The sequence below is a fragment of the Bos indicus x Bos taurus genome, chromosome 12, assembly GCF_003369695.1.
Source record: "Bos indicus x Bos taurus breed Angus x Brahman F1 hybrid chromosome 12, Bos_hybrid_MaternalHap_v2.0, whole genome shotgun sequence".
NCBI lineage: Eukaryota > Metazoa > Chordata > Mammalia > Artiodactyla > Bovidae > Bos > Bos indicus x Bos taurus.
Genome location: NC_040087.1, coordinates 37,761,769 through 37,905,947, shown reverse-complemented (window position 1 = coordinate 37,905,947; position 144,179 = coordinate 37,761,769). Strand labels below are relative to the sequence as shown.

At 36.9% G+C, this 144,179-nt stretch overlaps 1 pseudogene; it reads left to right on the top strand.

Annotated features, from left to right (window-relative positions):
* The first annotated feature begins 65,688 nt into the window (after window positions 1-65,688).
* LOC113902105 lies at window positions 65,689-130,264 on the top strand (annotated as a pseudogene).
* The last annotated feature ends 13,915 nt before the right edge of the window (window positions 130,265-144,179 follow it).

Below are 144,179 nucleotides of genomic sequence, written 5' to 3'. Positions count from 1 at the left end.
TTAATACTCTTTAATTTCTACAGTTTACCTTATATGACAAATTTATAATTAAATCATTTTGTTTATAATCACTATGGATGCCCTTGTGAGTAAATAAAAAACATAATTTATAGTGCTAATTCCTAAAAAAAATTCTAATTATTAAAAAAATGGATTTCTGAATGTTTGATTTGCATCTATAGAGCTAATTGCATACATTTTTTTCTTTATTAAGTTAATATAGTGAATTATGGTGATTGATAAAGGCTTCCCTGCTGGCTCAGATAGTGAAGAATCTACTTGCAATGTGGGAGACCTGGGTTCAATCCCTGGGTCAGGAAAATCCCCTGGAGATGGAAATAGCAAACCATTCCAGTACTCTTACCTGGAGAATTCCATGGAGAGAGGAGCCTGATGGGCTATAGTCCATGGGATCACAGGAGGCAGAAGAACCAGAAATAAAATTGCCAACATCTGTTGTATTATAGAAAAAGCAAGAGAATTCCAGAGGAAAAAAAAAATGTCTATTTCTGTTTCATTGACTATGTTAACCCTTTGACTGTGTGGATCACAACTAAATGTGGAAAATTCTTAAAAAGATGGGAATAACAGACACTTGACCTGCATCCTGCAAAGCATGCAGATCCAGATGTAACAAAGTCAGACATAGAACAATAAAATGTTTCAAAATTGGTAAAGGAGTACATCAAAGCTGTATATCGTCACCCTACTTATTTAAATTCTGTGCAGAGTACATCATGTGAAAGGCTAAGCTGGATGAAGCAGAATCTGGAGTCAAGATTGCCAGGAGAAATATCAATAAATCCAGATATGCAGATGACACCACCCTTATGGCAGAAAGCAAAGAAGACCTAAAGAGCATCTTGATGAAGGTGAAAGAGGAGAGTGAAAAAGCTGGCTTAAAATTCAACATTCAAAAAACTAAGATCATGGTATCCAGTCCCATCACTTTACCTCAAATAGATGGGGAAACAATGAAAATAGTGACAGAATTTATTTTCTTGACTCCAAAGTCACTGTAGATGGTGAGTGTAACTATGAAATTTAAAGATATTTGATCATTGAAAGCAACACCATGATAAACCTAGGCAGTGTTTTAAAAAGCAGAAAGATCACTGATAGCGTACTGTGAATGCGAAACAGTGCTGCCAGATTTGTGGTCTCCGAAGGAGAATATTTAACTTCAGGACCAAAGAGAGTCTCAGTCACTCAGAGCTTTGTGTAGATTTCATTTAAAGTGAAAATTACAGAAAAAGCTTCCGATATAGACATAGAAGGGACAGGAGAGTACATACCCGTCTTTACTAAACAGTGCGTTAACTACTGAGAATAGATAAAACATTCTTCAGTTAAGTTCAGTTCAGTCACTCAATCGTGTCTGACTCTTTGGAACCCCATGAATCGCAGCACGCCAGGATTCCCTGTCCATCACCAACTCCTGGAGTTCACCAAGACTCATGTCCATCGAGTCAGTGATGCCATCCAGCCATCTCATCCTCTGTCGCCCCTTTCTCCTCCTGACCCAATCCCTCTCAGAATCAGAGTCTCTTCCAATGAGTCAACTCTTTGCATGAGGTGCCCAAAGTACTGGACTTTCAGCTTTAGCATAATACCTTCCAAAGAAATCCCAGGGCTGATCTCGTTCAGAATGGACTGGTTGGATCTCCTTGCAGTCCAAGGGACTCTCAAGAGTCTTTTCCAACACCACTGTTCAAAAGCATCAATTCTTCAGTGCTCAGCCTTCTTCACAGTCCAACTCTCACATCCACACATGATCACAGGAAAAAAACATAGCCTTGACTAGACAGACCTTTATTGGCAAAGTAATGTCTCTGTTTTTCAATAAGCTATCTAGATTGGTCATAACTTTCTTTTCAAGGAGTAAGCATCTTTTAATTTCATGGCTACAGTCACAATCTGCAGTGATTTTGGAGCCCCCAAAAATAAAGTCTGACACTGTTTCCACTGTTTCCCCATCTATTTCCCATGAAGTGATGGGACCTGATGCCATGATCTTTGTTTTCTGAATGTTGAGCTTTAAGCCAACTTTTTCACTCTCCACTTTCACTTTCATCAAGAGGCTTTTTAGTTCCTCTTCACTTTCTGCCATAAGGGTGGTGTCATCTGCATATCTGAGGTTATTTATATTTCTCCCAGAAATCTTGATTCCAGCTTGTGCTTCTTCCAGCCCAGTGTTTCTCATAATGTACTCTGCATAGAAGTTAAATAAGCAGGGTGACAATATACAGCCTTGACGTACTCTTTTTCCTATTTGGAACCAGTCTGTTGTTCCATGCCCAGTTCTAACTGTTGTTTCCTGACCTGCATACAAATTTCTCAAGAGGCAGATCAAGTGGTCTGGTATTCCCATCTCTTTCAGAATTTTCCACAGTTTATTGTGATCCACACAGTCAAAGGCTTTGGCATAGTCAATAAAGCAGAAATAGATGTTTTTCTGGAACTCTCTTGCTTTTTCCATGATCCAGAGGTTGTTGGCAATTTGATCTCTGGTTCCTCTGCCTTTTCTAAAACCAGCTTGAACATCAGGAAGTTCACAGTTCACATATTGCTGAAGCCTGGCTTGGAGAATTTTGAGCATTACTGTACTAGCATGTGAGATGAGTGCAATTGTGCGGTAGTTTGAGCATTCTTTGGCATTGCCTTTCTTTGGGATTGGAATGAAAACTGACCTTTTCCAGTCCTGCGGCCACTGCTGAGTTTTCCAAATTTGCTGGCATATTGAGTGCAACACTTTCACAGCATCATCTTTCAGGATTTGAAATAGCTCAACTGGAATTTCATCACCTCCACTAGCTCTGTTGGTAGTGATGCTTTCTAAGGCCCACTTGACTTTACATTTCAGGATCTGTCTCTAGATGAGTGATCACACCATCGTGATTATGTGGGTCATGAAGATCTTTTTTGTACAGTTATGTGTATTCTTGCCACCTCTTCTTGATATCCTGTACTTCTGTTAGGTTCATACCATTCTGTCTTTTATCAAGCTCATCTTTGCATGCAATGTTCCCTTGATATCTGTAATTTTCTTGAAGAGATTTCCAGTCTTTACTATTATGTTGTTTTCCTCTATTTCTTTGCACTGATCACTGAGGATGGCTTTCATATCTCTCCTTGCTATTCTTTGGAACTCTGCATTCAGATTCTTATATCTTTCTTTTTCTCCTTTGCTTTTTGCTTCTGTTCTTTTCACACATATTTGTAAGGCCTCCCCAGACAGCCATTTTGTTTCTTTGCATTTCTTTTCCATGGAATGGTCTTGATCCCTGTCTCCTGTACAATGTCACAAACCTCTGTTGACAGTTCATCAGGCACTCTATCAGATCTAATTCCTTAAGTCTATTTCTCACTTCCACTGTATAATCATAAAGGATTTGATTTAGGTCATACCTGAATGGTCTAGTGCTTCTCCCCACTTTCTTCAATTTCACTCTGAATTTGGCAATAAGGAGTTCATGATCTGAGCCACAGTCAGCTCCTGGTCTTGTTTTTGCTGACTGTATAGAGCTTCTCCATCTTTGGCTGCAAAGAATATAATCAATCTGATTTTGGTGTTGACCATCTGGTGATGTCCATGTGTAGAGTCTTCTCTTGCGTTGTTGGAAGACGGTGTTTGCTATGACCAGTGCTTTCTCTTGGCAAAACTCTATTAGCCTTTCCCCTGCTTAATTCTGTACTCCAATACCAAATTTGCTGTTACTCCAGGTGTTTCTTGACTTTCTACTTTTGCATTCCAGTCCCCTATAATGAAAAGGACACCTTTTTTTGGGTGTTAGTTCTAAAAGGTCTTGTAGGTCTTCATAGCATCGTTCAACTTCAGCTTCTTCAGCATTACTGGTTGGCGTATAGGCTTGGATTACCTTGATATTGAATGGTTTGCCTTGGAAATGAACAGAGATCATTCTGTCGTTTTTGAGATTGCATCCAAGTACTGTATTTCAGACTCTTTTGTTGACCATGGCGGCTACTCCATTTCTTCTAAGGGATTCCTGCCAACAGTGGTAGATATAATGGTCATCTGAGTTAAATTCACCCATTCCAGTCCATTTTAGTTCGCTGATTCCTAGAATGTCGACGTTCACTCTTGCCATCTCCTGTTTGACCACTTTCAATTTGCCTCAATTCAGGGACCTAACATTCCTGGTTCCTATGCAATATTGCTGTTTACAGCATCAGACCTTGCTTTTATCACCAGTCACATCCACAACTGGGTATTGTTTTGCTTTGGCTCCAACCCCCCTTAATTCTTTCTGGAGTTATTTCTCCACTGATCTCCAGTAGCATATTGGGCACTTACTCACCTGGGGAATTCCTCTTTCAGTATCCTATCATTTTGCCTTTTCATACTGTTCATGGGGTTCTCAGGGCAAGAATACTGAAGTGGTTTGCCATTTCCTTCTCCAGTGGACCACATTCTGTCAGACCTATCCACCATGACCCATCTGTCTTGAGTGGCCCCACATGACATTGCTTGGTTTCATCGAGTTAGACAAGGCTGTAGTCTCTGTGATCAGATTGGCTAGTTTTCTGTGATTATGGTTTCAGTGTGTCTGCCTTCTGATGCCCTCTTGCCACACCTACCGTCTTACTTGGGTTTCTCTTGCCTTGGATGTGGGGTATCTCTTCAGGGCTGCTCCAGCAAAGCCAAGTCACTGCTCCTTAACTTGGATGAGGCTGCCCCTCCTGACCTTGAATGTGGACTATCTCCTCTTGTCTCTCCTGTGCCCATGCAGCCACTGCTCCTTGGATTTGGGGTTGCTCCTCTCGGCCACTGCCCTTGACCTCGGACGTTGGGTAGTGTAATATTACTCATCCATCAAAAAGAATGAAATAATGTCATTTGCAGGAACATGGATGGACCCCCTAGAGATTGTCATAATGAGTGAAATAAGACAGAAAAATTCATATTGAGTGGCATCCCTCATGTCAAATCTAAAAAGAAATAATACAAATGAACTCCCTTACAAAATAGAAAAAGACACAGATTTAGAGAATGAACTTCTGGTTGCTTGGGGGAAGGATGGGAGCAAGGGATAGTTAGAGAGTTTGGGATAGACTTATACACACTTTTATATTTAAAATGGATAACCAACAATACTGTATAGTAAGTGGAACTCTGCTCAGTGTTATGTAGCAGCCTTAATGAGAAGGGAATTTGAGGCACAATGGAGATATACATATATATATATATATATATATATATATATATATATATATATATGGCTGAATCCCTTCACTGTTCACCTCAAACTATCACAACACTGTTTGTTAATAAGCTATAGCCCAATACAAAATGAACTGTTTAAAAAAGAATTACATGAAACAATGCCTGTAGAACTTAAGACATTTTCTAGTATATGGTAATTCAGTTTTATTAGTTAAATAAATAGAGGTGAGTTTTTTTCTTATGTTCCAGATTTTCTATATATCACGTGGACTCAGAGAGATAAAGAACTTCCTATACTCTCAAATGTTTTCTGTTCAGGTTTTTTTGTGCTTCTTGTACTTGTGGGTTTGTAGTTTGCAACTGTGACATGACACCAATTGTCTTGCTGTTTACACTGTCTGCACTGTTTGCTGAACCCAGAGTAGACAAGGTGTAAGCTAAGAGGCTGAAAGGAGACCCAAGGAGCCATAGGAATTGCAGACATGTTTATTATCTGTTGGCTGGCACAGCAAACATTAAGCACCATTAAGCAGCCTCTCTCCTGGCTGACACAGCAATTGTAGCAGCCACTATAACATAACCATAATGTAGCCATAACATAATGTCATATAACATAATCATGATGTCTCTCCAATGTAGCCCCAGTACAGTAGCAGCCAGGGCTTTCATGGTGAAGCTTATATAAGAATACCTCACAAAGAAGCCTGTGACCAAGAGAGTACACTGTAATGTGCATGTGCAGTGCTATAAGTGATCTTAGCTGTTACACAACCATGAAAAATCATTGTTTATAGAACATGGGTCAAGAGGGCATAAGATTGTGGGGTGACAGAGCCTGACTTGCACCATCTTGTTAATTTCTCCACATTTTACCCCTGCAGGGTCTCTCACCTCACAACGAATGCATAGTCCATCTTCCTCAATATTCCCTTGGCAAGTAACACTGACCCTTGAACTTATATCTTGCAACAGCAGTAGCTACAACAACAAACAGTTACATCTCCAATACATAGCAAAACCCAATGCCAGGTATTACCTGGAACTCATGCTGTAGTCCTTGCCCTCATGGGGCTAGCAGAGCCACCCACCTCATATGGAGTGCCTTTATCTTCCATGAACAAGTTCAATTCACCATCTGTCCTTATGAAATTACAGGAGAGCCTCCACAGGAACAACTCCACCCCTACAGGGCTTTTATTATTATTGACCTGAAAAAATCCCAACTGGTGTCAGGCCCACACCTTCAAAGAGGGGATTTTTGAAGCACTCACAGCCCACCCACAGGATTCCAAATGCTTTCACACTGTTCTAAATCTTCAAGAGAATCAAAGGTTAGTAGCACATCACAGGACACAGCCTTTACATTATACTGTTCTACTGAATCTACATCACAGACATAATATTTACTGTACACTGTTCTAAATCCACATCATAGAACACAGCTTTTATAGTACAATCTACATCATAGGACAACACCTTAAATCTTTACAGTCTAAATCTACATCACTTGGCCACTATAGCCATCAATGTATGTACTAGAACCAGGAAACTACTAAGGCTTGCAATAAACAAGACTGCATTTGACACCAGTGTCAACCAGGGGCATTACTCTCTGTACATTAGCTAGTGATCAGTGAATTTCAAGTTCTACCTGAGGCCTCCAGTCCATGCTTGGACTCTTCAGGAGAGTACAAAGTGGAAAAAAGCATCATAGAAAGGAACATCCTTATGCTCCCTGTAATCTTTTAACTGAACCACCCATATCCCTTGCTGTGCATTCTTCCCGAACTTGGTAAACTACTGCCCCAGTCTCAGTTGCCTCCATAGCTCTAGGAACAGAGCATTGGGCTGTCTATCAATTTTACTTCTGTCAAGTCCCACTGCTAGCAAATCAGCCCACATTTGCATTCTCATCACCCAGATGGGGCTTTTACCAGTTTGGGCCCCTTTCGGGGTCTTCACACTTCTTGCCTGCTGTCATTCATTTATTTTTCCCAAGCTAACCACCATCGAGGTCACCTCATGGATGGGACGTCCCACATAGGGTGCAAGAATAGCAGAGATCCAAAAGTGGTGGACGGGGCATTGTTCAAAATGGCATCTTGAATGCTACCAGTAAAACACTCATCATCTGAGCCTCTACTATTTGAGTGAAATATCAACTGCTTCATGCCCAGCTCTCTCACCACTTGCATCAACTGGACATAGGTATGTCATTTACTCATAGTATCCAGGAGCTCTCCCGCGTTCAACCACATGATGCAGATGGCAGCATTAATCCATTTCATGAGGGTATGTTTGATTAGGCAGCCCTTGAATGCCCTTGCATGAGCAATGCTAAGCCCTTGCATAAAGCCTAACATTATGCAACCTTTCTTTCATTGAGGGGTAGATGGTTATAGATGCCAGCCACTCTATCTCATCCTCATAACACAGATACTGTTCACCCTGTGTCCCAAAGTCCCAAGAGCCATGCTGCCAAGGGTTCCTCTTGCTTTTGCTGAAATTGTTTACCCAAGTCAATCAACTCTGCCTGAGTATGTGGTTGATATGTCATGATCTCAGTCACAACGCGGGCCCCTTGATGAAAGTTGCCCTCTCCAGGGCCATAGGCTGCTTCACTTTCTGCTATACAACAGGCATCACTGCCAAGCATAGACCCGCAGTCTCATAATGTTTATCATCATCACCCTTAGTCTCATAATGTTCATCATCACCATCACTTACCACCTCACTGTCAGAGATGCTGGGTTCCTTAGGGCCATGGGGTTCTTGCCAAAATACATTGTTCTAATTCTTGCAAGTGTCTCTGCACATTGCACACTGGCATAGCATCATTCAGGGCATGACCCATATTCGCCTTCAAAGCAGTCAGGAAAATCCACCCCTCTGTTCAAGCGTGAATCCATGCCACCTTGTTTGGCAAATGGGAAGTCATTGCATGTAATGCCTTTTCAGCTGTATCTGGTGAAACATTCATTGCCTCCCAATCTTCCACTGGAGACCACACTGAGAGGATTGCAGCCACATTGTACTATTTGCTATATGGTGGCCACTGGCTTCCTTTATCCAGTGTAGCCTCAGGTTCCGCTATCTGCTGGGTATCCTGATGCCTATGCAAATTGTATAGTTGATCCTGTTCCTGAGGCCAGTGGTCTTGCTGTTCACATTTTCTGCACTGTTTGCTGAATCCAGAGTAGGCAAGGCACAAGCTAAGACACTAGAAGGAGATGGCAGGAACTGCAGACAAATTTATTATCTTCTGGAAGGCATGGCTGCCATTACATAGCCTCTTTCCTGGCTGATGCATCAGCCATAGTAGCAGCCACAACATAACCATAATATAGCCATAATGTAGCCATAACATAACCTCATCTAAGATGATATTATGCTGCTCCAATGTAGCCCCATTGCAGCAGCAGCTAAGGTTTTCATGATGAAGCTCATACAGGTGAACCACATAAAGTTCATACAGGTGAACCTTAACCAAGCGGGTATCTCATGATGTGAACATGCAGTGCTATAAGTGATCTCAACCGTTAAACAACAGTGCAAAATCATTGTTTACAGAACACGGGGGAAAGGGCATGAGAGTGTGGGGCAACAGAGCCTGACTGGGACCATCTTGTTAATTTTCCCATGACATCTCATTTAGAAAAATTTGACTGCTATTTCCTCAAATTTTTTCTGTTCCTCTTCCCCTTTGGGGATTCCAGTTACATGAATACTAAGGTCCTTATAGATGTTGCAAAACTTTTTTTCATTACTTTGTACTCTTCATCTTTTTCTCTGTCTCATTGTAGGTATATTTATTGCTGTGACTTCAAGCTCACTAATCATTTTTTATGCCATATCTAATTTGTAGTTAATCCCATTTGATATGTTTTACATGTCAAATATAGTACCTTCATCCCTAGAATTTTACTGGGTATTTTTATAGTTTTCATGTTTCTATTTAAACATTTGAAATACAGATAATAATAAGTGTCTTAATATGCTTGTCTGCTAATTCCAATATCTGTGTCACTTCTGGGTAGGTTTTGATTAATTAATTATTCTCTTCATTATGGTTTCTTGGATCATATTTGTATGCTTAATAATATTTGAATAGATGTCAGACTCTGGGAATTTTAACTTACTGGATACTAAATATGTTTGTATTCACAAAGCTATTCAATGCTTTTTATTCTGGGATGCAATTGAATTACTTGGAAAGAGTATGATTCATTCAGGACTTGCTGTTTCAAGTTATTAGGAAGATCTAGTCCAAGACTAAATCTAAGGCCATGTTGTGTTCATTAACTATTAAAAATACCTTGACTCTTCTACCAAAGTTCCCATAAATTATGGATTTTTCCAGTATGGCTGTTGGGAACAGACATTTCCCTGATGCTATGTGAGAACTAGCCATATTTCTCTAATCCTTTTAGATGACACACCTCTCTCCCAGCTTGAGCATGCTCTAACCAGTGCTTTGCTGAATACTTGAGGAAAATCTTTTGCAAATATGAAGTTCTCTTTTTATGCAGCTTATACTTTGTAATATAGCCACCTTGGTCTTCTTGGAGAGCATCTCCTGAGCTTCATTTCCTCAGTACAGGTATTTCAACACATGATCTCACTGAATGCCACTTCCTGTACCATGGAGAATCTTAGAGGGTAATAAAGTGAAGCTATTACAAGGCTTAACTTATTTGTTTCCTGTCTTTCAGAGATCACTGTACTTTTTTTGCCTGATGTCCACTATGTAAACTTTTTTTTCATTTTTAAAAAGTATTTTGTCTTTTTTTTTATTAGTTTATTTATTTCAGATGAAAGTATAAATTTGGTATTAAATTGTCAAGTAAGAAACTAAAAAAGAGACTGGGATTTATCTTTCTTGCAAAGTAATGTTAACCTATCACAGTTTCACAGATACTTAACAGAGAGAGACATGAGATGTCTGGGTCAGTGACAAGAGATCATTTATCACTCAAAGTAAAAAGTAGCAGTCAGAATAACTGGTAGTGGTAGTGATAGTGGTAGTGATTCCTGGACTGTGATTACCAAGAGTAAGATAGTAAGAGCCAGATGGTACCTGTATGCTCACTGAAAGTATGCTGTAGGAAAGAAACTCAAAGGTTAAGAGATATATTAGGACTGCCTGAAAGAATGCTCATCCTCCCTGCTAGTGAGACATTATCTTCATTATCTTGAGATGTAAGCAAATATCTCTTAAAGGAGGAGAGAAATGTCTTATTTTTATTATCTTGGAATGTCTTCAGGGAGAAAAATGTCACCATCTTAACTGTCTGAAAGCATAAACAAATTTCCTTTGGAGGAAGTCCTTGTCTCTGTCTTTTCAGAGTCATGTGTTCATATTAGCACTCTTAAAGATAGTCCTGCAGCACATGCCTTTTTATTGCCTAGTTGTGCAGAAATATGTGAATGATTTATGAAGACTTGCATCTCAAAATCTGATCCCTGTCAGCTCATTTTTGTTGGAAATGATAATTATTTGTAGCTCCTTAGAAGTGACTTAGCAGCTTAGCAGCAGCAATAAGGCATAAAGATAAACTTTAAGAAAGCTTAGAATTGAGTTATAGCTATACTCGGATGCCAGCTCTAAATGTAGTCCACATCAGTGGGCATCAACATGGCCTCTAAGATTTTATATATATATATATATAATCTTATGTTTATTATATGTATAATATATAATGATTAATATGTAATATATATGTGATTAATTTTATTATTATACAATTTACATATATATTTATAAATATATAAAATGTTTTTATAAACTATATTATATATTATGTAATTTATTTTATATAATTATTAAATATATAAAATATTTTTATAAAATATATTTTAAATAATTTAAATATATATTTATATTTATTTTATGTATTTATTATATATTATTTATTTATTTAATTTTCATCACTCCATGAGGCTTGTAGGGTTTTAGATCCCCAACCAAGGTTTGGACCTGGCTGCTGCAGTGAAAGCAGCAAGTCTTAACCACTGACCACCAGGGAACTGTTTGTTTATATTCTTTGCATCCAAAGATGGAAAAGCTCTATACAGTCAGCAAAAACAAGACTGGGAGCTGACTGTGGCTCAGATCACGAACTCATTATTGCCAAATTCAGATTTAAATTGAAGAAAGTAGGGAAAATCACTGAACCATTCAGGTATGACCTAAAATCCCTTACTATTATACAGTGGAAGTTACAAGTAGATTTAAGGGATTAGATCTGATACAGAGTGCTGAAGAACTGTGTAAAGAGGTTCGTGACATCATACAAGAGGTAGTGATCAGGACTATCCACAAGGAAACAAAATGCAAAAAGGCAAAATGGTTGTCTGAGGAGGCCTTACAAATAGCTGAAAAAAGAAGATAAGCTTAAGGAAAAGGAGAAAATGAAAGATATACCCATTTGAATGCAGAGTTCTAAAGAATAGCAAGGAGAGATAAGAAAGCCTTCCTCAGTGATCAATGCAAAGAAATGGAGGAAAACAATAGAATGGGAAAGACTAGAGATCACTTAAAGAAAAGTAGAGATACCAAGGGAAGATTTCATGCAAAGATGGGCTCAATAAAGTACAGAAATGGGATGCACCTAACAGAAGTAGAAGATATCAAGAAGAGGTGGCAAGAATAGACAGAAGAACTATAGAAAAAAGATCTTCATGACCCAGATAATCACAATGGTGTGATCACTCACCTAGAGCCAGACATCCTGGAATGCAAAGTCAAGTGGTTCTTAGAAAGCATCACTATGAACAAAGCTAGTGGAGGTGATGGAATTCCAGTTGAGTTATTTCAAATCCTAAAAGATGATGCTGTGAAAGTGCTGTACTCAATATGCTAGCAAATTTGGAAACTCAGCAGTGGCCATAGGAATGGAAAAGATCAGTTTCCATTTCAAACCCAAACAATACCAAAGGATGCTCAAACTACCACACAATTGCACACATCTCACACACTAGCAAATTAATGCTCAAGATTCTCCAAGCCAGGCTTCAACAGTATGTTAAATGAGAACTTCCAGATGTTCAAGCTGGATTTAGAAAAGCCAGAAGACCCAGAGATTAAATTGCCAACATCCGTTGGATCATTGAAAAGGCAAGAGAGTTACAGAAAATACTTACTTTTGCTTTACTGAATATGCCAAAACCTTTGACTGTGTAGATCACAACAAACTGTGGGAAATTCTTAAAGAGGTGGGAATAGCAGACCACCTGGCCTGCCTCCTGAGAAATCTGTATGCACGTCAAGAAGCAAGAGTTAGAACTGGACGTGGAACAACAGACTGGTTCCAAATTGGCAAAGGAGTACGTCAAGACTGTATATTGTCACCCTGCTTATTTAACATGTATGCAGAGTGCATCACGTGAAACGCTAGCTTGCATGAGGCACAAGCTGGAATCAAGATTGCTAGGAAAAATATCCATAACCTCAGGTATGCAGATGACACCACACTTATGGCAGAAAGTGAAGAGGAACTAAAGAGACTCTTGATGTAAGTGAAAGAGAAGAGTGGGAAAAGTTGGCTTAAAGCTCAACATTCATAAAGCTAAGATCATGGGATCCATTCCGATCACTTCATGGCAAATAGATGGAGAATCAACGGAAACAGTGGCAGACTTTATTTTATTGGCTCCAAAATCATGCAGACGGTGACTGCAGCCATGAAATTAAAAGATGCTTAGTCCTTGGAATAAAGCTATGGCCAACCTAGACAGCATATTAAAAAGCAGAGACATTATTTTGGCAACAAAGGTCTGTGTAGTCAAAGCTATGGTTTTTCCAAAAGTCATGTATGGATATGAGAGTTGAACGATAAAGAAAGCTGAGTGTTGAAGAATTGATGCTTTTGAACTGTGGTGTTGGAGAAGACTCTTAATATCATATGTGAAATGAATCGCCAGTCCAGGTTCGATGCGTGATACAGGATGCTCGGGGCTGGTGCACTGGGATGACCCAGAAGAATGGTATGGGGAGGAAGGTGGGTGGGGGCTTCAGGATGGGGAACACATCTACACCAGTGGCGGATTCATGTTGATGTATGGCAAAACTAGTACAATATTGTAAAGTAATTAGCCTCCAATTAAACTAAATTAATTTAAAAAAAAAGAATCCCTTGGACTGTAAGGAGTTCTAATCAATCAATCCTGAAGGAAATCAGTCCTGAATATTCATTGGAAGGACAGATACTGAAGTTGAAACTCTAATACTTTGGCCACCTGATGTGAAGAACTGACTCATTTGAAAAAACCCTGATGCTGAGAAAGACTGAAGGCAGGAGGAGAAGGGGATGATAGAGGATGAGATGGTTTGATGTCATCACTGACTTGATAGACATGAGTTTGAGGAAGCTCCGGGAGTTAGTGATGGATAGGGAAGCCTGGCGTACAGTCCATGGGGTTGCAGAGTCATACACGACTGAGAGACTAACTGAATTGAACTGAACCAGGGGATTCCCATACATAGTTTAAAAATAACCTTTATGAGCAAGTTCTTTGTAACTATTGAATACTCTGAGAAAGGAGCTTCAGATTTAATAGCAAAGAACTGAAACTACTCAGGAATATCTGCAGACTAGACTATGAGTACAATGTCTGAAGACTGGCAGAGAACCACAGAAGAGTCAGGAATGTCTTCAAAGTATATGAGAGTGAGCAATTAAGGAAAATAGACAGAAGCAATGAAAGAGATTAAGTTTGACAACAGTAGCAGAAATGCACCTTTAAAAAGAGACTAGGAACCCAGGCAGAACAACCTTTAGGGTAAAGATGGTATTTTAAACCTGGGATTAATTAACTGAAACACAGATAGAAGGAATAGATAAAGTTGAAAACCAAGACAATAAGACTTTGTCTCAAATTTTGGGATCAATTTTGGGAAAGGTTTTTTAGATAATGTTCCTAAAATAATGCTCAATAAAAAAAAAAAAAAAAAAAACCACACACACAATAAATTTTTCTCTAAAACATTTAATTGTACACAGTGATACTAAATAAGATCAAATGAGTTTAATAGTTTTAAAAATTTTATATCCATTTACAATTTACATAGTATTTTCATGTATTATCTTAAAATAACACTGTTTAGTTGCTAAGTCATGTTCACGTCTTTTGTGACCCCATGGACTGCAGCGCACCAGGCTCCTCTGTCCATGCAATTTCCCAGACAAGATCACTGGAGTGGGTTACCATGTCCTTCTCCAGGGGATCTTCCCAACGCAGGGATCAAACCCACATCTCTGGCATTGGCAGGAGGATTCTTTACCATTGATCCACCAGAGAAGTCCAAAGTAACAACAGTCACCACTAAGAAACTATAGCAGACTTTCTTGAAATTTTCCTCAAGAACACAGAGGTTCTATATGGCAGAACTCACAAAATTCTATCTTAACATACCCTGATATTTGATATTTTCCAGAATACTACACAGATTTTAAGTAAAATGTCATTTAAAACTTTTCACATCTCTCATATTATATACATGAGCTTGATATCCTAAACTTAACTGACTAGAATTGTATTATTCCATACAATAGGAAATAAATAATTAATGGATCTTACAATTATTCTTTTATAGTGTTGTTACACTTTAAAATTGTCATGTTTTGACTTAATAACTAGTAAGTAACTATCATTTTATTTCTAAATAAGATTGCAAGATGAACCAAAGCAAAACTTAATTACTGCAATTCAATTTCATCCTACAATTTCAGGTGAAGCTAAGATATCAGCCATCATCAGTGTAAACATCTTACCTGTAGTATACTTAAGATTTTCCAGGATATCTGCCTTCTGATAAATTGCACAGATCTTATTTAGAATGACTGTCAGGACACTGTTTCAATGCAATGAATCTTAATGACTCCACCATTGATTAATTGCTTGCCTAATTGTGAAAACTGAATTAAATAAATTAGGAGCAAGAAAAATCAATTTGTCAGCCTCACAGCCCAATTAAGTTATAAAGTTGACAAATACAGATTCCATGTTTAAGAAAAAAAAGATCAAATATCTCTTTGTAAACTCTTTTACTTAATTAAGAAGCAAGTTAAATTTCCTTCAGAAAGCAGTAGTCGCAATTTTTAAAAAAATTCAACTTGATTTTCTTCTTTTCTAAGCATCAAGATCAATTTTTTTAAGTTTTTCAGATTCAATCTTTCTCAATTGTTCTTTTTTTTCCATTTGTATTCAATTATTCTCCCCCCCTACTCCCCCATGACTTTAGTCTTTCAACACTTCAAACTTTCATGCCTACTGTGGCTGATTAGTGATCCAGTGGCTGTCCATTGCCTAACTCTTTAAAGATTATTGTACAATAACTTTCCAACTATGAGCTTAAGGTTATACATTATGAATGCTAGATTTATCTCATCATTCCTCTATATGTAACTAATGTCAATGCTCACCTGTCAAAATTACTATTTTCCCAAACATGTTGACTACTTCTGCCCTTCTGTTCACCCCATTCAGTCTTCTGGGTGATTACATGACATTACTGTGATTTTCCTGGAAGTCCAGTAGTTAAGAATATACCTTCCAATGCAAGGGATGCAGTTCCCTGGTTAGGGAATTAAGATCCCACTTGCCTCAGAATAAATAAACCCACGTGCAGCAACTACTGAGCCCAAGCACCACAACTACTAGAGGCTGTGTGCAGCAAGGAAGATGCAGTGCAAACAAACAAACAAACAAAAAGAGAATGGCATTACCACAACTAAGGTTTATATTTTATTTGTTATATTCCACATACTGTTCAAGGAATTTTACATATAATATTTTATTTAATACTCATAAATAACCTTCTGAGGTGAGTACAGTTATTTTCACCCTTTTGTTGACAAGAAAATTGAAGTATAGAGGTTAAAGTTGAACAACTAGAAAAAGGGGGAACTGTGAATTTCATAGGACTTAGGCACTTTTGTTTTCATAAGACCATTCTTCCAGAAAAAAAAAAAAACTAAAAATTATGTTTTAGTGCTGCCATGATATAAAGATAAATATGTTGATATTATATATTAAAACATTTTTGATATAAAAGTATATATCTTTTCTACTTTTGCAATAAATGAAATGTTTTATGTAGTTCTCTAAGATAATTATGGGCCTCAGGTGCTGTGTAATTAATTGTGCCTAATCAATGTCATCCCTGACCACCAGTAATGCTATCTGGCCTCTTAAAAGACTATATGTGTTTCCTAGATCTGAAGTATTAACCTCATTTTATAGCATTTTTTTTAATTAATGCAGTTTTTTAAAGTTACTTTCCATCCTTGCCAATATCTTTTACACTTTGCCTTTTTGATAGTAGGCATGCTAACAGGTATAAAGTGATATCTCATTGTGATTTTGATTTGCATTTTACCAATGATTAACAATATTGAACATCTTTTCATGTGCCTCTTGGCCATCTGCATTTGCTGTTTGGAAATATGTCTATTAGGTTCTTCTGTACATTTTTTGATTGAGTTGTGTTTTTTTATTATTATTTAATTTAAATTTATTTATTTTAATTGGAGGCTAATTACTTTACAATATTGTATTGGTTTTGCCATACATCAACATGAATCTGCCATGGGTGTACACATGTTCCCTATCCTGAGCCCCCTCCCACCTCCCTCCCTGTTTATATTAAGTTATATGAGATGTTTATATATGGTGGCAATTAATCCCGCTGGTCATATAATTTGCAAATACTTACAATCTTTGCAATCTGATTATAATTTACCTTTGTTTTTCTTCAATGACTTTTATCATATTAAATTTCATGATATAATAAGCTGAATATGCTTTGCTTTCCCTAGTAAATTATCAATTTCCTGAGTATAGTAACTCTTATGTGTGTGTGTGTGTGCTCAAAATATATTATACTTGCCTTTGATATCACAGTGCCTAGTAGCATCTCACATATATTTCAGTAAATTTCTGTTATATTTTTAACAAAGTAGTAAATACCAAATCTTTATTAAGTACTTTACTAGTTAAATACTAATAATTTATGCAAGCATAATTCAAATGATTTATATATCATTAAATAAAAGTTAATGTCCTGAACTGCCCAGAAATTTTATGTATTTGCATCTTCGGGTTGAACATTTTTCCATGTTCTACATTAAAAATTGCATAAATTCAATTTCAAGGAAGCAATAAACAGTTAATACCTTATATAGATTTATTGGGGCTTCCCTGATGGTTCCTATGATAAAGAATCCAAAGTTCCTTGTTGAAATTTTTAAATTTGAATTTTCAGACTTAAGTCCTTTTTTGTATTGGATATATGAAATAGCATGTGCAAATTATTCAGGAAAATGTAGCTCAAATTTTATATGTAAGACTTTTTTTCTATATTAAAATAATAGCATGTTCCTAAATTTTCTTTAAAGATATGAATGTCCCTTTTCTACATTAAGCATTCCTCAGTCTACTAAATGTTTAACTCATGTCACATTCCTACTATATTTTTGTGGGACCTATTAGTTCAGTTCATACATAGAGATACAATTTTTGATTGTGGGTTTCAATTCATACTGTTCCCATCCATTTCTAATTTCAGTGGCGAATTTGAAAAATAATTGCTAATAGATGATTGCAGGTATTTCCTCCCTCAGATGCATTTACATCTTAGCAGAAATTAGCCTAAAAACAGGTAAAAACTTCTTAACCAGCAGGGAAACCCCTTTTCCAAATCTAAGAATGTTTTTATGAGGTTTATTGAAAGATCTGTGTACATAGAGATGGAAATATATTGTCTGCTCAATTTTTTTGCATTTCACCTATTTTCCCTGTTTTTATAGTATACCCAGTAAACATTGTTGCCAATCTTGAAAAGAATATAGTGTAAAACCAGATTTCTATCACAATAGTCAGCATATCACTTAATGGGAAAATTTTTGCTTCAGTGTAGATGTGCCAATTAAAATTTTGCTGTAATTTTTTTTAACATGCATACTCAGCTCATATCTCAACTTCCATAAACCATTCATGAAATGCAAGTGTTTTCAAACTCAATTAAGTCCTTTCATGCTTCATTAGGTACAAAGGCATAACCCAATTCCTGTTAAGCTTTATGGACATTTTTAACTGGCTTAGGCTTTGTTAGTGGTATTTAGAATAGTCTTGTCTATTATGTGATGAAATATGAGGTAAGAACATTTTTAGTAATGGAAACTTTTTAAAATTTTCATTTAAATATATAAATTTAAAATATTTTATCTTAATGGACATTTATTTTAAGATTTATTGCATTAAATCCTTTAGAGATCACTAGGCATTGCATGTTTCATGAATTGTTCACTCTTTTATTTTCTGATTTTATTTTCCCTATTATAATATTTAATCTAGAGAAGAATCTATATTTCCAACAGAGGGGATACTCTCATATACTGAAACAAATGAAGAATTACTCAGCAATGCTATTTAGTTATGTATTTAAATGTGATAGCAAGACATTTCAAGACATGCTAATTTAAATATGGTCTCATAAAATGATTTCTACCATTGACTGATGAAGATAATCATGCATGAAAGTGTTTGGAACAGAGATTACCAAACCACACACTTTTCTAAATTAATTATTTTCTAAAGATGTAACTGAAGGAAAACCATGTTTTTAAATATTTCTTAAGATAATTTTAATAAGATTAGCTTTCTCTTCAATATAAATAATACAAATACTCTCGAAATATTTGTTTTATTCATAGGTAATCACTTTATGCTTAAATAAATATTTTAAATGTGTAAATGAAGGAAATAAATGACTGTCTAAAATTAAGAAGAAAAAGCCAACAAAAAGGAGAAGGAAATTTCAAAGAAAAACAGTTCGGAAGGATCATGGAATCTTAGTGGAGAAGAAGCTCCAGTAGGAAGCCAAAAAATTATTTATACCTGACAGGAGTAGAGAGAATTTGAGAGTTGTAAAACATCTCAGGGATCATCTTGGAATTGAGGAACTTTTTGCCAGTTACCTACACACAGACACACAGACACACACACTCTTAACTTAGAGAAGCCAAGACCAAGTAAAAGTCTGAAATTTGAGTTTAAGTTTGTGTTGTTCTAACATGACCTCCATGATGCTTGCTCTTTGGAATAAAAGTTATGACCAACGTAGACAGCATATTAAAAAGCAGAGACATTACTTTGCCAACAAAGGTCCGTCTAGTCAAAGCTATGGTTTTTCCAGTAGTCATACATGGATGCGAGAGTTGGACTATAAAGAAAGCTGAACACCGAAGAATTGATGCTTTTGAACTGTGGTGTTGGAGAAGACTCTTGAGAGTCCCTTGGACAGCAAGGAGATCAAACCTGTCCATCTTAAAGGAAATCAGTCCTGAATATTCATTAGAAGGATTGATGCTGAAGCTGAGACTCCAATACTTTGGCCACTTAATATGAAGAACTGACTCATTGGAAAAGACCCTGATGTTGGGAAAGATTGAGGGCAGGAGGGGAAGGGGACGACAGAGGATAAGATGGTTGGGTGGTATCATCGACACAATTGACATGGGTTTGGGTGGACTGTGGGAGTTGGTGGTGGACAGGGAGGCCTGACATACTGCAATCCATGGGGTTGCACAAAGTCAGACATGATTGAAGCGACTTAGCAGCAGCAGCAGCAGCAGCAGCAGCTTGTGAACACAAGGGGGTCTTGGCTGGCATATTTTCTGTTCTCCTACCTAAATCTGCCTTTATTTCTTTAGTACATGCTTTGACTCCTCAAGGATCACTTTAGGGAAGAGAAAGAAAGAGACAGAAATGTCTTGCAATACACAATGCAATCAGATGTTGATTTATCCTGGCCATGATAAATGTTTAAAACTCAAATATTTTCCCCTCTCTCTACCCTCACCTTGGATATCTAGTACAAAACTTTATTATGTGGTCCATAGTAAGCATGCCCCTTTGACTCCTCAAAGTGAGTGCACTAACACCCCACAGGAAGCTTTCTACTCACTCCTACAACAAAACTCTGCCCATGCACTGTTCTGTACTTCTCTACTTTTTTCCCTCTTTCTCTGTGTGTGTTGCCTTCAAAGAAATTTACTGTCAGTTTATTATTTTTAAGATTTTAATTTTCTACCATGAAGATATAAGGACCAAGGTCACAACATGTTTTTTTCACTTTCTTCCCTGATATTTTGCTTTACCTAGTACTTTTCTTTTAATTATGCAATAATTGTCACTGTTTGCTTTAGGACTCACTTACAACTGAAAGAGAATGAATCCAGATTTAACAAACTGTTGCTATTTGTTATTTCTTATACATTTAGTATAAGTTTGAAATTAAGAAGTGCATATATTGTCTAATTTTCAGAGTGGTCTTAAAAGTAGGTGACATTTTTATGATGAACAAAAGAAGAGATACACAAAGGAATACATACTGTATTATTTCATTTGTGTGAAGGCCAGTGATTGTCTGGGGAGAAGGCCGGGGAAGGGGGTTTGTGAGACTGATAGGAAAATAATCACAGGAAATGTGGGAAATAAAGAAAATGTTCTCTATCACTTGAATAGTAGTTACATAAGTATATTGCCAAAAATCATAGAAATGAAAACAGATATCTGTGATTTTTCTTGTATATAATTATATCTTTATTTAAAAATAAACTTAGTTCTAAAAGTCTGTTCTTTACACCTGTGTCTCTTTTGTTGCCTTGCATATATGATCATTATTATTGTCTTCCTCAATTCCATATATATGTTTTAATATACTATATTGTATCTCTCTTTCTGACTTACTTCACTTAGTATAATAGGCAATAGCATTGAAACATGTATATTACATTCAAAAGCACTGAAACATGTATAATACATGTAAAATAGATGACCAGTGCAAGTTCGATGCATGGAGCAGGGCACTCAAAGTCAGTGTTCTGGGACAACCCAGGGGAATTGTGTGGAAGGAGGTTGGGGGGGTTGGTGTTCAGGATGGGAACATTGAAATTTCAAGTACTGCTGTGAATGAAAAAAACATTCTTTTCTTGGATGATAAAGCCTGAAGTATATCTTCCTTTAAAAATTATGTATTTATGAAACAAAGCCATTTTGTTACAATCAGTGTGTTTTATAATGGTAATATATCAATAAACCCCAGACTTTGGATATCCAGAGTGTTTTTAGTATCAAAAAGTATTTTGTTTTAAAAATTATAGGGCATAATTGCAAGAAGTCTCAGATACTAAAATTTTCAAAACTACCCTTTGCTATTTCTAAAGAAAACGACGTCAAGAGTTTACACAAAGGATGGGAATTCCTTAATACTACTTAATACTTAATTGTTTATTACTTAATAATAATAATACTCTTCAATAAGAGTAGTATAAATGTGAAAAGGCTTTTTTTCTCTGTTACTGCTTTTTATTATACTTAGGAGTAGGAAAGATGAGTCAAATTTGTTAATAGAAATAGAATATGTGTATCCCTACATAGAGGAGATAGTTCTGCTTCATAATTCTGTGTTTTATAACTACATGATAGAAGTATATCCTGTAAACTGATAAGAAGAGAAAAATAGACTATCTCAAAGTAACGATTTCCACAACTGAAACCAGCATATTCTAGTGTTTGTAGTAAGAATACACTCACAGACAATAGGGTACCTATTTTCTAAAAGTAAGAAGAGACTAGGTAATTTTCCTTATGAGATCATATACTCAATGTGGGATGTGTTTAAAGCTTTTAATGCATGTCCAGTGGGACTCAGACTTGGGCATGATAGATGTATTCAAAATACATGGTTGTAGGGTAAAGATTTCCATGTACCAATGCTCTATATATTTGCTCAAAGCCCTAGATTCCTACTTCTCCCCCACCTTTGTCTCTATGGAGACAAAGCAACTTCAAGGAACTTCAGATAATCAATTGGATGAGAGCAACTCAACTCTGAGGGGACTCAAAAAATAGTTTCTTTGAAGTATTGTTTAAATAATTGTTTGATTGTTTTTCTTCATATCATATCAGACAAACAAGACAGGTATTTGCTAGAGGAAAATTTTCAATCTGACAATGTTGTTTGTGTATTTTTAAGTGAAAATTTGCAATTAAAAAAGCTGCTTTATTCATGTTCATATAGAAAGTTCATAAAAAATTGAAAGGCTTCAGTAATTTTAAATCATTCTGTATTGCTCATAGAGATTTAAATTTCAGTGCTAAAAAAAAAATAAATAAATTTCAGTGCTAATTTTTTTATTAGCACTTTAATCTGGAAGGTACCAGACTTCTACAAGATTTAAAATTATTGGAGCATTTCAAATTTTTATAAGCTTTCCAGTAAGGTTGTGGCTGTGATTCTGAGCTTATAAAGCACAATTTAAAGTTAATTTAAATTATTTAAGTGCTGTAGATTTTAGGGGAACTGGTTTTGTCTATCAAACTGGAATTCATAATAGAAGGTTAGAATAATGTTATAAAGAAAAAAAATCCTTCTAATAATATAGTAATAGTTGTGATTCATTTAGAATTCCAGGTATTCATTTTCGTCAATTCATGTTGACTTGCATTTGGATAATACTATCATTTTTACTTTGTTAGTTTGTAAATAATTTTAATCATATTGTTTCTCAATGATCAGCATCAGGTTAGATTGATATCCCTAGTGACAGATCTCAAATCTCTATCCTTAGTCCCATCTTATTCAACAGTATGATGATAATTTGAATGATGGTCCTAGAAAAATGCTTACTTATAGTACTGTATGATAGAAAGAAGGTAGGGATTAACTGAATAAGTAAAAATATTGCTACTCAAGACCTTATGACAATGGATTTTCTGTAAAAGAATGCATTTTAAGAAAAGGAAATAAAAAGACTTTCACTTGAATACAAATACCTAACTGATCAAACCCAAAATTAAGGTTAATAATTAAAATTATTAACATATTTAAGGAAGATTTTTTTTTTTTACTTTTTGGAGGAAGCTTACCATGAGTCATGGACAAAACAGCAAAAACCCTAAATACAACTATAATCAAGATCATTATATGTATAATTATGTGCATAAAGGAGGTAAAAGTTCCTCTCATGTATAGGATAAGGTCAGAGAATTAAAATAAATTGTGATTCTTTCAAATATTTTTGGAATATTGGAATATGCTCATAAAATAGATAACTTCAATAGACAAGAGATAAAAATCTATCTGAAGAAACCCATCAAGAAACTTTTTAAAAAATTGATGTTTAAGTATTTTAAATAATTGAAAGGACACCATGTGTAAGTGGAATTTATTTTGTTTCTGTACTTATGCAGAAACAGCAAGCTTCATTCTGACAACAATCAAGGGTCAGAATGCAGCTACATGGCAAGAAGATTACCTCACTGCAATAAAGGCTAGAAAACAAGAGTCTAGTGGAGCTGTGTCCCCAGAAGGAAAGGGAGACAAGATTTGTGAACAGCTAAGTACAAGAATTTTATGTTAGATGACTTGAAAATAAGTTGATCATATGACTTTCAAGCTTCTCTCCAACTTTGAGATATAGACCATACATTAAAAGGACTAAAAAACTTATGATTACTAGTTAAAATGCAATGACTTCTACACTGGCCAATGTATATTTAAAAGCAGCCAGATACTAGTAATATATAACTGCTTAACAATTTGCCTCAAATTTAGTAGGAGCAAGTTATAATATTACACACTTTGTAGTTATAAATCTGTGTCTGATTTATCTCTTTGACTCTGGATCAAGTTTCTCATAAGACTGCAATCAGCATGTCACTGTGGGCTATGATTTCATCTACACCTCAAATGGACATTAATTGTTAGGCCCATTCTTGTTCTTATTTGCAAACTTCAGATCCTCATTTTGTGGACTAAACATTTCAGTTCATCTGTAGTTTTTCCCCAAAACCTCTCATAGTTCTACATCCTCTATGGGGCAATCATCACTTGACAATTAGCAAGAAGGCAAATAATTGAGATAAAACAAGAAGGCAAACAAAAACATACACCTAAGAGAGAAACCACAATCTGTTAGTAATGTTTTCTCAGAAGAGACATCCTTCATTCTTGTCATAGTGTATTCATTAGAGGTGAGTTGATAGATCCAGACCACAACAGAGGTGGGGAGAGACCTCACCAGGGCATGGATAGCTGGAGTTTGCATTCACCAGGGGCCATTTTATATGCTGTCTTCTACAAGCAGATACACTAATTTTGTGTACGAAGGGTTTTTTTCATGATCAAAGCAAATCTAGATTAAAATATGGAGTAATTTTTTCCCTAAATCACTGCAGATGGTGACTGCAGCCAAGAAATTAAAAGATGCTTGCTCCTTGGAAGAAAAGTCATGACCAACCTAGACAGCATATTAAAAAGCAGAGACATTACTTCGCCAACAAAGGTCCATCTAGTCAAGGCTATGGTTTTTCCACTGGTCATGTATGGATGTGAGAGTTGGAGTATAAAGAAAGCTGAGTGGAGAAGAATTGATGCTTTTGAACTATGGTGTTGGAGAAGACTCTTGAGAGTCCCTTGGACTGCAAGGAGATCCAACCAGTCCATCCTAAAGGAAATCAGTCTTGAATATTGTTTGGAAGGATTGATGCTGAATCTGAAGCTCCAATCCTTTGGCCACCTGATGTGAAGAAATGACTCATTTGAAAAGACCCTGATGCTGAGAATGGTTGAAGGCAGAAGGATAAGTGGATGACAGAGAATGAGATGGTTGGATGGCATCACGGACTCAAGGGACATGAGTTTGAGTAAACTCTGGCAGTTGGTGATGGATAGGGAGGCCTGGCATGCTGCAATCCATGGGGTCCCTAAGAGTCGGACATGACTGAGCAACTCAACTAATCTGTATACAAATTTTTAAATACCCATAATGTTGTTCAATGACTTTTAAACGGCCTGGGGCAAAGACATAAACACTTGTTTCACTTTTTTTTTTTTTTTCAGGAACATTTTCAAAGGCTGTTTTGAAAATACTTAGCTTGATTCACTTCTCTTCCTCTCTTTTACAATATTTCTACATGTCAGGGTCAGGACACAGGTTTCCAGCAGCAAACCACTCATTTAGAGCTAGAAAACAACTTATATCATCTTTGTGTTTCTCATTACAGCAAATTGTAAGAATACTTATGCCACATTGAAGCACCTAGTAGGATTATGTATCTTGGAAAACATTACAGAAGAATAACAAGAAGAAAAAAAAGTAGAGGAGAGAGGGTTTTCCTTCTTTGTGCAAACCTGAGAATGTTTTGGACATCTACTTTAACCCTTTAATCATTGGAGAAACTGAGGCTTACCTGAAAAATATCTCAATAAATTGTAGAAATAAGGAGATTATTTTGTTATTTAATTGAGGAAAATTTCATATCTATGAATGTTTATGTATATTTTATTACAAGTACATGATATATAAACATAATGCATATATGCATAGGTTACATAATACATACTATGTATATATAATGTACATGTGTATATTATGTATATATAATGTATTAATATACAATGTATATGCATTAGGTATATTATTTTATTCTTTAATATTCTTTATATATTTGCAATATTTATAGCTTAAGAATACAAATTAATTTTACATGCATTTAACTTAATGATACTGGACATGAAACAACAGACTGGTTCCAAATAAGAAAAGGAGTACATTAAGGCTGCATATTGTCACCCTGTTTATTTAACTTATATAGAGTACATCATGAGAAAAACCAGGCTGGAGGAAGCACAAAATGGAATTAAGATTGCTGGGAGAAATATCAATAACTTCAGATATGCAGACAACACCACCCTTATGGCAGAAAGTGAAGAACTAAAGAGCCTCTTGATGAAAATGAAAGAGTAGAATAAAAAAGTTGGCTTAAGGCTCAACATTCAGAAAACTGAGATCACTTCATGGCAAATAGATGGGGAAAGAGTGGAAACAGTGACTGACTTTATTTTTCTGGGCTCCAAAATCACTGCAGATGGTGATTGTAGCCATGAAATTAAAAGACGCTTACTCCTTGGAAGGAAATTTATGACCAACCTAGACAGCATATTAAAAAGCAGAGACATTATTTTGTCAACAAAGGTCCATCTAGTCAAGGCTATGGTTTTTCCAGTGGTCATGTATGGATTTGAGAGTTGTACCAGAAAGAAAGCTGAGTGCAGAAGAATTGATGCTCTTGAACTCTGGTGTTGTAGAAGATTCTTGAGAGTCCCTTGGACTGCAAGGAGATCCATCCAGTCCATCCTAAAGCAGATCAGTCCTGGGTGTTCATTGGAAGGACTGATGTTGAAGCTGAAACTCCAACACTTTGGCCACCTGATGCAAAGAGCTGACTCATTTGAAAAGACCCTGATGCTTGGAAATATTGAGGGCAGGAGGAGAAGGGGATGACAGAGGATGAGATGGTGGGATGGCATCACTGACTCAATAGACATGGGTTTGGGTGGACTCCAGGTGTTGATGATGAACAGGGAGGCCTGGTGTGCTGTGGTTCATGGGGTCACAAAGAGTTGGGCACAACTGAGCAACTGAACTGAACTGAATGAACAATATGATTCTTAATTTAGGAAATTTTAAAGTTATGAATCAAAATCCTAAAATAATTTTTTAACTTTCTACAGTTAATACTTTTTAAAAATCTTTATATTTTAGTTTCTGAAAAAAATGAAGACAAATTATTTTGTGTAATGTCTACAGGTCAACACACTCCTATTTGAGGCTTATCCATTCTTTTCTTATGATTCTATCAATACAGATTAATTCTAAATAAGAGCAGGATAGTTTCCTGGATTCTCTTTCTGTTGCTGAAGCCAATTTATTAATAAAACTATCTTTAAAATTTTATTTTGAAATCCTTCATATACCCAACAAAGGTAAATATAATAAGACAATAAATATTTTTATGTTTATCAACCAGTTTCAGTAAGTCTCAAGGTTTTCTAAAACCTGTTTCCTATAATATATGTTAATGATGATGATGATGATGATAAGAAAATTTTAAGACCAGATCATGTTTTTCACCTTACATATCTCATTATTAATCTTTAAAAAATAATTATTTGATAAACACATGATATAATTATAACTGAAAGGTTAATATTAATCTCTCATTCATTATTTATTAAAGTATCATAGTAATTTCAAGTTTGTTTTTTTATTTGTTTATTCACAGCAGTTTTCAAAAGAAGTGCAAACAGTGTGTTCAATTATTATGTCTCTTGAGTGTTTTCTCCTCCATAATATTGACTTGAAGAAACTGTGTCAATTATCTCAGAGAATATCTCACATTCTGAACTTTTATTCTCTCATATTTTTTCATATTTTATTCTATTTCCCATATTCTTGTAAACTAAAATTTGTGTTTTAATATTTTGTGTAAGAATACATCATGACTGGTGTTGTGAACTTCATATTACATCATATTAAGGGGGCATATAGATCTGGTTTTCCCTCTTGTGATATGAAGAATGATCTGCAAGTCAGAGTGGTGACAGCAAGCTTCCATGTCCGCCTTCTTTCTTAATATTTCTTTCTTTCTTAATATTTCATTTAACATTTTTACCAATTAGCAATCTTTATCTGAAGCAATTATTTCATTAACCATTGAAAAATTAAGATTTTTATGGCTCTATTATTTATTCCACATTTATTGGCTTGAATTATAATTTGAAACACTTTTTTTTTTTTACATTGACAACTAAGGCCTATTTTGATGACAAATGACAACATATGCCTATTTTGTGTCAGATTCATACCAGTTGATGAGTTGGCTACTCCTGATCATGTCATGAAATTTTCTAGGAATTCCTATCACTAAATTTTGTCAACTCAGTTCAGTTCAGTTCAGTCAGTCAGTCAGGCCTGACTCTTAGGGACCCCATGGACTGCAGCATGCCAGGTCTCCCTGTCCATCACCAACTCCTGGAGTTTACTCAAACTCTTGTCCATTGAGTCGGTGACGCCATCCAACCATCTCATCCTCTGCTGGCTCCTTCTCCTCCAGCCTTCAATCTTTTGCAGCATCAGGGTCTTTTCAAATGAATCATTTCTTCACATCAGATGGCCAAAGTATTAGAGTTTCAGCTTCGATATCAGTCCTTCCAATGAATATTCATGACTAATCTGCTTTAGGATGGACTGGTTGGATCTCCCTGAAGTCCAAGGGACTCACAAGAGTCTTCTCCAACACCACAGTTCAAAAGCATCAATTCTTTGGCACTCAAACTTTCTTTATAGTCCAACTCTCACATCCATACATGACTACTGTAAAAACCATAGCTTTGACTAGATGGACCTTTGTTGGCAAAGTAATATCTCTGCTTTTTAACATACTGTCTAGGTTGGTCATAACTTTTATTCCAAGGAGCAAGCGTCTTTGAATTTCTTGGCTGCAGTCACCATCTGCAGTGATTTTGGAGCCCAAAAAGATAAAGCCTCTCACTGTTTCCACTGTTTACCCAACTATTTGCCATGAAGTGATGGGGTCAGATGTCATGATGTTAGTTTTCTGAATGTTAAGTTTTAAGCCAACTTTTTCACTCTCCTCTTACACTTTTCTCTTTTACTTTCATCAAGAGGCTCTTTAGTTCTTCTTCACTTTCTGCCATAGGGTGGTATCATCTGCATATCTGAGGTTATTGATATTTCTCCAGGCAATCTTGATTCCAGTTTGTGCTTCTTCCAGCCCAGCATTTCTCATGATGTACTCTGCATAGAAGTTAAACAAGCAGGATGACAATATACAGCTTCAGTGTACTCCTTTCCAAATTTTGAACCAGTCTTTTGTCCCTTGTCCAGTTCTAACTGTTGCTTCTTGACCTGCATACAGATTTCTCAGGAGGCAGGCCAGGTGGTCTGGTATTCCCATCTCTTGAAGAATTTTCTACAGTCAATTTTGTCAAGTAAAAGTTGCTCAGTCATATCTGACTCTTTGCAACCCTGTGAACTGTATAGTCCATGGAATTCTCCAGGCCAGAATACTAGAGTGGGAAGCCTTTCCCTTCTCCAGGGGATCTTCCCATCCTAGGGACTGAACCCAGGTCTCCTGCATTGCAGGCAGATTCTTTACCAGCTGAGCCACAAGGGAAGCCCAAGAATACTGGAGTGGGTAGCCTATCCTTTCTCCAGTGGATCTTTCCAACCCAGGAATTGAACCGAGGTCTCCTGGCTTCCCTCATAGCTCAGATGATAAAGAATCTGCCTGCAATGCAGGAGACCTGGGTTCGATTCCTTGGTCAGGAAGACCCCCTGGAGAAGAAAATGGCAATTCACTCCAGTATTCTTGCCTGGAAAATCCCATGGACTGAGGAGCCAGGCGGGCTACAGTCCATGAGGTCGCAAGAGTTAGACACGACTTAATAACTAAACCACCACCTCCTGCATTGCAGGAGGATTCTTTACCAACTGAGCTATGAGAGAAGCCCAAATCTGAATCAAATCTGTATAATGAGTTTCTTATTGTATAAAACTTCTTATGATTCTACTGCTCTGATCAAATCATATATATTTCAGTCATGATTTTATCAGGGTAGTAGAATCATAAGAGGTTTTATACAACAAGAAACTCACTATACAGATTTGATTCAGATAATTGTGGGGACAGATTAAACAGTCTGTGGACATTCTGTTTGTGTCTGTGGCAGCCTGAAGTAAGCAGACATGTGGCTGGAAAGTTAAGGTGGACATGAAAGGAGAGAAAGAAGGAAAAATTGGTACTTGAAATTGAGAGAGCTCATCCTGAGGTAGGTTGATAAGGAGTTTTTTTTTTTTTTTTTTTGCTTTGTCTTAGTCAATATAACAATGTATCTTGCTCAAGGATATGTTTCTCTTTAATAAGAACCTTCTGATTAATCTTATTATCTTAAGATGTATGTTGTGGGAGTGAGTCTGGTAAGATCTTTCTATTGTTAGTTCTAATCCTGTTATTTATTTATGTTTTTTATGATTCTGAAAAGGAAAAAGTTAAAAATATGAGTAAGCTGTAGCCTTTTTGCCAGGTCTTTGGACTCTACTAGTCTTCTTCTTCTTCTTCTCTTTTTCTTAATTAAGCTAATTTCTTTTTAACTTTACAATATTGTATTGGTTTTGCCATATATCAACATGAATCTGCCACAGGTATACACGTGTTCTCCATCCTGAACCCTCCTTCCTCCTCCCTCCCTGTACCATCCCTCTGGGTCATCCCAGTGGATCTGGTAAGACCCTTTACTGTAATAAGATATATAGCTCCCTTGCTAAGACTAGTGAGCAGGGCACTCTCTGTCCCTCTTCTGATGTCTATGTCAGAAGCTTTCTCTGTTCTCTTTCACTTTAACAAAACTCTGCTACATAAAAGCTCTTGAGTGCTCAAGCCTGGTCCCAAAACTAAATCTTCTTCTTCAGAGATCAAGAATCTGACATAATTCATAGAGAGGTATCCCTGCTTTCAAGATGATGGTCTAGATGATGCAGGTGTCTTTTAGGAGAATCCAACTGCCTTCTTCATGAAAATGATACATATCTAGTCCAGGAGAGCAGCAAGAGCTGGAGTTGTTGCAGGTCAACAAGGTGAGATCACACACAACAACACAAACCTGAACTCAACAGTATCCAGTGCTCTCCTCAGATGAAGAGAAGAAGAATGAAGCTATTTCACCTCTGTCTTTCAAATCTCATACAGAATATGGTCTAGACTTATCCTAGGCTCCACAGGGAAGGATATTAGCAAATAAAAGTTAAATATGAATAAACTAACACAATACAAATCCACCACAGATGTCATCCATTCTGTGATTTTTTATTTTTTTTTAAACCATCCAAATTGGTTTGTGTGATTTAGGAAAGTACAAAAGAGATTCGTGTAAGATGACTGCTCTGCCTTCATCCCTTTATCTAAAAGTAACAAGAAAAAATTAGTACAAATAAAACAACAGTAATATTGATAGACATATACTGTTATGATTAACTGGTGCTGGAAAAAAGCAAGAATTAAAAAAAAAAAAAAACTTTCTTGCATACTTCATTTTCATTCAGAAGATGATAAATTGTTTCTGAATCTGACAGACCTGACTCAAATCTTGGCTCTGTCCTGTACTACAGATATGATCTATATTAGCTCTCTTTACTTTCAAAACTCCAGAGTTTTCTCTAGGAAGGATATAAATAATAAAACAAATCTTTCAAATAATGTAAGATAAGTGAGATAATGCAGATGTATCAGGGACACTTCAGTTCAATTCAGTCCTTCAGTCATGTCTGACTCTTTGGGAACCCATGGACTGCAGCATGCCAGGCTTCCCTGTCCTTTATCAACTCCTGGAGCTTGCTCAAACTCATGTCAGTCGAGGCAGTGGTGCCATCCAACCATCTCATCCTCTGCTGCCCCCTTCTGCTCCTGCCTTCAGTCTATCCCAGAATCAGGGTCTTTTCCAATGAGTCAGTTCTTCGCATCAGATGGCCAAAGCATAGGAGTTCCAGCTTCAGCACCAGGTCTTCCAATGACTATTCAGGACTGATTTCCTTTAGGATTGACTGGTTTGATCTCCTTGCTGTCCAAAGGACTCTCAAGAGTCTTCTCCAAGACCACAGTTCAAAAGCATCAATTCTTTGATGCTGTTTTTTTTTATTATTATTATTATTTTTTTTATAGTCCAACTCTCAAATCCATTATGACTACTGAGAAAACCATAGCTCTTTGACCAGATGGACATTTGTTGGTGGTTTCATCTGCATATCTGAAGTTATTGATATTTCTCCCAGCAATCTTGATCTCAGCTTGTGCTTCATCCAGCCTAGCATTTCTCATGATGTACTTTGTGTAAAAGTTAAATAAGCAGGGTGAAAATATACAGCCTTGGCATACTCTTTTCCCAATTTGGAACTGGTCCATTGTTTCATGTCCAGTTCTAGCTGTTGCTTCTTGACCTGAATATAGGTTTTTCAGTTGGCAGGTCAGGTGGTCTGGTATTCCCATGTCTTGAAGAATTTCCCACAGTCTGTTGTGGTCTACACAGTCAAAGGCTTTGGGGTAATCAATAAAGCAGAAGTAGATGCTGTTCTGGAATTCTCTTGCTTTTTCTATGATCCAGTGAATGCTGGCAATTTGAACTCTGGGTCCTCTGTCTTTTCTAAATCCAGCTTGAACATCTGCAAGTTCTCATTAAACTGTACCATTGAAGCCCAGCCTGGAGAATTCTGAGCATTACTTTGTTAGTGTGTGAGATGATTGCACTTGTGCAGTAGTTTGAACATTCTTTGGTATTGCCCTTCTTTGAGATTGGAATAAAAACTGACATTTTCCAGTCCTGTGGCCACTGCTGAGTTTTCCAAATTTGCTGGCATATTGACTGCAACACTTTAACAGCATCATATTTTATGATTTGATATAACTGGAATTCCATCACCTCTGCTAGCTTTGTTTTTAGTGATGCTTCCTAAGCCCTACTTGACTTTGCACTCTAGTTGAGTGATCACATCATCATGTTTTTCTGGGTCATGAAGATCTTTTTTTTTGTATAGTTTTTCTGTGTGTTCTTGCCCCATCTTCTTAACATCTGCTTCTGTTAGGTCCATACCATATCTGTCCTTTATTGAGCCCATTTTTGCATGAAATATTCCCTTGATATCTATAATTTTCTTGAAGAGATCTCTAGTCTTTCTCATTCTATCGTTTTCCTCCACTGGGGACACATACTGTTTAGTAAATGATAGTTTTTAGACTTATTCTTAATACTGTTATTTCCCTCTCCTCTATCCTGTTCCCCCTACACAAATTTTGAATGTTTAGAGGTTAAAGAATAATTAGGTTAATCTTGACCTGAGGTCATTAGCTTTTAGACCACCAATTAATAATTTCTAGATAGGACTCTCAATTCAGAAGTGAACAACTATCTATTATTCCTGCAATCTTTTATCTCAAAGGATAATCATGAAGACCACACTTGCCACCTTTAAAATACATATATCATTCAGGAAAAAACACTCAAAAGTTCACTGAACTTAAAATATGCTACATTTAGTGCTTTCTTCTATTCACAAAACCTGTCATTCTATCATGGATGGAATTTAGATTTTTTTTTTTTTCACTACTTGTCCTCCTAAATCCATTATGGTTTTTATTTTGTAATGTATGATTTTTGGGAATATGTAAGTTTGTTATTTGGCTACCCTTCCCCTAGTTGCTATCAAGTGATATAGATTATAATTTTTAGCATGTGGTCATCTTTAAGGAGTAATATAATTATACAAAGTTGAAGAGTTTCTATTAAAAATATTAATATGCCAAATTATCCTCTAACACTAATAAGAATCTTTATTCCTAATATTCCAAATCCACATGAATACAGTCTCATAATGAGGCTCTTTTATTTTATGCTTCAAATTAAAGCAATTTATTCACTCACTACGCGTTGGCTAAGTGCCTGCCTTGTGACGAATACTATATTATGTGTCATAGTTACATGGAAAGAAAACCATTTCCTATTTGCAAAGGAATAGTCATGTGAAAGAGACAATACTGGTACATATTTATTCAGAATTCCAGACCATCTATAAAGAAAAACTTTGGTATAAGTTCAATTTAAAAATCACAAGATTATAAATAGGTAGTAATTATTTTGTTAACTTTTATAATTTTTATAAAATTATAACATTTTAAAATTATAAATTTTTATAAAATTATAAAAAATGTATAATTGATTAACAATGCTTTGTCAGTTTCAGGTATACAGCAAAATGAAACAGTTAATCTTAGATTATTTTCAACATTTAGTTTTCAAAAGAGATGTTGAAAAAGTAGTAACTTTTAATTTTATATTTGAAGAAAGATTTTGATAGGTATAAAAAGATAAGAAAGTCTGAGCAGAGATGTCACAAAGAATTAAAGTACCAAGTACAAGGGGTATCTACTTTGTACAGAGTATGTTAAGGGTCTTATCTTTGTTATATGGTCAGGAAAACTGTGAGGTGTCCATACAAAAACAACAGAAGAATCCCAAATGATAGTTATATTTGGAAGACTTGAGGAAGTCTTCAGAACTACTTCATATGTTAGAAGCAGTATTGGGTTTGGACAGGTGGGTATAAGATACTTGACAATATCAGTAACCACAGGGAAAATGCAAGATAAATATGGGACAGGGTGTCTTGAGAACTTAATATTGAACAAGCATACACATAAAGGAGGAATACATCATAAATGCTGGTGTAAGGATTTTATTGATATAGAATGTTGTAAGAATTGATATAGAATGGTGTAAGGATTTTATTGATATGTCCTGCATATTTGTATTTTCCATTTAAGTCCAGATGTTCTTGAGTACTTTAATCTTAAATGAAAACATTTTCCAAATTGATCATTTACTCATAAGCAGTCTTCTACAATAGAAAGTCGGTTATATGATTAGAGTTTTAGGAAGGAAATGGTGACATATGAAAGCAAAATGTATAGTTGAACTATATTTGTAGAAGTTTATATTGAATTATTTTTGGTATATCTGCCCAACACGTGATATCCATTTTATAAAAACTCTCCTGAGAGGGAGAAGTTTGACTCCATTGTTGATTTTATGTAAAATTATACCCAACAGATCATAGTTGATCAGAAGAGGAATTAATTGTTAATTCATATTGTGGCTTTCAGTTACTCTTCCTCCAAATTTGCAAGTGAGGATCAGAAATCAACTTATTTTTTGAGATTTATTTGACCAAAGAATTTGCACAATGTGAGGCAGCATTCTCCCACCATGAACCAGGAAAAATAAAGACAAATATTTAGACAAATATTAAATAAATATTTATAATGGGCTAAACACAAAGATAACATTGAGAGAATATGTGGGTACAGAAAGATAGACCCAGAATGTATATGCTTTGCTTTCTACCAGTTTCTAGTTTCTTATTCCAGTCCACTGTTATTTCTCCTGACCTACAGAGTTTTGAATTACCTATGAACCCAGTTATCCTCAAAATATAGATATACTGTTTTAAATACAATAGATCAATAAATTTTCCTTCATTTGCAGATGCAAAGAAAGCCTCCCTATCTCCAAACAGGCTGAGAATTTTGACACTTATCTCATAGGAACTGGATTATTTAACAAGCACATACTATTATTTTAATGATCTTACTGATTATTGTCTTACTAATTCTCTTTCTGTTATCCTAAAAGTCTAGTAGTGAATCCACCATAGGCGTACACATGTCGATATATGGCAAAACCAATACAATATTGTAAAGCAATTAGCCTCCAATTAAAATAAATTTATATTAAAAAAATAAATAAATAAAAGTCTAGTAGTGAAAGCTTTTAATGTAGATTTAAATAACCTGTGTGAAGATTATGAAAAGAAGATGGTTTGATATATATGAGAAAACGGGATAGATAAGGCCATTATAGCTAAATTCTAAAGGGCCAACAGAAGACTAGAAGTTAGATGATCTTGGACAGAGGATAGAAGGGAAGGACTAACACGCTAACTCTTGCCTAAGTCCAGAAAGAAGATACTGAAGATTTTTTTTTTCTTTTCCCAAGTTGAGAGTAGCATGATACATTTTATGTCATAAAACTCACTCTGGGTGCTAGACAGAGAATATAATACTGTATGGTAGTAATCATGATATGAACTAACAGCATGTGACTAGATATTAAAATAAATAAATGTAGTTTATATATATTTTAGACATAGAGTTGTGAAGACATGAGGATGGTTCAAATTAACTAATGCTAGATTTGACACTGAATGAAACCTACTAGTATTTGCTGACATGGGTACGTCTGAGAGAAGAACAAGTTAACAAGAGAAAATAAAGAGATAATATTGATTACACAGCATTGAAATACTATTAGCCTATTGTAGGGTTGTCAAGAAGAAAATCTTATTAGAGAATGTAGATAGATATATAATCTTGAATCACCTGTATAGTGTCTGCTGCTGCTGCTGCTAAGTCACTTCAGTCGTGTCCGACTCTGTGCGACCCCATTGACGGAAGCCCACCAGGCTCCCTTGTCCCTGGGATTCTCCAGGCAAGAACACCGGAATGGGTTGCCATTTCCTTCTCCAATGCATGATAGTGAAAAGTGTCTGCATAGTATTTAAACGCATGTAAATAGAAAAGGAGGAGATTACAGAGACAGAGGATAATAAGTCTGAAACTAAGGAGCAAGCAATGCAAATTCCAAAATGTTAATTTGGATATGTAAATTAGAACTAGCAAGTGAGACAGGAAGAAACAATCATAGAGTAGAATGAAAACAAGAATAGGCAGGAGAGGTGACTGTTTAAAGAGTGATCTACTGCCTCAAATGCTGCTAAGTGGTAAAGTAAGATGAAGACTAAAATTTTTAAATGTTTATGTAATTTGGAATCATAAAATTATAATGTTTCAAAATTCATGTTTCTGTTAAGTCATACAGCTGGGTACCTGATTGGAGTGTGTAGAATAATGAACAGGACATGAAAAAATAAAGCCAAACTAAGTTGGCAACTAATTATAGAGTTTGGTATGGGCAAGCAGCAGAAAAATAATGGATATATTATGAAGGAGAATTTGATGGAAGGATTTGTTTTCCCCTAAAATGAATAATACTGAACACTGGTTTTATGCATATGGAAATGAGAAACCACAAAAAAAACAAAAACAAAAAACAAAACTATGGTTTTGTAGGGAAGAGAAGGAACAATTAAAGTAGCAAATCAAGAGATATGGTAGGCAGCTTTCAAGATGGTTTCCCATGATAACTGTCTCCTGGTATTATTTATATATACCCTTATGGAAATCTTTCATATATTTTATCAGGAATGGCCCTAATGACCAATAGAATATGCACAAATCATAATATTATAAAAGTTGCATTGCTTAGTCTGTTATCAGATCTTATAGAAATTAATTTATAAAAATAGGTGCCAGTATGTAAAATTCTTTACAAATTCTCCCAATAATGCTTTTACATACAATGAAAGATAATAATTGTTTCTCTATAGAAAATAAATCATTAAAATTAAAGACAGCAACTAAGTAGATTGCATTGCAACTGTTGCCCCTGCTTGAAATTATTTATAAAGATTGAATCATATTTTTACCCCAACAAATCAGTTGGTTGTATAAGGACTTAAGTTTCTCCTTTCTGTATATCTTAGACCACACAAAAACCATATGAGATGGTCATAAATTATGTTATCTTTTAATCTGAAGTGTGTATCCTAAACACTATATAAAGTTGAATAATTTTTAAAAAACTTAGTTTGAAAAGCTGTGCCTTTCAGTTGGATTATTAATCCATAGTCAGTTAATATTATTATTGATATATTTGGATTTACTTATGTCTGCCATCTTTCATTTTGCTTTCTATATGTTCACATCTTTCTTCTTCCTCTATTTCTGCTTTACTAATTCTTTGTATAAAATATTTTCTAGAGTAGCATTTTTTTATTTAATGATTTTTTCACTATATTTTCAAATCATTTTATTAACTCTATTAATTGCCAAATATATCTTCAGTTGTCAGATGTTTTGATGTGTGTGTGCTCAGTCGTGTTTGATTCTTTGTGACCCCTTTGACTGTAGCCCACAAGGCTCCTCTATCCATGGAATTTTCTAGTTAAGAATAATGGAGCAGGTTGTCATTTTCTATTCCAGGGATCTTCCTGACCCAGGGATCAAACCCATATCTCTCATGTCTCCTGCATTGGCAGGAGGATTCTTAACCACTGTGCCAGCTGGAAAAACCAGTCTACTTCAGCTCTATACTAATTTAATTAGTATAAATTTAATTTAATTTAATTCCAGTGAGATATACATAAACATTATTCCCACATAGCTCTATTTCAGTTCTTTTTTTGTGATATTTTCCTTACACCCTACTAGCATGTAATCATATATTTATATTATAAAACAAACATTGCATTGTTACAATTATTATGTTATATAATTTTATTCATTTTAAAGAAACTGAGGACAGTGAGAAAGGCAAATATATACTTATAGTTTGTTATAATATTTTAATTTACTGTTCCTGGTTCTTTTGTTTTGTTTTTGTTTCTGTGATTCAAATTACCATCTGATGTCAGCCCCTCACTCCAATAGTTTTCTCCCACCACATCCTTTGTGCTGCTGTTGGCAAATATGTTGCATTTCTATGTTCCAGGCTTAATAATAAAATTATGTACCTTTTTTATTCAATTGCTTAAAAGAATAAAGAATAAATAGGCACTTAGGTCCTCATTTATAATTGCATAATTATCTGTGGTAGTGCCTTTTGCTTTTTTATGATTTCTTCTAAGATAAGTTTGTGAGCCACAAATTCTCTCATCTTTAATTTCCATAAAATTGTTTTAATTTTATCTTTATTTTATAGTTTTTCTGGGTATACAATTCTTTTTTGATTATATTTTTTCTTTTTCTCTGAGCAATTTGAATGTGTCATCTCACTGACTTCTTGCTTCCATGGTTTCCAATAAGAAGTCACTTATTAATCTTATTCTTCCTTTGTAAGACAAAATTTCTTTGTCTTTTAGTATAATGTATCCAGATGTGGATCTCTTCATTGTTATTCTACCTGGAGTTCATCAATCTTTTTTGCTATGTGTGAACCTTCTAATTGTTTCAGTGTGTTCTCTTCTTTGTGACCTATGGATTCTAGCCCACCAGGCTCCTTGTCCATGGGGTTCTCCAGGCAAGAATACTGGTGTGGGTTGCCATGCCCTCTTCCAGGGGATCTTCCAGACACAGGAATCGAACATGTGTCTCCTAGGTCTCCTGCCTTGGCAGGAAGGTACTTTACCACTAGTGCCACCTGGGAAGCCCTTTGTTGTGTATATCAATATTTTGAAACAAATGTTGGAAGTTTTCAGCCATTAGCTTTTCTAATATTTTCTGTACATTTTTTTCTCTCTCTTCCTTCTGGTTCTCAAATTTTAAGTTGGTGAGCTTAATAGTGTATCATATTTTTGACTTGCAGCTTCCAATGTTGAACCTCTGCATTTTGAACAAGATTGCTCACATGCACTCAGGGCTTCAGTGTTCTCAAAGTTTTCTTTTGAAGTAAAGCCTCTGAAGTATGAGTGGGGTTGTACACAAGAAAGCCCTGACCTGCCATACTCATCAGGGATTTAGAATCTGCAGCTCCAGACAAAATCATGAGAAATGCTAATGACATTTCACCTACAAGGAAGACACAATGGACCTTGACTAGAAAGCCCTGAATTATTGAATAGAGCTAACTAGTGTTTCCATTACGCTGAGCCATGAGGAGGGAAGAGGAAGTGGATCTTGTTTCAAACATCACAGACTCTCTCTCTGTTCTTATTAGATTATAGCAATTTTTTTTTGAATATCATTCTTTTTCTTTTGAAGAAAGATTACTAGCAACTTTGAATGTTTGTTTATATATATATAGGTTCAACTTATTTCATGAACACTTTTTTCATTTCTACCCCTAACACATATGTATATCTCTGAAATACAAAACCAATTTTCAGTCACAGTAGAAACAAAAATTATGAATAGGTGAGAAATATTATCCTTACTGCCACATCTCATGGTAGTTATAAGTTTATGTCAGTACTTCCTCAAGCTATAATTTGCATATTAGTTCTCTAGAGAGACTTATAAAAAGCAGCTTATAATATTTTAAGTGTGAGACTAGGCCTAAGATACTGTTTCTAAACAGTTTCACAAGTGATACCCTTATGGCTAGTCTGAAGGCCACACTTAGGGTAGTATAGTTTGATGTAATTATATAAAATATATTATTATTGCTATTTTAATTAATTTATATGTTTTTAAATTGAAGGATAATTGCTCTACAGTATTTTGTAGTTTTCTGTCAAACCTCAACATGAATCAGCCACAGGTATACATACATCCCCTTCCTTTGGAAACTCCCTCCCATCCCCCTCCCCGTCCCACTCATCTAGGGTGATACAGAGTCCCTGTTTGAGTTCCAGATCCCTACAGCAAATTCCCTTTGGCTGTCTATTTTACATATGGTAATGTAAGTTTTCATGTTACTCTTCTGTATATCTTACCCTCTCCTCACCTCTCCCCATGTCCATAAGTTTATTCTCTATGCCAGTTTCTTCATTGTTGCCCTGTAAATAAGTTCTTCAGTACCATTTTTCTAGATTCCATATATATGTGTTAGAATACAGTATTTAACTTTCTCTTTCTGACTCACTTCACTCTGTATGAAAGGTTGTAGGTTCATCCACCTCATTAGAACTGACTCATATGTGTCCTTTTTATGGCTGAGTAATATTCCATTGTGTATATATGCCACTACTTCTTTATTGATTCATCTGTCGATGACATCCAGATTGTTTTCATGTTCTAGCTATTGTAAATAGTGCTGCAATAAATAATGGAATGCATGTGTCTTTTTCAGTTTTGGTTTCCTCAGGATATATGCCTAGGAGTGGGATTGCTGGGTCATAGGATGGTTTTATTCCTAGTATTTTAAGGAATCTCTGTACCATCTTCCATAGTGGCTGTATCAATTTACATTCTTGCCAACAGTGCAAGCATGTTCCCTTTTCTTCACACCCTCTCCAATATTTATTGTTTGTAAACATTTTGATGATGGCCATTCTGACCAGTGTGAGGTCATATCTCACTGAGGTTTTGATTTGCTTTTCTCTAATAATGAGCGATGTTGAACATCTTTCATATATTTGTTATCCATCTGTATGTCTTCTTTGGAGAAATGTCTGTTTAGGTCTTCTTCCACTTTTTGATTGGGTTGTTTGTTTTTCTGATATTGAGTTGTATAAGCTGCTTGTATATTTTGGAAATTAATCCTTTGACAGTTGTTTCATTTGCTATTATTTTCTCTCACTCTCAGTTCAGTTGAGTTCAGTCACTTAGTCGTGTCCGACTCTTTGCGACCCCATGAATCGCAGTACACCAGGCCTCCCTGTCCATCACTAACTCCTGGAGTTCACCCAGACTCACATCCATTAAGTCAGTAATGCCATCCAGCCATCTCATCCTCTGTCATCCCCTTTTCCTCCTGCCCCCAATCCCTCCCAGCATCAGAGTCTTTTACAATGAATCAACTCTTCACATGAGATGGCCAAAGTACTGCAGTTTCAGCTTTAGCATCATTACTTCCAAAGAAATCCCAGGGCTGATCTCCTTCAGAATGGACTGGTTGGATCTCCTTGCAGTCCAAGGGACTCTCAAGAGTCTTCTCCAACACCACAGTTCAAAAGCATCAATTATTCGGCATTCAGCCTTCTTCACAATCCAACTCTCACATCCATACATGACCACAGGAAAAACCATAGCCTTGACTAGACGAACCTTTGTTGGCAAAGTAATGTCTCTGCTTTTCAATATGCTATCTAGGTTTGTCATAACTTTCCTGCCAAGGACTAAGCATCTCTTAACTTCATGGCTGCAATCACCATCTGCAGTGATTTTGGAGCCCCAAAAAAAAAAAAAGTCTGACACTGTTTCCACTGTTTCCCCATCTATTTCCCATGAAGTGATGGGACCGGATACCATGATCTTCGTTTTCTGAATGTTTAGCTTTAAGCCAACTTTTTCACTCTCCACTTCACTTTCATTAAGAGGCTTTTTAGTTCCAATTCACTTTCTGCCATAAGGGTGGTGTCATCTGCATATATGAGGTTATTGATATTTCTCCTGGCAATCTTGATTCCAGCTTGTGTTTCTTCCAGTCCAGCATTTCTCATGGTGTACTCTACAAAGAAGTTACATAAACAGGGTGACAATATACAGCCTTGACGTACTCCTTTGCCTATTTGGAACCAGTCTGTTGTTCCATGTTCAGTTCTAACTGTTGCTTCCTGACCTGGATACAGGTTTCTCAAGAGACAGGTCAGGTGGTCTGGTATTCTCATCTCTTTCAGAATTTTCCACAGTTTATTGTGATCCACACAAAGGCTTTGGCATAGTCAATAAAGCAGAAATAGATGTTTTTCTGGAACTCTCTTGCTTTTCCCATGATCCAGCAGATGTTGGCAATTTGATCCCTGGTTCCTCTGCCTTGTCTAAAACCAGCTTGAACATCAGGAAGTTCACGGTTCACATATTGCTGAAGCCTGGTTTGGAAAATTTTGAGCATTACTTTACTAGCGCGTGAGATGAGTGCAATTGTGTGGTAGTTGAGCATTCTTTGGCATTGCCTTTCTTTGGGATTGGAATGAAAACTGACCTTTTCCAGTCCTGTGGCCACTGCTGAGTTTTCCAAATTGCTGGCATATTGAGGGCAGCACTTTCACAGCATCATCTTTCAGGATTTGAAATAGCTCAACTGGAATTCTATCACCTCCACTAGCTTTGTCCGTAGTGATGTTTTCTAAGGCCCACTTGACTTCACATTCCAGGATGTCTGGCTCTAGGTCAGTGATCACACCATCGTGATTATCTGGATCATGAAGATGTTTTCTGTACAGTTCTTCTGTGTATTCTTGCCATCTCTTCTTAATATCTTCTGCTTCTGTTATGTCCATACCATTTCTGTTCTTATGGAGCCCATCTTTGCATGCAATGTTTCCTTGGTATCTCTAATTTTCTTGAAGAGATCTCTAGTCTTTCCCATTCTATTGTTTTCCTCTATTTCTTTGCATTGATCGCTGAGGAAGGCTTTCTTATCTCTTCTTGCTATTCTTTGGAACTCTGCATTCAGATGCTTATATCTTGCCTTTTCTCCTTTGCTTCTTTCTTTTCACAGCTATTTGTAAGGCCTCCCCAGATAGCAGTTTTGCTTTTTTGCATTTCTTTTCCATGGGGATGGTCTTGATCCCTGTCTCCTGTACAATGTCACAAACTTCTGTCCATAGTTCATCAGGCACTCAATCTATCTGATCTTGGCCCTTAAATCTACTTCTCACTTCCACTGTATAATAAGGGATTTGATTTAGGTCATACCTGAATGGTCTAGTGGTTTTCCCTACTTTCTTCAATTTCAATCTGAATTTGGCAATAAGGAGTTCATGATCTGAGCCACAGTCAGCTCCTGGTCTTGTTTTTGCTGACTGTATAGAGTTTCTCCATCTTTGGCTGCAAAGAATATAATCAATCTGATTTCGGTGTTGACATATGGTGATGTCCATGTATAGAGTCTTCTCTTGTGTTGTTGGAAGAGGGTGTTTGTTATGACCAGTGCATTTTTTTGGCAAAACTCTATTAGCCTTTGCCCTGCTTCATTCTGTATTCCAAGGCCAAATTTACCTGTTACTCCAGGTGTTTCTTGACTTCCTACTTTTGCATTCCAGTCCCCTATAATGAAAAGGACATCTTTTTTGGGGGGTATTAGTTCTAAAAGGTCTTGTAGGTCTTCAGAGAACCGTTCAACTTCAGCTTCTTCAGCATTACTGGTTGGGGCATAGACTTGCATGACTGTGATATTGAATGGTTTGCCTTGGAAATGAACAGAGATCATTCTGTCGTTTTTGAGATTGCATCCAAGTACTGCATTTTGGACTCTTTTGTTGACCATGATTGCTAGTCCATTTCTTCTGAGGGATTCCTGCCCACAGTAGTAGATATAATGGTCATCTGAGTTAAATTCACCCATTCCAGTCCATTTTAGTTCGCTGATTCCTAGAATGTCGACATTCACTCTTGCCATCTCTTGTTTGACCACTTCCAATTTGCCTTGATTCATGGACCTGACATTCCAGGTTCCTTTACAATATTGCTGTTTACAGCATTGGACTTTGCTTCTATCACCAGTCACATCCACAGCTGGGTATTCTTTTTGCTTTGGCTCCATCCCTTCATTCTTTCTGAAGTTATTTCTCCACTGATCTCTAGTAGCATATTGGGCCCCTACTGACCTGGGGAGTTCCTCTTTCAGTATCCTATCATTTTGCCTTTTCATACTGTTCATGGGGTTCGGAAGGCAAGAATACGGAAGTGGTTTTTCATTCCCTTCTCCAGTAGACCGCATTCTGTCATATCTCTCTACCATGACCCACCCATCTTGGGTTGCCCCATGAGCATGGCTTAGTTTCATTGAGTTAGACAAGCCTGTGGTCCTAGTGTGATTAGATTGACTAGTTTTCTGTGAGTATGGTTTCAATGTGTCTGCACTCTGATACCCTCTTGCAACACTTACCGTTTTACTTGGGTTTCTCTTACCTTGGACATGGGATATCGCTTCATGGCTGCTCTAGCAAAGGCAGCCGGTGCTCCTTACCTTGGATGAGTGGTATCTCCTCACCACCGCCCTTCCTGACTTCAACGTGGGGTAGCTCCTCTAGGCCCTCCTGTGCCCACGCAGCCACAGCTCCTTGAACGTGGGGTTCGTCCTCCTGGCCACTGCCCCTTGCCCCGTCATGGAGGCATGGGGTAGCTCCTCCCAGCTGCCACCCCTGACCTGGGACGTGGGGTAGCTCCTCTTGGCTGCCCCCCTGACCTCGGACACGGGTTAGCTCCTCTTGGCCATTCCTGTGCCATCGCAGCCTGGCACTCTCGGCTTCTGCCCCTGACCTCGGACTTGGGGTATCTCCTCTTGGCTGCATTTAGTGCGCCGGTCACAGCCGCCTGCGTTTAGGGCATTGGTCACAGCTGCCCGTTTTTCACCTTGCTTGTAGTTTCCTTTGCTGTGCAAAAGCTTTGAAGTTTGCTCACTTAAACTTGTTTACTTTTTGCTTGTATTTGCATTACTCTAGTATGTGAGACATAGAGGAGCTTGCTTTGATTTATGTCATCGAGTATGTCATTTTAGTTTCTGGTCTTACATTTAGGTCTTTTATCCATTTTGAGTTCATCTTTGTGTATGATGTTAGGAAGTATTGCATATTCATTCTTTTACATGCAGCTGTGCGGTTTTCCCAGCACCATATATTGAAGAGGTTGTTTTTGCCCCATTGTATATTCTTGCCTCTTTTGTCAAAAATAATCTACTCATAGGTGCATGGGTTTATTTCTGGTCTTTCTATATTGTTCTATTGGTCTGTATATCTGCTTTTGAGCCAGTAGCATATTGTCTTGATGACTGTAGCTTTGTAATATAACCTGAAGTCAGGAAAGTTGATTCCTCCAGCTCCATTCATCTTTCTCAAGACTGCTTTGGCTATTCAGGGTCTTTTGTGTTTCCATATGAAATGTGAAATTTTTTGTTCTCGTTCTGTGAAAAATGCCATTGGTAATTTGATAGGAATCTGTAGATTGCATTTGGTAGTATGGACATTTTCACAATACAGATTCTTTCTACCCAGGGACATGGACTATCTCTCCATCTGTTTATATCATCTTTGATTTCTTTAACTCAGTTCCTATCTTATAATTGTCTGTGTATTGTCTTTTGTCTCCTTATGTAAGTTTATCCTTAGATATTTTATTCTTTTTGTTGCAATGGTGAATGGAATTAATTCCTTAATTTCTCTTTCTGATTTTTCATTGTTAGTTTATAGAAATGTAAGTGATGTCTGTGTATTGATTTTGTATCCTGCAACTTTACTAAAATCGCTGATTAGCTCTAGTAATTTTCTGATACTATATTTAGGATTTTCTACATACAGTATCATGTCATCTTCAAACAGTGAGAGCTTTACTTCTTCTTTTCCAACCTGGACTCCTTTTATTTATTTTTATTCTCTGATTGCTATAGTTAAGACTTCCAGAACTATGTTGAATAATAGATAGTGGAGAAAGTAGACACCCTTATCTTGTTCATGATCATAGGGGGGATGTTTTCAGGTTTTCACCATTGATAATAATGTTTGCTTGAGGCTTATCATATGTGGCCTTTACTATGTTGAGGTAGGTTCCTTCTGTGCCCATTTTTGAAGAGTTTTAATCAGAAATGGGTGGTGAATTCACTCAAAGTCATTTTCTCCATATATTGAGATGATCATATGTTTTTTAACTTTCAATGTTAATAAGCTGTATCATTTTGATTTATTTGTGTATATTGAAGAATCCTTGCATCCCCAGAACAAAACTAACTTGATCATGGTGTATGAGCTTTTGGGTGTGTTGCTAAATTCTGTTTGCTAAAATTTGTTGAGGATTTTTGCATCTATGTTCATCAGTGATATTGGCCTATAGTGTTTTTTTTTGTTTGTTTGTTTGTTTGTTTTTGATGTTGTCTTTGTTTGGTTTTGGTATCAGGATGATGGTGACCTCATAGAATGAGTTTGGAAGTGTTCCTTCCTCAACAATTTTTTAAAAGAACTTCAGAAGGATAGGCATTAGCTCTTCTCTGTGGGAGAGGGAGAGGGTGGGATGATTTGGGAGAATGGCATTGAAACATGTATAATATCATATAAGAAATGAATCGCCAGTCCAGGTTCGATGCAGGATACAGGATGCTTTGGGCTGTTGCACTGGGATGAACCAGAAGGATGGTCCGGGGAAGGAGCTGGGAGGGGGGTTCAGGATGGGGAACACGTGTACACCCATGGCGGATTCATGTTGATGTATGGCAAAACCAATACAATATTGTAAAGTAATTAGCCTCCAATAAAAATAAATACATTTAAATAAAAAAAAAAGAAAGAAAGAAATCTCCTGTGAGGCCATCTGGCCCTGGGCTTTTGTTTTTTGGAAGATTTTTAATCACAGCTCCTATTTCAATGCTTTCAGTTGAGTTGTTCATAATTTCTATTTCTTCCTGGTTCAGTGGAAGATTAAACTTTTCTAATAATCTGTTCATTTTTTTCAGGTTATCTATTCCATTGCCATATAGTTATTCATAATAGTCTCTTATAATCCTTTGTGTTTCTGCATTGACTGTTGTAACCTCTCCTTTTTCATTTCTAATTTTGTTGATTTTATTCTTCTCTATTTTTTTTTTTTTTCCTTGATGAGCTTGGCTAAAGTGTTGTCAATTTTGCTTATCGTCACAAAAAAAACAAAACAAAACAGCTTTTTATTAATCTTTATTATTGTTTCTTTTATTTTTCATTTATTTCTGCTATGACCATAATGATTTATTTGCTTCTACTCCTTTTGGGACTTTTTTGTTCTTCTTTTTCCAGTTTTTTAGGTGTAAAGTTAAATTGTCCATTCGATGTTTTTCTTGTTTCTTGAGGTAGGATTTTATTGCTATAAATTCCCTGTTAGTACTAGTTTTGCTGCACCCCATAGGTTTTGAGTTGTCGTGTTTTTATTTGTTTTTAGAATTTTTTTTTTTTTTTAATTTCCCTTTTGATTTCTTCAGTAACTTTTTGGTTATTTAGAAGCATACTGTTTAATCTCCATGTGTCTGTGTTCTTTACAATTTTTTTTCTTGTAAATGATATCTAGTCTCATAGTGTTGTGGTCAGAGAAGATGCTTGATATGATTTCAATTTTCTTAAATTTACTGAGGTTCGATTTCTGACCCAAGATGTCATCTATCTTTTAGAATGTTCCAAATGCACTTGAGAAGATGCTGTATCCTTCTGCATGTGGATAGAATGTCCTGAAGCTATCACTGAGATACATCTCATCTAATGTATCATTTAAGAATTGTGTATTCTTATTAATTTTCTGTTTTGATGATCTGTCCATTGGTGTGTGGGGGGTGTTAAAGTCTCCTACTATAATTGTGTTACTGTCAATTTCTCCTTTTATGTCTGTTGGTGTTTGTCTTACGTATTGAGGTACTCCTTTGTTAGGTACATAGATATTTGCAATTTTTATGTTTTCCTCTAGGATTGATTCCTTGGTCATTATGCAATGTCCTTCCTTATCTTTTGTAATCTTCTTTATTTTAAAGTCTAATTTGTCTGATATGAGGATTGGTACCCCAGCTTTCGTTTGCTTCCCTTTTTCATGGAATATATTTTTCCATCCTCTCACTTTCAGTCTATATGAATCATTAGATCTGAAGTGGGTTTCTTGTAGATAGCATATATATGTGTATCATTCTGCCAATCTGTGTCTTTTGGTTGGAGCATTTAATCCATTTTCATTTAAAGTAATTATTGATATATATGTTCCTATTGCCATTGTCTTGATTGTTTGGGGTTTATTTTGTAATTCTTTTTCTCATCTTGTATTTCTTGTCTATATAAGCCCCTTTAATAATTTGGTGTAAAGCTGGTTTGGTGGTACTGAATTCTCTTAACTTTTGTTTGTCTGAAAAGTTTTTTTTTTTTTTTTTTTTTCTTTCCATTAATTTTGAATGAGATCTTTGCCTGGTACAGTAATCTTAGTTGCAGATTTTTTTTTTTTTCCTTTCAGTACTTTAAATATATCCTGCCATTCCCTTCTGGCCTGCAGAGTTTCTGCTGAAAGATCAGCTGTTAAGCACATGGGGTTTCCCTTATATATTACTTGTTGCATTTCCCTTGTGCTTTTGATATTCTTTCTTTGGGTTTAATCTTTGTCAGTTTGATTAGTATGTGTCTTGGCGTGTTTCTCCTTGGGTTTATCCTGTATGGGACTCTTTGTGATTCTTGGACTTGATTGACTATTTCTTTTTCTATGTTGGGGAAATTTTCAACCACAATCTCTTGAAAAGTTTTCACCTACCTTTCTTTTTCTCTTCTTTTTCTGGACCCCTATAATTCAAATGATGGTGTGTTTGATATTGCCCCAGAGGTCTCTGAGACTATGCTCAATTCTTTTCATTCTTTTTACTTTATTCTATTCTTCAGAAGTTATTCCCACCATTTTATCTTCCAGCTCACTGATTCGTTCTTCTGCTTCAGATATTCTGCTCTTGATTCCTTGTAGAATATTTTTAATGTCAACAATTGTGTTGTTTGTCTCTGTATGTTTATTCTTTAATTCTTATAGCTCTCTGTTAAATGAGTCTTGCATTTTCTCCATTCTGTTTTCAAGATTTTTGACCATCTTTGGTATTATTCTGAATTATTTTTCAGTTAGTTTTCCTATTTCCTCTTCATTTATTTGGACTTCTATGTTTCTAGTTTCTTCCTTCATTTCTGTAGTTTTTATCTCCCATTTCATTATTTTCTTTTTATAACTTATTGGGTTTGAGGTCTCCTTTTCCCAGGATTCAAAGTTGAATTCTTTGTTCCTTTTGTTTTCTGCCCTCCTAAGTTTCCTTCAGTGGTTTGTGTAAGCTTTGTATAGGCTCAGATTTGTGCTGAGTTTTTTGTTTCTTTTTTTCTTTTTCCTCTGATGGGCAAGGCTGACTGATGTGGCAATCTTGTCTGATGATGATTTGGTTTGTATTTTTGTTTGTTTGTTTGTTGTTTATATGAGGCTTCCAGAACAGGGTGGGACTGGTGGTTGGGTGATGCCTCGTATTCAAGTGGTTTCCTTTCTGTGAGTTCTCACTATTTGAAAGACAGAGTGCCTGATGAACTATGGATGGAGGTTCGTGACATTGTACAGGAGACAGGGATTAAGATCATCACCAAGAAAAAGAAATGCATAAAAGCAAAATGGCTGTCTGAGGCCGCCTTACAAATAGCTGTGAAAGAAGAGAAGAAAAGAGCAAAGGAGAAAAGGAAAGATATAAGCATCTGAATGCAGACTTCCAAAGAAGAGTAAGGAGAGATAAGAAAGCCTTCCTCAGCCATCAATGCAAAAAAAGGAATGCATAGAGGAAAACAACAGAATGGGAAAAACTAGAGACCTCTTCAAGAAAATTAGAGATATCAAGGGAACATTTCATGCAAAGATGGGCACAATAAAGTACAGAAATGGTACGGACCTAACAGAAGCAGAAGATATTAAGAAGAGGTGGCAAGAATACACAGAAGAACTGTACAAAAAAGATCTTCACGACCCAGATAATCATGATGGTGTGATCACTCACCTAGAGCCAGACATCCTAGAATGTGAAGTTAAGTGGGCCTTAGGAAACATCACTATGAACAAAGCTAGTGGAGATGATGCAATTCCAGTTGAGCTATGTCAAATCCTGAAATATGATGCTGTGAAAGTGTTGCACTCAATATGCCAGCAAATTTGGAAAACTCAGCAGTGTCCACAGGACTGGAAAAGGTCAGTTTTCATTCCAATCTCAATAAGGGCAATGCCAAAGAATGCTCAAATTATGGCACAATTCCACTCGTCTCACATGCTAGTAAAGTAATGCTCAAAATTCTCCAAGACAGGCTTCAGCAATACGTGAACCATGAACTTCCAGATGTTCTAGTTGGTTTTAGAAAAGGCAGAGGAACCAGAGATCAAATTGCCAACATCCGCTGGATCATGGAGAAAGCAAGAGAGTTCCAGAAAAACATCTATTTCTGCTTTGGCATATTGACTATGCCAAATTCTTTGACTGTGTGGATCATAATAAACTGTGGAAAATTCTGAAATAGATGGGAATACCAGACCAACTGACCTGTCTCTTGAGAAACCTGTATCCAGATCAGGAAGCAACAGTTAGAACTAGACATGGAGCCACAGACTGGTTCCAAATAGGAAAAGGAGTATGTCAAGGCTGTATATTGTAACCCTGCTTGTTTAACTTCTATGCAGAGTACATCATGAGAAAGGCTGGGCTGGAAGAAGTACAAGGAATCAAGATTTCAGGGAAAAATATCAGTAACCTCAGATATTCAGATGACACCACTCTTATGGCAGAAAGTGAAGAGGAACTAAAAAGCCTCTTGATGAAAGTGAAAGAGAAAAGTATAAGAGGAGAGTGAAAAACCTGGCTTAAAACTCAACATTCAGAGAGCAAAGATCATTGCATCTGGTCCCATCACCTCATGGGAAATAGATGGGAAAACAGTAGAAACAGTGGATGACGATATTTTGGGGGTGCTCCAAAATCACTGCAGATGATGATTGCAGCCATGAAATTAAAAGACACTTACTCTTTGGAAGGAAAGTTATGACCAACGTAGATAGCATATTCAAAAGCAGAGACATTACTTTGCCAACAAAGGTCCATCTAGTCAGTTCAGTTCAGTCACTCAGTCGTGTCCAACTCTTTGCGACCCCATGATTCGCAGCATGCCAGGCCTCCCTGTCCATCACCAACTCCCAGAGTTCACTGAGACTCACGTCCATGTAGTCAGTGATGCCATCCAGCCGTCTCATCCTCTGTCGTCCCTTTCTCCTCCTGACCCCAATCCCTCCCAGCATCAGAGTCTTTTCCAATGAGTCAGCTCTTCTCATGAGTTGGCCAAAGTACTGGAGTTTCAGCTTTAGCATCATTCCTTGCAAAGAAATCCCAGGGCTGATCGCCTTCACAATGGACTATTTGGAACTCCTTGCAGCCCAAGGGACTCTCAGGAGTCTTCTCCAACACCACAGTTCAAAAGCATCAATTCTTTGGTGCTCAGATTTCTTCACAGTCCAACTCTCACATCCATACATGACCACAGGAAAAACCATAGCCTTGATTAGATGAACCTTTGCTGGCAAAGTAATGTCTCTGCTTTTGAATATGCTATCTAGTTTGGTCATAACTTCCCTTCCAAGGAGTAAGCGTCTTTTAATTTCATGGCTGCAGTCGCCATCTGCGGTGATTTTGGAGCCCCCCAAAAATAAAGTCTGACACTGTTTCCACTGATTCTCCATCTATTTCCCATGAGTGATGGGACCAGATGCCATGATCTTCGTTTTCTGAATGTTGAGCTTTAAGCCAACTTTTTCACTCTCCTCTTTCACTTTCATCAAGAGGCTTTTGAGTTCCTCTTCACTTTCTGCCATAAGGGTGGTATCATCTTCATATCTGAAGTTATTGATATTTCTCCCAGCAATCTTGATTCCAGCTTGTGCAGGAAGTTTGTGCTGGATTCCGTCTAGTCAAGGCTATGGTTTTTCCAGGGATCATATACGGATGTCAGAGTTGGACACTGAAGAAAGCTGAGCACCGAAGAATTGATGCTTTTGATCTGAATGCTAGTCCTGCTTGGTACAGCATTTTTCGTTGTAGGTTTTTTTTCACTTATCCCTTTAAATATATCATGCCTGTAAAGTTTATGGCCTATAAACTCTCTCAAATATTAGCTTGGCAGTCCAAAGGAAGTTCACTTTTATGTAACTTGTTTTACCTTTTTGCATTTAGTATTCTCTCTCTCTCTCTCTCTCTTTTTTTTTTTTTTTTCTCCTATTTTGATTACATTGTTTTTTGGTGCAGACTTTTTGTGCTGATATTGTTTGGAAATCTCTGCTATCTGGAACTGGATGTCTTTTCCCGGATTAGGAAATTTTATAACTCTATCTCTTTAAATATTTTCTCTTTCCCTTTCTCCCTTCTCCTATGGAAAATAATGCTATAATGTGAATGTCTATATTTTTATGTTGTCCTAGAGGTCTCTTAAACTGCTCTCGGTTTTTAATTTAAAAAAAAAAAAAATCTTCTTTTTTCCTATTTAGCTTGGGAGATTTCCACTACTGTTCAGTTTGCTGACCTGCTCTTCTGTTTTATGTAATCTACTCTTTCTAGTGTATTATCTTTTCTTTCAATTATTGTAAACTTCATCTCTGTTTGGTTCTTCTTTATATTTTCTAAGTTTTTGTTAAGCCTTTCACTGTATTCGTCTATTCTTCTCCCAAGTTCAATGAGCTTCTTTATGATCATTACCTTGAGCTCTTTATTGAGAAGATTACTTTTCTCCATTTGGCTTAATTTTTCTGGGATTTTATTTTATTTATTAATTTGAAATATATTTCTTTGTTGCCTTATTTTGCCTAATTCTCTGTGCTTATTTGTAAGCATTAGGTGGTTTGGTTATGTTTCCTGATCTTGGAGAAGTGCCTTCATATTGTTGTTCAGTTGCCCCATCATGTCCAACGTTTTGTGACTCCATGGACTACAGCAAGCCAGGCCTCCCTGTCCCTCACCATATCCCAGAATTTTCCCAAGTTCATGTTCATTTCACAGGTGCTGCCATCCAGCCATCTCATTCTCTGATGCCCTCTTCTCCTTCTGCCCTTGATGTTTGCCAGCATCAGGAACTTTTACAAGTCAGCTTGTTCTCAGCTTTTTGGTCATCAAATGACCAAAATACTGGAGTTTCAGTTTTAGCATCAGTCCTTCCTGTGAGTATTCAGGATTGATCTCCCTTAAGATCAACTGGTTTGATCTCCTTGCTGTCCAAGGGACTTTCAGGAGTCTTCTCCAGCATCATAGTTCAAAGGCATCAATCATTTGGCATTCTGCCTTCTCTATGGTCCAGCTCACACAACTGTATTGACTACTGGGAAGACAATAGCCTTGACGATATGGACCTTTATTGAAGGAGTGATGTCTCTGCTTTTCAACACACCATCTAGGTTTGTCATTGCTTTCCTGTGAAGAAGTAACCACATTCTGATTTCATCGCTGCAATTTAGCAGTCTTCATACAAGAGATATTTAATAGAGTCTAACAGCACATTCTTCTCTGGTCACCAGAGCTATATAAACTGGGGTACCCCTTATGTGTACTTAGTGGGTCCTTCTGTTGTGGTTAGTCAAAACTATTGTGAGTGTGCTAGTAGATAGGCTTGGTCTCTAGCCTTGTTGGCTGCTGGCCACTGGTGGGCAAGACCCAGGTCCTGGCATGGCTGACTTCTTGGCCTGAGAATCCCAGGGCTTATGCCAGCCCACTAGTGAGCAGGGTCAGGAGCTTTGAAAGTCCTGTGGTTGGTGCTGGCCTGCAGATGGGCAGTTCTGGGTTCTGGCATAGTTGACTATGAGACTTGGAGGTTTCCAGGACCAACGCATGCCTGGTGATGGGTAAGGATTGGCCCAATGATGGCTAGCTGTGTATGTCAGGTATCCTGGTGCTGTTACTAGTCCACTAGTGGGCAGTGTTGGGCCTGTGGTTGCTTTTCTGAGAAACTGGGAGCTCCTGGTATTAACTGGCTAGTTCCCGGTGCTAATAGCCTAGAGGGAAGACTCAAAATGATGCTTTCCAACACCAGTGTCCTCATAAGAGAACAAATTCCCCAAAATGACTGCCACCAGCATCTACGTCCACAGGTATGTAATATATGAAATGATACAAGGTAAAATTCATTTGTAATGAGACAATGTTTAAATCATCTGTTAAGCTACATTAAACTTAGTGACTTAAAACAATGCACGCTTTTAATTCAGTTTCTGTCAATCATAATTGTTGAACATGGTTTATCTGGGTCTACTGCAATGCTGAAATTAAAGGATTTCTCTTATTGAGGACTGACTAGAGGCAGGTTTATAATCTAATTGTTCAGTCATGTCAAACTCTTTGTGACTTGGTGTATTGTAAACCACCAGGCTCCTCTGTCCATGGTATTTCCCAGGCAAGAGTACTGGCTGCTGCTGCTGCTAAGTCACTTCAGTCACGTACAACTCTGTGTGACCCCATAGCCGGCAGTCCACCAGGCTCCCCTATCCCTGGGATTCTCCAGGCAAGAATACTGGAGTGGATTGCCATTTCCTTCTCCAGGGGATCTTTCCAATCCAGGAACCGAACCCAGGTCTCCTGCATTGCAGGCAGATTCTTTATCAGCTGAGCTATGAGGAAAGCCTAGATCTTATCCTAATTGTTTTTTTTTTAAATTACTTTTTACTGAATTTGTATAAAATGGGGTGCAGCTATTAGTATTTTTAAAACTCCCAAGTAATTGTAAAGATCATCCAGATTTGAGGATCACTAAATTATATGATGAAACTTTACCCTTCTGGAAGTGTCAGTCCATTCTTGAATTGCCATATCCTTACTTAACAACTTGAATAAGAACTCAGTTATTCATCTCCCAATTTAATATTTCAACATCCCAACGAAGAAACTATGATCTTATTTTTTGAAGATACCTGACAATTCCACATTGTCAGAAACTTATACTGCATCTGACACTAGCTGCTAGATTTTCTTTACCAAATATTTCTTTGAAAAAAATCCATGGATGCAATGCACAATAGTAGTAGAGTCACCAAGTTCCAGGTATCTAGGATCATGTGTCTGAGTGTATACCTCAACCACAGATCATTCATATCACAAAATCTAATTTCCATTTCTAAGAGGATTCTCAAACTCACTCTACTCACTCCCACTTCTTGGTAGATTATCTGGTAGAACAACTCACATTATAACATTCTTTTATTAACAGTTATTTCACTGCTTAGTTGACTATTCATTGACAGTATCCTCAAGCTTTTGCTCATGCAATACTTATATATGCATGTGCATTCAGGATTAATTACAATTAATTAGCAGTCAGCAATTAATCTAATCAGCAATGGTCAGAAGAGCCTCCCAGGAATATTGCTGTGATAACCTCTCACATCTCAAGTGGGTTTTTACCATGCTGCTTAGTGTGTGTGATCACAGAATGTACTGTAGGGTTTGTTTAGTGCTGTGATAGTAAGAATCAAAAAATGACCTTCAAGGTTTCCACACCCTGTTGTACATGCCTTGTATAATCTCCTCCCCTTGAGTATGTGGGATCTGTGACTATAACTGGATGTCATGCCTGTGATTATCTTACATGTCAAATATGAGAGGATTTATAGATATAATTAGGTTTAATAATCAGTTGATTTTAACCCACAGTAATTGGCAGTTGTTTTAAGATGCCAAATTTGTACGATGTGTTGCTGAATTAAAAAAAAAAAAAACTAATATAGATGCTCATTTTTGTATCATGAAGAAAAACATGGGTTAGAAAAGATAGCATATATCTATCTAAGTATTAATACCTAGAACTCAGACAACTTTGCCACTTCTTATCATCCAAATTCATATCAGCAATTATAATATTTCCTTTATAGATCTAAAGTCAATGATTGTACAGACTAAAGCCAGTTTTATATCATTCCACAAACATGTTTGCACAAACATGGAGATGTGAAGTTTTCTTATTGAATATTAGCTATATAATAAAACCTGGATTCTGAGAAACATCTGGCAAAACTTTCAGAAAATGACATTTCTCTTAGAAATTAAAATATACATATACAGACAGACAGACATGTATACACACACAAACACTCAACTAGCTGGCTATCAGATGTCATGGATTTCCCAGTTGTGTGGGTATAGCCAAATGATATATCTGTTTTATGTGGGATCTGGCTTGGAAAATCCATGTCTTTTTTTTCTTTTTTTTTTAATCCATATATTTTAAAAATGTTTTTGGATACTGTACTGATATTTAACTATGTGCATTAATATCACAAAGCTAAACCCTGATATGTAAACAGATATATCAAATTAGACAGGATTTCTTACTTTGACATTTTAGTTTCTCATAGCCATTCCTCCAGCAAGAAAACATTGCAAGAATCACCCAGATTTTAATAGAAATTGTGTGTAGGTTGATGTCCTACTATTACTCTGCATTGTTGCAACCACTAAGACTCTGATGGTTGTCTAAAATCATGCAGAAAGTCTTTCTAACATTCCATAGCCAACCCACTTCTTGAATGAAGATGTAGAATGTCCACTGATACTTGGCAAAGTAGGCAAGTTAGTAACTTAAGAAATCTTTGTAAATGTGTTAAAGAGTTTCACTCCAATTCATGTAAAAATTGCAATGAATTTTTAAAAAATAAACAAACTAATTCTAAAATTTATGTAGAAAATAAATTATTTACAATAGCCAAAATATTCTTGAAAATTTCAATACCTTCAATGGACTTTTAAAAGAAGATGGCATGTATAGGGCAACAGAAGAAAATTTAAAATAATGAAGTGATCTTTTTTCATCATTCTTCTAGGAAATTTCAATATTTTATTTTATTATTATTTTAGTATTCTTGACATAATAAGAATAACTGATAAAGGTAATAAATAATTATCTGACAGATGGAATAGCAAGATGTTTCAAGTATAAGAAACAAGTCATTGATTCTACTGTGTATTTTAAATTTATATAAGTCCAATTGACCACTACAATCATTGTAAGATAAAATGTTTTTTCTATTAAAATGCAAATCATTTTTTGAATATTACTAAAAAAGAACAAAGTTATTGAAATACATATCTAGAAAGAGTTTTGGCTTCTCAAAAATGAACTCAAAACTTTTAACTGAGGTCAGCAGACAATGAAATAGTTTATATTCTAACACTGATGAATTCTGCAAAGGTTACAATATAAACAATGTCTTACATTAAGGAATGCATTTTTTAATTTTTAATTTAATTTTATTTATTTTGTAAATAAATTATTTTTTATTGAAGGATAATTGCTTTACAGAATTTTGCCGTTTTCTGTCAAACCTCAACATGAATCAGCCATATGTATGCATATATCCCCACCCTTTTGAAACTCCCACCCATCTCACTCCCTCTCCCACTCCCTCTAGGTTGATACAGAGACACTGAGTTTCCTGAGCTATACAGCAAATTCCTGTTGGCTGTCTATTTTACATATGGTAATGTAACTTTTCATGTTACTCATTCCATCCATCTCACCGTCTCCTCCCCTTTCCCTGTCCATAAGTCTATTCTCTATGCTAGTTTCTCCATTGTTGCCCTGTAAATAAATACTTCAGTGCCATTTTTCTAAATTCCATATATATGTGTTCATTTCAGTTCAGTTCAGTCGCTCAGTTGTGTCTGACTTTCTGACCCCATGAGTTGCAGCACGCCAGGCCTCCCTGTCCATCACCAACTGCCAGAGTCCAACCGAACCCATGTCCACTGAGTTGGTGATGCCATCCAGCCATCTCATCCTCTGTCGTCCCCTTCTCCTCCTGTCTAAATCTTTCCCAGCATCAGGGTCTTTTCAAATGAGTCAGCTCTTCACATGAGGTAGCCAAAGTATTGGAGTTTCAGCTTTAACATCGGTCCTTCCAATGAACTCCTCGACTGATCTGCTTTAGAATGGACTGGTTGGATCTCCTTGAAGTCCAAGGGACTTTCAGGAGTCCTCCAACACCACATTTCAAAAGCATCAATTCTTTGGCACTCAGCTTTCTTTATTGTCCAACTTTCACATCCATGCATGACTACTGGAAAAACCATAGCCTTGATATAATATGATATTTAACTTTCTCTTTCAGACTTACTTCACTCTGTATAAAAGGTTGTAGGTTCATCCACCTCATTAGAACTGACTCATATGTGTTCCTTTTTATGGCTGAGTAATATGCCATTGCATATATATACCACATCTTCTTTATCAATTCATCTGTCGATGAACATCCAGGTTGCTTCCATGTTCTAGCTATTGTAAATAGTGCTGCAATGAACAATGGGATGTTTGTGCTCTTTCAATTTTGGTTTCCTCAGCGTATATGCCTAGGAGTGGGATTGCTGGGCCATAGGGTGATTTTATTGTTTTTTTTTTTTTTTTTTTGAGGAATCTCCATACCATCTTCCATAGTGACTGTATCAATTCACATTCCAACCAACAGTGCAAAAGTGTTCCCTTTTCTCCACACCCTTTCTAGCATTTATTGTTTGTGGACGTTTTGATGATGGCTATTCTCTTGATGAAAGTGAAAGTGGAGAGTGAAAAAGTTGGCTTAAAACTCAACATTCAGAAAACGAAGATCATGACATCTGGTCCCATCATTTCATGGGACATAGATGGGGAAACAGCAGAAACAGTGTCAGACTTTATTTTGGGGGGCTCCAAAATCACTGCAGATGGTGATTGCAGCCATGAAATTAAAAGATGCTTACTCCTTGGAAGAAAAGTTATGACAAACCTAGATAGCATATTCAAAAGCAGAGACATTACTTTGCCAACAAAGGTCTGTCTAGTCAAAGGTATGGTTTTTCCAGTGGTCATGCATGGATGTGAGAATTGGACTTTGAAGAAAGGTGAGCGCCGAAGAATTGATGCTTTTGAACTGTGGTGTTGGAGAAGGCTCTTGAGAGTCCCTTGGACTGCAAGGAGATCCAGCCAGTCCATTCTGGAGGAGATCAGCCCTGGGATTACTTTGGAAGGAATGATGCTGAAACTGAAACTCCAGTACTTTGGCCACCTCATGTGAAGAGTAGACTCATTGGAAAAGACTCTGATGCTGGGAGGGATTGGGGACAGGAAGAGAAGGGGACAACAGAGGATGAGATGGCTGGATGGCATCACTGACTCGATGGATTTGAGTCTGAGTGAACTCCGGGAGTTGGTGATGGACATAGAGGCCTGGTGTGCTGCTATTCATGGGGTCGCAGAGTTGGACATGACTGAGCGACTGAACTGAACTGACTGATTCTGACTGGTGTGAGGCGATATTTCATTGTAGTTTTGATTTGTGTTTCTCTAATAATGAGCAATGTTGAGCATATTTTCATGTGTTTGTTAGCCATCTGTATGTCTTCTTTGGAGAAATGTCCATTTAGGTATTTTTCCCACTTTTTGATTGGGTTGTATGTTTTTCTGGTATTAAGTTGTATTAGCTGCTTGTATATTTTGGAAATTAACCCTTTGTTAGTTGTTTCATTTACTATTATTTTCTCTCATTATGCAGGTTGTCTTTTCACCTTGCTTATAGTTTGCTTTGCTGTGCAAAAGCTTTTACGTTTAACCAGGTTCCACTTGTTTACTTTGGTTTTTATTTCCATTACTTTAGGAGATGGGTCATAGAGCGTCTTGCTTTGACTTATGTCACCAAGTGGGTTCTGCCTATGTTTTCCTCTAAGAGTTTCACAGTTTCTGGTCTTACATTTAGGTCTTTTATCTAATTTAAATTTATCTTTGTGTATGGTGCTAGAAAATGTTTTAAGTTATTCTTTTATATGTAGCTGTCCAGTTTTTCCAGCAACATTTATTGAAAAGGCTGCCTTTGCCCCATTGTATATTTTGTCACCTTTGTAAAAAATAAGGTACTCATATGTGCATGGGTTTATTTCTGGGCTTTCTATCTTGTTCCATTGGTCTATATTACTGTTTTTGTTCCAGTATCATACTCTCTTGATGACTGTAGCTTTGTAGTGTAATCTGAAGTCAGGAAAGTTGATTCCTCCAGCTCCATTCTTCTTTCTCAAGACTGCTCTGGCCATTCAGGGTCTTTTGTGTTTCCATATGAATTGTGAAATTTTTTGTTCTAGTTCTGTGAAAAATTCCATTGGTAATTTGATAGGGATTGCATTAAATCTGTAGATTGCATTTGGTAGTATAGTCGTTTTCACAATACTGATTCTTCCTACCCAGGAAAATTGAATATCATTTTTTTTTTTACTCATAAAAGACAAAGTAGACTTTATTTTTATTTTTTTGGAACGTTGAGAATCTATTTACACCTGTTTATGTCATCTTTGATTTCTTTCATTAGTGTCTTCTAAGTTTGTGTGTACAGTTCTTTCGTCTCCTTAGGTAAATTTATTTCTAGATACTTTATTCTTTTTGTTTCAATGCTCAATGGTACTGATTTCTTAATTGTTCTTTCTGAATTTTTATCATTAGTATATAGAAATGCAAGTGATGTCTGTGTATTGATTTTGTATCCTGCAACATTGCTAAATTCACTGATTAGGTCTAGTAATTTTCTGATACTATCTTTAGGGTTTTCTATGTACAATATCATTTCATCTGCAAATGGTGAACACTTTACTTTTTTTCTGATCTGGATTCCTTTTATTTCTTTTTATTCTCTGATTGTTGTAGCTATGACTTCCAGAACTATATTGAGTAACAGTGGTGAAAGTGGAAATCCTTGTCTTTTTTCTGATCTTAGGGGGAATGCTTTCGGGTTTTCACCACTGAGAATAATGTTTGCTGTAGGCTTATCATATATGGTCTTGACTATATTGAGGTAGGTTCCTTCTAGGCCCATTTTTTATAGAGTTTTAATGATAAATAGGTGCTGAATTTTGTCAAAGGCTTTTTCTGCATCTATCGAGATGATCATATGGTCTTTATCTTTCAATTTGTTAATATGGTGTATCACATTGATTTATTTGTGTATATTGAAGAACCCTTGCATCCCTGGAATAAACCCAAGTTGACCATGGTGTATGAGCTTTTTGATGGGTTACTGAATTGTGTTTGCTAAAATTTTGTTGAGGATTTTTGCATCTATGTTCATCAGTGATATTGGCCTGTAGTTTTCTTTTTTAGTTATGTCTTTGTCTAGTTTTGATATCAGGGTGATGGTGGCCTCGTAGAATGAGTTTGGAAGTGTTTCTTCCTCTGCAATTTTTTGAAAGAGCTTTAGAAGGATAGGCATTAATTTTTCCCTAAGTATTTGATAGAATTCTCCTGTGAAGCCATCTGGACCTGGGCTTTTGTTTTTTGGGAGATTTTTAAATCACAGCTTCAATTACAGTGCTTGTAATTGAGTTGTTCATAATTTCTATTTCTTCCTGGTTCAGTCATGGAAGATTGAACTTTTAAAAGAATCTGTCCATTTCTTCTGGGTTATCTCTTTTATTGCCATATAGTTGTTCATAATAGTCTATTAGAATCCTTTGTATTCCTGTATTGTCTTCTGTAAACTCTTCTTTTTCATTTCTAACTTTGTTGATTTGATACTTCTTTTTTTCTTGATGAGTTTGGCCAAGGGTTGTCAATTATGTTTATCTTCTCAAAGGACCAGCTTTCAGTTTTATTAGTCTTTACTATTGTTTCTATCATTTCTTTTTCATTTATTTCTACTCGTATCTTTATGATTTCTTTCTCTCTACTAATTCTGTGTCCCCCCCCCCCTTCTTTCTTCTTCTTCTTCTTTTTCCAGTCACTTTAGGTGTAAAATTAGGTTGTCTATTCAATGTTTTTCTTGTTTCCTGAGGTAAGATTGTATTGCTATAAACTGCTTATATTGCTTTTAGAACAGCTTCTGTTGCATCCCATAGGTTTTGAGTTGTCGTGTTTTCATTGTCATTTGTTTCTAGACATTTTTTTTTTTTTCCCTTCAGTAACATGTTGGTTACTTAGAAATGTGTTGTTTAATCTCCATGTGTCTGTGTTTCTTACAGTGTTTTTCTTGTAATTGGTATCTTGTCTCATAGCATCATTGTGGGAGAAGACGTTTGATACAATTTCAATATTCTTAAATTTACTGAGGTATGATTTGTGACACAAGATGTCATTTATCCTGGAGAATGTTCCATGTGCACTTGAGAAGAAGGTGTATTCTTCAGCATGTGGATGGAATGTCTTGAAGATATCAATGAGGTCCATCTCGTCTAATGTATCATGTAAGACTTTTGTTTCCTTATTAATTTTCTGTTTTGATGATCTGTCCATTGGTGAGAGTGGGGTGTTAAAGTCTCCTTCTATTTTTGTGCTTCTGTCAACTTCTCCTTTTATGTCTTCTAGTGTTAGTCTTATGTATTGAAGTGCTCCTATGTGGGGTTCATAGATATTTACAATTTTCATGTCTTCCTCTTGGATTGATCCCTTGATTATTGTGTAATGTCCTTCCTTATCTCTTATAATCTTCTTTATTTTAAGGTCTATTTTGTCTAATATGAGTATTGTTACTCCAGCTTTCTTTTGCTTCCCATTTGCATGGAATATACTTTTCCATTCTCTTGCTTTCAGTCTATTTGTGTCTTATGATCTGAAGTGGATTTCTTGTAGACAGCATATATATGGGTCTTGTTTTTGTATCTGTTCAGCCAGTCTGTGTCTCTTGGTTGGAGCATTTGATCCATTTACATTTAAAGTAATTATTGATATATATGTTCCTATTATCATTTTCTAATCATTTGGCATTGATTTTGTAGATCTTTTTTCTTCTGTTGTATTTCTTGTCTAAGTAAGTCAGTTTATCATTTGTTGTAAAGCTGGTTGGGTGGTACTGAATTCTCTTAACTTTTGCTTGTCTGAAAAGCTTTTTATTTCTCCACCAATTTTATTTCTTTTCTTTTCTTTTTTTTAATCTACCAATTTTAAATGAGATCCTTGCTGGGTACAGTAATCTTGGTTGTAGATTTTTCCCTTTCAGTACTTTAAATATATCCTGCCATTCCCTTCTGGCCTGCAGAGCTTCTGCTGAAAGATCAGCTGTTAAGCATATGTGGTTTCCTTTGTTCCTTTGTTTCATATGTTGCTTCTCCCTTGCTGTTTTTAATCTTATTTTTTGTGTTTAGTCTTTGTTAGTTTGATTAGTATGTTTCTTGGCGTGTTTCTCCTTGGGTTTATCCTGTATGGGACTCTTTGTGCCTTTTGGACTTGATTGGCTATTTCTTTTTCCATGTTGGGGAAATTTTCAAACATAATCTCTTAAAAAATTTTTGTTTCTTTTTTGTTTCTTCTTCTGTGACTCCTGTAATTAGAATGTTGGTGTGTCTGATATGGCCCCAGATGTCTCTGAAACTGTCCTCAGCTCTTCTCATTCTTTTTACTTTATTCTGCTCTTCAGAAGTTATTTCTACCATTTTATCTTCCAGCTCACTGATTAGTCCTTCTGCTTCAGATATCCTGATCTTCATTCCTTCTAGAGCATTTTTAATTTCAGTAATTGTGCTGTTTGTCTCTGTATGCTTATTTAATTCTTCTAGGTCTTTGTTAATTGATTCTTGTATTTTTTCTTCATTTATTTGGACTTCTGTGTTTCTAATTTGTTCCTTCATTTGTGCAGTATTTCTTTGACTTTTCTTTTCTTTTTAAGTTACTGTGTTTGAGGTCTCCCTTTCCCAGTTTCAAGAAAAGTTGAATTCTTTCCTTGAAGAAGGTTGTATTATTTCTTCCTTTTGGTTTCTACCCTTCTAAATTTGGTCCAGTTGTTTGTGTGAGCTTTGTATATGGTGAGATTTGTGCTGAGTTTTTGTTTGTTTTTCTTTTGCTGGGCAAGGCTGAGTGACATGGTACTCTTTTCTGCTGATGGTTTTTTTTTTTTTTTTTTTTTTGCTTATTTAGATGAGGCGCGCTGCACATGATGCTACAAGTGGTTGGGCGATGTCAGGTCTTGTATTCAAGTGGTTTCCTTTGTGTGAATTCTCACTATTTGATACTCCTTAGGGTTAGTTCTCTGGTAATCTAGGGTCTTGGAGTCAGTGCTCCCACTCCAAAGGCTCAGGGCTTGATCTCTGGTCAGGAAAGAAGATTCCACAAGTTGTTTGTTATGGCATTAAGGGAGAGTAAAACAAGTATCCAAAAATGAGAAACAAAAGATGAACTCCAGCAAATGGCAGGCAAATAAAAAAAAATAATGGAATATACACAAATAGATATACACCCATGAGCAAAGTGAAAACAGTCCTTCAAAAATAAAGTACAGTAGATTGATCTGGTGAACAAAGCAAACGAAAAAATATATTTGCCAGTTAAGAACAAAACTAACTTAAGCACAAACTGGAAAAGAAAACTAAAGCAAGGTGCCAAGTGGGGAATAAAGCAATGAAAACAAAACTAACAAATTTGCTGAGAAGAAAGGAAAAAAAGAAAATAAAGAATAGATATGCAAAGTTAAACAGAGGTAGACGAACAAGATTTATATACACTAAAGACTAACTGCAAGGGGAAAAGAATAGCAGGAAAGGCAAATGAAGGAATAAATGTAGAAAAATATAATAGTTTTAAAATATTAAAAATTGAAATTATAAAAAAGAAAAAACTGAAAAAGAAAACAGAAGAAATGAGAAAAAAAAAAAAAAAAAGGAAAACTCCACAGAACTGCAAAAGCCCAATGTAGGGGCAGAGGTTTATTACAACAATAAATAATGTGACTGAGGAAAATGGGGAAAAAAAAAAAAACTCAAAAGCTTAATTGGATTTCTTAGTGCCAATAAAATCGGCAACTACAACAGAGGGGGGAGAAAAGAGACAAAAAAAATCCAAAATAATATACAGAACAAGTTAAAAAAATAAGAATTATAAATGTTTTTCTTGAGTCACTGCTGTCAGAGTCCTTTCCCACGCTGGGAATCACAGTCCACCTTACCTCCCTAGGATGCCCTCCAATACTGTACTGATCCCTGGACCTGCTGTGGGGCTGCTATGATTCTAATCTGGTCCTACTCCTCTGTGTTCTTGCCTCCAATGTGCACAGCTATCAAAGCTAGTGCATTTTCTTTTGTGGGAGCTCTCAATGGCCTTTTATATATTCCATAGACACAAAGTCTGCTTAGTTGATAGTGTGGATTTAATCTGCAGCTTGTACAGCTCATGGGAAGGTTTTGGATCTTCTTCCTTAGCCACACTGACCCTGGGTTTCAATTGTGGTTTTAGTTCCACCTCTATATGTGGATTGTCCACTGGAGTTTAGCTTTTGAGGCTGCCCTGGAGAGCTTGGGTTTGCCCCTTTGAGGGCCAGATGTGGAAGTGGTGCAGCTGCTTGTGTTGCAGGGGTTCTGGCAGCACCAGGTACTCAGGGGAGTTGGCGGCTAGAATAGTAGAAATAAAGTGCTCTAGAAGGGCATGGCAACCAGTATTGGCCGATACACTCCATTATTCTTGCCTGGAGAAGTCCCTCTCTGACAGAGAAGCCTGGCAGGCCACAGTCTACAGGGTCTTAAAGAGTCATACAGGCCCTATCAGAGTCTTTTTTCCAGCCTCTATTAGCTGGTAATCAGAAGGCCTCTTTGGCCAGTCTTTCTCTGTAGCTCCACCAATCCAGGCACTTAGAGGAATCCCTTGCCTGGGGTTCTTGTCTGTTGTTCTGCACATCAGGCACATAAAGGGATCCCCCTGGCTGGGGTCCTACACTGTAGATCAGCACATCAGGCACTAAAAGGGGTACTCTGGGTGGGGTCCTACTTTGTAGTTTGTGCATCAGTCACTGAAAGGAGCACCCTGGGTGGTGTCCTACTCTGTAGTTCAGTGTGTCAGGCGTTTGATGGGTCAGCCTCTCTATTGTTCAGCTGCCAATGCTGGCATGTGGAGAGAGAGAGGCTATGGTGATGGATTCACCCCCTATGCATGACGCAGCAGTATCGTCTTGCTTCCATGGCTGCCTGGCTTTCCTCCACAGGCATTTACTACCAAGATCTCCTCCCTCACATCCCCTCAATCCGTCTCTTTGCAGGCAATAGCAGCTCTCGCACTGGGATTGCTCCACAGTCCCTAAACTCCAGCTCCCAGCTGCTGCGCCTTCCAGGAGACCCACATTCCTGCCCAGCGTATGTATGGCTGAGGCAAAGATTGTCTGATTCTCATTCCATTCAGGCTGCAACAGATCAGCTGTTTCACTCTCGGCCTTATATGTTTTTCCTCTGACTTAGACAATTGACCTGCTATGGGGAAAGGACCCCTGCTTCAGTTCCCTCACCTGCCGAATCCAGTACTACTAACACTCCTCTTTTTCCCCCTAGTTCCTTCATCCTACCGAGTTTTGTGTTGTTCTATATATTATTTCCATTGGTCAGATCCTCCTGTCTGCTCTCAGCTGGTGTTCTGCATGCACTTCTGTGTCTGAAGGTGTATTCCTCATATATCCATGTCCACTTACTCCTCTGCCATCTTGTTCTCAAAAATATTGTATTTTTATATTATATAAAATCTTGATACCAATGGTCAAAAAATGTTCAAATAAATAACTCAATAAAAACAAAATCAATAAAAATGTCTAAGGTTATAAAACCTACTAAAGTGTTAGAAGTATAGTCATGCATTAGAGATGGCTATCCAAAATAAATATGATGGATGTATTGATCTGCATAACAGAATGTCCACCAGTTTCATAATATATGTGCTTAATATCTGGAGTTATAAATTGGAAAATACATTTATTTTCATAATAGAAAGTGTAATTAGGATGTCTAACAATTAATATAAAACTTCATGTCTTTCTACAGCTTTATTTGCTAGGCTAAAAAGCTAGGTCAATTATTACAAATTTAGTGCATAAACAGATGTCAAATTTCTTATGGGAAATGTTTTGTGAATGACTTACAAACTTTAGGTAAAAATATATAGTTATAAATGATTTTAAAGTCATAATTAATTTCCTGACTGCACAATAATCACTGATAAGTGGTCTTCATGTTAAACTGATTAGCAGCTTATAATTTTCCACCATGTTAACCCCAAGAATTCAGGTACTGCATTGTTTCATCACTAAATCCTCAGTACCTGGCAAATAGCAGGTGCTTCAAAGTCATGTGTTTGTTTAATAAATAATAAATAATTAAATAAGTAATGGAAAAACAGCTGAACTTATTTTCTGAAAGGCAAATTATTTTTTCTCTTTTGCCCACTGAACAACAAAGATTCATGTTTTTGCAGGTAGGAGAGGGAAAAAAAGTGAAGAAACTGGAATTTAATGCACTAGAATATGAAAAAGAGAATATACACCTAATTTAGAAAGGAAAAAAACAACCTATATGTTTATATTTTGTAAATAAAATAGTGAGGCGTTTTCCTTGCAAGTATGCATACATTTTTACATTTACCAAAATCAATAATAATTAGGGCAAAATATAATACATAAACTTTTGAGATGAATTATCTATATACTATTCAGCTAAAAGCTAGAATTAATTAATTTGGACATACTTACTTTAACATGAAATTAGTTAAATCAGTCAAATTTCTGAAATACATTATCATATGAATTAAACATGCTTGTTTCTATATTCAGGCACCAATTCATTTCTATCTGTTGTTCCCAAATATTTTCAAGGAACACATTAACATTGCTTATTCCAGAGTCTGAAAACATTTACCCACATCTTGAATCTAAGAGCAATTTTCTTGAAGCAAACTCCTAAAAAGCTACAATAAAGAAATTATCACTTTTTGTGATTATTTTATCAAAGATTAAGAAAATGAACTTCATAAATTATAATTTATGAAACAGATTTAATACTAACAATGATTCTTTGCATCTTATTTCTATATATAAAAAAATGATTCACACATTTATCACCCTGTCCTATAAAAATTTAATTAAAGGAATATGAGAAAATCACATTAGGGTGTTTTACTAAATTAAATGAGCTTCCCTGGTAGCTCAGATGGTAAAGAATCTGCCAGCAATGTGGGAGACCAGAGTTCAATCCCTGGGTTGGGAAAATCCTCTGGAGGAAGGAATGGCTACCCACTCCAGTATTCTGGCCTGAAGAATTCCTGGTAAGTTACAGTCCATGGGTTACAGTAAACCTTAGATTCAAGATGCTTTTGAACTGTGGTGTTGGAAAAGATGCTTGAGAGTCCCTTGGACTGCAAGGAGATCCAACCAGTCCATTCTAAAGGAGATCAGCCCTGGGATTTCTTTGGAAGGAATGATGCTAAAGCTGAAACTCCAGTTCTTTGGCCACCTCATGCGAAGAGTTGACTCATTGGAAAATACTCTGATGCTGGGAGGGATTGGGGACAGGAGGAAAAGGGGACGATAGAAGATGAGATGGCTGGATGGCATCACTGACTCAATGGACGTGAGTCTGAGTGAACTCCGGGAGTTGGTGATGGACAGGGAGGCCTGGCATGCTGCGATTCATGGGGTCGCAAAGAGTCGGACACGACTAAGCAACTGATCTGATCTGATCTTAGATTCGAGAACAAAAAACAAATGTCTCTTCTAAATAAAGAGCTTCAAAAAGTACTAAAAATTGAACTATAGTTTTTTTTTTTTTCCCCCCAAACCTTAAGAATCCTAGTTGTCTAGTATTCATTTTACTTGAGTGATGAAAGGGAAAGGACCATCATTCTATATTTAGTAAGTATTCAATAAGCAAACATAATATAATCCTTCTGAATTTTTAAACAAAATATACCATCTTTTTTTTTCATATTCAACTAACAAAAGCTTTCATTTATGTAATTGCTGAAAAGATCTATTCTTACATCAAATAAACTTTGTCATCTTTTAAAAATAAAAGTGACCATTAATTTTTGGCTGTAAGCAAAAAATGTTTAAATTTCTTAATATATTTAATGATGACCTTTTAAAATTGGAAAATAATATGGAAAACGTGTCATCAATATACTAAATAATTGTTGGCAACATATATCAGTCAGCTATATAAAAATGCACTGTAGAAATAGAATCATTGTTATATGAAGACAAATATTTGATAACCCAAGTCAATAAGCTCTAGGTACTTAGACTTATATTTAGGTGCTGTGAAGGTAAGAATGGAAAGCTAAAACAAGAATCTTGAGTTTTGTAAGGCAAACAAGATATTTTTGAAGCAAAAATATCAAAAGAATTGAAAAAAATAAATTATCGTATTAAATAATGTGAAATCCTCTGTATCTCATCTAGTGTTTATTGGTGATGTAGCAGTAAGAGGAACAAGTTTATTGATTTAGACATATGAAATGAATAATATATTTCAACTATGCATATATAATCACAGTTTGGTTGGTAATTATGTATTTTCACAGTGGTATTGTCTTATTTCCATTTTCATATCTTGCAAAGACAATGGTTATACTTTCACAAGCCAAAAAACTTAATATTAAAGAAAGAATCAGTTGAGCATAATCACCAAAGTATTTCATATTACAACTTGAATGTGTTTTTCTATTCCTGTTTCATCCTTTTCCTTTAGGTCTCAAACATATTTTTCAACTTAAACACTTTTTTTTTTGGTAAAGCCTTACAAACACAAATTTTTTAGTGGCAAAAAGCATTTCAATTTTTTGGAAGTAGTTTTTCCTATGACATGAATACAAAAGAAATCTTGAGTCTTTTTTTTTTTAAATAAAAATGTTACTGATATAAGTTGGAGTTTATTAGAACATTTTCAGTTCAGTTCAGTCGCTTAGTTGTGTCTGACTCTTTGTGACCGCATGCACTGCAACAGCCAGATTTCCCTGTCCATCACCAACTCCCAGAGTTTACTCAAACTCATGTCCATTGAGTCGGTGATGCCATCCAACCATCTCATCCTCTGTTGTCCCCTTCTCCTCCTGCCTTCAATCTTTCCCAGCATCAGGGTCATTTCTCAGGAGTCAGTTCTTCTCATCAGGTGGCCAAAGTTGGAGTTTCAGCTTCAGCACAAGAACTTCCAATGAATATTCAGGACTGATTTCCTTTAGGATGAATCTTCTTGCAGTCCAGAGGACTCTCAAGAGTCTTCTCCAGCACCACAATTCAAAAATATCAACTCTTCAGCACTCAGCTTTCTTTATAGTCCAACTTTCACATCCATACATGACTATTGGAAAACAATAGCTTTGATTGGATAGACCTTTGTTGGCAAATTAATGGCTCTGCTTTTTATGCTGTCTAGGTTGGTCATAGCTTTTCTTCCAAGGAGCAAGTGTCTTTTAATTTCATGGCTGCAGTCACCATCGGCAGTAATTTTGGAGCCCCTGAAACTATCTCACTGTTTCCATTGTCTCCTTATCAATTTGCCATGAAATGATGGGACCAGATGCCATGATCTTAGTTTTCTGAATATTCAGTTTTAAGCCAGCTTTTTCACTCTCTTCTTTCACTTTCATAAAGAAGCTCTTTTGTTCTTCTTTGCACCACCATAGGGTGGTGTCATCTGCATATCTGAGGTTATTGATATTTCTCCTGGCAATCTTGATTCCAGCTTGTGCTTCTTCCTGCCCAGCATTTCTCATGATGTACTCTGCATATAAATTAAATAATCAGGGTGACAATATACAGCCTTGACATACTCCTTTTCCTATTTGGAACCAGTCTGTTGTTCCATGTCCAATTCTAACTGTTGCTTCTTGACCTGCATACAGATTTCTCAGGAGGCAGATCAGGTAGTCTGGTATTCCCTTCTCTTTGAGAATTTTCCACAGTTTATTGTGATCCACACAGTCAAAGTCTTTGGCATAGCCAATGAAGTAAGAGTAGATGCTTTTCTGGAACTCTTTTGCTTTTTTGATAGTCTAACAGATGTTGACAATTTGATCTCTGGTTCCTCTGCCTTTTCTAAGCCCAACTTGGAAATCTGGAACATTTTATTTTAGATATATTTACATTTATGAACATTTAAAAAATCCAAGAATATAAAAGCATTTTCTATATTATCACACACATTTTACAAATCTTTTCAGTAGCTGTATGACATTCTTTTGAATTTTTTAAAACAAACTCTCAGTTTTAGATATACATTAAGTTTTCAACAAATTTTGATTCTGTTGTTATTGATTCAAACATCTTTTTTGGCTATTTGGCATCAAGATTTTATATAAGGTAAAAGTAGTGTGTGCTGTCAGTTTGATAGCCTGCCATATTGTTCCCCTATTCACATCTTTCCTTACTTTTTTCCTTTTGATTTTTTACTTGCCTGTGATTTGCTGTAATCTGCGGTAGAGTGACCTAAATCTTAAGAAACCTTAGCTGCTTATACTTATGCACCTTGAGGGGAGATAGCTACTATATATAAAATCTGACTTCTCTGATATGGATATGCTGAGAATCCCAATATAATCATGCTTTAGGAGCATGTGAAGGAAATTTGAGGGCCCTGAGTATAGTAACCTCAGCAGAACTTCCCACTGAAAATTTTCCAGTCATCTTTATATGGGACAAGACCACAACCTCAGAAATGATGAGGGCAATTACTTCCTGGCAAGTCAGCAAAAGACCAATTTTTGTAACCTTAAAAAAGTAAAACTTCACCAAAATCTATAGATTTCACAGAAGAAACCTGGTGGAGGAAACTTGGGGGGTTAAGTTCTTAACATCAGGATAAAGAGAATAATAGAAGCTTTAAAAAGGTTAGTCATGTATTATCAATGGTATTTCTACATAGACATTGTCTGACATCTTGTTGCTAATATCGTGTAGTTGAGGGAATTTCTTGTTTTAATTAACATCTCTTGCTACATCTATGCAAATAGGCTAAAACATGAGGAAATCTTCAATTATTTGTGACCAATAGTAATCTTCAGAAATTATTTATACTGTATATGGGGAGAGGATGGGGAACACATGTATACCTGTGGCGGATTCATTTCGATATTTGGCAAAACTAATAAAATATTGTAAAGTTTAAAAATAAAATTAAATTTAAAAAAAGAAAATATATTATCATTTTGTTATATATTTAAAAATGTTAATCCCTCATTCATGTCCAACTCTGTGACCCTCATGGACTGTAGCCATTCAGTTTCCTCTGTCCATGGGATTCTCCAGGCAAGAATACTGGAATGGTTACCATTCCCTTCTCCAGGGTATCTTCCCAACCCAGGGATTGAACCCAGGTCTTTCTCATTGCAGACAAACTGTTTACCATCTGAACTACCAGCAGACCTGACTTTTACATATAATAAGCACATTTAAACTTATTAGGTGAAAGGTCAATCACATATCATTTCAATGCTACACAGGAGTGCTGTTTAAAGAATTCACCCAGTGTTCATTATTTACCTTGTGAAATATATGCTATATATAATATATGTTCCTGTTGAGAAATACATATGTCAGAATGTAATTGAATGCTTCTTACAAGAAAATGGGCCCTAGGGCCATTCTAGCTGTATTTATATCCCAAGTCTACTAGCATCTGTTTAACTAAATGTTTATTCTATAAGTTACTATCCATTTAAGAAAGATTTACTCATTAACACAATTTAGAGAAGGAAGAAAAATTAGTAAAATATCCTGTTTCCCTTGAACAGAAATGTTAAGGTTTTTTTTGTTTGTTTGTTTTTTGTTTTTTAAACACTTTCACTTCCCACCTTACAACACCACCTTTCCACTTATGTCTAACAGGCTAGAACTGGATATGTCACCACTCTAAATAACCACAACAAAAAACAATGGGAAATCATTGTTTATATAGTGACATGATGGACTATATCACTTTGTGACCTATTTTCTTAATCTGGATCCAGTATTGTTCAGGAAAAAAATAGGATTTTCTTAATGAAGAAGAATGACAACATTTAATGAAAAGACAATTAGCAATGTCTATAGGATTCTGTACTTCGTTCTCTCTATAATACATAAACAGAGCAGTTTTGTTTGTTTGTTTGCAGGAAATGTATTCTTTTTTTTCCACCTCCAAAGCAAACTAAGTCTTTATCCAGTTTTTGTTTGAGTTCTGGTATTTCCAGGGATGACTACATCAAATCCAAAAGTGGCTTCATGTATTATTCACTCTAGCCAAAAAGACATGGAACCTTCCCTAAATATCACCGCATATGATGATGGAGATGGGACATGATAGCTACAATAAAATTACCCATTTGGAGCAAAGAATTTAAAAAAAAAAAAAAAAAAAACTAGGATCACAGAGAGTGGCCAAGGTGGTAGATTCTGAAGACCTTGAGCTCACTTCCTCTCATGGCCCACCAAAATTACAACTACTTACAGGGCCACTAATGATAAGAAACACCAAAAGACTAGGAGAAAAGATCTTCTACAACTAAAGATATAAAGAAGAGCCTACAGTGAGACAGAAAGGAGAGGTGAAGAAATGGTATAGTCAAGACCTGTACTTCAGAGTGAGTGACCCACAAACAAAAGAATGATTGCAATTACAGAAGTTCTCCAGAAGGAAAGAGGAATCTAAGCCTTACATTGGGCTCCCCAGCCTGGGAGGGCCTGCACTGAAAAGACCAGCCCCTACCTACTAAAGTGCCCCATTCAGTGTTAAAAGACACTAGATCCAGGACCCCTGGCCCTGCCAGAACCTGTTAGCCATCTCAGAACATGGGGAAACACCAGACCTCAGAATATCCTAGGCCTCCATAGCCAACTGCTGCAATTTACAACCTTGTCCATTAATCACCTGCAGCCTCGACACAAGGCAGGGTCTGGCAACCAACCAGACAGGAACCAGCCATGTCTTTCAGACTGCACAATCTTAAGTTCACCACAACCAAAAGACCCATACACCCAACATAAGGGACACTCCTAGATATAGCTCTGGTGACCAGAAGGGCGTGCATTACTGTGACACATAGGATGTATCCTACAAAAGACCACTTCTCCAGATTAAGAACCATGACAAACAAATAGAAATAAAAACATCAAATTAAGCAAAATGAAGCAACAAAATAAATATGTTCTGAACAAAGGAACAAGGGAACACACCAAAGGAATTAAGTGAAATGCAGATAATCAATCAACTGAATCAGAAGTTCAAAGCAATGATAGTAAAGATGTTCAAAGAATTTGGGAAATGATTGGATGAACAAAATGAAACATTAGAAGATTTTAGTAAAGACTATATAAAAATAGACATGAAGAAATCAATAATGAAATAAAAAATATGCTAGAGTGAATCAACAGTAGATTAGATAATACAGAGGAATGGATCAGTGAACTAGAAGACAGAGTAGTGGAAATTCCTCCAGGTAAATAGAAAAAAAAAAGTTTTTCTTTTTTTTGGTTTGTTTGTTTGCTTTTGTGTTTTAAGTAACAAGGAAAGTTTAAGAGTCCTCTGAGATCAAGCATGGTAACATTCACATTATAAGAGTCACAAGAGAATAAGATAAAGAACAGGGCAGAGAATATACCTAAAGACTTAACACTGGAAAATGTTCTTAACATGGGATAGGAAACAGACATCCAGGTCCAGCAAGCACAGAGAGTCCCAAACATAACCAACACAAAAAGGACCACACCAAACTACATTGTAATTGAAAGGGTAAAAATCAAAGATAAAGAGAGCATATAAAACAGGAAGAGAAAAGCAACACCTTACATACACGGGAACTTCCATAAATCCTCCAACTGACTTTTCAGCAGAAACTCTTAAAGTCACAGAAAGTGATATAGTATATTTAAAGCGATGATAGGGGAAAATCTAGGCTACCTGGAAATGATGTCATTCTGATTTGACAGAAAGATTAAAATTTCTACAGACAACTGAAAGATAAAAGACCTCAGCACCACTAAAGTAGCTTACAAGAAATTCTAAAGGGATTTCACTAAGTGAGGAAAAAAAAGATACAACTAGATATAAGAAAATTTGAGGAGGAAAAATCTCACTGGCAGATGCAAATATGAAGTAAATGTGGTTGTCAACCACATATAAAGACAATGGGAACATTAAAAGACAAAATTGGTAAATTTATTAATATCAACAATAAGTAGTTGGGGAATACACAAAGCCAAAGATGTAACATATGATGCCAAAAAGAATAAACATGATTGAGTGAAATAAAATTACACAGCTGTTAAAATGCTTTTGAACTTAAGAGATGAGAAACTAAAAACACATATATAGAGAAAATACTTTATATACACCACATGGTAACCAAAATCCAAAATTCTATAATAGATACACAAAGAAAAAAAGAAAAGAATCCAAATATTCACGATAAATAATCAAACTACAAGTAAATTAAAAAAGAAAAGAAAAGAAACAAAAATAATACAAAACAACCCCCAAATAACTAACAGGATAACAATGTTATCAATACTTGCTTTAAATTTAAATAGAATAAATGCTCAAATAAAATGGCATAGAGTGGCTGAATGGATTTAAAAAAATAAAAAGTAGACCCAAATATTTGCTGCCTTCAATAGACTCACTTGAGATCTAAAAACACACAGACTGAAAATATGAAAATAAAAAAAAAAATGTATTTCATCCAACAGAAATGAAGAAATCCAGAGCATCAATAATTGTACCAGAAAATATAGAATTTAAAAAAAGACTGTAAGAAGAGATATAGAATGGCATAACATAATGATTAAGTGACTAATCCAAGAAGATATAACAACTCTGAATATGTATACATCCTACATAGGAGCACCAAAAGTATAAGGCAATTAGTAACAGATATTAAGGGAGAAAAAATAACAGTAAAACAACAATACTAAGGGATTTTGGGGGAGACAAGATGACAGAGGAGTAGTTGGACATGGAGTATATCTCTCTCCATGGATGCATCAGAAATACATCTTCAGATGCAGAAGACATTGCAGAACAACAGCTGAGATTGGGCAGGAGTCCCTGACCACTGGAAAGAAATATACAGATCCAGGCAAAACTCAGTAGGATGAAAGTAGAGAGGGAAAAAGAGGAGGAGAGTGAGCAGGACTGGACCTGCACTCTGTGGGTGGGGGAACTGAAGCAGCTTCAGATCAGGGAAACACTTGAGGCTGTTGGAGAGTGCATCAGCTGATTTATGACAGTCTAAATGGAGTGAGAACCACACAGACAATGCTCGCTAAAGCCTTAAGTACCCTGGACAGAGTTGCAAGTTCCCTGGAATGCAAGGCAGCGGAGAGCTGTTGCATAAGGATTGGAGAGTAATTCCAGGGTGAAATCTCCTGTTGACTGCGGAGAGATGGCCTGAGGGGATGTGAAGGAGGTGATCATGGCAGGAAATACCTTTGGAGGAAAGTAAGGCAACCATGGAGGCAAGGTGATACTGCTGAGTCACACGCAGGAGGTGGAGATATCACTGTGGCCTCTTTCACCACACTCTGGCACCAGCAGCTGACCAACAGGGAAAGACCCCAGAGAGGGTGGCCTTTTAAGTGCCTGTTGCAACTAGCAATAAAGACCCCATTCATGGGAGCCTTTGAGTACCTGCTGCACTGAGCAATAGAAAAGGACCAGCCAGGAAGGGCCTTTGAAAGCCAGTTATCAGAAACTAGAAAAAAACTCTAATACTTCCATAATTCCTGTACCTGAGGCCACTGGCATTCCTGCACATTTGGTACTGTCAGTGTCCCTACAATCCCAGCGTTACACCACCTCCACACTTGATCCTTACTGGGGCAGATCTGCCAGAAGGTAGGGAAAACCCCTACTAGTGCCATATTTACTGTGGTCATGACCACCAACTACCTTGCATACCTGGCACTGCTAGATTCCCCATGATCCAAGCAAGCATGGCACCTCCACACTTGATCCCCCATGGGTCAGAGTTTCCAGAGCCTAGACAAAACCCCTGTGGCCACTGGCTACCCTGTCTACCTGGCACTGCAAGTGTCCTACATACAAGCAGCTGTATAACCTCCACACCCAGTCTTCAATAGGATAGACCCAAGGACTTCAGGGCAGCCTCAGGAGTAAACTCCTATGGATGACCCACATGCAGAGGCAGGATAAAACCCCAGGGGCAGTGTGGCTAAAGAAGAGGATTGAAAACTTACCCTTCAGCTGTTCAAGCTGCTCATTAAATCACATGAGCAGCTAGGCAGACTCTGTGTCTTTGGAATATATGAAAGGACAAGGAGAGTTCCCACAAAAGAAAATACACTAACCCTGGCAACTGTGGACACTGGAGGCTAGAACATAAAGGAGTAGAACCAGATTAGAGTCTGAGCTGTCCCCACAGGAGGGCCAGAGACCAGCCCAGTATTGGAAGGCCTCGAATAGAGGTGGGGGTGGGCTGTGACTCAGACTGAGGGAATGGAGACTGACAGCTGAGAACCAAGAAAAAGCATTTATTGTCATTCTTATATTTTGATTTCTCCTACAGTTGGTTCCAGATATTTTTCTTCTTCTTTTTCTCTGTTGTTGTGGATGTTGATTTTATTTTTACTAATAACTGTAGTTACACTTTTGAAAAAAAAAATCATAATTTTCATTTCCTTTGTACAACTCTATGTCTGCATTGGATTTTTTTTATTCTGTGTGTTTTTGTTTGTTTGTTTTCCTGCTTTAGATATTCTTTATACATATATACATACATATATATATATATATATATATATTTCTGTATTTCTATTTAACCTTGTTTTTCTATTTGTTTCTTTTCTTACTTTTCCTTATTTTATCACGTTTGTTTGTTTTGTTTTCTTTGCTTTATTCCTCAGTTGTCACTCTGCTTTGGTTTTCTTTTCCAGTTTGTGTTTTAATTACTTTTGTTTTTAATTGGTAAATATTATTTTTGTTTCCTTTGCTCACTGGGTAACTCACTTGTACTTTATTTTCTTTGGCCTGTTTGATTCTGTTCGTGTGTGTGTACGTGTGTGTGTGTTCCTTTGTTTTTGTTATTATTTTTCTGATTTTCTGTTTACTATTTGTCTGGGGTTTGTCTTTTTGTTTTTAGTGGGTTTTTTTTTTGTTGTTTAATTTTATTTTATTTTTAAACTTTACATAATTATATTAGTTTTGCCAAATATCAAAATGAATCCATCACAGGTATACATGTGTTCCCCATCCTGAACCCTCCTCCCTCCTCCCTCCCCATTTAGTGGGTTTTTGTTTGTTTGTTTGTTTGTTTTAATCCCCTTTAATGCCAGAAAAAATGGCTTGTGGAATCTGGTACCTCTGCCAAAGATCAGGCCTGAGACTTTGGAATGGGAGTGTTGAGTCCAGGACTCTGGACTATCAGAGAACTCCCTGACTCCAGGGAGTATTAATTAGTGAGAACTCTACTTATATTCAAGACTCGGGATCACAAAACTGCCAGCAGCATCAACTGCAGGACAACTTACCCAAATAACAAGCAAGACAAAAACACAAACCCCATCATTAGCAGACAGGCCTCACACATACACTTCAAAACATACCACTTCACACATCCCTGCCCATTAGAAAAAAAATCACCTCTTCCCACCAGAACAAAACCATAGGTCCCCCTCCCACCCCATGAAGATGGAAAACAAACCTACATAAACCACTTGACCAGCTCACTTACCAAAGACAGAAGCCAAAGGGGGAAAGGAATGTAACTCAACAGCTTGGGAAAAGGATACCTCAAACACAGTAAGTTAGAAAAAAATGAAAAGATAGAAATATTGTGCAAATGAAGGAAAAAGGTAAAAACTTAAAAGACCAAATAAATGAAAAGGAAATAGGTAAACTACCTGAAAAAGATTTCAGAGTAATGATTGTAAAGATGATCCAAGATCTCAGAAATAGAACAGAGAACATGCAAGAATTAATTAACACATTTAACAAAGACCTAGAAGAAACAGAGGATAAAAAAATAATAATAATAAATAGATGAACATCATAATTACTGAAATTAAAAACAATCTAGAAGGAATTGAACTTAGAATGACTGAGGCAGAAAACTAGATAAATAATCTATAGAAAGATAGAAATAAACAGTGAAGAATAGAATAAAGGAAAAAGAATGAAAAGAACTGAAGATAGTCTCATAGACTTCTGGGACAATATTAAACACACTGACATTTGAAAAATAGGAGTCCCAGAAGAGGAAAAAGAAAATAAAGGGTTATTGTTACCATCTTTCTAAATTCCATATATATGTGTTAGTATACTGTATTGGTGTTTTTCTTTCTGGCTTACTTCACTCTGTATAATAGGTTCCAGTTTTATCCATCTCATTAGAACTGATTCAAATGTATTCTTTTTAATGGCTGAGTAATACTCCATTGTGTATATGTACCATAGCTTTCTTATCCATTCGTGAGGGGCGGGGAGGAGGGAGGAGGGTTCAGGATGGGGAACGCAAGTATACCTATAGCGGATTCATTTCGATATTTGGCAAAACTAATACAATATTGTAAAGTTAAAAATAAAATAAAAATTAAAAAAAAGAAAAAAATTAAATAAAATTAAATAAATAAAGAAAGAAAATAAAGGGTCTTAAAAATTGTGTCTTTTTGAAGAGATTATAGTTGAAAACTTTCTTAACATGGGAAAGGAAATAGTCAACAAAGTCAAAGAAGCTCAGAGAGTTGCATATAAAATAAATCCAAGGAGAAATATGCTGAGGTGCATAATAATCAAACTAATAAAGAATAAACACACAAAAAATATTAAAAGTAACAAGTGAAAAGTAATAAATAGCATAGAAGGAAAAGCCCATCTGATTAACAGCTGATCTTTCAGCAGAAATTCTGCAGGCCAGAAGGGAATGACAGCATATATTTAAAGTACTAAAAGGAAAAATTCTACAATCCTATAATGTAGATTACTCTGTCCATCAAGGATCTCATTCAAAATAGATGAAGAAATCAAAAGCTTTATACACAAGCAAAATATAAGAGAATTTAGCATAACCAAGCGAACTTTACAACAAATGTTAAAGGGACTTCTATAGGGAGGAAACACAAAAAAAGACATATAAAGATAAACCCAAAACAATTAAGAAAATTCAAATAAGCATGAATACCTACTGTAAATACAAATGGATTACAATGATCCACCAAAAAGGCACAGACTCTTTCAACGGATATAAAAAAAAGATACATATATATATACACATGCTGCCCACAATAGACCCCCTTCAGACCTAGAGACACATACAGACTGAGATTGAGAGGATGGTAAAATATATTCCCTGCAATGGAAATCAAAAGAAAATTCAGAATAATAATTCTCACATCAAACAGAATGGGCCTTAAAAAATATACAAGGTATAAGGAAGGGCACTACATGATGATCAAGGGGTCAATCCAAGAAGAAGACATAACAATTGTAAATATTTATGCACCCAACATAGAAGTACCTCTATACATAACGCAAATACTAACAGATGAGAGAGGAAATCGACAACAAAACAATGATAGTAAAGGGCATTAAAATCCCACTTACACCAATTGACAGGTCACCAAACAGAAAATTAATAAGGAAACACAAACCCTTAAAATGACAAACCATACCAAATGGACCCAATTGATTTCTTCAGGATGTTCCATTCAAATGTGCAAGAATATACATTCTTCTCAAGAGCATGTAGGACATTCATCATGATAGAATCTTCAGTCACAAATCAAGCCTTAGTAAATTTAAGAAAATTGAAATTGTATCAAGCATCTTTTCTGACCAAAACACTATGAGGCTAGAGATCAATTCAAGAAAAACAAACAAACAAAAAACTGCAAAATCCACAAATGCATGTACAATACAATCCTAAATAATTAACACATTTAGTTCAATTAAGTTTCTCAGTCGTGTTCAATACTTTGCGACCCCATGGACTGCAGCACTTCCCTGTCCATCACCAACTTCTGCAGCCTACTCAAACTCATGTCCACCAAGTCAGTGATGCCATCCAACCATCTCATCCACGTTATTGTAGAAACAAAAAGGAAATAATTTTTTAAATGCCTAGAAAAAAAATGACAATGAAAACACAATGACCCCAAACCTATTGTTGTTCAGAGAAGTTGTGCCCCACTCTTTGCAAACCTATGAACTACAACCTGCCAGGCTTCCCTGTCCTTCAACACCTCTGGAAGCTTGCTCAAGCTCATGTTCATTGACTCAGTGATGCCATCCAACCATTTCATTCTCTGTTGCCTCCTTCTCCTCTTTCCCTCAATATTTCCTACCATCAGGGTCATTCTCAATGAGTCTTTACATCAGGTGGCAAAATATTGGAGCTTCATCTACAACATCAGTCCTTCCACTAAATATTCAGGGTGATTTCCTTTAGGACTGATTGTATTGATCTCCTTGCTGTCCAAGGGACTCTCAAGAGTCTTCTCCAACAAAACATTTGGGAAGTATCAATTTTTCTGTGTTCAGCCTTCTTTCCAGTTGAACATGCACATCTATACACAACTATTGGAAAAACAAGAGCATTGACTATATGGATCTTTGTTACCAAAGTTATGTTTCTGTTTTTTAATATACTGTGTAGTTTGGTCATGGATTTTTATCCAAGGAGCAGGTGCATTTTAATTTTGTGACAACAGTCATCATCTGCAGTGATTTTAGAACACCCAAAATAAAATATATCAAGGCTATAGTCCATGTGATCAGTTTTGTTAGTTTTCTGTGATTGTGGTTCTCAGTCTGTCTGCCTTCTGATGAAGGATAAGAGGCTTATGGAAGCTTCCTGATGGAAGAGACTGAATGAGGGGGAAACTGGATCTTGTTCTGATGGGCGGGGCCATGCTCACTAAATCTCTAACCCAATTTTCTGTTGTTGGGCAGGGCTGTGTTCCCTCCCTGCTGTTTGACCTGAGGCCAAACTATGGTGGAGGTAATGGTGAAGGAAATGAGGTGCTGAATGAAGCACAAGCTGAAATCAAGATTACTGGGAGAAATATCAACAACCTTACATATGCAAATGGCACCACCCTTATGGCAGAAAGCAAAAACCCAAAGAGCCTCTTGATGAAAGGGTAAGAGGAGAGTGAAAAAGTTGGCTTAAAACTCAACATTCAGAAAACTAACATCATGGCATCCAGTCCCACCACTTTGTGGCAAATAGATGGGGAAACAATGACAGACTTTTTTTTGGGGCGGGGGGGGGGGCTCCAAAATCACTGTAGATGGTGACTGCAGCCATGAAATTAAAAGACGTTTATTCCTTGGAAGAAAAGCTATGACCAAGTTCAGTTCAGTTCAGTTCAGTCGCTCAGTCGTGTCCGATTCTTTGCGACCCCATGAATCGCAGCACGCCAGGCCTCCCTGTCCATCTCCAACTCCCAGAGTTTACTCAAATTCATGTCCATTGAGTTGGTGATGCCATCCAGCCATCTCATCCCCTGTCGTCCCCTTCTCCTCCTGCCCCCAATCCCTCCCAGCATCAGGATCTTTTCCAATGAATCAGTTCTTCGCATGAGGTGGCCAAAGTATTGGAGTTTCAGCTTCAGCAGTTTTCTGAATGTTGAGCTTTAGGCCAACTTTTTCACTCTCCTCTTTCACTTTCATCAAGAGGCTTTTTAGTTCCTCTTCACTTTCTGTCATCAGGATGGTGTCATCTGCATATCTGAGGTTATTGATATTTCTCCCAGCAATCTTGACTCCAGCTTGTGCTTCTTCCAGCCCAGTGTTTCTCATGATGTACTCTGCATATAACTTAAATAAGTATGGTTACAGTATACAGCAAGTAGACAGCATATTAAAAAGCAGAGACATTATTTTGCCAACAAAGTTTTGTCTAGTCAAAGCTATGGTTTTTCCCAGTAGTCATGTACAGATGTAATAGTTGGACTATAAAGAAAGCTGTGTGCCAAAGAATTGATGCTTTTGAACTGTGGTGTTGGAGAAGACTCCTGAGAGTCCCTTGTACTGCAAGGGGATCCAACTAGTCCATCGTAGAGGAAATCAGTCCTGAATATTCATTGGAAGGACTGATGATTGAAACTCCAGTACTTTGGCCACCTGATGCGAAGAACCGACTCATTGGATAAGACTGATGATGGCAAAGATTCAAGGCAGGAGGAGAAGGCGATGACCTAGGATGAGATGGTTGGATGGCATCACCAACTCGATGGACATTAATTTGAGTAAGCTCTGGGAGTTGGTGATGGACAGGGAAGCCTGGTGTGGTCCAGTCCATGAGGTTGCAAAGAGTCGGACACAACTGAGCGACTTAACTGACTTGAAGGCATATTAGCTAATAATAATTTTATATCACTATAAAATGATGCAATATGCTATAGAACGTGTGGAAAACACACATATACATATGTCTTAGTATTTAGTCAGTTTCCGTCTAGAATAATTTGGCTATGTGCAGAATCAGAGAGCTATATCTATTAAACTTTTGTTTTTTCATTTTTTTTATTTAACTTTACTATGAATGTGAAAAACATTCTGAAAAGACTGTCTGAATAATAATATGCTTGCTTCAAGAATATCTTAGTCATATTTTGAATAAATTATTCAAATAAACCATTCAAATTTTCATTTGTCTTACCTAAAATAGTCTTGGGTTAATTACTAAGCATTCACTTTTCACTGATCCTATTATGGTTAATATTCTACTGAGGAAATTGAAATAGGGGTTATATATTAAATTACAATGATTTAGAAGCACTTGGCAGCTATTCAGTTAGTAATAAATAAAGTGTGTCCATGAACATAATTTGTGAATATTCTCTGACCATACTGATAAATTAACTGTTTATTTATTTATTTATTTAAATTGGGGTATAATTGTTTTACTATGTTGTGTTAGTTTCTTCTATACTAACACTGGATCAGCTATATGTATGCATATATCCCCTTTCTATTGGACCTCCCTCCCACCCCACCCCCATCCCATCTAGGTCACCACAGAGGACCAATTTGAACTCCCTGTGCTATACAGAGCAAGTTCCCATTAGCTACCTGTTTTACACATGGCAAAGCAGACACATCAATTTCAATCTCCTAACTCATCCCACTACCCCCTCCCCATGTCCACAGGTCCGTTTTGCAATTGGTATATCTATTCCTATTCCTGCCCTGCAAATAGAACACCATAATTCAAAAATATACATGTACACCAGTGTTCACTGCAGCACTATTTACATTAGCCGTGATATGGAATTAACCTAAATGTCCATCAATAGATGAATGGATAAAGATGCAGTACATATATACAATGGAATATTACTCAGCTATAAAGGGAATAATATCAGGCCACTCATAGGGAATGCTTATTTTTATTTAAAGATGTTTACTCTAAAATTTAGAGCCTAGTAAATAATTGAAGATGCAGAAATTAAGGACAGATATCATATCAGCAACAATTACTACAGCAAAATGAGTAAACCATGATAATAGTAGTTTATCTCATTTCATTTTATTCTATTTGAGTAGTGAAATGGACAAAAGTGTCAAAATGTATAAACTTCCAGCTATAAAATAAATAAGTCCTGAAGATATAATGTACGGTATGGTGAATGCAATTAATCACACTGTATTGCATATTTGAAAATTGCTTAGTGTAGTTGTTAAAAGTTCTCTTCACAACAAAAAAGTGTCACTCTGTGTGCTCAGGATTATTAACTAGATTTATTGTGGTTATCATTTGCAGCATATACATATATTGAATCATTATGATATATACATGAAACTAATATTATATTCCAATTACATCTCAAAAATATTTTCTTTCTAAAATTAAAAACATATAGATGACAAATATTTCATTGCTAATATTATTATTCACTTTATAGATACTGTCATTTACCTTTATATATTTCTGCTCTAGCTAATGTAAAAATTTAGTGGTTGGAAATCTATACTAGTATAATAAGAATAAAAAATGTGAATTTGTTGTATTATGAATTGAGATTCATATTCTAGCCAAATTATGCTTCCCTCATCTTTTTAAAAACATAACCATTCTTTCTCTTTCTTCCACATCAATCCTTTACCTTTCCTCCATCACTATTTTCTTCTTTTCCTTCTTTTGTTTCAGCTGTCACAACAATGATAGCACACAATGGGAAATTTTGTCATCATAAGTAGAATCATAACTTCTAAGTTAGAAAAGTTAGTGAATAAGCAGGAGATAACTTACATTTAGAAATATTAGAATGGACATCATCATAATCAAACAATTTAAATTAAACCTTCAAGTTATCTATAAGAGAAGTAATATTTAAAATGTCATCTGAACAATATTATCTCAATTAAAAAAATAGATTAAGCAAGTTAATTTTACTTGAAGCGCATTAAGAAAATTGTTATCGAAGAAATCTAAAGATCTCCAACAAGATTATAGAACTCTAAATCTGATATTCATGTTAAATATGTAAGTTACAAAATAAAATTGACATTTTATTTTAGAAAATAAATACATATGAATCATATTTTCTAAAGAGTAATATTGGACTATCTTAACAGCTAATGATTATTTTCATACACAAGTTGGATAATTACATGCAAATTTTATGTAGATTACCTTGTTATTTTTATTCTATACTTATTCATTGAAATAACCATCTCCCACGTTATGAAAGGGTACATGATTAAATATTTCATCATTTAATGAAAGTGAATATATGTAATACATTACTATATTTTTGAAATGGGCTTCTTACAAGTTTAAAAAGGAGTGTGTGTCTATGTACATGTAAGAACTCAAAAAAAAAAAAAGGAAAAGGTGTAAGTAATATAAGGATAAGTGGTTCCCCATTATATCTAATTCAACTTAATGAGAAGTAGTTCTTAAATTTCAGTCAACTTCAATGTACCATAATATTCAAAATAACTTTTAGAGGAAACTTTTAAAGCTAGAATCCTAGCCCTTTTGCATTTTGTCCCCTTAATAATAGATTTTCTAATTTAGCTCAAAATTTTTGGGAAGCAATTATTAAAATATATGCCATTGAGTCCATTTTTTAAATCATAAAACCTTTATATCAGCTAAGAGTTGTCTAGGTTGTCAAGGGAATTTACCAGTTTATGTCATTCATATTGTTTCATAATCAAACACAGTTTTTTGTTTTTTGTTTTTTGTTTTAATGTGTGTGCATGCTTAGTTGCTTAGTTGTGTCTGAGTCTTTGTGAACCAATAGCTTACCAAGTTCCTCTATCCATAGGACTTTTCAGACAAGCATACTGGAGTGGGTTGCCATTTCCTCCTCCAGGAAGTCTTCCTGACTCAGGGATTGAACCCAGGTCTCCTGTGTCTCCTGCATTACAGGCAGATTCTTTACCCACGGAGCCATCAGGGAAGTGCCATGATTCATGTCGATGTATGGCAAAAACCACTACAATGTTGTAAAGTAATTAGCCTTCAATTAAAATGAATAAATTAATTTTTTTTAATCTAGAGATTTTGGTAAATTCTTATTCTTAGATAATGTAAGGAACTTCACATTAATAATTAATATGTCCAGACCAATGAAATAAATCACAATACACACACACACACACACAAATGGTAGTCACCCCTCTTTCCTATCTGGTCTACTGTAGGTGAGCCACTAGTAATCAGGAATTAAGAATGGCAGTAGTTTAGCTTCTTTCCTTTCCTGTTGTTGTTCAGTTGCTCCGTCAAGTCTGACTTTTTGACACTCCATGGACTACAGCATGCCAGGCTTCCCCGTCCTTCACTGTTTTTGGAGCTTGCTCAAATTCATGTCTATCGAATTGGTGCTGCCATCCAACCATTCCATTCTCTGTCATCCCCTTTTCCTTCGTACATGCATACACACACAATTCTTTTTTCTACTATACCTGATAAAAGTTTGAGAAACAACAAAAGAGAGAAATTGGGAAACAAACGAAACGATATGAGAGCACTGGTTTTTAAAAATATCTTTGATATTAATTTCTCATTTAAATGCATTTTTCTCTGCAATCATCCTCTGTGTTTTTTCAGTCTTTTAACATTATTAAAGCTTCCAAAGGGTAAATCAAAGTTTTTTTCTTGGTAAACGTCATATTGCTCTTGAAAATGTGTGTGCATGCATAGTAAGTTGCTTCAGTCATGTCTGAATATGTGCAATCCCATGGTTGGAGCCCATTGGGCTCCTCTGTCCGTGGAATTTTCCAGGCAAAAATGCTGGAACGGGTTGTCATGCCCTCTTCCCAAGGGCTTTTCCTGACCTAGGAATCAAACCTGTGTCTTGAACATTGCCTGCATTGGCAGGTGGGATCTCTACAATTAGCACTACCTGGGAAGCCCCTGAAAATACATGAATTATTTTCAAACATTGTTTGATACTGATTTCTAACATAATTCCACAGTTAAAAGGGAACAGACTCTGCAAAACTTCAATATCTTTAGACCATGAAAATTTTGCACTTTGTTTTATGTCCCTGTATATATTCTAGTGTCTCCTGGTGTATAGTCTATGGAAACTTAAATATAAATTGTATCCTGCTGTTGTGTGAAAATTTTATGAAGCTTAATTATATTGAATTGGTTCATAGTGCTTTTCAGGTCTACTGTTATATCCTGTTAATATTGGATCTATTCATTCTATTAATTTTAAGATTTGATGTTAAAACTCAAGCTAAAAATCTTTATTCATCTACTTAAAAAAATTGTAATATAAAGTGGAACTATTATGTAAAGTTTAAAAATAAAATAAAATTGGAAGAATAAAAAAAAAATAAAATAAAGTGGAACTATTTATAACTTTGTTATTTGTATTTTCCAAGTCTCCTGTAAATGTGTCATCATACTTTTATAAATTAAAAAATAATTTTAAAGGGTACTAATAAAAAAGAAAAAAAATAAGACTTCAAAAACATATAAGTAAATAGCTTCTAAGATCTTCCAAAAAATACGATTCTGTAAACTCAGCTTCAGAATGATTATGGAATATTAATATTCAATAATTCACATTTATTAATGATAATTACATGATTTTTGTTCTTGTTTAGTCAATGAGTCAGGGCCGACTCTTCGCAGCCCCATAGACTGCAGCACACCAGGCTCTCCTATCCATCACTATCTCCTGGAATTTGCTCGATTCATGTCCATTGAACTAATGATGATATCTAATCATGTCAGCCTTTGCTACTCCTTCTCCTTTTGCTTTCAATCTTTCCCAGCACCAAGGTCTTTTTCAATAAGTCAGCTTTTCACATCAGGTAGCCAAAGTATTAGAGCTTCAGCTTCAGCAGCAATTTTTCCAATGAATATTCAGGATTGATTTCCTTTAGAGCTGACTGATTTGATTTTTTGCAGTCCAAGGGACTCTAGAGAGTCTTCTCCAGTATCACAATTTGAAACTATCAATTCTTCAGGGCTCAGCCTTCTTTATGGTCCAACTCTCACATCTGTGCATGACTACTGGGAAAACCATAGCTTTGACTGTATGCATCTTTGTTGGCATAATCAAGCCTCTGATTTTTAATATGCTGCCTAGGTTTGTCATAATTTCCTTCCAAGGAGAAATTGTCTTTTAATTTCATGGCTGCAGTCACCATACTCTGGAAAGAAAGAAGATAAAATCTGGAAAGAAAGAAGATAAAATCTGTCACTGCTTCCATTTTCTTCCCTTCTGTTTGCCATGAAATGAAGGGAATGAATGGTGTGATCTTAGATTTTTTTAATGTCAGATTTTAAGCCAGTTTTTTTCAGTCTATTCTTTCACACTCATCAAGAGACTCTTTAGCTCCTGTTCACTTTCTGCCACTGGAGTGATATTTTCTATATATGTGAGGCTTTTGATATCATTATTGCAACCTTGATTCCAGTTTGTGATTTATCCAGCCTGCCATTTCACATGATGCACATATAAGTTAAATAAGCAGGGTGACAATCTATAGCTGTGTCGTCATCCTCTACCAATTTTGAACCAATCAGTTATTCCATGTCTAGTTCTAGCTGTTGCTTCTTGACCCACATACAGGTTTCTAAAGAGACAGGTAAGGTTGTCTGGTTTTCCCATCTCTTTAAGAATTTCCCACAGTCTTTGTGATCCACACAGTCAAAGGCTATAGTGTAGTCAATGAAGCAAAAGCAGACTTTTTTGGAATTCCCTGGCTTTTTCTATGATCCAATGGATGTTGGTAATTTGATCTCTAGCTCCTCTGCCTTCTCTAAATACACCTTGAACATCTAGAATTTTTTGGTTCACATATTGTTGAAGTCTAGATTGGAGAATTCTGAACATTACTCTGCTAGGATGTGAGATGAGCACATCTGTGCAGTAGTTTGAACATTCTCTGACATTGCCTTTCTTTGGGAGTGGAATGAAAACTGACCTTTTCCAGTCCTGTGGCCACTGCTGAGTTTTCCATATTTGCTGGCATATTCAGTGCAATAATTTAACACTATCATCTTTTATGACTTTAAGTAGCTCAGGTGGTATTCCGTCACCTCTATTAGCTTTGTTCATAGTAATGCTTACTAAGTTCCACTTAACTTCACATTGCTAGATATCTGGCTCTAGATGAGTGGCCACACCATCATGATTAGTCACGCTGTTAAGACTTTTCTGTATAGTTATTTTGTGTATTCTTGTCATCTCTTCTTAATCTCTTCTGCTTTTGTTGGGTTCTTACTGTTTCTGTCCTTTAACCTGTTCATCTTTGCATAAAATGTTCCCTTGATATTTCCAATTTTCTCTAAGAAATCTTTAGTCTTTCCTATTCAGTTGTTTTCCTCTATTTCTTTGCATTGTCCATTTAAGAAGGGCTTCTTATCTCTCATTGCAGTTCTCTGGAACTCTGTATTCAAATGGATATATCTTTCTCTTTCTCTATTGTCTTTCAATTCTTTTTCTTCGCTATTTGTAAAGCCTCCTCAGGCAACTGCTTTGCCTTTTTACATTATTTTTCTTTGAAATGGTTTTGGTCACCACTTCCTGTACAATGTTATTAATTTCCATCCATAGTTCTTCAGGTGCTTTGTCTACCAGATCTCATCCTTTGAATCTATTTGTAAACTCCATTGTTAACATGAGGAATTTTATTTAGGTCATATCTGAATAACCTATCTGTTTTCCCTATTTTCTTCAATTTAAGCTTGAATTTTGCAATAAGGAGCTCATGATATGATTTACAGCTAGCTCCAGGTCTTGTTTTTGCTAACTGAATAAAGCTGCTCTGTCTTCAGCTTCAAAGAATATAATTAGTCTGATTTAGTATTGACCATTTGGTAATGTCCATGTATACCATCATCTCTTATGTTGTTGGAAGAGAGTGTTTGTTATGAACAGTGTAGTCTCTTGAGAAAACTCTGATATCCTCCACCCTGCTTCATTTTGTATTCTAAGGCCAAACTTGCCTGTTAAATCAGATATTTCTTGACTTTCTACTTTTGCATTCCAATTCCCAATGATGAAAAGGACACTGTGTGTGTGTGTGTGTGTGTGTGTGTGTGTGTGTGTGTGTGTTAGTTCTAGAAGGTCATGTAGGTCTTCATAGAACTGTCAACTTCAGCTTCTCAGACATTTTTAATTGGGACATAGACTTGGATAATTGCTACACTGAATGGCTTGCCTTGGAAACAAATTGAGATTATACTGTTGCCTTTGAGATTGCAACCAAGTAGTGCTTTTCTGACTCTTTTCTTGACTATGCAGTCTAACCCATATCTTCCAAGGGATTCTTGCCCACAAAAGTAGGTATAAGAGTCATCTGAGTTAAATTTGCTCATTCTTGTCCATTTTAGTTCCTTGATTCCTAAAATGTTGATATTCACTTTTGCCATCTCCTGTTTATCCACATCCAATTTATCTTGAGTCATGGACCTAACATTCCAAGCTCTTATGCAATATTGTTCTTTATAGCATTGGACTTTATTTTCACCATCAGACAGATCCACAGCATCTTCATTCCTGCTTTGGCCCAGCAGCTTCATTCGTTCATTTTGGAGCTCAGAGTAATTTCCCTCTGTTCTTCCCCAGGAACATATTGGACACCTTCCAACCTGGGGGTCTCATCTTCCAGTGTCATGTACTTTTGCATTTTCTTACTGTTCTTGGGGTTCTCTAGGCAAGAATACGGGAGTGATTTGCCATTCCCTCTTTCAGTGGTCCACATTTCATCAGAAATCTTCATTTTGACTCATTCATCTTGGATGGCCCTGCATGGCATGATTCATAACTTCATTGAGTTTCACAAGCCTATTCTCCATGACAAGGCTGTGATCCCTGATGGGTATTACATGGTAGACTCTGTTCTAAAATATGGATAATAGATGCTCATATATGACAAGCACTTTATATCTCATGTAATCTATATTCTACTAGAAAGAAATGAAAATTGGAGAAATTAAGTTTAGTAGGTTGCCTGTGAGAGGCACTAAGAAAAACGAAGCAAGGGGAGAGATTAGGAAATTTTGGAGATAGGTTTTATAATGTCAGATTATGGTGCTCAATTATACCATTTAACAAGTCACATATGAACAAATATTTGGAAGGTCATGAGAGTGTGCAACCTTTTAGAACTAACACCCAAAAAAGATGTCTTTTTCATTATAAGGACTGGAATGCAAAGGTAGGAAGTCAAGAAACACCTGAAGTAACAGGCAAATTTGGCCTTGGAGTACAGAATGAAGCAAGGCAAAGGCTAATAGTTTTGCCAAGAGAACACATTGGTCATAGCAAACACCCTTTTCAAACAACACAGGAGAAGGCTCTACACATGGACATAACCAGATGGCCAACACCAAAATCAGATTGATTATATTCTTTGCAGCCAAAGATGGAGAAGCTCTATTCAGTCAGCAAAAACAAGGCTGGGAGCTGACTGTGGCTCAGATCATGAACTACTTATTGCCAAATTCAGAATTAATTTGAAGAAAGTGGGGAAAACCAATAGACCATTCAGGTATGACCTAAATAAAGTCTCATATAATTATACACTGGAAGTGAAAAATAGGTTTAAGGGACTAGATCTGATAGACAGAGTGCCTGATGAACTATGGACCGAGGTTCGTACATTGTACAGGAGACAGGGATCAAGACCATCCGCAAGAAAAAGACATGAAAAAAAGTAAAATGGCTGTCTGAGGAAGCCTTACAAATAGCTGTGAAAAGAAGAGAAAATAAAAGCAAAGGAGGAAAGAAAAGATGTACCCATTTGAATGCAGAGTTCCAAAGAATAGCAAGTAGACATAAGAAAGCCTTTCTCAGTGATCAGTGCAAAGAAATAGAGGAAAACAGTAGAGTGGGAAAGACTAGAGATCTCTTCAAGAAACTGAGAGATACCAAGGGAATATTTCATGCAAAAATGGGTTCAATAAAGGACAGAAATTGTATGGACCTAACAGAAGAAGAAGATATTAAGAAGTGGCAAGAATACACAGAAGAACTGTACAAAAAAAGATCTTCACGACCCAGATAATCATAATGGTGTGATCACTCACTTAGAGCCAGACATCCTGGAATGTGAAGTCAAGTGGGCCTTAGGAAGCATCACTACGAGCAAAGCAAGTGGAGGTGAGGGAATTCCAGGTGAGCTATTTCAAATCCTAAAAGATGATGCTGTTAAAGTGCTGCACTCAATATGCCAGCAAATTTTGAAAACGCAGAAGTGGCCACAGGACTGGAAAAGGTCAGGTTTCATTCCAATCCCAAAGAAAGGCAATGCCAAAGAATGCTCAAACTACTGCACAAGTGCACTCATCTCACATGCTAGCAAAGTAATGCTCAAAATTCTCCAAGCCAGACTTCAGCAATACATGAACCATGAACTTCCAGATGTTCAAGCTGGTTTTAGAAAAGGCAGAGGAATGAAAGATCAAATTGCCAGCATCTTCTGGATCATTGAAAAAGCAAGGGAGTTCCAGAAAAACATCTATTTCTGCTTCATTGACTATGTCAAAACCTTTGCTTGTATGAATCACAATAAACTGTGGGAAATTCTTCAAGAGATGGGAATACTAGACCACCTGACCTGCCTCTTGAGAAACCTATATGCATGTCAGGAAGCAACAGTTAGAACTGGACATGGAACAACAGACTGGCTCCAAATAGGAAAAGGAGTATGTCAAGGCTGTATATTGTCACCCTGCTTATTTAACTTATATACAGAGTACATCATGAGAAACGCTGGGCTGGATTAAGCACAAGCTGGAATCAAGATGGCCGGGAGAAATATCAATAACCTCAGATATGCAGATGATACCACCCTTATGGCAGAAAGTGAAGAGGAACTAAGAAGCCTCTTGATGAAAGTGAAAGAGGAGAGTGAAAAAGGTGGCTTAAAGATCAACATTCAGAAAATTCAGATCATGTCATCTGGTCCCATCACTTCATGACAAATATATGGGGAAAAAGTGACTTTATTTTTTTTATTTTTTGGGGCTCCAATATCACTGCAGATGGTGATTGCAGCCATGAAATTAAAAGACACTTACTCCTTGGAAGGAAAGTTATGATAAACGTAGGCAGAATTTTAAAAAGCAGAGACATTTCTTTGCCAATAAAGGTCTGTCTCGTCAAGGCTATGATTTTTCCAGTGGTCACATATGGATGTGAGGGTTGGACTATGAAAAAAACTGAGCACCGAAGAACTGATGCTTTTGAACCGTGTTGTTGGGGAAGACTCTTGAGAGTCCTTTGGACTGCAAGGAGATCCAACCGGTCCATCCTAAAGGAGATCAGTCCTGGGTGTTCATTGGAAAGACTGATGTTGAAGCTGAAACTCCAATATTTTGGCCACCCAATGCAAATAACTGACTCATTTGAGAAGACCCTGATACTGGGAAAGATTGAAGGCAGGAGGAGAAGGGGACGACAGAGGATGAGATATTTGTATGGCATCACTAACTCAACGAGCATGAGTTTGCATAGACTCCTTGAGTTGGCGATTGACAGGTAATCCAGGAGTGCTGTAGTCAATGGGGTCACAAAGAGTTGGACACGACTGAGCGACTAAACTGAACTGAACTGAGAGTGTGCCTAGAACAGAGATAAAATAGATTTAAGTAGTGATATCAGATGTAATTGGAGTCAAATATTTGAGTAGACTTGTAGGCCACTGTAAGACTCATGGTAAATCTAGATCTTGGAGAAAACCTATCAGACATAACTATGAACAATATCTCCTTTTCTCTCATTGCTCAGTAAATGTAGGATTAGTCCTTTTAAGTTTTAGGAATGGAGGTATGATTTGAAGTGTAAAGTATATTTCATTAAATCCCATGCATCTGAAATGAATGAATTACTGAAATTTCTATTGTTAATAATGTTAGTAAAACAATAAAATGAAATGTATATGTGACATTTTATAAACATTCAAGGACAGTGGCATTTAAGCTGATTTTGGTCAGAAGATGCTACACAACAGCACCACAGCGTTCAAAAGATTTATCAAAATAAAAATATATATTCCAGGCATTACCGTCAAGTTTTTCACTTCATAAATATTTTTTGTGTCTAAAATGCAGTGCACAGATGCTAAGTGAACTTGGTTTTGAATTTTATGCTTCACAGCATAAATTTCTTCATTATCTAATGCTGATGCATCCAAGGAGATTTTGGTTAGTTCTGTATTCAAATTATTATAAATCTCTTATAAGTTTTATAGAAAATGAAGCCATTTGTGCTATATAGTTCATATGTAGATTTATTCGTTGATGTAATTCTTTACAGTAGCTTGCATTGAATTTTAACTACATTATCAATCCTTCTTGAGTTACTTTTATTCATTAATTATGCATTTAAATAAAATGAAATAATGCTTCTTTTAGGAAATTTTCTTACATCAAAGGAAAGGATTTTATTAATAATCATAAATTCAACTTTAAATGAAAATATATTACTTAGATTTGTTTTTCAGTAAGTGTGTTGAATCTACATTAGTAGATTTTCCACTCTAGTCAGATTTTCCCCAGTATTTCCAATAATCAACAAAATAAAAATAGTATGTATTAAGTATACCTAGTCTTAATAGTTTTATTCAAGTTTGACTATCATTATTTGATGATATAAACATGAATTACTTTATCATCATTTCTTCTAGATTCAAATTTCATAGAAGTTTGAAGTAGTAAAGGGTAATACTGCTAAAAAGACTCCCTGCTTCTCTTCAATACTACTTGTCTTTTAAATCATGGTGTTTTCCAAGTAAACATAAGTTATTCTTCCAATTTCCTGTTATTTCAGTTCTAGAAATTCTCTTCTCTTATGATCTTTTCTTCCACCATACATCAGCCTCTCACTTCCATAGTCATTACTGAGACCTTGATTTCCAGCAATTCAACACACACTCCATAATGTCAATATTATGTGTTCCATTCTCTGACCAACTCTTTTTTAATCTTTTTGTTTTTAACTTTCAAGTGCCCTGAATCCATCAATCCTTCCATGTCAACTGGATCCTTGATATGACCATGTTTTTATATTCTAAACTTCTTCAAATATGGATTCCACTCTTACTTTATATTTCATTTTCAATCACTATAATCCTTCTTTCCTAAAAACCTTGACATCACTTATCCATCTCCTGATCTGTTGTAGAACCATGGTGATAGATGTAACTCACCATTTTTGCACTACCCTCATTTAGCTGAGTGAGCAACAACAGGACTTTGCTGCTGGTAGGCAGTTATGTTTTAAACTTCTTACTCATTTGTTCACTCCTCCAGATGACTATTTTACATGGTTTTCTTTTTCCTGAAACCTCCAGTATGTCTCAACTGATCTGCCTCCTCAACTGATGGCATTACTATCTACATAACTGAAGAAAATTAATTTGGTGGGAATGCAAACTAGTACAGCCACTATGGATAACAGTGTGGAGATTCCTTAAAAAACTGGAAATAGAACTGCCATACGACCCAGCAATCCCACTGCTGGGCATACACACCAAGGAAACCAGAATTGAAAGAGACATGTGTACCCCAATGTTCATCTCAGCACTGTTTATAATAGCCAGGACATGGAAGCAACCTAGATGTCCATTAGCAGATGAATGGAAAAGAAAGCTGTGGTACATATACACAATGGAGTATTACTCAGCCATTAAAAAGAAAACATTTGAATCAGTTTTAATGAGGTGGATGAAACTGGAGCCTATTATACAGAGTGAAGTAAGCCAGAAAGAAAAACACCAATACAGTATACTAACGTATATGTATGGAATTTAGAAAGATGGTAAAGATAACCCTGTATGCAAGACAACAAAAAAGACACAGATGTCTAGGTCAGTCTTTTGGACTCTGTGGGGGGGGGGGGAGGGGGAGGGTATGATTTGGGAGAATGGCATTGAAACATGTAATTATCACATGTGAAACGAATCGCCAGTCCAGGTCCGATGCAGGATACAGGATGCTTGGGGCTGGTGCATGGGGATGACCCAGAGGGATGGTATGGGGAGGGAGGTGGGAGGGGGGTTTCAGGATTGGGAACACATGTACACCTGTGGCAGATTCATGTTGATGTATGGCAAAACCAATACAATATTGTAAAGTAATTAGCCTCTAATTAAAATAAAAAAAAAAAAAAAAAAAAAAACAGTCTTATGGACTCTAAGGGAGAGGGAGAGGGTGGGAAGATTTGGGAGAATGCCATTGAAACATGTATACTATCATGTATGAAACGAGTCGCCAGTCCAGGTTCAATGCACGATACTGGATGCTTGGGGCTGGTGCACTGGGACGACCCAGAAGGATGGTATGGGGAGGGAGGAGGGACGAGGGTTCAGCATGGGGAACACATGTATACTTGTGGCGGATTCATTTCGATATTTGGCAAAACCAATACAATATTGTAAAGTTTAAAAATAAAATTAAATTAATTAATTTAAAAAATTTAAAAAGTGAAGTAAGCCAGAAGGAAAAACATAAATACAGTATTCTAACGCATATATATGGAATTTAGAAAGATGGTAACAATAACCCTGTGTACGAGACAGCAAAAGAGACACTGATGTATAGAACAGTCTTATGGACTCTGTGGGAGAGGGAGAGGGTGGGAAGATTTGGGAGAATGACATTGTAACATGTAAAATGTCATGTAAGAAACGAGTTGCCAGTCCAGGTTCGATGCACGATACTGGATGCTTGGGGCTAGTGCACTGGGACGACCCAGAGGGATGGTATGGGGAGGGAGGAGGGAGGAGGGTTCAGGATGGGGAACACATGTATACCTGTGGTGGATTCATTTTGATATTTGGCAAAACTAATACAATTATGTAAAGTTTAAAAATAAAATAAAATTAAAAAAAAAAAAAAAAAAAGAAGAGGAAAAAAAAAAAAAAAAAATTTAAAAAGAAAATTAATTTGAAGAAATCCTCTACTGCTGCTGCTAAGTCGCTTCAGTCATGTCCGACTCTGTGCGACCCCATAGACGGCAGCCCACCAGGGACTGCCTGGTCCATCCCTGGGATTCTCCAGGCAAGAGTTTTGGAGTGGGTTGCCATTTCCTTTTCCAATTCATGAAAGTGGAAAGTGAAAGTGAAGTCGCTCAGTCTTGTCCGACCCTCAGCGACCCCATGGACTGCAGCCTTCCAGGCTCCTCCGTCCATGGGATTTTTCAGGCAAGAGTACTGGAGTGGGGTGCCATTGCCTTCCCCGAAGAAATCCTCTAGAAATCACCAAACTTCACTCATCCACCTCATGTCTTCAATCAGAAGTTTTATTGTCCTACTTTATCCTATCTAAAGACAGTTCTCTATTTATAAATAGGATCCTGTCTCTTGCCACCTACTTGATGATATCTATCTGTAATCCTTCCCTCTTTCCTACATCATGACATTTTTTTTTTCTAATTTTATTTTATTTTTAAACTTTACATAATTGTATTAGTTTTGCCAAATATCAAAATGAATCCGCCACAGGTATACATGTGTTCCCCATCCCGAACCCTCCTCCCTCCTCCCTCCCCATACCATCCCCCTGGGCCGTCCCAGTGCACCAGCCCCAAGCATCCAGCATCGTGCATCGAACCTGGACTGGCAACTCGTTTCCTACATGATATTTTACATGTTTCATTGCCAACATAGGCAAAACACTCTCCGACATACATCACAGCAGGATCCTCTATGACCCACCTCCCAGAATATTGGAAATAAAAGCAAAAATAAACAAATGGGACCTAATTAACCTTAAAAGCTTCTGCACATCAAAGGAAACTATTAGCAAGGTGAAAAGACAGCCTTCAGAATGGGAGAAAATAATAGCAAATGAAGCAACTGACAAACAACTAATCTCAAAAATATACAAGCAACTCCTACAGCTCAACTCCAGAAAAATAAACAACCCAATCAAAAAATGGGCCAAAGAACTAAATAGACAGTTCTCCAAAGAAGACATACAGATGGCTAACAAACACATGAAAAGATGCTCAACATCACTCATTATCAGAGAAATGCAAATCAAAACCACTATGAGGTACCATTTCACACCAGTCAGAATGGCTGCGATCCAAAAGTCTACAAATAATAAATGCTGGAGAGGGTGTGGAGAAAAGGGAACCCTCTTACACTGTTGGTGGGAATGCAAAGTAGTACAGCCACTATGGAGAACAGTGTGGAGATTCCTTAAAAAACTGGAAATAGAACTGCCTTATGATCCAGCAACCCCACTGCTGGGCATGCACACTGAGGAAACCAGAAGGGAAAGAGACACGTGTACCCCAATGTTCATCGCAGCACTGTTTATAATAGCCAAGACATGGAAGCAACCTAGATGCCCATCAGCAGATGAATGGATAAGAAAGCTGTGGTACATATACACAATGGAGTATTACTCAGCCATCATGACATTTAAAGTTTCTATTAATACACTAACTTTCCCATCAGCATAGGAATAACTCTTTATTTCTCCCATTTTGCAGTCCATTTTTTTTGCTTCTTTCTCCATCAATTATTACCCCATTCCTTTATTCCCCTTTAGGTAAACCATTTCAAAAGAGTTGCCTTTGTTCACTGTCCATATTCTTGTTAAAAACCACAACATTGAATCCTTTTGCTAAAGACACTTATGTCTACCATGTTACTGAACATACCTTCATTTATCAGTGCTTAGCTTTGATCACCAAGATTTGACACAATTGATTCCTTATCCCCATTTTGCATTTTCTTTTCTTGACTTTCATGACACCAAAACCTTGGTTTCCCTCCTACTTCACTGGCCACTCATTCTCAATCTTTCCTTATAGTTCTTATTTTCCTCTTAAATGTCAAATTTAAAATGTCCCAGGAATCAGATTTTGACTCTCTTTTTTTCCCAATAGCTATAACATTTCCCAATCTTATGCACTCTCCTGATTTTTATTATCTGTTAAATTTCCAGCTCAGAACCCTTTCAAGAACTCAACACTCATAGGTACATTGCATTGCCTGTTTGGCATCTCTATCTGGATGACTAATAGAAATTTCAAACTTTACAAGTCTAAAATCGAATATCTGGTCTCCCCCACTCCACCCAAACATCCTGCTATCACAGTCTTCCCTTCTCAATCAATGACAATTGCACCAATAGAGCTGTTAGACCAAAAAAAAAAAAAAAAAAGAAAGAAAGAAAGAAAGAAAATCAAAGAATCATGCCTAATATCTCTTATTCCCCAATATCAGAATCCTGTGGTCTCTACTTTCAAAATATGTTCAGAATCTGACTAATTCTTTCCAAATCCTCCATTCCAGTATCTCTGTGTTTGGAGCAACCAACATTTCTAACCTGGATGTCTGCAATAGCCTCCTAATGGATTTCTCAACTTCTAACCTTGACACCTGAGAATTCACCCCTTTATATAATCTCTCCTTAATCCATTTAAAAAATTCTGATCACATTACTACTCTATCCAAAACTGCCCAGTGATTCTCACTTCAGAAAAGCAAAACCTGCAAGACCCTGTAATGTGCTACTTGACTTCCCCCAGTTACATCACTTAATACAGTCCTGATGGTTTCTATTCTGCTCACTCTACTTCAACACATTAGGCTTCTTTCTATGTGGTTGAAGTAGACTGACCAGGAACTTTGTTGTAGGCAATATATATTGCAAACCCTCTGTCCCAAATGTTTTTCTGAAAATATCTGCATGGTTCACATTTGAGTTTACACAAATGTTACCATGTCACTAGTACTTCTTTAAAATTATACACATTGGGTATTTAAAATCCCAATGTGTATAAACTCTGTTCCTCTCAATCCCCTTGCCCTTCTCTACATGTTTGCCCCTGTATCCTTTATCACATTCTAACTTATTATTTGCCTTTAAATTATGCCTTTTGTGTAATTTCTATTTTCACTACTAAGTGTTAGCAGGAAAACAGCAATAATTTATTTATTAATGTATCCCAAGGACACAAGTTTCTTGAATCATGAGAAGCACTTATTTCAACTAAATGAAATAAAAAGAGCTAAGTTCCATAAAAGCATCTGTTTCTGCTTTATTGACTATGCCAAAGCCTTTGACTGTGTGGATCACAATAAACTGGAAAATTCTGAAATAGATGGGAATACCAGATCACCTGACCCGCCTCTTGAGAAACCTGTATGAAGGTCAGGAAGCAACAGTTAGAACTGAACATGGAACAACAGACTTGTTCCAAATAGGAAAAGAGGTATGTCAAGGCTGTATATTGTCACCCTGCTTATTTAACTTATATGCAGAGTACATCATGAGAAATGCTTAGCTGGAGGAAGCATTTCCTTGATTCCCAAGCTGGGAATCAAGATTACTGGGAGAAATATCAACAACCTCTGATATGCAGATGACACCACCCTTATGGCAGAAAGTGAAGAGGAACTAAAGAGCCTCTTGATGAAAGTGAAAAAGGAGAGTGAAAAAGTTGGCTTAAAGCTCAACATTCAGAAAACTAAGATCATGGCATCTAGTCCCATCACCTTATGGCAAATAGATGGGGAAACAGTGGAAACAGTGGCTGACTTTATTTTGGGGGGCTCCAAAATCACTGCAGATGGTGATTGCAGCCATGAAATTAAAAGACGCTTACTCCTTGGAAGGAAAATTATGACCAAACTAGAGAACATGTTAAAAACCAGAGACATTATTTTCTCAACAAAGGTATGTCTAATCAAGGCTATGATTTTTCCAGTGATCATGTATGGATGTGAGAGTTGGACCATAAAGAAAGCTGAGCACAGAAGAATTGATGCGTTTGAACTGTGGTGTTGGAGAAGACTCTTGAGAGTTCCTTGGACTGCAATGAGATCCAACCAGTCCATCCTAAAGGAGATCAGTCCTGGGTGTTCATTGGAAGGACTGATGTTGAAGCTGAAACTCCAATACTTTGGCCACCTGATGCAAAGAGCTGACTCATTTGAAACGACCCTTTTACTTTTGAAAGATTGAGGACAGGAGGAAAAGGGGACAACAGAGGATGAAATGGTTGGATGGCATCACCACCTCAATGGACATGGGTTTGGGTGGACTCCAGGAGTTGGTGACGGACAGGGAGGCCTGGTGTGCTGCGGTTCATGGGGTCACAAAGAGTCAGATATGACTGAGTGACTGAATTGGACTGAACTGAAATAATTTTCAGGCACTGTACTAAGTGTATCATATGTCTAATAGCTACTATTGAAACTAACATATAGCTATTGCGGTAGAACAAAAGAACCTCTTGATGAAAGTGAAAGAGGAGAACGAAAAAGCTGGCTTAAAACTCAACATTCAAAAAATGAAGATTATGTCATTCAGCCCCATCACTTCCTGGTAAATAGATGAGGAAGCAATGGAAACAGTGACAGACTTTTTTTTCTTGGGCTCCAACATCACTGAGATGGTCTGACTGCAGCCATGAAATTAAAATATGCTTGCTCCTTGGAATAAAAGCTCTTACAAATCTAGACAAAGTATTAAAAAGCCAAAACATTACTTTACTGACAAAGGTCTGTATAGTTAAAGTTACGGTTTTTCTAATAGTCATGTTTAAATGTGAGAGTTGGACCATAAAGAAGACTGAACCCTGAAGAATTGATATTTTTGAACTGTGATGTTAGAGAAAACTCTTGAGAGTCCCTTGGAGAGCAGAGAGAGATCAAACTAATCAATCCTATAAGAAATCAACTTGAATATTCATTGGAAGGACTAATGTTGAAGGTGGAACTCCAATACTTTGGCCACCTGTTGCGAAGAATGGACATATTAGAAAAGACCCTGATGCTGGGAAAGATTGAAGGCAGGAGGAGAAGGGGATGACAGAGGATGAGATGGTTTGATGGCAACACCAACTCAATGGACATGAGTTTGAGCAAGCTCTGGGAGCTGGTGACAGACAGGCAAGCCTGGGGGATTTCAGGGGTTTGTCTGCCCCCCTGCAATCTATGGGGGGTCACAAAGAGTCAGTCATGACTGAACTGATTGAGGTGGAAGGATAGAGTCAGATACTGTTCTAAGGGATCTATACAGATTAACTCATTTTAAGTGAACATAAAATTGTATGAAGTGAGTACTACTACATTTTTTATTTTGTCAAAGGAGAAAAAATGAAGTACAGAGGATTTTGTAACTTGCTTTAGGCTGCATAGCTAATAAATTGTGAAGCTTGTTTTTACATCTAGGCAGTCTGGCTCTGGCATCCAAGACTTTAATCATATGTGTAATACTAACTCATGATACAAAGTAGGAGAGCTGAGATTTGAAGACCAGCAGTCTGAGTCCAGAGCCCACTTTATTAATGACCAACATATATTTCATTCCCTTTCAGACTCTTAGAAATACATTAGAGTTCATTGGCTCACTGAATATGCTCTTTTTCAGTTCTATTAAGTTGTCAAAGGTGCGAGAAAGAAAGAGCAGAAAGCTATAAAAGTAATGTCTGAAGAACAAATAATTTCACAATTTGTATGGAAATACAAAAAACCTCGAATAGCCAAAGCGATCTTGAGAAAGAAGAATGGAACTGGAGGAATCAACTTACCTGACTTCAGGCTCTACTACAAAGCCACAGTTATCAAGACAGTATGGTACTGGCACAAAGACAGAAATATTGATCAATGGAATAAAATAGAAAGCCCAGAGATAAATCCACGCACATATGGACACCTTATCTTCGACAAAGGAGGCAAGAATATACAATGGATTAAAGATAATCTCTTTAACAAGTGGTGCTGGGAAATCTGGTCAACCACTTGTAAAAGAATGAAACTGGACCACTTTCTAACACCATACACAAAAATAAACTCAAAATGGATTAAAGATCTAAACGTAAGACCAGAAACTATAAAACTCCTAGAGGAGAACATAGGCAAAACACTCTCCGACATACATCACAGCAGGATCCTCTATGACCCACCTCCCAGAATATTGGAAATAAAAGCAAAAATAAACAAATGGGACCTAATTAACCTTAAAAGCTTCTGCACATCAAAGGAAACTATTAGCAAGGTGAAAAGACAGTCTTCAGAATGGGAGAAAATAATAGCAAATGAAGCAACCGACAAACAACTAATCTCAAAAATATACAAGCAACTCCTACAGCTCAACTCCAGAAAAATAAACGACCCAATCAAAAAATGGGCCAAAGAACTAAATAGACATTTCTCCAAAAAAGACATACAGATGGCTAACAAACACATGAAAAGATGCTCAACATCACTCATTATCAGAGAAATGCAAATCAAAACCACTATGAGGTACCATTTCACACCAGGCAGAATGGCTGCGATCCAAAAGTCTACAAATAATAAATGCTGGAGAGGGTGTGGAGAAAAGGGAACCCTCTTACACTGTTGGTGGGAATGCAAACTAGTACAGCCACTATGGAGAACAGTGTGGAGATTCCTTAAAAAACTGGAAATAGAACTGCCTTATGATCCAGCAATCCCACTGCTGGGCATACACACTGAGGAAACCAGAAGGGAAAGAGACACGTGTACCCCAATGTTCATCGCAGCACTGTTTATAATAGCCAAGACGTGGAAGCAACCTAGATGTCCATCAGCAGATGAATGGATAAGAAAGCTGTGGTACATATACACAATGGAGTATTACTCAGCCATTAAAAAGAATACATTTGAATCAGTTCTAATGAGGTGGATGAAACTGGAGCCTATTATACAGAGTGAAGTAAGCCAGAAGGAAAAACATAAATACAGTATACTAACGCATATATATGGAATTTAGAAAGATGGTAACAATAACCCGGTGTACGAGACAGCAAAAGAGACACTGATGTATAGAACAGTCTTATGGACTCTGTGGGAGAGGGAGAGGGTGGGAAGATGTGGGAGAATGGCAGTGAAACATGTAAAATATCATGTAGGAAACGAGTTGCCAGTCCAGGTTCGATGCATGATGCTGGATGCTTGGGGCTGGTGCACTGGGACGGCCCAGAGGGATGGTATGGGGAGGGAGGAGGGAGGAGGGTTCGGGATGGGGAACACATGTATACCTGTGGCGGATTCATTTTGATGTTTGGCAAAACTAATACAATTATGTAAAGTTTAAAAATAAAATAAAATTGGAAGAATAAAAAAAAAAAAAAAAGTAATGTCTGCAATTACTTTGAGATACAAGAATTTAAATAACTTCTTATGCTTATGCTGCTGCTAAGTCACTTCAGTCGTGTCTGACTCTGTACAGCTCCATAGATGGCAGCCCACCAGGCTCCCCCGTCCCTGGAATTCTCCAGACAAGAACACTGGAGTGGGTTGCCATTTCCTTCTCCAATGCATGAAATTGTAAAGTGAAAGTGAAGTTGCTCAGTTGTGTCCAACTCTTCACGACCACATGGACTGCAGCCCACCAGGCCCCTCCGTCCATGGGATTTTCCAGGCAAGAGTACTGGAGTGGGGTGCCATTGCCTTCTCCATCTTATGCTTATAAACCCTTTTAATTGGTATCTACACTGAGCAACTCTGATAGATATGTAAATAATAATAAATACCTGTAAGAACATAGGTAAATCACTTAATCACTCTATGCTGCATTTTTTATTTCCCCCAAATGTTAAAAGTTTGAATTAGAATGATATAAATTTTCAATTTTAAATAAAATGTTATGATCACAAGTATCAACAATGAATTTACACTTTATCTTTTTATTTGTTTGCAATTTTACATGAATATTTTACATAACTCAAGAAGAAATTGTCATTACCCTTTATCAACATCATCATAGTTGACACTACTGTTTCAATACATATATTGAAATTCAATACACATATTAAATTCAATGCATATATTGAAATTCAATACACATTTAATTTAAAAATTATATTAGCATTTATATGTTAGTAAATGCATTAACAAATGAAATGATAGGTAGAAATGAATTTATAGCAAGAACTGCAATTGCTCTTTTTTTCTGTTGGACTTTTTTTACTGTTGGACTGTGATTATAATTTCCTCTTTACAGTCTATTTCTTCAAAAAAATCACAATATATAGCTGCTATTTGTTAAATGAGTCCTTAATAATTACAAATTGTGTCTGCCAAGTTACAGGACTTGGTATTAGATCCTGTCTCTGTTATATCCTTATGTTCAAGCAATGAAATCTTCCAACCTCAATTTCTCCATCAATGAGGCAACACAATGACCCTCATACTCAGAGTTGCCCATAAATTGTTTACTGTAAAATAACATATAGTTGCATTGTTATTCTTAAGCATTTTAAAGGTCTGTACTTATTTCAGCAATAGTCAATGGTAAGCACAAAATTACGTCTGCAAAATGTCAGTATAAATGTGTCAAAATTTGGTTAATCTCATTTGTTTCCTATCTCTTAAATTATGGAATTCCACTCTAAAATGTTTATTGGAGTACAATTAATTTGCAATTTTGCGTTAGTTTCTGATCTACATAAAGTGAATCAGATATATATATATATATATATATATATATATATATATATATGTCTAATCCCATATAGGTCAATACAGAGTACTGCATAGAGAGTTCACTGTGCAATATAGCAGGTTCTTATTACCTATTTTAAATAGAGTAGTGTTTATATGTCAGTTATAATCTTCCAATTTATCCCTTCCCCCTTTCAGTTCAGTTCAGTTCAGTCGCTCAGTTGTGTCTGACTCTTTGCGACCCCATGAATCAGAGCACGCCAGGCCTCTCTCTCCATCAACAACTCCCGGGATTTACCTAAACTCATGTCCGTTGAGTCAGTGATGACATCCAACCATCTCATCCTCTGTCATCTCCTTCTTTGCCTGTCCTCAATCTTTCCCAGCATCAGGGTCTTTTCAAATGAGTCAGCTCTTCATATCAAGTGGCCAAAGTATTGGAGTTTTAGCTTCAACATCAGTCCTTCCAATGAACACCCAGGACTGATCTCCTTTAGGATGGACTGGTTGGATCTCCTTGCTGCCAAAGGGGCTCTCAAGAGTCGTCTCCAACACTGCAGTTCAAAAGCATCAATTCTTCAGCGCTCAGCTTTCTTCACAGTCCAATTCTCACATCCACATACCACCACTGGAAAAACCATAGCCTTGACTAGACGGACCTTTCTTGACAAAGTAATGTCTCTGTTTTTTAATATGCAATCTAGGTTGCTCATAACTTTCCTTCCAAGGAGTACTGCTAAGTCACTTCAATCGTGTCTGACTCTGTGCGACCCTATAGATGGCAGCCCACCAGGCTCCCCCATCCCTGGGATTCTCCAGGCAAGAACACTGGAGTGGTTTGCCATTTCCTTCTCCAATGCATGACAGTGAAAGTGAAAGTGAAGTTGCTCAGTATCTGACTCTTAGCAACCCCATGGACTGCAGCCTACCAGGTTCCTCCATCCATGGGATTTTCCAGGCAAGAGTACTGGAGTGGGGTGCCATTGCCTTCTCCTCCAAGGAGTAAGTGTCTTTTAATTTCATGGCTGCAATCACCATCCACAGTGATTTTGGATCCCCAAAAAATAAAGTCAGCCACTGTTTCCCTATTTCCCATGAAGTGATGGGACCAGATGCCATGATCTTAATTTTCTGAATGTTGAACTTTAAGCCACCTTTTTCACTCTCCTCTTTCACTTTCATCAAGAGGCTTTTTAGTTCCTCTTCACTTTCTGCCATAGGGGTGGTATCATCTGCATATCTGAAGTTATTGATATTTCTCCTGGCAATCTTGATTCCAGCTTGTGCTTCTTCCAGCCCAGCATTTCTTATGATGTACTCTGCATATAAGATAAATAAGCAGGGTGAAAATATACAGCCTTGACATACTCCTTTTCCTATTTGGAATCAGTCTGTTGTTTCATGTCCAGTTCTAACTGTTGCTTCCTGACCTGCATATAGTTTTCTCAAGAGGCAGGTCAGGTGGTCTGGTATTCCCATCTCTTTCAGAATTTTCCACAGTTTATTGTGATCCATACACTCAAAGGCTTTGGCATAGTCAATAAAACAGAAATAGATGTTTTTCTGGAACCTTCTTGCTTTGTTGATGATCCAGCAGATGTTGGCAATTTGATCTCTGGTTCCTCTTGCTAACTATAAGTTTGTTTTCTATATCTGTGACTCACTTCTGTTTTGTAAATAGGTTCATTTTTACATTTTTTTAAAGATTCCAAACATGATATTTTAAACAGACATGATACTTGACTTTTCTTTCTTTTTCTGATTTTGTCTGATTTCACTCAGTATAACAATTACTAGGTCTATCTATGTCACTACAACTAGTACTATTTTGTTCTTCTAATGGCTGAGTAATATACTCAGTATACTCAGTAATATACTCAGTATACTCAGTAATATACTCAGTAAAGAATACTCCACGTATTCTTTATCGATTCTTCTGTTGATGGACACTGATTTTGTTTCCATATCCTGGCTATTATAAATAGGACTGAAATAAATTTTAGATGTCTGCATCTTTTTGAAGTATAGATTTCTCCAGATATATGCCCAGGTGTGGGATTGCTGTATCATATATTACCTCTATTTTTAGTTTGCTTGTTTCTTTTTATTAAATCTTCATACTGTTCTTCACAGTGGCTGTACCAGTATACGTTTCTAACAACAGTGTACGTGGGTTCCCTTTTCTCCACATTGTCTCCAGCATTTGTTTGTAGATTTTTTATGAGAGCCATTCTAATTGATATGAGATGATACCTCATTATACTTTTGATTTGGATTTTTCTTATAGTCATGTTAAGAATATTTTGATTGCCTCCTAGATACCTGTATATCTTCTTTAGAGGAATGTTTATGTAGATCTTCTACCCATTAAAAAAAAATTGAGCTGCATGAATCGTTTGTATATTTTAGAGACTAATCCTTTGTTGATCACTTCATTTGAAAATATATTCCCCATTCTGTGTGTTTTCTTTTCCTTTTTGGGGTGGCTTCTTTTACTGTGCAAAAGGTTTTAAACTCAATTAGGTTTCATTTGTTTTTATTTTCACTTTTCTAGAAGGTGAATCATAAAAGATCTTGCTGGAACATATGTCAGAGAATGTTCTGTCTGTGTTTCCTTCCAATAGTTTTATTACATCTGGCCTTACATTTAGCTTTTTAATGCATGTTGAGTTTATTTTTGTGTAACATGTTAGGAAATGTTCTGATTTCATTCTTTAATATGTGGCTGTCTTGTTTTTCCTAGAAACTCTTATTGAAGAAGCTATCTTTTCTACATTGTATATTCCTGCCTCCTTTGTCATAGGTTAGGTGCATGAGTTTATCTGTGGACTATCTAACCTGTTCTATTGATTTACATTTCTGTTTTTGTGCCAGTAATAATGTTTTGATGATTGTAGCTTTGTACTATAGCCAGAAGTCAAGGAATCTGGATGCTTCCAGCTCCATTTTTCTTTCTCAAGATTGATTTGGATAGTCAGGATCTTTTGTGTTTTCATACAAATTCTAAACATTTTTGCTCTAATTTGTGAAAAACACCCATGGTAATTTGATAAGGATGGTATTGAATTTGTCAATTATTTTGGATTATATATTCATTTTGATAATATTGATTCTTCCAGTCCAAGAACGTGGACTCTCTTCATCTGTTTATATCATTGTTGATTTCTTTCATCATTAAGTTTTCTGAGAACAGGTTCTTCTGCTTCTTTATATAGCTTAGTTTCTGGATATTCTTTATGATGTGATGGTAAATGGGATTGTCTCCTTAATTTATCTTTCTGTTCTTTCACTTATAGTGTATAAGAATGTAAGTTATTTCTGTGTATTAATTTTGTATCCTGAAACATTACCAAATTAATTGATGAGTTCTAGTAATTTTCTGGTAGCCTATTTAATAATATTTTCTATATATAATATCATATAATATGCAATTTTACTTTTTCTTTTCCAACTTGGATACTTTTATTTCTTTTTTGTCACTGATGGCATGACTATGACTTTCAAAATGATGTTGAATAAAAGTGGTATGAGTAGACATCCTTGGCTTATTCCTGATCTTAGGGTCTTATGATTATTTGTATTTCTGTAGTATTCATTGCAACTTCTTTTTTATTTTTAATTTTACTGATTTGAGTGCTCTTATTTGCTTAACAAGCCTAGGTAAAGTTTTTCCATTCTTGTTTATCTTCTCAAAGAAATAACTTTTAGTTTCATTGATCTCTGCTACTGCTTTTTTTTTTTTAAATCTTAAATTCTAGTCTGATATGATACCTTTCCCTCTACTAATTTTAACTTTTGTTTGTTCTTATTTTTCTGGTTGCTTTAGGTGTAAGTTTAGGTTGTTTCTTTGATTTTTTTTTTTTTTTTCCTGGAGGTGAGATTATATTGGTAAAATCTTCCCTCTTAGAACAATTTTCCCAGGTCCTATAGACTTTGGATCACTATGTTTGTTTGTTTTGCCTGTAGGTAGTTTTTTATTTCCTCTTTGATTTCTTCAGTGATCCATCGGCTGTTTAGTAACATATTGTGCCGTCTCCATGTGTTTGTGTTTTTTACAGTTTTTAAAAATTGATTTCTAATCTTATATCATTTTGGGCAGAAAATATATCATTTCAATTTTCTTAAATATAGGAAGGCTTGATTTGTGACCTAAGATGTGATCTATCCTAGAAAATGCTCCATGTGCACTTGAAAAGAAATTATATTCTGCTGTTTTCAAATGGAACATCTCATAGATATCAACTAAGTCTCTCTCATTTAATGTTTCATTTTAGGCTTATTTCATTTTATTTTTGTCTAGATGATCAGTCCACTATATGGGTGTTGTTGTTGTTCAGTCATCTAGTCATATCTGTCTCTTTGTGACCCCATGGTTTGCTGTATGCCAGACCTCCCTGTCCCTAACCATCTCCAAGAGTTTGCCCAAATTCATGGCCATTTTATCAGTGATGCAATCCATTTATCTCATCCTCTGACACCCTCTTCCTCTTCTGCCCTCAATCTTTCCCAGCATCAGGGACTTTTCCAATGAGTTGAATGTCTACATCAGATGAACAAAATACTAGAGCTTCAGCTTTATCATCAGTCCTTCCAATGAGCATTTAGGGTTGATTTCCTTTAAGATTGAGTGGTTTTATCTCTTTGCTGTTCAAGGGACTCTCAGGATTCCTTTGCAGTGAAAGTGATGAATAGATTCAAGGGATTAGATATAGTAAGCAGAGTGCCTGAAGAACTATGGACAGAGTTCCATAATATTGTACAGAAGGCAGTGAAACAAAGCCATCCCATTGAAAAATAAAAGCAAGAAGGCAAAGTGGTTATTTGAGGAGGCTTTACAAATAACTGAATAAAGAAAATAAACAAAAAACTAAGGGAGAAGGGAAAGGTACACCCAACTTAATGCAGAGTTCCAAAGAATAGCAAGGAGAGACAAGAAGGCCTTCTTCAGCAAATGAGACATAAAAGTAGAGGGAAACAACAGAAGAGTAAAGACTAGAGATCTCTTCAGAAAAATTGGAAATATCAAGGGGACATTTCACCCAAAGATGGGCACAATAAAGGGTAGAGACCTAGTAGAAGCAGAAGAGATCAAGAAGGGATAGAAAGAATACACAGGATTATAAACAAATGATCTTAATGAACAGTATAATCACAATGGTGTGCTCAGTCACCCAAAGCCAGGTATTCTGAAATGTGAAGTAAAGTAAGCCTTAGGAAGTACTGCTGTCAGTAAAGCTAGTGGATGTGATGGAATTCCAGGAGAGCTATTCAAAACCCTACAGATGATGTTTTCAAAGTGTTGCACTCAATATGTCAGCAAATCTGGAAGACCCAGCAGTGGCCATAGGGCTAGAAAAGGTCAGTCCTTATTCCAGTTCCTAAGAAGGGCAGTACTAAAGAATGTTCAAACCACTGCACAATTGCATTCCTCTCCCATGCTAGTAAGGTCATGCTTAAAATATTGTATGTTAGGCTTTAGCATTACATGAGCCAGGAAATTCCAGAAGTCCAAGCTAGGTTTAGAAAAGACAGAGGAACCAAAGAACAAATCGCCAACACTACCTGAGCATAGAGAAAGCAAGGGGATTCCAGAAAAAACATCTACCTCTGTTTCATCGACTACACTAAAGCCTTTGACTGTGTGTATGATAACAAACTATGGAAAGCTCTTAAAGATATGAGAATACTGGACCATCATACCTGTCTCCTGAGAAAGCTGTATGTGAGTCAAGAAACAACAGTTAGAACCCTGTATGGAACAACTCACTGGTTCATCTGTCCTGGCCCAATCAGCCACTGTGTCAGTGCCACCTATCCCTGTAGGAGCAAAAGTAAGAGTGTGTCTGCCTCCCTCAAAGTGACCAGCCCCTCTCTTGGTACACTAGCATGGGGGCTGCAAAATTGAGAAAAGAGTATGACAGATCTGTCTGTGTCTTTAACTTATACACTGAGCACATCATGAGAAATGCTGGGTTGAATGAGTTACAAGCTGGAATCAAGAAAGACAGGAGAAACAACAACTTCAGATATGCAGATGATAACACTCTAATGACAGAAAGCAAAAAGGAACAATAGAACCTCTTGGTTAGGGTGAAAGAGGAGAGTGAAAAAGCCGGTTTAAAAATAAATATTAAAATAAACTATGATCATGGCATCTGGCCCCATTACTTCATGGCAAGTAGAAGGGGAAAATGTGGAAGCAGTGATAGATTTCCTGTCATGGCCCAGTTGGCCACTGTGTCCATGTCACTTATCCCTGTGGGAGCAAAGTTGAGATTGTGTTTGCCTGCCTCAAAGCAACAAACCCATATCCCTAGTCCCACTTTCCATACATCAGCATGGGGACTGCAAGAGGGGATGGCCCCTCAGTTCTTCAAGTGGTGCTGCACCCTTCCTGGACAAAGCCTGGGCCCTTGGTGTCCTCCCAGAGGGCAAAGTGAGTCAGTTGCCTGGTGATAGCCTCCTACCTTCCTCATTTCTTGCAGGAGGCCTGGCATCCAGGGTTCCTTGAGCTCTCTTCAGGCTTCTCTGGTGACACAGATAGTAAAGAATCTGTCTGCAATGTAGGAGACCCAGGTTTGATCCTTGGGTTGGGCAGATACCCTGGAGAAGAGAATGGTAACCCAATCCAGCATTCTTGCCTGGAGAATTCCATGGAGAGAGAAGCCTGGTGGCTACAGTCCATGTAGTCACAAAGAGTGGGACTCTACTGAGTGACTAGTACTTTCAATTTCATCCCTATACAGTCTACATGGATTTAATATTTTTTGTTGTGATGATGGTAGCCTGTACTAGATATTAAGCAGGGCCTCTCCTTAGCTCTGTGGTTTTCACTGCCCTGTCAGAGGTGGGATCTATTCCATATTTGTTGGAGTAAAAGGTCACATATCTGTTTCTTAGTAATTTCTGATATGTGGCGAGAGTCAGGTGGGATTGGAGCACTCCCAGTGACAGGGAAGCCACTGAGCTGTGGAAATGTTCACCTGGGGGGGGTGCTCTGTTGTATCATTTGTTCCCATTATACAAACTCTCAGATTACACTATTGTTGGCATTGCTGTTGGCCCCATCTTAACTGTGGATATACTGGCAAAGGGCCTTGCTGTTTTTTGGATATTGTATCACCAAACCACCAGCAAAAATTCACCAAAGTAAGGTTCCAGGATTGCAATAATGGATCTGGACCTGCTGCGGGTGTTGTGAGCACAGCTAAGACTGTAACCTGGCTTACCATTCACTTGAATGTGCCCAGAAAGTTTCAGTTCAGTTCAGTTCAGTCACACAATCATGTCAGACTCTTTTTGACCCCATGGACTGCAGCACGCCAGGCTGCCCTGTCCATCACCAACTCCCAGAGTTTACTCAAACTCATGTCAGTGATGCCATCCAGCCATCTCATCCTCTGTCGCCCCTTTCTCCTCCTGCCTTCAATCTTTCCCAGTATCAAGGTCTTTTCCAATGAGTCAGTTCTTTGCATCAGGTGGCCAAAGTATTGGAGTTTCAGCTTTAACATCAGTCCTTCCATGATTCAAGACTGCTTTAGAATGGATTGGTTGGACCTCCTTGCAGTCCAAGGGACTCTCAAGCGTCTCCTCCAACACCACAGTTCAAAAGTATCAATTCCTCTGCGCTCAGGTTTCTTTACAGGCCAACTCTCACATGCATACATGACTACTGGAAAAATCATAAATTTGACTAGGCAGACATTTGTTGGCAAAGTGATGTCTCTTTTTTTTAATATTCTATCTAGGTTGGTCATAGCTTTTCTTCAAAGGAGCAAGCCTCTTTTAATTTCATGGCTGCAGTCACCATCTGCAGTGATTTTGGAGCCTCCTCCACCTGGCCAGAAAAAATAAATAAAGTCTGTCACTGTTTCCATTGTTTCCCATCTACTTGCTATGAAGTGATGGGACCAGATGCCATGATCTTAGTTTTCTGAATGTTGAATTTTAAGCCAACTTTTTTACTCATCTCTTTCACTTTCATCAAGAGGCCCTTTAGTTCATCTTCACTTTCTGCCATAGGGTTGGTGTCATCTACATATCTGAAGCTATTTATATTTCTCTCAGCAAGCTTGATACCAGTTTGTGCTTCATCCAGCTTGGCATTTTGCATGATGTTCTCTGCAAATAAGTTAAATAAGCAGGGTGATAATATACAGCCTTGGCGTACTCCTTTCCCAATTTGGAACCAGTCTGCTGTTTCATGTCCAGTTCTTACTGTTGTTTCTTGACCTGCATACAGACTTCTCAGGAGACAGGTCAGATGACCTGGTATTCCCATTTCTTTAAGAATTTTCCATAGTTTTCTTTTGGAAAGTCAAACGCTTTGGCGTAGTCAATAAAGTGAAAGTAGATGTTTTTCTGTAACTCTCTTGCTTTTTTGATGATCCAGCCCATAAATTTTACAGCTGTTCTAAATTTAGGTCAGTCTCAGCCATACAAGAACTCATCTTTTCAGAAGTTCTGTAGGCACTGAGTCTACAAAGCCAAATTTGAGGGTGTGAATTTGACCATCTGCAAAGAGAAATATTTTTATTCCTTATTTCCTCTGGGGCTCAGTTTTGTTTTCAGTCTCAACTTTATGTGTGTGTACCCCACAGAGGTGTGCTCCCAAGGCTGTCCTGGAGCACATGTGTCTGCCCTGTGATGAGGGGACACAGAGATATTTATAGCCACTTTATTCATAATTACCAAAACATGGAACAAACCAAGATATGGTTGGATGGCATCACCAATTCAATGGACATGAGTTTGAGAAAACTCCAGGAGACAGTGAAGGACATGGCATGTCTTTGGCATGCTGCAGTCCAAGTGGTCACAAAGAAGTGGACACAACTGAGCAACCACAATTTTTTTCTTTTATGTTTTATTGGATTGTGTCTTTCAAAAAAAATTGTTCCATTTCAAACATGTGAACATAACATTGTTGATAATACTCCTTTACTGTTTTTGTCCATGTGAAGTGTAGTGATAGAACACTTTAACTTCTTATAGTAATAATTATGTCTTCTCTCATCTTGGTTAGTCAGTATAGAGGCTTACAATTTTACAGATCTTTTTAGAGAACCATTTTTTCTATGATTTTTAAATTGATTTATAATTCTTAATTGCATTGATTTCTCCTCTAATTACTATTGTTTATCCTGCCTCCTGTAGGTTGAATGTGATCTTCTTTTACTCTATAAATTTTGCAATCTGAGAAGGAAGGAGAGTAGATTATCTTGTGATTTCTTGATTAAGCTACTTTGTTCAAATAAATTAGAGAAATATTAAGGTAGATGGTCATCTTCAAGTTGTCCAAAAGGAAAAAAAAAAAATTTGATGGGTTATTTATTTTTTGATAAAAAAAAGTTTGATGGTTTTATTAAAACTAAACAGAGACAATTAATTTGACTAGTTGAAAATTCCCATTATTTAAGATTTATTTAATCAAATGAATACATTATTTTGTTAAACATATGAACTTAGTGTTGAAGAACAAGGATACCAAATCTGATTCAATCCTTTGCTCTTAAATAAAAATCCAGTTCTTCTTAACTAACAGTATAATGGGGGATTCCCTGGTGGCTTAGCTGGTGAAGAATCCATCTGCAATGGAGGAGACCTGGGTTTGATCCCTGGGTTGGAAAAATTCCATGGAGAGGGGAATGGCTACCCACTCCAACATTCTGGCCTGGAGAATTCCAGGGACTGTATAGTCCATGGGGTCCCCAAGAGTCAGACACAACTGAATGACTTTCATTTTCATGTCTCAGTGGCAAAGAATCTGCCTGCCAATACATGAGACACAAGTTCAATACTGGGTCTGAGAAGGCTCCCCATACTGTTGAAAAATTAATTCCGTGAGCCACAGGTGTTGAGCCTGTGTTCTAGAGCCTGGAAACCACAACTGTTGAGCCCTTCATGCCACGATTGAAACTACTGTGCCCTAGAGCCTGTGCTCTGCAATAAGAGAAGCCATAACAATGAGAAGCCTGCACATTGCAATGAAGAATAGCCCCCACGTACTGCAACTAGAATGAAGCCTGGTTCAGTGAGGATCCAGCACAGACAAAAATAAATGAATAGATAAAAATTAAAAAGTAATAATGTAATAAGAACATCAAGTATTGATCAAATAACATTAAAATACTCATAAAATTATTGTGCTGAATATTTCCAGTGGTTTACTATCAGTGACTAACACAGTATGTAGTACATACAAAATACTCAATAAATATAGGCTGAATAAATGAGTTAACAAATAAAAGTGTCATGTGAGTCAACTGATTTTGTAAGAGTACATAACAGGAATAAATTATTCTCAAAATTAATGTGGGTTGTTCAAGAAGGCTTTCTATGTGCAATGATGCTCAAACAAAGTCTGAGAAATGAAATAGGATAAGAAGTGAGACATACACATTACTGATGGAAAATTCTACATCCTGTGGATGGAGAGAACACAGCCATAAGAAGTTCTGCAAAATGGTCAGTACACCCCAAGAACAAAAAATAGGGTGTTACTGAGCATGAAAATGGTGAAATGGAAAGTAGGAAAAAAATCTATCTTGAATTTTCTATATAGTTAGATATTTTCTTATGTTTGTACTTGTCATTAGACATACACACTAGTTTCAAATAATAAAAGGAAGTGACTGCAATTTTCATATTGTATAACTCATTTTCAAATCATAACTGCTTGGTAATATGCAAGATTTAATGTAATATATCTTTCCTGTCATGACAGAAATAGAATCAAGGGAATATATCTGTTCCATCAATGAAATTGGAGACAAAGGTGAAAATAAGATATGAGGTGATTATAAGGAAATGAAAAAGCTGATTATGACCCATTGTGGAAATGACCACAAGGTCTTATTTTAGTTAGTTGCAATATGTTATATTGAGCTGGCATAAAACATTAAATTGTCAAATCAGAATTTCAGAAAATAGGGAATTTTTTAGAATATTAAGCTTTACTCCTAAGCTCAAAGATCTGTAAAATAAAAGGTATGGGCAAAGGAAAAGATATTGAGATATGTGATGTGGTTTCCTAAGACCTTTTTTTTTTTTTTTTTTTTTCATATTAGACACATGCTTACTGTCCCTGAGTAGCAGATGCAGTCTCTATGTGAGGTTGACATGCCATTTCATACAGTAGAGATCATTTAAGTTTTGAAACACTTCTGTATTATATCCCAGATGGTCAACTAACTTATGTGACATTTGTCAGGTCCACCCACAGCAGAAATACCACAGATGTCCTATATTTGTTATGCCTGAGTTAGAAGCAGGAGGGCTTAGATATCCATCCAGCTGCACTATCCTAACATCTATTCCTGTAAATTTCAAAATTATTTTCCATTTTCCTTACTGAGAATCAAACTCTCCCTGAACCAATCTAGTGTCTGAAGTCATGATAACATTAACTGCTCTATTTAGCCCACGTTCCAACAAGTTGAGGTCTGTTGAATTTCTCCTAAAAAATTACTATTAAGAAATAGCATTGTCAACACCCAAATCTTGTCATTTCCTAGAAGTTTCTGTTGATACTACTCACCTGTCTTCCCCTCACCCCATTTAGGTTCAACAGATTAGATTCCCTAAGAAGTTCCTGCAGCAAATCAAATCAAACTTATGCTTCCCATGCATTTTGGTCACTGCTTTGGGGGGAAATCTCTTGCCTTAGAGTCCCAATTTATGACCACAATCATTTTTCTGGCTCTTATACTTCCTTTATGATTTCTCCACTTTCAGAATTTCCTGACTAGGAATTTTCAGTTTAGAGTGTAGTCTAAATAAAGTATCTTTCTCTTTCCAAAATGATAATAATTTTGATATATGGGCCAGTCAATTTAACCAAAAACTGTAGAATTACTGAGTAATACTTAAGTTAGAATGGCAGAAATGATATTTGATTTACTCTTTACACTGCATACTCAGAAATAGGAGAAATCAACTTTATCTCAAAGAATACTGAAAAAAGCTTATATGCAAGACAATGTTCTATGTTTTGTGAATAACAGAAAAATAAATGAAATTACATGATTTCTATGTTGATAGTCTGAAAATAAGAATTGTAACTGCTCAAGTTCTATATTTGTGTTCTTTCTTTAGAAAGATAAATAAATAGAATCTATTGATATTTTTAGATAATTTCTGATATAGCAATATCATAAAATGATTTGCTAAACAATATATTTCAAACACTATTTTTCATAGACAAAAGAGGTGTTCCTAGAATGTGGATATTTCTACTACAAACTAAGATTGAATTTAAGATCACTATAAAATAAAACTAGACACAGTCATATATAATGTACTAAAAATCTATGTGCTCACTTTCTTAAAAATAGAAACTTTCATATTTTTCAGACAGCATTTTATTTTTTGAGTTTATCTGAATAAATTCAGAAACACTTGATAATTCAATCCCTCTAAGCAGGGAAGCTCCTGTATCCAGGGAAACCAGTCTGGGTTGCCAGGACCTAAAGTTAAGACAGGAGAAACCCTGCTGCCTGGGATGTAAGGAAGCAATCTGTTAGCCTTCTCTTTTAGTCAAGGATTATCTGTGCCTCTGATGCCTCCTGACCAATCTGGACACCCACCTATGCCCAAGTCATGTTTGTTATCTACAACCTTACTGTCCATAGTCACAGCCCACCTCACCCATGGAGATAATAGTCATGATCAAAAGCAAATATTTTCAAATCTGTACCGGTGTCCATGGCTCCACTTGCCAACAAGAAAACAACGGAAGGAACAGCAGTTATCTCCTGAATCACAGTGATAAACTTCTAAGATCTTCACTTAGCAGCTGCTTTCTCAGAGTCACTGAGCCAAAAGCACTGGCCTGTGTTTAGTATAGTGCGAGAACACAAGTTCTAGAATCAGAATGACTGTTTTGAAGTCTTGGCATTGCCATTTGCCACCTGTCAAGATTTTAGTGAATTACTTAACCATGTTGATGTTCTATAATCTTATTCAATAAATAAGGGTAAATATAGAGGCTGATTCAGAAATGTTGAGTGGATTAAATGAGACAATGTATCTAACAGGCTTATCATAATGTGGGAATGAAATCATAGCTACTTAGTAATGACATTTGCTAGTATTTTTTGGGTATGTTTATTCCTTCTCTTCTTTGACTTCTAGTGTATAGAAAAATGTACATGTACATAGCTAGATATATTAGAGAATATGATGTATGTTTTCATGATATTATGCAAATCTTCGGTGTGAGATTCACATGCTCTGCTGTGTCTACAGAAGCAAAACAGCAAGATAACTGAATCCTTAGAACAAGTTTCAAATCTGTTACCATATTGTTAGGATGAAGCTGTGGGCTTGATTCCCTCACTAGCCTTGGTAGTAAAGAGGGAAATTAATGCTTTGTCCTATATGCTTAATTCCTACCTGGTCTTGATTGCCTAGCTCATAACTTGGGAAATAACCTATACCTATTCCTGATTGAGAGAAGACTGAAGAGAGAGCATATCACTTTTGGAAATGAAACATCCTGGTTTCCATTAATCCTTGAAGAAAGAAGAATGAAAGAGAGGAATGAAGTGTTTTAAATTATAATTGACATCTAATAAAGTGACCCCACTAGACCTCTAATAAGTCTTGACCCAGTGGATGTCAAACTCTGAAAATAGCCACTCCTTTATAGAGGAGATGATAGAAAGCTCCCTTCTAAATTTCTGTGCATAGAGAAAGATTTCCTTTCTTAGATAGACCAAGATAGTTTCTAAAATGAATAAGCATAAGCCTCTTCTTTCCTATAATTATACATTAGAAAATTGAATTGATAGATTGTTTTCATTATCATAATCTTATCATTATAATTCTTTTATTGTAATTACTTACCTGATTAACTGTGACTCTTCTCACTTTAATCTTTCATTTTAGGACAATTCTGAAAACAAACAAACAAAAAATACACAGAAAATCAATTATTACAGCAAAAGAATGAGAAAAACTAGAGTCAATGGTGGCCAAAGTTCCTTCCTCAATTTTCAATGAATCATTCTATGATTGGCATCAACATGGACCTTACAGACACAATGCATTCCTGTCAACCATCTGTCACTCTCCTTGTGTCCACAGTCAGGACGTCTACCAAGCTTTCCTCTTACAAACCATTCCTTTTCCTGTTCATTACTGCCACTTTAAATTGTTGGCCTAAAAATAAATGGACTACCAATTATTTCTCCTGCAAAAATTGACTTACACAAAATCAGTAGAGAATTGCAGTTCAAGGTCTGCAACCATAGTGAGCCTTGAGCAAACTCCCAGCAAAGAAAGGAAGTGAGAACTCTTTATGGTGGAGAAAATGAAGTTGGGAAGACTATTTAATAAAAGTCCAAGTTTTTCATTGGTTGGGTCATTGCCAAGAAAAAACAGGAGTCTTTTTTCTTCCTGTGGGGTTCTGCTATCTTTGCAGGGTATAAGAGTTTTTCCCTTTGGTCTCTTCACTTATTTAATTGAGGTTTCTTAATTTTTTGTGAAGTAAAATCACATCTAAATTATAAACAAGCTCTTATTATTTAGCAAAGTAAATTTTGCTAGAAATTGGTGAAAGGTGGCATAAATTGCAAAATGAACAATTACATTAAGAAGCATAAATATACCAGCAAATTTGGAAAACTCAGCAGTGGCCACAGGACTGGAAAAGGTCAGTTTTCATTCTAATCCCAAAGAAAGGAAATGCCAAAGAATGCTCAAACTACTTCACAATTGCACTCATCTCACACGCTAGTAAAGTAATGCTCAAAATTCTCCAAGCCAGGCTTCAGCAATACATGAACAGTGATCTTCCAGATGTTCAAGCTGGTTTAGAAAAGGCAGAGGAACCAGAGATCAAATTGCCACCATCCGCTGGATCATGGAAAAAGCAAGAGAGTTCCAGAAAAACATCTATTTCTGCTTTATTGACTATGCCAAAGCCTTTGACTGTGTGGATCACAATAAACTGGAAAATTCTTCAAGAAATGGGAATACCAGACAACCTGACCTGCCTCTTGATAAGTCTGTATGCAGGTCAGGAGACAACAGTTAGAACTGGACATGGAACAACAGACTGGTTCCAAATAGGAAAAGGAGTATGTCAAGACTGTATATTGTCACCCTGCTTATTTAACTTATATGCAGAGTACATCATGAGAAACACTGGGCTGGAAGAAGCACAAGCTGGAATCAAGATTGCCAGGAGAAATATCAATAACATCACCCTTATGGCAGAAAGTGAAGAGGAACTAAAAAGCCTCTTGATGAAAGTGAAAGAGGAGAATGAAAAACTTGGCTTCAAGCTCAACATTCAGAAAATGAAGATCATGGCATCTGGTCCCATCACTTCATGGGAAATAGATGAGGAAACAGTGGAAACAGTGTCAGACTTTATTTTTGGGGGCTCCAAAATCACTGCAGGTGGTGATTCCAGCCATGAAATTAAAAGACTCTTACTCCTTGGAAGGAAAGTTATGACCAACCTAGATAGCATATTCAAAAGCAGAGACATTACTTTGCCAACAAAGTCCGTCTAGTCAAGGCTATGGTTTTTCCAGTAGTCATGTATGGATGTGAGAGTTGGACTGTGAAGACAGCTGAGCGCCAAAGAATTGATGCTTTTGAACTGTGGTGTTGGAGAAGACTCTTGAGAGTCCCTTGGACTGAAAGGAGATCCAACCAGTCCATTCTAAAGGAGATCAGTCCTGGGTGTTCTTTGAAAGGAATGATGCTAAAGCTGAAGCTCCAGTACTTTGGCCACCTCATGCAAAGAGTTGACTCATTAGAAAATATTTTGTTGCTGGGATGGATTGGGGACAGGAGGAGAAAGGGACGACAGAGGATGAGATGGCTGGATGGCATCACCGACTCAATGGACGTCAGTTTTAGTGAACTCTGGAAGTTGGTGATGGACAGGAATGCCTGGCATGCTGCAATTCATGGGGTTGCAAAGGGTCAGAAATGACTGAGCGACTGAACTGAACTGAACTGAATTTAAAATATGCTAATTAAAATATCACTCAAATCTTCTAATCAATTCAGAGGTTAAAGATTAAGGTTTTAATGTAAGTCCATCTTTATTTATTTCACTTGCTCAGTCGTGTTTGACTCCTTGTGATCCCATGGAATGCAGCACTCCAGGCTTCCCCGTCCTTGCAAATTCCCAGAGCTTACTCAAACTCACATCAATCAAGTCAGTGATGGAATCCAAACATCTCATCCTCTGTTGTCCCCTTCTCCTGTCTTCAATCTTTCCCAGCATCAGGGTATGATGAATCAGTTCTTCCCATAAGGTGGCCAAAGGACTGGAGCTTCAGCTTCAGAATCAGCCTTTTCAATGAATATTAAGGACTGATTTCCTTTAGGATTGACTGGTTTGATCTCCTTGGAATCCAAAGGACTCTCAACAGTGCTCTCCAACACCACAGTTCAGAAGTATCAACTATTTGGCTCTCAGTTTTCTTTATAGTCCTACTAACACATCCATACATGACTACTGGAAAAAATATAGCTTTGACTAGGACCTTTGTTGGCAAAGTAATGTTTCTGCTTTTTAACATGCTGTGTAGGTTTGTCATAGCTTTTCTTCAAAGGAGCAAGTGTTTTTGAATTTCAAGGTTGCAGTCATCATCTGCAGTGATTTTGGAGTCTAGAAAATAAAGTCTCTCAGTTTCCATTGTTTCCCAATCTAATTGCCATGAAATGATGGGACTGGATGCCATTATCTTAGTTTTCTGAATGTGGAGTTTTAAGCCAACATTTTCACTCTCCTCTTTCACTTTCATCAAGAGGATATTTAATTCTTCTTTGCTTTCTGCCATAAGGTTGGTGTCATCTGAATATATAAGATTATTGATATTTCTTCCAGCAATCTTGATTCCAGCTTGTGTTTCATCCAGCCCATCATTTTACAGGATGTACTCTACATATAAGATAAATAAACAGCGTGACAATATACACCTTGATGTATGCCTTTCCCAATTTGGAAACAGTCCATTGTTCCATGTCTGGTTCTAACTTTTATTTGTTGACCAGCATACATATTTCTCAGGAGATGGGTAAGGTTGTGTGGTGTTCCCATCTCTCAAAGAATTTTCCACAGTTTGTTGTGATCCACACAGTCAAAGGCTTTGGTGTAGTCAATAAATCAAAAGTAGGTTTTTATTTTTCTAGAACTTTCTTGCTTTTTTGATGATCCAACGGATGTTAGTAATGTGATCTCTGATTTCTCTGCCTTTTTAAATCCAGCTTGAAAATGTTGAAATTCTCAGTTCATGGAATGTTGAAGCCTCACTTGGAGAATTTTGAGCATTACTTTGCTAGTGTGTGAGATGAGTGAAGTGTGTGGTCGTTTGAACATTCTTTGGCATTGCCTTTCTTTGGGATTGGAATGAAAACCTACCTTTTCCAGTCCTGTGGCCACAGCTGAGTTTTCCAAATTGCTGGCATATTGAGTGCAGCACTTTCACAGCATCATCTTTTAGGATTTGAAATAGCTCAACTGGAATTCCAACACCTCCACTAGTTTGTTGTTCCTGATGCTTCCTGAAGCCCACTTGACTTTGCATTCCAGGATGTCAAGTTCTATGTGAGTGATCACACCATCGTGGTTATCTTGGTCCTGAAGATCTTTTCTGTATAGTTCTTCTGTGTATTCTTGCCACCTCTTCTTAATATCTCCTGCTTTTTTTACATTCATATCATTTCCATCCTTTATGTACCCGTCTTTACATGAAATGCTTCCTTTGTATCTCTAACTTTTTGGAAGACAATTCTAGTTTTTCCCATCTATTGTTTTCCTTTATTTCTTTGTATTAAAAATTGAGGAGGGCTTTCTTATCTCTCCTTGCTATTCTTTGGAACTCTGCATTCAGATGGGTATACCTTTCCTTTTATCCTTTGCCTTTAGCTTCTCTTCTTTTCTCAGCTATTTGTAAGGCCTCCTCAGATAATCATTATGTCTTTTTGCATTTCTTTTTCTTGGGGATGGTTTTGATCACTGCCTTCTGTACAATGCCATGAAACTCCATCTATAGTTCTTCAGGCACTCTGTCTATCAGATCTAATCCCTTTAGTCTATTTGTCACGTACATTATATAATCATAAGGGATTTGATTTAGATCATACCTGAATGATCTAGTGGTTTTCCCTTCTTTCTTCAATTTAAGTCTGAAATTTGCAATAAGGTGTTGATTGTATAGAGCTTTTCAATTTTTGGCTGCAAAGGATATAATCAATTTTATTTTGGTATTGACCATCTTGTGATGCCATTTGTAGAGTCTACTCTTGTGTTGTTGGAAGCGGGTGTTTGCTATGACCAGTGTGTTCTCTTGGCAAAACTGGTAGCCTTTGCCCTGCTTCATTCTGTACTCCAAAACCAAATTTGACTGATACTCCAGGTATCTCTTGACTTCCTACTTTTGCATCCCAGTCCCCTATAATGAAAAGGACATCTTTTTTGGATGTTAATTCTCGAAGGTCTTCCAGGTCTTCATAGAGCTCTTGAAGTTCAACTTCTTCTGCATTAGTCATTTGGGGCACAGACTTGGGTTAGTGTGATATTGAATAGTTTGCCTTGGAAATAAACAAAGATCATTCTGCTGTTTTTGAGATTGCACCCAAATGATGAATTTTAAACTCTTTTATTGACAATGAGGGCTACTCCCTTTCTTCTACAGGATTCTTGTCCACAGTTGTAGATATAATGGTCATCTGAAGTAAATTGCCCCATACCCAGCAGTGATGCTTGGATGAGCTCAAACAAAACCTGTGCACATCAGGACTGAAAGACCCCATAGAGGCTGAGCCAGATATGCCTCTGAGTGTGTGAGTGTCTCCTGTGGAAGCAGTGGCCTGCCATACGGTCAAGGGCTCTGGTGTATCAGACCTGGGTCATGCAGCATGTGGCATAACTCCTCTTGGAGGTGGTTGCCATTAACCCCACATTAGAACCACAGAGCAGATGACCCACAAACTGAAGAACAATTATACCAAATAAATTATTGCACTGATAAAAAAGTTCTGGACCCTAACAGATTTCTCAACTTGGGTATTTGGCAAAGGATCTGAGAACCCACAGGGAATTTGGCCGCCACATTTTTCATTTTGAAGGCCAGTGAAATTTGACTACAGAACTTCCACAGGACTAGGGAAACAGACTCTTGGAGGGCACAAACAAAACCTTGTGTGCACCAGACCCAGGAGAAATAAGCAGTGACCCCACAAGAGACTGACACAGACTTGCCTGTGAGTGTTCAGGGCTCTCTGGTGGAGGCATGGGGTGACAGTGGCCTGCTGCAGGGGCAGGGACACTGAATACAACAGTGTGTGAACAAGACTTTTGGAAGGAGGTTGTCATTATCTTCATTACCACTACCATAGTTTGGTCTCAGGTCAAACAGGGAGGAAACACAGCCCCGCGAATCAACGGAAAATTGGTTTAAAGATTAACTGAGTATGGCCCTGCCCATCAGAGCAAGACCCAGTTTCCCCAACAGTCAGTCTCTCCCATCAGGAATCTTCCAAAAGCCTCTTATCAGAGGGCAGACAGAATGAAAACCACAATCATATAACACTAATAAAACTGATCACATGGACCACAGTCTTGTTTAACTCAATGAAACTATGAGTCATGCCATGTGGTCCCACCCAAGATGGACGGGTCATGGTGGAGAGTTCTGGCAAAATGTAGTCCACTGGAGACTGGAATTGCAAACCACTTCAGTATGCTTGCCTTGAGAACCCCATTAACAGTATGAAAAGGCAAAAAGATGTGACACTGAAAGATGAACTCCCTAAGTCGGTAGGTACTCAATGTTTTTGGAGAAGAGTGGAGAAATAACTCCAGAAAGAATGAATAGACAGAGCCAAAGTAAAAACAATGCCCAGATGTGGATGTGAATGGTGATGGAAGTAAAGTCTGATGCTCTAAAGAACAACATTGCATAGAACCTGGAGTGTTAGGTTCATGAATCCTTGAATTAATAAAATGAAATACATCATATATTTTATATAATACATAGTTATATTTGGCTGTGCACATAATTATTTCTAAATGAATATAAATTAATATTAGTCCTCTATAATTAAGTAATACAAACATTAATTGAGCACACTACTGACCAACTACTGTCCATTTTTTCAGAATGAATAGCAACATGTCTGTATAAATTATTTTTGTAGGGATCATTCTCATATTTAGGGAAACATTTTAATAAAATGACAGTCTGAGCAAAATCAAGAGCATTTGCTTCATGACATTACAGTACTTCATGCAGTACAGGAATTGTTGGAAACATGGAAAAATATGAAAGATATAAAGGAGGTGAAGAAAAAAAACATAATTTCTTCCAACAATGAATTTTATGAATTTAAATACTTGATTGCACAATGCACTGACCTTAAAAGCAGCAAATATTCTGTTACAGTGTTGGCTTCAAGCATTTTTTGTGCTGTTTTATTCTGCCAATTTGGAGAAAGGAGGTAAATTATTAATTTTATTGCTAGAAAGTAGAACTGGCTGTTAGTCTCCAAAAATTGTTACATTTAATAAAGTTAAATGAGAACTTACATATGTACAAGTTGGGTTTAGAAAAGGCAGAGGAATCAAAGATCAAATTGCCAACATTTGTTGAATCATAGAGAAAGCAAGGGAATTCCATAAAAACGTCTATTTTTGTTTCATTGACTACACGGAAGCCTTTGTGTAGATCAAAACAAACTGTGGAAAAGTATTAAGGAAACAGGAATACCAGATCACTTTATCTGCCTCCTGAGAAGCCTGTTTGTGGGTCAAGAGCAACAGTTAGGACAGGACATAGAATAAGAGACTGGTTCAATTTGGGAAAGGAATATATCAAGGCTGTATCAGAGAAGGTGATGGCACCCCACTCCAGTACTCTTGCCTGGAAAATCCCATGGACAGAGGAGCCTGGTAGGCTGCAGTCCATGGGGTCGCTAAGAGTCGGACACGACTGAGCAAATTCACTTTCACTTTTCACTTTCATGCATTGGAGAAGGAAATGGCAACCCACTCCAGTGTTCTTGCCTGGAGAATCCCAGGGACGGGGAGCCTGATGGGCTGCCGTCTGTGGGGTCACACAGAGTCGGACATGACTGAAGCGACTTAGCAGCAGCAGTAGCAGATAGGCTGTATATTTTCACCCTGTTCATTAAACTTATATGCAGAGTTCAGTTCAGTTCAGTTGCTCAGTCATGTCCAACTCTTTGTAACCCAGCATGCCAGGCTTCCCTGTCCATCACCAACTTCTGGAGCTCTCCCACACTCATCTCAAACATATGCAGAGTGCATCATGAGAAACGATGGGCTGGATGAATCACAGGCTGAAATTAAGATTGCCAGAAGCAATCCTAATGGTCTAGTTAAGGCTATGGTTTTTCCAGTGGTCATGAATGGATGTGAGAGTTGGACTGTGAAGAAAGCTGAGTGTTGAATAATTGATGCTTTTGAACTGTGGTGTTGGAGAAGACTCTTGAGAGTCCCTTGGACAGCAAGGAGATCCAACCAGTCCATTCTAAAGGAGATCAGCCCTGGGATTTCTTTGGAAGGAATGACGCTAAAGCTGAAACTGCAGTACTTTGGCCACCTCATGTGAAGAGTTGACTCATTGGAAAAGACCCTGATGCTGGGAGGGATTAGGGGCAGGAAGAAAAGGGGACGACAGAAAATGAGATAGCTGGATGGCATCACCGACTTGATGCACATGAGTTTGAGTGAACTCTGGGAGATGGTGATGGACAGGGAGGCCTGGCGTGCTGCGATTCATGGGGTCGCAAAGAGTTAGATACGACTGAGTGACTGAACTGAACTGAATGGGAGAAAGTGAGGAGGAACTAAAGAGCCTTTTGATGAAAGTGAAACAGGAGAGTGATAAAGTTGGCTTAAAACTCAACATAAAAAAAGAAAAAACAAAAAACAAAACAAAACTAAGATCATGGGATCTGATCCTATCACTTCATGGCAAATAGAAGAAAAAGTGGAAGTAGTAATAGATTTTATTTTCTTGGGCTGCAAAATCACTACTGATGGTATTGCATAAAAGATGCTTATTCCTTGGAAAATAAAGCTCACTTTACCATCTAAGCCACCAGAGAATCCCATTAAAAAGCAGAGATAGCACTTTACCAACAAAGTTCCCTTCTAGTCAAAGCCATGGTTTTTCCAGTAGTTACATATGGATGTGAGATTTGGGCCATAGATAAGGCTGAGCAACAAAGAACTGATGTTTTTGAACTTGTACTAGAGAAGATTCTTGAGGATCCCTTCAATTTAAAGATCAAACCAATAAATCCTAAAGGAAATCAACCCTGAATATACACTGGAAAGACTGATGCTGAATCTGAAGCTGGAGCATCAATACTTTGGTCACCTGATGCGAAGAGCCAAGTCATTGGAAAAGTCCTGCTTCTGGGGAAGATCAATGGCAAAGGATAAGAGGATGGCAGAGGGTGAGATGGTTAAATAGTATCACCAACTCAATGAATATGAACTTGAGCAAATTCCAGGAGATAGTGAAGGACAGCAGAGCTTGGCATGTTGCAGTCCATGGGGTCACAAAGAGTCACAAGCATCATAGCTACTGAACGACAACAACAAGAATAAGTTTAGAGTATGCTTTTAGTTAACATAAATTTACTTGCATTTTGCTATCTTATGTTTTTATTAAAAAATATTGTTTGGTCTTGACCTGAAGATGGCAGCTGAGTTGAGTAGAAGAGCGAGCTCCTTGGGTTCAAGTTAGGGCCCCAAGCAGGTGGCACAGGAGTGGTTCTTTATGGGTCCAAGGCATTTTACTCTTGTTGGGGGACTCTAGGCAATCACCACATCTATTCCTGTCTTCTTGCACAGTTCTCCTCTCTGCTGGCACCATGCCCCTCTGATTCTGAGGTCATAAATAATCCATCTTAAATCATGTTGTAAAGAGTGATGCTAATTAACATTTAACAAGTAAGACTATAAAAGTATTGAATAGTTGCTTCCTGAGAAATGACAGTTTATAAAGAACAAACTTTTCTCACAAGCTGTTTCCTATTTAGAGAAGATTTTTCAGGTTCTTAAACCTGCAGGCAGTATATTACTTAGTAGACAATGCACAACAAACCAATTTCAGTATCTATGGAAGGAAAATGATCACCATAGATGCTGTACTAAAGAATGTGCAGAGCATACAAATATGGACCCATTATCATGCCTGAGGAGCGCCTCCAGCAATGCAGAGTCCACTCTGGGGATAAGTTGCCCCTGTGGAGCAGTGGATGTGCCAAGTCAAGAGGGAGTCCAGGATGAAGATTTTGTTCTTTATGTAGGTGCTCTGGCCACTAAGAGGTGCCATCATAAGAACATCATTTCTTATTCAGCCTATTGTCAGCAGGAAGCACAAAATGGACAGGCCAATAGCAGGGTATGCTAACCTGTGTCCAAATATGATCTCTACCCAGCCTCAGGTGCTTCTTGGAATGCTGTCCATAGTGAAACATGAGATTATTCATGCCCTGGGTTTCTCTTCTGGGCTATTCTACCATGATAAAGTGGAAATACTCTAACTTCAAAATATGCAGATGGTCTCCCACTTTTTATCTATCAGATCAGATCAAATCAGTTGCTCAGTCATGTCCGACTCTTTGTGACCCCATGAATCGCAGCAAGCCAGGCCTCCCTGTCCATCACCAACTCCCGGAGTTCACTGAGACTCACGTCCATCAAGTCAGTGATGCCATCCAGCCATCTCATCCTCTGTCGTCCCCTTCTCCTCTTGCCCCCAATCTATAGTTTTGGATTTTATCAATGGAGTGATAAAGTAGTTCCAAAAGTGGAGAGATTATGGGACATTCGCTATAATAAGCGAGTTCTTCACACTGTCTATCTTCTAGTAATGCATTGTGTTGTCGACGAAGCACAGAAACAACTGTCAAATTCTGGAGGGAATGGAACTTGAAAATCTTGGTGGTATGGACACTGAACTTAACCATTGGGAAAAGTGGTTATTAGAAAATCAAGTAATGACTGGTTCTCCTATGCAGAATCTGGTTCTCTCTCAAATCGCCCTGATTTTAATGGATGATATTGGCTGGTATAAAGTTAATTACAGAATAGCTGAGAAAATATACAAGGACAGAGGAGTGGGCTGTGACAGTGTCAGGAAGAGCTATAAATTCTGGATTGACCAGCAGTGACAGGGGAGACAGATGCTGAACCCTTACTGTAACATACTCAGAAGCAATCTATTGCAATTAACTTGCAGGCAGGACCAGAGAGCAGTTTCAGTGTACAATTTGCAGAAGTTTCTGAAACGTCTGCCATAGGAATACCAGTGGTTTGATGAACTCACTGGAGTACCTGCAGAAGATCTGCCTTATTATGGTGGTTTAGTAAAAATTGCTGACTACTGCCCTTTCAGTAATAAATTCAGTTTTTATTTAAGTGGTGAATACCAGTGCAGGTCAGATTGTAAAGTACCAGACTTTGAAAAAACTATGGTGCTGAAAAATATGGACCTCATTCAGTTTGTCTAATTCAGGAATTAGCTTTTGTCATGGAAAAGTGTGAAAAGAAGCCAAGTTATCTGGACTGGGGGCATGGATGCTATCAGGTTTCTTGTTCTCCACAAGTCTGAAGGTTAGGGTTCAGGATATTTTATATTTGTTTAGTTGGGCTGGGCAGATCCTCCCTGTCAATAGCCAGATGAACAGCTGGATTCACCATGTAAATCTGCTATGCCCATTCTGTTGGGACTTCTGTGAGCTTTGTTCCCTTGAGACAGGTTCTCCAGCTGCTAACCTGACTCAAGCACTATACCCTGGATCTCTGTTCCCATTCCTCTAGCCTGGTGGTCACCCTCTGGCTTCTGTTAGGCAATCTATTTCCTCTGCTGGCTTGATTTCTACTGTGCATATGACAATAGAAATGGAAAAGTGAATTCTCAAGGCATTTTTTTTGTGTGTCATGTTCCTCTGAACAAAGCATAAAACCTTGGCAAGTGCCAGCCTATGCAGATGGCAGAAGTATCATTCCTGACTTTGGCTTGGAAGTGCTGACCACAGTCAGGTCTTGCAGCAGAGCTTCACAGCAGTCATTCCTCATCAGAAACCCAATATCCTCAAAGTTTAGAGAAGGAGCAGGAATTCCAAATCACCAAGTCTCTACTTTTCAGGATACATAACCATCTTGAAGTTTTCTTTTGAAGGTAGGATAATAGGTGAAGATTTGGGGGATTACATACCTCAGCATTTTCATTAACATAAAGCAATGGGAAAGTTCATCACTGCTGCAATAATTTAAGTAACAGCTAACCATTGCAAGATTATAAGTTGTGGACTCTTTCCTCAAAAGTATAAATTGTCCTTTGACTTACAGAAAATATTTTTTTTTATTTATACATGAACTATGATACCTATTTTGAATTTAATGACTGTATATAGTATACCTAAATCATTGTTCTAAAGGGTTTGCTTTTAAATTTGTTTTTCTAAACCTTATGATTTAACCTTTTTCCAAACCAGCTATTTGACAGTTTCCTGCTGAACCTTTAAATGTTGGTAGCCCTATTCTACTGTATCCATACTCACTGATCTTCAGATAGTAGCTTCCAGTTATATTCTCCATTAGTTTAATAATGTCATGAAAACTGGGAAGCACACAGAGAAAAATACTCTGCCCTGTGAAACACTGAATACATGCAAATAGAGAAAACCTGATTGTCTGTTTTTCAGATGATAGTTATGACAACTGCTATCCAAAAAGAATATAACTTTCCTTTTTGAAAGAAAAAGAAATTAGATATGATTTTTTAAAAAAAGAAATGAAGATAAAACAAAATTCTTGTATAGACAAGTATGCCAGTTTTTTTCAAGTGGGTTTAGAAATGGTTATAGAAGAATTCTTATAATCTGAAAATTATTTTATGTGTAAGAAGAAAAGATGTAAGTCAAAACAAGATAGTCTGAATTGCCTACTAATGGTAAATTTTAGTTTTAGTGTAGGGCTTATCCAGTAGGTTCCACTATATCACACAATGTATGGCTTAGTCAACAGAAGTCAGAAGATTGCTTTTGCTTTAAAAGGAGCTAACATCATTTAGCTCTTGTATTTGACACTCTTTCTGTCACCTATATTTTCTGGTCCTCAGAAGCATTCTGCCCGGGTACCAGAGCTGACCAAATCTACATAGTAATTCCAGTGTGAAATTCTTTAATAATGAATAATGCCCAGCTTTTCTTAAAAATTTTCATAAATAAACTTGACTAACAAACTTCATTAGGTCTAAAGCTAATGAAGTCCTCTGGCATTATAAACATAGCCCTTGAACAAACATTCATTCATTTATTGGTTGGTCCTTTAGTTCAGCATACAGTTATTGAACACTCAGTTTAAGAAATTCTACTAAGTGAACAAATAGCATAATTGCTAAGGAATAATTCCAATTTGCTATTTGGCACTGGAGCCAAACAGCAACTCCAGCATAAAGAAAAGCCACCTCTTTTTAAAAAGGCAAGCATTTAAATAATTATTTGCCTACAGTTTTAAATTGGAGGTATTTGTCATTGTGAAAAGCTGGGGATCTCTAGCATAGCCAACCTCAGCTGAAGAAAAACTAATAATAATCATATTTCTGCCTTTTTCTTGCATACTTTAAATCATGAAAATCAGAAAAATATAGAGAATGTTTTTAAATAAAGTTATAGAAATCTAAAAGTATAGATGCAACAGTTAGAACAAGACATGGAACAATGTACTGGTTCAAAATAACTGGGAAAGGAGTATGTTAAAGTTGTATATTATCACCCTGCTTATTTAACTTCTATGCAGAGTATATCATGTGAAATGCCAGGCTGGATGAAGCACAAGCTGGAATCAAGACTGCTGGGAGAAATATCAGTAACCTCAGAAATGCAGATGACACCACCTTTATGGCAGAAAGTGAAGAGGAACTAAACAGCCTCTTGATGAGGGGGAAAGAGAAGAGTGAAAGAGCTGGCTTAAAACTCAACATTCAAAAAATGAAGATCATGGCATCTGGTTCCATCATTTAATGGCAAATAAATGGGGAAACAATAGAAAGAGTGACAGACTTTATTTCTTGGGCTTCAGAATCACTGCAGGTGGTGACTGCAGCCATGAAATTAAAAGACGCTTGCTCCTTGGAAGAAGAGCTATAATAAACCTAGACAGCATATTAAAAAACAGAGACATCACTTTCCCAACAAATATCCACCTAGTCAAACCTATGGTTTTGCCAGTAGTCATAAATGGATGTGAGAGCTGGACTACAAAGAAGGTTTAGTGCTCAAGAATCAGTGCTTTCAAACAACTGAACTGAAATGTATATGCCTAATGTGATTATGAATAATCCTGCAAAGTTGTATAAAGAATTTTACCAAAAATATTAGCTGTTATTAATATATTTGAGACTCACAGTGATAGATTCAATTATATTTTCACTATTGTGCAGTAATGCTATTCAGGTAGTATTCTTTCTGAGCATGGTACTTACTATATTTGAAATATATTTTTGCTTTATTTTTTACTGATATAATTATATATGCACTATTGGCTTTCTGAAGAAAATATTATACATGACATTTTTTCTATTTATATTTGTTAAGCTTGAAATCTGGTAGCCTACTGTTTTCTCTGCACAAATGGTTGTTGTTCAATCACATAGTCATGTCCAACTCTTTGCAACCCCATGCCAGGCTTTCCTGTCCTTCATCACCTCCTGAAGCCTGCTCAAACTCATGTCCATTGAGTTGGTGATGCCATCCAACCACCTTGTCCTCTGCTGTTCATCTTCTCCTTCCTTCAATCTTTCCCTGCATTAGGGTCTTTTCTAAGGAGTCAACTCTTTGCATCAGGTGGCCAAAGTATCAGAGCTTCAACTTCAGCATCAGCGTCAGTCCTTCCAATTAATACTTAGGACTGATTTCCTTCAGGATTTATTGGTTTAATCTCCTTGCAGTACAAGGGACTCTCAAGACTCTTCTCCAACACCACATTTCAGAAGCATCAATTCTTCGGTGCGCAGCCTTCTTTATGCTCCAATTCTCACATCCATACATGACTACTGTTCAGTTCAGTTCAGTTCAATCGCTCAGTCATGTCCAACTCTTTGTGACCCCATGAATTGCAGCACGCCAGGCGTCCCTGTCCATCACCAACTCCCGGAGTTCACTCAGACTCATGTCCATCGAGTCGGTGATGCCATCCAGCCATCTCATCCTCTGTCATCCTCTTCTCCTCCTGCCCCTAATCCCTCCCAGCATCAGAGTCTTTTCCAATGAGTCAACTCTTCTCATGGCGAAAGTACTGGAGTTTCAGCTTTAGTATCATTCCTTCCAAAGAAATCCCAGGGCTGATCTCCTTCAGAATGGACTAGTTGGACCTCCTTGCAGTCCAAGGGACTCTCAAGAGTCTTCTCTAACACCACAGTTCAAAAGCATCAATTCTTCGGTGCTCAGCTTTCTTCACAGTCCAACTCTCACATCCATACATGATCACTGCAAAAAACCATAGCCTTGACTAGACGGACCTCTGTTGGCAAAGTAATGTCTCTGCTTTTCAATATGCTATCTAGGTTGGTCATAACTTTCCTTCCAAGGAGTAAGCGTCTTTTAATTTCATGGCTGCAGTCACCATCGTCAGTGATTTTGGAGCCCCCAAAAATAAAGTCTGACAGTTTCCACTGTTTCCCCATCTATTTTCCATGAAGTGATGGGCCCACATGCCATGATCTTAGTTTTCTGAATGTTGAGTTTCAAGCCAACTTTTTCACTTTTCTCTTTCACATTCATCAAGAGGTTTTTTAGTTCCTCTTCACTTTCTGCCATAAGGGTGGTGTCATCTGCATATCTGAGGTTATTGATATTTCTCCCAGCAATCTTGATTCCAGCTTGTGCTTCTTCCAGCCCAGCGTTTCTCATGATGTACTTTGCTTATAAGTTAAATAAGCAGTGTGACAATGTACAGCCTTGACGTACTCCTTTTCCTATTTGGAACGAGTCTGTTGTTCCATGTCCATTTCTAACTGTTGTTTCCTGATTCAGTTCAGTTCAGTTCAGTTGCTCAGTCGTGTCCGACTCTTTGTGACCCCATGAATTGCAGCAGGCCAGGCCTCCCTGTCCATCACCAACTCCCGGAGTTCACTGAGACTCACGTCCATTGAGTCAGTGATGCCATCCAGCCATCTCATCCCCTGTTGTCCCCTTCTCCTCTTGCCCCCAATCCCTCCCAGCATCAGAGTCTTTTCCAATGAGTCAACTCTTCGCATGAGGTGGCCAAAGTACTGGAATTTCAGCTTCAGCATCATTCCCTCCAAAGAAATCCCAGGCCTGATATCCTTCAGAATGGACTGGTTGGATCTCCTTGCAGGCCAAGGGACTCTCAAGGGTCTTCTCCAACACCATAGTTCAAAAGCATCATAGCATAGGTAATTACATCTTTTTAGATTTTCATTTTGTTTTCTAAATTTTATTCATTATAAAAATGCTTTTTTATGTCACTGCAAAATTTTAATATTTCTTATACTTCAATGTTCTGTCATGTCATTATTTTAGGTTGGAATTTTGAGCAGTTTTTTCACACCTAGGATTTCGAGGCATCTTCATGTACTTAGCTGTCCTGGTTTCCAGTTTTGTCTTGTGTTCTAAGAGTAATATTACTGGCTCACAGGTAAAACTGACTCAATCCAAAATATCGATATTATTATTTAAGGTTAGCCGTTTATCCAAAATTTGGATGTTTAAGACTACTCACCAATAATAGTTTGTTTCTTTGTGCTTTCAGGACCCAAAATAGTATTATTTATCCGAGATAAGAGATTATTATATTATTTGGATTTATTTCAACTGTTTCATGCTTCAAAATCTAGTCATTGTGCACATTTACTCAAAAATAGTTTTGTTGGAAAAAAAAAAGTCCTAAATACTTCATATCTATACACACAAGGAGCAAAAGAAAATATATCACTAGTTAGCAATCACAGAAAAATCTATCATATACTAGAAATCCAAAATAATAGTTTCCTAAATATAAAATGTAGAAATCTAGATAAAGAAATGTCTTCCATGAATGGAAACATTCTGTTTCAATAGAGATAATGTACCTTGGAAAAAATTAAGAATTTTTGGCTGATTCACACAAATAACTTCAAATTCAGATAATATGAAGCTATTTTAAGGAGAAGCATTTGTGAGATGAGTCAGCAGCATTGAGATTATGCAAAACATATAAAGAGAATACAGAGTTCGCTCTTAGGTTATCTCAGTTGTTACTGTAGAAATGTAGAAAAATAAGAAAATATAATGAAAAATAAATAAGACAGGATTAACACTACCTCTACCAAAAATATTAGATGTATTATATCTTCACAAAATAATTTAAAAAGTGAAGTGCTAGCATAAGAAAAGATCAGATTATGACACTGACTTGTAAACTCAATAAATTTATATCATATTCAAGAATTACATTAAAGAAATTTTTATTGATCAATGAAGAAGAGCCAAAGAGCTGTTGAGTAAATGAGATTTTTATATAAATACACCCATTATAATCTAAATACCCTCAAATTAAAAGCATGTTACACAGGTCAACAATATTAGAAACAATTCAAAAAATTATTTTGAATAATTAATTAAAAATGTGAAGGACAATATGAAATAAGAAAGCCTTATTTCTTATGAAATAAGAAAACCTTCCTTCTTATGATGGGAGCACCAGTTCAACAATACACAGGCCAATTTCCTTTGTGAGCAGTCTATGTTCCAGTTAAAAGACACCTGGACCCCTGGTGAGTTTGAAATCAGCTACATTTGCAGGAAAATCTGTGGCACACTCTCATCATATTCCCTCCCTCTGGCATAGTATATGATCAAGAAGATCAAGCCACTTTTTGAAGAAGTAAAGAGAACATTGGGCAATGTTCTGACTTATGACAGAGTTCAGTTCAGTTCAGTTCAGTCTCTCAGTTGTGCCCAACTCTTTGTGACACCATGGACTGTGTAGCATGCTAGGCCTCCCTGTCCATCACCAATTCCCAGAGTTTACTCAAATTCATGTCCATTGAGTCGGTGATGCCATCCAACCATCGCATCATCTGTCGTCCCCTTCTCCTCCTGCCTTCAATCTTTCCCAGCATCAGGGTCTTTTCCAATGAGTCAGCTCTTTGCATCAGGTGGCCCAAGTATTGGAGTTTCAGCTTCAGCATCAGTCCTGCCAATGAATATTCAGGACTGATTTCCGTTAGAATGGACTGGTTGGATCTCCTTGTTGACTAAGAGACTCTTTTTTTTTTTTTTTTTCATTTTCTTTTTTTTTTAATTAAAAAAATTTCAGGTATACACGTGCTCCCCATCCTGAACCCTCCTCCCACCCCCCTCCCCATACCATCCCCCTGGGCCATCCCAGCGCACCAGCCCCAAGCATCCAGCATCGTGCACTGAACCTGGACTGGCATCTCGTTTCATACATGACATTTCACGTGTTTCAATGCCATTCTCCCAAATCTTCCCACCCTCTCCCTCTCCCACAGAGTCCATAAGACTGCTCCATACATCAGTGTCTCTTTTGCTGTCTCGTATACAGGGTTATCATTACCATCTTTCTAAATTCCATATATATGCGTTAGTATACTGTATTTATGTTTTTCCTTCTGGCTTACTTCACTCTGTATAATAGGCTCCAGTTTCATCCACCTCATTAGAACTGATTCAAATGTATTCTTTTTAATGGCTGAGTAATACTCCATTGTGTATATGTACCACAGCTTTCTTATCCATTCATCTGCTGATGGACATCTAGGTAGCTTCCATAGAGTCTTATCCAACACTACAGTTCAAAAGTATCAATTCTTCCATGCTTAGCTTTCTTTATAGTCCAACTCTCACATCCATACATGACTACTGGAAGGCTGCATAAAAGAATGGCTTCTGTCCCATACATACACGTCAGAACACTGACTGGCCTGCCATACCAGAGATGCCTGGGGACCCCTGAGAACAAAAGACATCTGGCCATATGTTGCTGTTCCACAGCCTCTGCACTTTGACAGAGATAGGCTAAGGCAACTCAGAGACTGCTCCCAGGTGGGAAAAAGAAAAGAGTGTAGCATGTATCCAGTGTTTTGGATTTTTGAGGAATGCCTGAGGAACCAGTTTCATGTATCCTGATTTAGCGTGCTGAAGGTACCTGAAATATTTTAATATATCGAAGCCACTGAGAACAAAATATAAGTTGAGCAGCAGGCTTATAAAATGAGAAACACAGTAAAGCATATTTTATGTAATTCAATCTTAAAAACTTTTTTCTGCTCTTAGTTAGATTACAAAGAAACAAAAAATAACATAGTGGTTATCTTTATATTAGGGACTTTAGATGCCTTTAAAAAATTCATTATTCTTCCAAGTAGTTTTCAAATCTTGACAGACAAGCATATAATATGTGCAAATAGGGGGAAAGTAAAATAAAATGAAAAAAAAATATTTACAGGATTTAAGATAATATATGCTCAACATAATAGTCGAAGTTGTAAAACATATTTGCAAATTCCTTGACATAATGCTTGTTAAGAAATCAGGTTTACTTTCCTTTTTATTGAAATTACTAAGTTGTTTGCAATTTACTTCTGCCACAGTAGAATGTGGCAAAACTTGTAATCTGTGATTTCCCAGCATGCTCTTTGGATGCTTACTTTGGAAGAAGTGGTTATTATATAAGAAATCTGAACAATCTGAACACCTTGAGATTCTCAGCCTGAGGAGACCAAAATTTGACACCCCGATTCCCAGCCCCAGAAAAGCTCTTAGTAGTCCCTATCAACTGGGGGAGCCATAATGAATGTCTACAGTCCCAATCAACATCTGACTGCAACAATATAAAAATTCTTAAGGTAGAATTGAGTCAATTGAGCCATTTATTAAATCTGAACCAAAATAAAATGAGTAATTTAAAGATGTTAAAACTGAGAGTAATTCATCATACAACAATAGCAGGGACAAAATATTTTCACGTAGGTGGTAATGTACTTGATCAGTATGTGTATAATGATATTCAAAGGGCTACAACATCCAAAAGTAATGGTGGATAATCAGATATTCATTAACTAAGATATTCAATTATAATATTTATTAAATAAATGATAACCATTACAGAATATGTTTGTTTTGCTGTTGTTTGATTTTTAAAAAATGCAACTGATTAGAATTGTCATAAATACAATAAAATTAGCCCTTCTTGCAAATTCCAGTTTAAGACTTTTGTTACCATTCAGAGAACCAGTTTCTCCAATGGAAATCATTAATATTTAGGTTGGTGCAAATGTAATTGCAATTTTGAACCATGAATTTTAAATCATTATAATAGGCTCAAACACATCATTATTAATCAAAGTAGGAACCATTACAATCAGCACATTTTCATCAATGATAAATAAATTTGTTTATTCTTGCAGCATAAAAATCCATGCTTCAGGATTCAATGAAAAGCATTTTCTGTTTCCTGCTGATTGTTGAAGACTTTTCTCTGAAAAAAGTTGTCAAGATGCTTGAAGAGGTGGTGGTCAGTTAGTGAGAAGTAAGGTGATTATGGTGGATGAGGCAAAACTTTGTAGCCCAATTCATTCAACTTTTGAAGTATTGATTGTGTGATATGTGGCCAGGTGTTATTGTGCAGAATTGGGCCCTTTCTGTTGACTAGTGCTGACTGTAGTTGTTGAAGATTTCAGTGCATCTCATTGATTTTCTGAGCATACTTCTCAGATGTAATGATTTTTCCAGGATTCAGAAAGTTGTGGGCTTACCTTGTGGCTTAGCTGATAAAGAATCTTCCTGCAATGACAGAGATTTGTCTTTGATCCCTGGGTTGGGAAGATGCCCTGGGGAAGGGAAAGGCTCACTACTCCAGTATTCTGGCCTGGAGAATTCAATGGACTGTATAGTCCATGGAGTGATAAAGAGTCGGACACGACTAAGCAACTTTCACTTCACTTCAGAAAGTTGTAGTGTTTCATACCAGCAGCAGATCACCAAACGGGGACTACGACCTTTTTTGTTGCAAGTTTGACTTTGGGAAGTGATTTAGAGCTTCTTCCTGGTACAGCCACTCAGTTGGTCATTGCCAACTGTTGTAGAAAATCCATTTTTTATCACACATCACAATCCAATCATGAAATGGTTCACTGTTGTTGCATAGAATAAGAGAAGATGACACTTCAAAAAGATGACGTTTTTGACTTGGGGTCAGTGCAATGAGGATACCACTTATCAAGCTTCTTCACCTTTCCAATTTGCTTCAAATGCTGAATGACCATAGAATAGTCAATGGTGAGTTCTTCCACAACTTCTAGTGTAATTGTAAGAGGATCAGCTTCAAAGTACCTCTCAACTGGTTGTTGTCAAATTCCAATGGCCAGTCACTGTGCTCCTCCTCATCAAGGCACTTGCTTTCTTTGAAAAATTTCTTGAACCACCACTCTACTGTAAATTCATTAGAAATTCCTAGACCAAATACTTTATTAATGTTGCAAGGCAACTCCACTGCTTTCTGACCCATTTTGAATGCTAATAAGATAATTGCTAGAATTTGCTTTTTATCTAAAATCACGTCCCTTGTGAAAACTAAATATAAAATAAAAAGCACATAATAAGACATTACTTAATAAGAAAATATTAAGAAGAGGTGGCAAGAATACACAGAAGAACTGTAGAAAAAAGATCTTCATGACCCAGATAACCACAGTGTATGATCACCGACCTAGAACCAGACATCCTGGAATGTGAAGTCAAGTGGGTCTTAGGGAACATCACTATGAACAAAGTTAGTAGAGGTGATGCAATTCCAGTTGAACTATTTCAAACCCTAAAAGATGATGCTGTGAAAGTACTGCACTCAATATGCCAGCAAATTTGGAAAACAGCAGTGACCACAGGACTGGAAAAGGTCAGTTTTCATTCCAGTCCCAAAGAAAGGCAATGCCAAAACATGTTCAAACTACCACACAATTACACTCATCTCACACACTGGCCAAATAATGCTCAAAATTATCCATGCTAGGCTTCCACAGTACATGAAACATGAATCCAGATGTTCAAATTGGATTTCAAAAAGGCAGAACAACCAGAGATCAAATTACCAAAATCTGTGGGATCATCAAAAAAGCAAGAGAGTTTCAGAAAAATATCTACTTCTGCTTTATTAACTATGCCAAAGCCTTTGACTATGTGGATCACAACAAACTGTGGAAGATTCTTAAAGAAATGGGAATACCAGACCACCTTACTTTCCTTGTGAGAAGTCTGTATGCAGGTCAAGAACCAACAGTTATAATTGGACATGGAAAAACAGACTGGTTCCAAAGATGGAAAGGAGTAGGTCAAATCTATATATTGTCACCCTGCTTATGTAACTTATATGCAGAGTACATCATGCCTAAAGCGCAAGCTGGAATCCAGATTGTCAGGAGAAATATCAATAACCTCAGATATGCAGATGATACCACCCTTATGAAAGAAAGCAAAGAGGCACTAAAGAGCCTCTTGATGAAAGTGAATGAGGAAAGTGAAAAAGTTGGCTTTAAACTGAACATTCAAAAATCTAAGGTCATGGCATCTGGTCCCATCACTTCCTGAAAAATAGATGGGTAAACAATGGAAACAGTGACAGACTTTATTTTGGGTGGCACCAAAATCACTGCATATGGTGACTGCAGCCATGAAATTACAAGAAAAGCTCCTTTGGAGAAAAGTTATGTCAAAACTATATAGCATATTAAAAAGCAGAGATGTTAACTTTGCCTACAAAGGTCCATCTAGTCAAAGCTATGGCTTTTCCAGTAGTCATGTATGGACATGAGTGTTGGAATAAAAAAAAAAAAAAGCTGAGCACTGATGAATTGATGTTTTTGAACCATGGTGTTGGAGAGGACTCCTGAGAGTTCCTTGACTACAAGGAAACCAACTAGGCAATCCTAAAGGAAATAAATCTTGAATATTCATTGGAAGGATTGGTCATGAATCTGAAGCTCCAATACTTTGGCCACCTAATGGGAAGCACTAACTCATTGGAAAAGACCCTGAAGCTGGGAAAGTTCGAAGCCAGGTGGAGAAGGGGATGACACAAGATGAGATGGTTGAATGGCATCACCGTCTCTATGGACATGAGCTTGAGCAAGCTCTGGTAGTTGGTGATGAGCAGGGAAGCCTTCCATGCTGCAGTCCATGGGGTTGCAAAGAGTTGGACTTGACTGAGCTACTGACTGAACTAAATAAAACATTAGAAAAAAAATTAAGTGAGACATGTGCATTAAAATGATGTATAACATAACCACGTTTAAGAATATATTCCAATATCTAATGGCACAGTTCAACAATGCAAAATCACAATTACTTTTTCACCTACCTGGATGGCATCACTGACTCGATGGACATGAGTTTGGGTGAACTCCGGGAGTTGGTGATGGACAGGGAGGCCTGGCATGCTGCAATTCATGGGGTCAGAAAAAGTCAGACATGACTGAGTGACTGAAATGAACTGAATATTTATCACAAGGATTAAATAAAGTTATGCATGTGAACCATAACAGTGCAACTACTATATAGAATATATATTCCATAAATGAAAATTATTACTTATAATGATAAAATAATACATATTCTTATGATTTATAAAGCTGAAAAACAATACTGTATCAGCTCATCATTATGTTTTAATAGTATTTTCAAGTTATTCAGTAAATGGCAACATTTTGGATAAGAAAAATAGTTATTTATTAATAGTTCTGTATGAAACTGATATTTTGCATTAAATAGTTGATCTATACAATTTTAAATTATTTTTCAAAGCCATTAAATTTTAGTTAAATTTTGTCTAGTTTTCTTGTCTTCCTTTTACATGGACAGCTGCCAATTTGAAATCTGCCATCAATAATTATGCAGCCATGAAATTAAAAGACACTTACTCCTTGGAAGAAAAGTTATGAACAACCTAGATAGCATATTGAAAAGCAGAGACATTACTTTGCCAACAAAGGTCCGTCTAGTCAAGGCTATGGTTTTTCCTGTGGTCATGTATGGATGTGAGAGTTGGACTATAAAGAAAGCTGAGTGCCAAAGAATTGATGCTTTTGAACTGTGGTGTTGGAGAAGACTCTTGAGAGTCCCTTGGACGGCAAGGAGATTCAACCAGTCCATTCCGAAGGAGATCAGCCCTGGGATTTCTTTGGAAGGAATGATGCTAAAGCTGAAACTCCAATACTTTGGCCACCTCATGCGAAGAGTTGACTCATTGGAAAAGACTCTGATGCTGGGAGGGATTGGGGGCAGGAGGAGAAGGGGATGACAGAGGATGAGATGGCTAGATGGCATCACTGACTCAATGGACGCGAGTTTGAGTGAGCTCTGGGAGTTGGTGATGGACAGGGAGGCCTGGCGTGCTGCGATTCATGGGGTCGCAAAGAGTTGGACATGACTGAGCAACTGAACTGAACTGAACTGATCAATAATTCTCTAATGAGGTATGAGAGCTTTATTGAATGAAATTAAAGCAAACAAAAATTGTAACAGATACTAGTTAATAATTCTTTCAAGTTTTACAGTGCTTGTTAGCTACTTACTAGATTTTATTTAAGAAACTTAAAAATGAACTTTCTAAAAGTAGTTTTTATATTTACTATTTAAGCAACTTTGTAAAGGAGTGTTTCCTGTAATTTTTCTGTTAACATAGGTTAACTTCCCTGTAGACTAAAACAAAATGACAACCTATAATTTGAGAACTATATTTAATTTGATGGACTATCTGAGGACTTAAGCCTGGTACACAGGATTCTCAGTTCTGAGATACTGCTCAGAAGACACAAGAGGAAGAGCCAGAATTATATAGAAGTTTTAGTAACAAAGACTGAGTAAGAAGAACTTCAAAAGACTCCTGTAAATTAAAGAAAATCAGAAATCTCAAGTCAATGGATTTATTAATTTACTTGTGGGAAGATACAAGCTTCTGGGCTGTTTTATACAAACCTTAACTATTTAGGCCCAATATACTACTTTTCTCCATCCTGAATCCCCTCAGGATGCATACTTGGGAGTGGCTGAAATGGCTGAGGGCTTGTCAACAGACAGCACTTGTCTCTATCCTGAGATCCCTCAAATCTCATGGACCATTGTGGCTGTAGTATTTTGATGGTTGCAGCATCCTTTCTTGACTGATACGGCCAGCAACATTTTTTTTCATTCATGATCCTTAAAGGAACATATACATCCATATGACACTTTGATCTAGATTTAGTCAACAAACCAAATCCACATTATAAATTATACATGTATTCTTATGAATCTCTAACTGCTATTTTGAAAATGAATTGTATATTTTTCAAGTAAATGTTATTTTTAGCTGTTTATTTTCCAACTTCTAAACAAGTACCTCTGCTTCTGAATTTATGTGAGTAAAGTTTATTTTTATGATGTCTAGCTATGTTTATCCACTTTAGATTAAAGATATTCTGTTATGAAAATCTATTTCTATCATTTTTTGGCATCTATCTATGGTTTTTATTATACTGGGAGCTTCCAAGCTGACTCAGTGGTAAAGAATCTGCCTCCCAATGCAGGAGCTGCAAGAGACACAGGTTCAAACCCTGGATTGGGAAGATCCTCAGGAATAGTAAATGGCAATCAACTCCAATATTCTTGTTTGGGAAATTTCATGCAAAAAGAAGCCTGGCAGGCTACAGTCCATGGGGTTTCAAAGAGTTGACATAACTGAGCATGTAACCATGATTATTACATTAACCATTTTCCCCTGCATGTAGGTAAAGAAGCAACAGTTAA